Genomic DNA, 121,896 nt, shown 5'->3' with positions numbered 1-121,896 from the left:
TGAAGTAAGTCAAGTGATGATGTTCTCAGCCAGTGCTAGTGGAAAGCATGGTATTGTCTGCAAATAGCATCATTCCACTTTTAATTTGTAATGTTGGTGAATAACTTCTAAGAAACAAACAGACCTTATTTTAGGTTAGTGCTTGCAATACTGCAGTTTAGAACTATCAGCACAGTAAGGCAGAATTTAATGTAAGAGAGTTCACTGCATATCACGCTATATCTTAGTATAGAAGCTGGAAACCTTAGGTCAAGATCTAAGGTGGAAACCCTACTTAGCCTTAATGCTGCATGGTATTTAAAGACTTATTAAAACATTTTCCAGAGCTGCACTGGCCTAAGATACTGCTTGAGAGCAGACCTGCAGCTGTTTGCTTGCAGCACATAAAGGAACTGTGTTTCTCCTAGCAGGGCATGTGGGCCTTTTTTTTTTTGTTTCGCAGAGGTTGTGTTTTGCCGAATGCAGATAAAGGTAAATCGTGTTTCTGTGATAAAGGCCACCCTCTGGTCCCCATCTCTGCAGCCTACATTCACTGTAAATAGTCAGGTGCTGGTTCCCTGACCTGTGTTTTATCACAGCGGACTAATACTGCCAGAAGCCCTGCTGCAGCAATGGTCTCCGGTGTCACTGCCCAGCACCACCAGCGCTGCACAGCAGCTCTGCACGGAGCTGTGAGACCCATGGCTGTGGGTGTGAGTGGCTGCAGGGCCTGCCCAAAGCCTCCGTCACATGTTCACCGTGGCTCAGGCGTTGTCTGAACATGCCAGCCCGGCCGAACAAAGCCCCGGGAGGCAGGAGAAGAGGAGCACAGCTGCTCCTTTACCTTAAGGAATGCACTGATGGAGCTGGCGAGGCTTTCCAGTACTGCTGCAGAAATAGTCTTTTGCTTCTCTGCCTCCATGGCCATAAAAGGAGGAGAGGAGTATTTTTCTACTTACCATCAAAACTGTGGCTAGAAACCACTGCAGGATTTTGAACCGCTGAGCAACAATGGTGGGTATTAGATAAGAGCATAAGGCAGAGATCACTCTGCTCATTTTCTGCATTCTCTGTCAATACTTGGTTTTAGACATTTTCAAAGTTGTTTCATGAACTGAGACTTCTGTGATCCTAATAATTACAGTACCTACAAAGTTTTCATCAAAACCTTTTCAAACCAAAACTGATCTTGTAATAAAAGGAAACTCTTCTCTTCCCCAAATCATCCAAAAATCACTTCTTGGACAAATCTCATGGATTCCACGTCCTTTTAAACTTGTTGGCGGAGAAACACCTTTCAACACAAATGTTCTGAAACAACATTGCCATCTAGTGGAGAACTTGATTCACCACTGATGTGAATTCCTTCATGCAGAAATAGACACTTTGTGACTTGCACAAATGCAGAATTAGGAAGTCAAATATTCATTTTGAAAATCAATGCCTGGAGTTAACTGGCGGCTTTAGTTGAAGAGTAAAAGAGTCTTTGAGTTATATTGTAGACCGGTAATATTAAAACTATGCTAATTGCAGGAAATGAGTACAAAATTATCTAGACGAGTTTTAATTCCCTAGGATTTTCAGAAGGAAACATTTTTTGATGTTCACTCTGGCAAAGCAGCCGAATCTGTATCTGGAAAAGAGATAACAAAAATGCAATTACTTTCCATATACAAATGATGTAACAATTGGAGCCTGAATTTAATCAATTCAAATCAAACCCAAATCCTCATCTTTCAGGTCGGTGTAAATGGAAATCTGGAGGCAGACTCAGCAATGTGATTTCTTTTGGAAACTTCACAAGGACCCACCAGGTCTCTTTCACACGTTCATCCCCTTGCATGCAGGAGCTTTGATGCCTCTGGCCCCAACCGCTGTGCAGCACTTTCACGTGTGCGGGACAGAGTGGGACAGTGGTGGCAGGTCGGCACTGATGGTTATGAGGCTGATGGTTATGGGGCTGATGGTTACGAGGCTTTCGCTTCCTGTGCCCCCGCCCTGCCCTTTTTACAGTTTCTCTCTGATACTCTGTTTGTTAATCGGTTTCTCTAACACGTCCCACCAGCTGCCTCCCCTGCCCTGCCTTGGGCACGACAGCAGCATTTCAGCGGGGTCTCCACAGCGAAGCACAGTACTAGGAGCGTGCAGGACCCACTCAAAGTTGTCTGGTCTCATCTATGTTATCCCTGTCTTTCCATACTTCTTTCCTCAATTGCCACATTTACTTCAGCCTTGTAGCTGAAGCCAGTTTGCAGTTCTGTACTTGGCTAGCTCATCAGTCCCCTGTGGCCTAAACCCCTCTGATTTAGGCAAAAGTTAACTGTTGGGAAAACACACCGTTCTCCAGAGACACTAACTTCATACAGCACTCAAATGCCAAACTAGGAAGTTTATAGAAGAATCAAGGTCAATGAATGCTTTTAAACCCACCTGTGGTTAGGGCCACCTGTAGAAGGTGTCTGCCTGGAGCAACACGCATGTGGGAAGGGCCACACCAAGAATTAGGTTCAGCTCCTCTGCTCTCCTGGTTTTACTGTACAACACCTGGTGTCATTTAGGAAAACTACATCTCATAGAAGTTGATATCCGGAGGAGACAGAAGCCTTCTGCACAGCACTCAGCAGCTTGCACAATACCGAACAACAGCATTACGGCACCTCCTTCGCTTAGGGTCACAATCGTTGCTTTGCTTTGGAGATTAGAGGCTTAGGTCTTAAACTTCAAGGGTAATAAACACATTAAAAAAGTAACTCAGCAACAACAAAGGAACTCCTCCTCCAGAGGCAGTTTGTTATCTGAGGTAGGAATAATAAGGGTACCATCCTGTTCCTGTTGGAATAGTTGATTAAATTCCCTCCTGGGGATAAATTTAGGTCCTTTAATTTCAGGCACTAAAGGAAAAGTAAAATGAAAGAATAATGACAAAAAGGTTTACATCTCTGCCAAAAATTTTGTGGATTTTCTTGTTGAAATCGAATTTATCCCCTTCCTGATAAGACACAGCAGGGTAACACTTCACGATGTTGGTGTTCCTTCCCTTACTCAGGGGTGTCAAACTCACTTTCACTGGGGGCCACATCAGCCTCACGATTGCCTTCAAAGGGCCAAATGTCATGTCATTTTAGGACTGTATAAATAAAATTACATTTGGCCCTTTGAAAGCAACTGAGAAGCTGATGTGGCCCCCGGTAAAAATGAGTTTGACACCCCTGCCTTACATGCAAGATCTGAGAGACAGAAAGTCCTTAAAACTTGAAATTAAGCAGATAGTTACCATCTGCCCAGTGTAAGCCCATATTATAATCAGTCTGACTTTTGTGATGGTTCTGGTTATGACAGCTGTAACAGCTTTGCCTGAAGCTTTACAATCCTTTTGCAAAAGACAGCTGGAGAGAGCAGGAAAAAGCTCTCCCTTTTGTTAATCAGAAAATGGTTAGGACAAATGGTCACATGAATTAAGGCAAAGGAATGAGCTTGGTCTTTTTTTGGTTTTGTTTTTGTTGTTTTTTTTTTTTTTTTTTGTTGTTGTTGTTTGTTTGTTTGTTTGTTTTTTAATATTCAGCACATCTTCACATGTTTTCATCTGACCTCCTGTGTCACCTGTATCTGCTTTTTCCCGTTCAAAATCAGGCCAGTTTAGTAGCCAGCGAAAACCTCAGTATATGCTGGATGTCCAGGCAGCTTGGCAGGTGAACACAGTTGGTAACTCTTGAGTTCCTTATATTTAAAAGTCGCTCTTATATTTAAAAGTTCAATTAATGATCCAGCCTCACCCCAGTGTCTTGCCCGCTTGTGTAGCAGTGGGGGCTGGAAGACCATGTAGCTGGGAGACCATGATGTACTTACTTCCCAATTGGAAGCTTCAGTGAATCTTGCAGCTTCCATAGAAGGGTGAGAAATGCAGTTTAGAAGTTTTTCCCCGCAGATGAACCTTTAGAAGATAAAAGCATATGAAGGCTTCTGAGCACTCTTAATTGTTATAGTGGTGTGCAAGCCTAAGGAGATCAAATATTTTAAAGCCATGAAAAGTTACACAATTTGGAATAAATAATCTGTGTCATAGCTACGGAACAAACATCTGGATCATGGAAAATAGCCATGACTGAAAAGGCCTTAGGAGCCACAGTCATTGCCAGCAAATTTAGCACAAATTCATAGGGCGTGCTGGGACAAGAAGGTCTAACATAATCTACACAAGGACTAACCAGGGTCATGCAGAAGACCATTGATGGACCACCACATACATGCATCACATGTGCCTGTCTTCCAACAATTGTGAAAAATGGAAGGTGGTACAGAAGCCCACAACAGAAATGGTCAAGGGCTGGAAAAATGCTTCCCAGTGCTTCCAGTACTCATTGTACCTTAGTCAAAAGGAAGCCTCGAAGCTGACCTGATAACACGCAAAGTGCGTCTCCATGGAACAGCGTGGGCAGTCCTGATGGCAAACTAATGAACTTGGCTAGGAAGCAGAGCAGGAAGGTGTGGGGTCTGAGGGAAAGGAACTGCTCCATTTGGTAGGTTCAGTATACCACAGTATATCTCAGATCACAGACAGCATTTTTAAAATCTACCTGTAGAGAAGCGTGGAGATGTGCCTCAAGAAAGCAGCCAGGGATCAGGAACTGAAGGGAGGAACTAGATTTCAAACCATGCATCGGGAATGAGACGTGGCATAACATACGCCTCTCAGTCGGTGATCGAAAAAACAAGATCCTGACAAGCATAAAAGCTTTCAGACTTCTCATGCTTTTGGTTTTCTTAGTGCTAACAACTGCTGAGCGGAAACCACACTTGGTAACAAAGGCAATAAGGGAGAAAATATAAACTACTCTAAGAAATCTTTATTCCAATGGTTGATCTGCCTGATCAAAAAAAAGATGTCTGTTAGCTCTATATAGTTCAATGTTTCATTCTGGTTTGACCTTCTCTCCTAGATCAAATTTTCGTCATCTCTTGACACCTGCTGGATCACATCCTGCTGATTCTCCACTTCACCAAAATGCACGGGATTGGAGTCAGTGCAGAGCAGGTGACCCCCATGGACCTCACAAGCTGAGGCAAGTACCTTAGTCCCCAGCGCTGCGAGTTTTCCTCTTGACTGGTTGACTCATCGTGACAGAGTGGTTAAATGACAGACAACACAGCGCGCAGATGTTCTGCCCTTTGTCTGTGTTACACGCGTGGCTCAGCTTTGTGTTGCAAGACAGAGTAGCTGGTGGGAAGGGAATACAGAAGGCGCTTTCACAGGAAAGTGTATGATAACCTTTCATCTGAGATCACGTTGCAGGGACTAAATATTCCTGAAATTTGTAGGTCACAGCAGTGAGATGTTCCTTGTTGTTTGCTGAGATCTCTCCAGAGGTCACACAAAGGGTGTGGGTAAATCCCCGCTGTCAGCTCTTTGCTTCTGAAACTCTCATTTCCTCCTTCGCTCACATACACTCATGTTCGTTTAATCACAGAACTTCCTACTTCTTTTTTAAGCAAAAGCTGACAATGGAAGTTTTTATCCTTTGTTGAGGCATAAAGTTTTAAAAAGGGGAAACAAAAATTTACTGTACTTGGGACAGACACTCAGCAAATAAAAATTAGCACAGATCCCCTCAAATATATATTCTTTAATTAGTCCACAATTTTAAGCAATTGTTGCCTTAATCTGAACCTGTTTATTAATGTCCTGTAAACATCCACCACAGTTAAAATAGTACTCCTTTCCTCCTTTCTGGAACCGAAATGCTTGGATGCCTGAAGATGTTCAGAGGATGGAACATGTTGTTTATACATACTTGATTTAGGCTAACATAGACTTATTTTTCCTACCCCACAGACAGGCTGGCAGCTACCAGAGCAGGGATAACAGGCTGCTATGTCACCTTTCATGCCAGCCAGCATATCTAAACCAGGATACAGGAGAACTGAGGTCATTCATTACACATGACTCCATCCCATTAAATCCTGCAGGAGCTGAGTGAGCCACCTGTAGTTTCTGCAGCTATAATTTCTGTACAGGTAGGATAAAATGCCTACTTACATTCTGTCTTACCATCCCTATTTTCTTTTATTGCCTTCCTACAAAGTCAGTGCATTAAAGCAAACTTTCTACTCCGTCATGTAGTTTAGCAGCTTAACACGAAACAGGGCAGATAAGTCCGCAAATTTGACAGTCAAACAGTAGAATCCAAATGTTGTGAATAAATACTCTTTTCTTGCTGTCAAAGCTGAGGTAGGTGGAAGATGTCACTGAGAGGAGTTTCAAACAGACACCTTATGATAGTAGACCCGCATCATGGACTGTCTTCATTTCGGCCCCAGTGAGGTTACATGTTGTAAAAGCGAACATAGCTGGAAGCTGCTACTTAAATTGTCATTAAGTGTTGTTTATTATTGAAACTGAAGCTTGTTCTCATGAAGACGTCAGTGTATCTCAGAGATAATCCAGAGGCTACTGGAGGATATCCTCATTTTTAAAAGTCTTCTTTTATTTTCCACTCTAGCAGGAAGCAACCTTTCCTGACCAGACGACTGGGTTATGTGATCAGGTCTTATTTGACTTTCTCCACTTTTTGAGAAGAACAGCATATTCTCTTCATCTGAGAAACCTTGCTTGCATTGAGGCCTCCATCTATGAACTCCATCAGGAACTGCAAAAAACCTTAAAGGTTTTCTGAGGCTTATCCAGATTATTTCCTTATGCTGAGACTTGTATTACCTCTCAGCTCAATGGGTATTTGCACTCATACTTCTTTATGATATGTTGACAACCTACTGCAGGTCCTGACAGCATCATGGCTGGCCCTACATATTCCCTTCTCAACAGCCCATCTTTTTCCATTTTTGATAAGCATCTTAGATTTTCCTTCTCTCAAAATAAGCAAAATGTTTATTTAACAATCTTCTTGGCAAGTTTACTGTATAGAATGCACTCCAAATGCTTTATAATTATTCCTTACTTACATACTGTTACTTGTACTGCTACTTTGCCAATTGCAAAGTTCACTGTTCCAATGTATCTGCCTGTTACCTCAGCATCTAACCTCTGAAACCACCGTTTGAGATTCCTTATGAAAAAATACTAGACACAGTGTAGCAGGCCATTAAATAGGTAACTGCAACCACATTTCAGGTTTGGTTTAGTTTATCTTGCAACTGCATTTTTTTGTGATATGCCATAAGAGAAAACTGCAAATAATGTGCTGGGGAAACATACCTGCACCACTAATCCCATCAAGAATCTATGGCTTCATGAGCTCAAAGTCCCAATCGGTGGCCAACTCTTCAAACTACTCAGCTCATCTTAACTAGTACATAGAAGAAATACGCTCTTCAATTCACCTGTTGCCTTGGCAAGTCCAAATCCTTGACAACGCAAGACATTTCACTGTCTACAGAGCCAACAACTTCCTAAGCATCAGATGTTGGAAACATGGAAAAAGACTCTATATACGAGTGTTCTTTCAACCTGTAACAGCTTATGAAAAAAAATCTGAGAAAACAGAACTTGGGAACTTCTTAAATGCTAGCTGAACAGTAAAAAAAACCAAACCAACCAAACAACAAAAAAACCTAGCAGCATTCAAGAGAAGCAGAGCAAATCAAGCTGCAGCAAGAGGACTTTTTTCCTGAGGACCATCTTGATTAGACTGACTTGTGAGTAACTAGTGAGAAATGGAAACTCACCATCTCATTAGTAACAGGACAGAAATAAAAGGTAATTATTATATTCTGCTTTTATCTGGAAAACAAAAAATGCATTTATATCTCCTTCGTAGACAAGCAGTCTAGTGTGAAATGTTAACAAAAAGAAAGGTATTACAGAAGAGTACTAGACAGCAACAGAAAGAAGGCGGCATCCAGTTGAGCCTCGGATCAGTATGACCACTGTCAGAACATTTTTTTGGACACTTTGTTCCTAATCAAAAGCAGAATCCTACTTCCATCTCCTTCTGTTGCAGCAATTCCTACTTGTGAAATATAACACATTAGAAATGTCAGGAAAATTTCCTTAAATCTCTTTGGAGTTCTGAAAAGTCAGTGATGGGGAGCTAGTACAAGCTTCTCCAGAGTGCTTGTTTTAATCATCTCTCTTCTCTCTGTTAAAGGAATTTCATCATCTTTTAGTGTCTATAGCCCAAAGCTTTTCTAACACCATGGAAATATATGATACAATTAGACAGAATTAAAAATCCATTTATACAAAGGAATAAGTGGAGTCTTCTCCATAATGAAGTACTTACTGACTTGCTTTGGGTTATGCTGAGAAGACCTACTTTGAGGCACTGAATTCTTGCAGCCTCAAGTTCATTTAGATGAAAGGAACGTTTTCTGGCAGCTGCATGAGCAGATGAGTACCCAGTGATCCACCCTCATTCAGGTTATGTAAAACCGCGTGAGTATGAGCCACACATGTGCCTTCCCAAGGCAAGGCCTGGGTTGCGCTCCCGACGCTTGGCTCGGCTGCCAGCGCTCGTCTCCCTCCCACATACCTGTTCTAGTCAAGCTCTGTTAAAGAAAAATTACTTCACATCCCAGGGTGTGACACAGTGTAAATACTGTGCAATGATCTAAGGAGCCTCAAGCAATCATGGCATTCATCCAGCTGTAGCCCGAATGCATTCTTTTTGTTTTAGGCACTTTTTTGGTGTCATCAACATAGTGTGCAAATATGGTGCACTGTTTGAAGTGGAAAAGAACATGATCACAGTATTTTGAAACAGATGGGAGACCTGTAAGGGACCTTTTACACAGTGCGACCATTGTGTTGGAGGAGCCTACGCAAGCTCTGAGAGAACGGGCTTGCTTGCTCAGTGAAGAGTGGGGGCACGCAGAGACACCTCAGCAAGCTCTGACCGGCCCAGCACTGGCATCAGAAGCAATGGAGATGTGTAATCTGAGCTGTGCAGTGGGGCTGTGTGCTGGGGAGCAGAGCAAGGGCAGGGGCCGCTCTGGAGGGGAATGTGTGCCAGGAGCTGAGGGTCACAGGCAAAGGGAGCAACTTACTGATCGGGGGGCTGTCCCACAATACCCAAAAAGGACAAGCAAGGCACATCAACAGCCCAGGTCACCAGCCAAGGCTGTGGTGGTGAGGCAGGTCTAAGGTCAAGTTGGGAAGCCAAGTCTGTAGGTCAGGATCAACGAGGACATCCGGCCAGACACAAGTGTGGGTGGAACAGGGACCATCTAAGTGCACTTACTTCTGAAATTACACCAATTCACAATAAAAGGCTTTAGACTAGAAGCAGTCCTCCACTAACACTGGCAGAGAAGCAAACATGACAAAAAGGAATGCATCCCTGGAGTCATGTGAAACGTACTTCACCTTAGTCAACACACCCAGATGCAGGTTCCAAGATCAGAACTGGATCCTTTGCACGTTTAGATGAGTCTGAGGACTTAGAGTTTTCATGAATAACCACTGCAGATCGTACTTTCAGGGAAAGTCTCTTCTTACACGGTTCTGAACTGTCACCCTGCCAACTATGTTTTTGTTTTTAAACGTCAAAAAATGTACAAACATAGATGTAGACATAGATTATTGTTATTATTTTTATTGCTCTTGTTAAAAGGTCAGTGTATGAATTATGGCACTATGCTGTAAAAATGCAGTATTACTAAGTGCTCTAACAGCATGAGATCCATTATGACAAGATTTTAAACATGAAGCATGAGCTTCAATAAGGATTTCCAAATTAAAAAAATAAGCCTAAGAGGTAAATGGATTAATAATAGGTGATTTATGTGGACTTTGAATACTAAGTGAATATGGAGTGAATTTGCAAGAACCAGACAAATTAAAGACAAAGTCAAACAAAGTTTCTGGAAATTGAAAAGTAAATTCTCTCTTATTTTCACCTACATAGACATATTTGTTCTGCACAGTAGATGAAAGTTACAGCTCTCCTATTAAACTACAACCATGATGTGTTGGGAGGGGGGAAATTGCATGAGAAAAGGAAAAAGCAAACCAAAACCTTTTCTACATTGCTAGTCAGAGAAAAAGAACTGTTGGCTTTGAAAGTCTGAAAATAAAAACATCCATTTCGGAAAAAACAAAAAGTCACATTTCCTGGGTCAGTCTCCACTGCAACAAAACACTGATGCCTATTAACTCTGTGCTTGGGGACTGAATAGAGCTATGGTACTATTCCTAATTCTGAAGCAAACCCAAATCACTTGATATACATGGATATTATTGCACTTATAGCAGTGGTATGTTCACTGGCCTGAAAACTACTTTCATTGTATTACGGAAAATGAGGTGTTTGGTGTTCTTTTTTTGTTTACATGTGTAATCTTACTTGACAGATGCATTGTAAAAGTAATGGTATCCTAATTCAAACTGCCCTGCCCTTTATAAAGCAGTTTAAGCATATCTGGCACAACATGAAGCTCTTGAAATGCCTCCACTACTTCAGAAAAAGTCTTAAAGAATAACATCTCCCAGAGGATGGGTGGGCACAGAGTACTAAATAAAGGGGGGAAAAAATGACAGCGGGCATTAGTTTCCCAGCAAAAGGATGTCTTACATCACACAGCACATCAGAAATAAATAAGATGAAACCTGAAGAATCTGAATATAAATCCTGGGATGATGTTGTGAGAGTTACAGGTATGTCAGTGTATTTTGTTAAGTACAATGCAGTTACTATATACAGTATATCAGATAATGCCAACTAAGGATACAGTAAATTAACTGTTGTTAAACAAAAAACATATTAAACAATGTACTTATAAAAACAAATGACAATCCCACAATTATGCATAGTTACATATGATGAAGTCCAGCTCCCTGGAGTCCAATAGATTTGACACCTGCAAGCATCAGGAAGCAGTTTTCTGAAGTGTAAACAACATCATTACCAGAACCCAGTCAAGCTGCAGGGGAATTAGACTGTCAAAAACATCTGGAGTCCAAACACAAAACTCTCTGTAAATGTCACCATGGCATAGCTGCAATGGGGCAGTCACCCATTCAAAGTTTTTACATTGCTGTATTTCTTCAAAGAGCCTTCTAAAGGATGTGCCATTTAATGTGGTGGTGATCTACACACAAAATATGAAACAGACACAAAGCACTTAGGTTTAAAAGCACTTATGGAAGTATCCATGACATCTTTACAGTGTACTGTGTATGACTGCACGCACTATTAAGTTTCTCCGGCTTGTTATTATGTGGCATCTTACTGTTCATAGTATTTCTACATACTAAGAAGACAGAGCCTTCTCCTCGAGAAACCAGCTTCTGTGATGCGGGAAGCCACCATGCTTGTACCTTGCTTTGCTACAGTAAGGCATGTACAACGAACATGACAATGTCAAATTCCCACGGATCATGACAAAAAGACCCAGTTCTTCCCTTTGTTTCTTTGCTCAGCTTCTCTGCTCCATTACCACTGTCAATGTCAGTCAGCATCCACGTGTTTAGTAAGCAGAGGCTTCCCGTCTGTATCACCAATCTTTTTCCGCATCTCTTCCACTGCTTTCAGCAAAGCCGCTCGCTCCTGCTCAAGAGTGAGAATGGACTGCTTCAGTTTTCCTTCATTGGTCAATAAAAGCTCTACTGTGGCTTCAAGGTTTTGGATCTTTCCATTAGCCACCTTTCAAAGCAAAAAGAAATGAGGAGGAGGGAAGAGGGGAAGAAAATAAGGAAATTTATTAAAAACTGAAACCAACTTTACACTATTTTATGAGATACATTAATACATATAAAATACTTTCCAAATAAAACATTGCAAAGGTAAAATGCAAGTTTCAATGTTATTAAATCTATGTACTTCAGACTACAACTATGCTGCTGCCTGTAACAAGAAATTTATCTCTTCCACTTGATTCCTTGGATTGGTTCACAGTTAAACTCAGAATATAACATAAAGTAATTAATTAGAGTAATGACTTGGAAAGTTATGAAGTCTGCAAATTATATACCAAAGAACTGCAGATAAGATAAGCCATGGGTCAGCTGGGAGACATTTCTGGCCAGTCATGCTTCTTGAGTTCCACATGCTTTGCAAAGCAAAGACAAGCCAGTCTGTGAGCTGCATCCTCATTTCACCTCCACACTGAGTCCAAGAAACGCCAGGAGGCAAAGTGGAAGGAGGGGCTTTAGTGCAATATGCAAATGGACAACACATCTTGAAAAATTCCAAAATTCTCCTTTGAAAGGCTGCACACATAGGCATTCTACTTCATGATGAAACAAGCATTAGATCATTCAAACTCATCATATGAGATCTGTAGCTGTGGTACAGAAGAAGAGATCTCTTTGGGAGTTTCAGCACTGGGTAACATTTGGAGACAAGAGCACTGGATGGTCTTGGCTTTCAGGGAATTATTTGCCTTTCTAATGAGCTTGCTGCCCTTCATGCAGTTATGGTGGGTTATAAAGTTCAGCCTCTGGGGGCAAAATATTGACAAACCATGACCCACATTGTTTGGTGATGCATTTTCCTCTCATCAGCAATAGGTCACCATTGACCATAGGAAACAGCAGCTGATGAAGCCCACCTCCAAAACAAAGGGATTCCTCCAACACCACAGACAGCTATTAATAAGTTCCCCACCACATGTTAGGTGCTGACTTGCCAGCACTCAGGTGGAGATGAGCTTTGTAAAAACCTATTTAGGGCTGCAAAGCCTTCAGGGGCAGGAAGGGGTGGAAGACCCCCTGATGCAGGTATCTATAGAACATCACATCTTAAATCTCATCCCAGAAAGCCCACTTCATTCAACAATGTCACTGCCCATGTGCCTGAAGCTCTATGAAAATACCTTGCAGAGAAGCATCTCTTCTTCTGACTTGGCTAAGGCTCATCTTAGAACGTGAAACAGCTTCAGATCTCACAGCGTCAGAACTTACAGCTTAAGCACAGCTTAAGCCTGCACAGTTAGTTAGCTTTAGTCATGATACAGGATCAATGAATGAGAAACCTGAACTCCTTCCCTTGCCTATTATCTTACACAGTCTATGTCTGTAACAATAATTGAGAGGCTTGAAATATCTGCTTCCTATCCTTGAAATCTCTTTCTCCATCAAACTAAATGTACAGTCAAAAGTTTTACAACAAATGTCCTGTTATGCAGCAGCCAGAAATCTGACTTCTTGAAGACTTAAGCAAAGAATAACCCCTACAGAGATCAGGTGTGCTGCCTTTGAAAATGCTGCAAACCAAGCAGGTACCAAGCATGTATTATAAATGATTATTTCACATATTGTCTAAACAATCTGGATAACAGTTTAAAAAAATCTTCTACTAAAGAGTATGTCTTTACAGACAATGTAATCCATATCCGATGTATCTCTAAATTGTAATGCTGGTATTGGCTCTCCCATTTCTGATAGCCTAGTATCCTTGCTATAATAAAGCAGTGACTGAAAATGTAGAAATGAAGTTGAGAAAGCACATTGAGTATTTTAGTCTTCTTCTACAGCTATGAGTTTAATTACAAGAGAAGAGACAGTGTGATGAATCAACTTTTCACTAATTGCAAGAATATGCTCTATCTATCCCCTCTCAGAATTTCTTCTGCGTTTAAACTTTAAAGGCTAATGTAAATAGAATTGCAAATGGCTACGCTTTAAAGTCACTTGACCAAACACCAATCTCTCCTCTGCCTTGGTCTCTTCTGAAAAGGTAGATAAATTAGAATGTTAATTAAATATGAATTATAAATTGTACCTGCAGTTCTTCCAGAAGATCAAAGTTTTGTTTGCGCAAGCTACTGTTTGCCTTTTCTAATTTATCCAGTCTCTGATTGTCATTTAAAGATGAATCTATAAGCTCATCCTGAAGCACATGGTATTCAACTTCATAAGCTTGCAACTGCTTGGCAATATCGATTTCAAACACCTGTTATATATAAAAATATTATTAAGTGCTGTGCAGATAAAAAATACAGTTCATTCTATGGTGTAAAATCTATGGATCTAGATGAGGATATTTAATCACTGCATACGAAAAAAAAGGACTTAATTTTTGGCATTCACATTTCCTACTCTGGGAATGTCAAGACTGAGGCAGTAGAGTGCAATATGTTGGCATTAGATCTACTGAAAACCTTTGCTACTGATTTGCTGATTACTTCAGTAAAAGCACTTACAGTAAAGTTTTCAAGAAGCGTAGACTTTGTAGGGTAATCCCCTTTTGGGATTTCAAAATTAATGCATCTCAGTTTGGCAGAAACTCTCCTAGTCATAGTTGGATTTTGATATCATTTTTCTTAGAAAAGTGTGGTCCAAGCACATGTGCCACAGGTACAAGTGTAAGGCTAAGCTGAATGAAAACTTTAAATGAAAACCAGTAAACCTTGCTAGGTTTATTTATGATTCTACGGTACTCTTAGAGATTGAAAGAAAATGAAATAATCTATCCTTACACTAATACAGTTAATAGAAACATTATGTAATGTCAAAGCAGATTTCTGTTATTGTTAACTATGAATCACCAAAATGAGTGCTCAGTCTTACACATGAATATTAACAAAACCATTTACTTGAAAAGTGCATAAATAAATTCAGGTGCAGAAAGTGACCCAAAGGAAAAAAACTGCTATTGTATTTTCCTTTTTCTGGGCTTTGGCAAATATCTGCTTTCAAATTACTCAGGAAATATGACTCTAATATCCTTGAGTTAGTTTTCTCCTCTGAAAGCAGTGAAGAGGATGGCAAATGAAAAGGACAAGTGTGCCAATCATAGAACACAGTAGAAAAAAAACCTGATTTTAAAATGTATCTGGAAAATAGCCCAAGAATAGAAGTTTGAGGGTTATTCATTATTTTTAAACATCTTGTACTTTATTCCTTTTGGAAATTAGTCAAAAATCAAATCTTATCTTAAATACCTGTTGAAATAACAAGAATTATTTAATATTTTATCTATTTTATCTACAAAATATTAGCTGTTGGACAAAGTTAATGAAAACATCAGTTTATTAAATGTCTGACACCTGTTACATATAGTATAAAAAAGTCTCTCAAATAGTTGTATGGCAGCAGAAACACACACACTAAGCATCTAAGTACAGAAGGCTCAAATACAATTTTCATTTCAGTTTGGCTACACATATGGAACTTTCACTTTCTGTAGATCTGAGCATCACTGGAGAACACACACTGTTGAAATTTCAATAAAACAAACGATGCCACCCAGCAGAGAATAATGCTGACTCGTCTCATGACCTCTGCTATTTCTAGCCTTTGTGCTCTTGAAAAGGGAGGGAAAACCCTGCTGTCATACCCAGAGTATCAAATCTGAAAGTGGGGAAACATGAAGCAAATCAAAAGCTTGACTTGAAAGCCAGCTAACTGAAGGCATGTTAAGGCATGTAAACCAAAGACCATGGCGCAGAAGGCATGAGGAGGATGTGGATTAGCCCAAGAGCTTCGTATGGACTCAAGGGCTGGTCAAACAGCTGCTCTTTTCAAAGGAAGCCCTGATCAAAGCAGGGAAACTGCTCTCCCTTCAGCTCACACTACCTGCCCACTTTAAATCTAGAGCAGTTCAAGCTGCCTCAACAGAGTATCTGTCCCTGCTTCTGCTCAAAGCCAATGCCTTTCTGCAGGTCACCTGAGCACTGCAAGTCTCTGCAGAGCTGTGCACCCCAGGCTTTCAGCCTGGCAGATGACATTCATCCCTTCTGCCCCCTAGAAGCCGCTTGCTTTCCTTCTCTTCATACAGTCTTTCTAGTTCTCCCCTCCCTCCTTCGACAGAAAGCACCAGAAGCAATGCTCCTGATCCTAATCTGAGCACATGTTCTCTTCTGGGCAGAAGGGACCCCTCACAAGCATCCTGCAGTGCCCTATGCTGCTGCCGGCTGGCTTCATCAACCCACAAGCCTCGCAGATCTCCTTCGGCCCTGGGTGCCTGCTAGGCATTTGCAGTTCTCTGCAGCACTCCCCCCATGGTTTGGACCACAAAAGGCCTTCAGAAAAACCTGCTGCAAATTAGATGTCAAGCGTAACAGTCAGGGTTTCTAAACAGGCAAGCCTTAACAGCAATCATTTGTGATTTTTTTCAAATCCTATAGCTATCATCTGGAGCCTTCTGCTAGATTAGCAATATTGCATCCTTTTCCGTGTCTGCCATTTTAAAAAGTCTATCAAGGATGGCCAGTGTTTGGTGTCACTGCTCACTGCGAGGGTCTGCACTGGCCCCTGAACTCCTGGCCGAAACACAAGGGCCGTGTTGTACTGAACCAGTACAGGCAAAGTCAACCTAGGCAGGCTTCTGACTTCAGTAAGTAAGGTCAGCATTTGTGAGGCTCTTGTGGGTCAATTTTTGCTTCTGAAATGAGACTTGAAGAACAAGATTGTTTGGAGACAGAAAGACCCAGACAGCTTTTAGCCCCTCTCGTTGTTGTTTTTGTGGAATACACTGCACATGGGCTATACTATTACTGCCAATAACAGGCTTTACACACACTTAAAAAAATAACAGTAAGTTCATTTTCATGAAAGACTTCATAAAGTGACCATAACCAACATGTAGACGTATGAATACAAAGGTACTATACAAGTCACATGCTTCCGAAAGTTTTCAACATCCTCAGAACTACAATAACAGAATTCTCAGCTTGTAATGGGATACACAGTTGTGGCAAATTCTGTCGGGAAAGAGCATTTATTTTCATACTACTTATATATTCAGATTATTTCATACCTGACTAATGGTTTTTTCCATCTGTACCAAGCCTAAGTTGGGGAGAGTGCTTTTAATAAAATCAACAATAGTTTCCAGGTTCTCATGCTGCAGAATCAAGGGCTTGTGGCTTCCCAAAAGGCTTAAAGCCACTTTAAATATGGCCTCTGATCCTTGAAGAAAGAGCATGTCTGTGAAAACGAAGAAAAAACATGGTACATTCAAGCAGGCACATTTTTTGACAAGAATATTAAACCAGTAATACGTCCAAGGACAACAATTTCTCATAAGGGTGATGTGAAGGCTAGATATACACTGCCAGACGTGTGCTTTTATCACTGTGGTTATGGCTTTGGAAATCTTATGGGATCAAAATTATTACTGTAAATAGCACGTTCAACTAATACAATAAATTATTAATTTATTTAGTGAATTTTCATCAAAAAAATCCAATTTGAATTAAAGCTAAGTGCACAAAAAGTCAGGTAGTCAAGTTTCTCAGTGTTGCCACTTTTTGTGTATATAATAGTTTTGTGTGTTTTTTTCTTTTGAGATGTTCATGGGAATCTGAATTTGAATAGAAAACTACACGTGAAGACAGAACCAAACATCTGAAGTTCTGTTCTTTTCTCATCTGGTGCAGAAAGCTACAAAATTCTCTGTAATACAACACTGAACATGAGGCTAAATGCACACTTTCCAGCAGCTCCAAGTTTCATGTGCTTACTTATAGTATGTTTATGAACTACTTACGTTCATATTCTAATAGCTACACTAATAAGTACCCTGAAATCTTAGTAATACAGCTTAAGAGTTAATATTGCAGGTGGCTCTGCAGTGACAGTGCCTGATGTACATTCAAGCACAGTGAAACCACAGTGTACAGTGACCTTTCAGTGCAGCCTCCTTTCTTTTATTTTCTTTTCCTTTACAAGCTGTCTATGTCTTTAAAAAAGAAAGAAACAGAAGACCGCAATGAAAGCATCAGACATGAAACCCATCTTCACAAACCCATCTGTCCACAGCATAAACAGCATTGCCCTGCATCTGACTTTCCTGCTACCGTAACTCAGAATGTGCTCCTGGTTTTATTGACAGACTCACTACAGGCAAAAACATCTAACATGTGAAATGATACTGGCAGAGGTGGAAAAGGAGAAGACACTGTGGTTTTATTCCATATTTCCTAAATATCTTTTTACTTTTAAACAGATTATTTCTTGCTCTTTTCCTTCCTTGTACTTGAAGCTGTGAATGAAGTCACAGTCACTTACAAAGTGGCACAATGACACCGAATAAACAGTATGTCTTGATCAAAAAAAAAAAAAAAGAAAGAAAAAAAATAATAAAGAGAGAGAGGAAAAAAACCCACCACACAATAAGGAAACAACTACTAGCAAAACCACAGGTATCTCTGATGTAGTAAAGAATATATGAAAACACTGGCTAATGGCCTTTCTTAGTAATTTGTATCAGAATGAAATTCCCGCTTGAGTTCTTTCGCCTGTGATGTTGAAATCATAACTCATTTCACCTCTCTCTCTTTCTCTATGAGAAAGAAAAACACAAGTAATAACCAACCACAAATCTTGCACTTTGCTGCCATTTGTCCTAAAAGTGGTGTAACATTTTTCAACTCTGATTCAATGTGAAGTTCAAAGCCAGGAACGATTGAAAAGTGGCAAAAGAGAAGGCATCTGCCTCAATCCTCTACTGAAACTGAAAACTATGGAAAAATGCTTTATAGGGGAAGCTCTGTATTAGGACAGGGAATGCTAAAGAATAGCTAGAAAACACAAAGTGAAAAAAAAAGAGATTAAAACGATGCATATTTATGATTCAGAACCTGTCCCATAAAGACATGCAGATGAACTCAAGGTGACCTGTAAGTTGTTAATGAATGTCTATATGAGCTGAGCTGGTAATATAAGGCTGAAATCCCTCTCTCATTTAAAGGAGCAAGTACTTAACAGAGACCTGTTTGTTACCCACTCCTCACGCTTCCCGTTAAGTGGGCTGCCAGCCAACGACAGTACAGTGAAGGTACCAAATTAATGTCAGTGTGACTGGCAGTCTACAGGATTTTAAAATAAAAGATTGAAAAAATCAATTTTTATCTACAATCTTGAAACAAACTAAACATTATTCTATCAAGTTCCCCCCATTAATAAGTAAATAGGGGTATTAAAGAACAGATCTTTGTCAACACTGAACTTTCATTACATCCTACTCAGGAGACATGTTGAAAGTTTGGACAGATAATTAAAAAGTAAAAAGGAGTTTTGCTATTTGACTCATAAAGCAGTCTTTGGGTTAACCTCTTCCTAGCTCACTTCTTTTACATATTGCTTGTAAGACACCTGCAAAAGGTACACTATGGAAATCTAAAGGAAGAGGTCTGTAACAATTATATTGTTAAATAGCGGTGGGGATTCAAATATCAAGGGTTCAGAGACACCACATTAGAAATGGCAGTGCAATTTTACAGTCTTAGTAACCTACAGGTGAGTTACTTCAACATTAAAAGGCAACCTTCTTTCATCCCAAGGGTTCTATAATAAGTGAGTGAAGGAAAATGTACCTATGTTCTGCAAAAGCGTGTGGGCACATGGGTCAGAACTTCATTCCTGTGAAGATCATGTATCTATGCCTTCTACTCTAATATCAATCCTTGCTTTTCAAAGCCCTACAGTCCTCCAATGAGAGACAAAATACTAATCGGTGTATTAAAGCAGAAATCCAAATATACTGAATACACAAGACACTTTTTTACTCTCACTGCTGTCACTTGTCCAATTCAAATATTTTTCTTATCATGTAGAATACTATGAATGATTAAGAAAAACTGAAAGATTAACTGATTATAAACTCGGTATATGACACTCACATACAGCGCTTAATTTAATTCCTACAGATTATTACTGTCAGTTAGATACATGTCAATGTACCTTAGCCAAACTTTGAACTGTTCCAAGAAAAAAAAAAAGCCGCTTTTCCTGGAGTTAAAATGCTAATCACACCAACCTTTTCACCGCCATTTCTTTTTAGCACTACTTTTGGCACGTCCTTAAACAGAAGCAGGATTTGATTCTTGTTGACTCTTCTCAGAATCTATATTCATTATTTGTTATTGTGGTAAATGAGACTTTTTTAAGTCAGGAAAGTGTCAATTTTAATAATCTAATAAGTAATCACTTCATTAAATCTCTTAAGTGCAATTGACTAAGGAGAAAGAAAATAGCTTCTCATTAGACGAGAGGAATCAGGGAGAAAGCTCCAACCCACCCTGCTCATCCTGGAAGAACCAGTAAAACATAATGAAACTGAAAATCAAACAACTGAAAAGGAAATAAAGCATCTTCTCAAATACCAAACAATTAATCTATGTAATACATATCCATAAGACAGTATCAAGGTAAATTCTTAATGGGAGTTTAATTTTTTTAAAAAAGAGAACTTCTGTAGATTCCAAAAATAGGTAACAGAAGTGACTTTAGAGTCTAAACCCCCTATGCTTCCAAACATCTTCAGAAAGTGAGACTTTGAATCAGGCTACAAATTTTAAGGATAAAAAACACTAGTTTAAAAGTCTTATGTTTTTGCAGAGGAAATCTGTAATTAAACTGCAAGGGCCTTCTCTCTGTGTGTTTTGAAAACAACCCTCAAAATAATTTTCCACTGACACTGTTGGAGACTGATAATAGAGTAAATGGATATAGTTCCCACATGATGCCTTTGTTACATCTCTTCAGCTTGAAACTAACTAATTGTTGAAGTGCCATTATCTTAACACCATGCCTTCACAGCTTCAAGTTTCACATCTTTGCTACGAGTGGTTACAGGGTGGGAAAAGGTAATAATGAGGATGAAAACACAGGAGAGTTTGGGAGTGTCATAAGCTTTCCTCCTCTCTTTGCATTTTACTCTAAATACTAAATGCTCCATAAGATAACCTCTGTTGTTCTTCTGTTCATCAATAGCAAGTATAATGTTTCTCTGGATGTCTGAAACAGGTTGTATAATAATGCTGTTGCTAATGAAAGGACTCAAATATAAGACTTCAAAAAAAACAGAAAGAAGTTTTATGAAGAATTACCAAATACTCTGGCTACAAATCCAAGGGGAAACTGGGATGCAAACATGGTGAGAAACCAAGGAGCAGCATAAAGGCTGGGGCCAATCTCATGCTCCTCTAGGTGGTTATAGAGGTCTCGATGGTAGTCATGAAGCAGTCGAGACAGCTGATACATCTGGATCTGCATGAAATAAGAACAAAGAGACTACAGATAAACATGTTTTAACACTCATAGTAGCAAACTCCATATTTCACACTCTTACTAGAAACAGTGAAATACATTCGTCAATTGCTGTCTGGACAGAATTGTGTGAAGAAAAGAAATAGTCCGAAGCCACTGAAAAGTCTAAGGATGGGTCAACTGTGAGCCTAAGACAGACTCATTTACACGGTTGTTTGAACCTCAGAAAACATATATAACAGAGTTCTTCCTATTCATGGTTTTCACAGTTTCCCCAGTTGCCTTTTTATTTGAAACTACTGCATTTAATTTCAAGTCCAGATTTTGACAATGCTACTGATATTGCACTATTATGATTTATCATTAGCACCCCTTAATTAGAAAAATTGAAATAATACCTGTAAAATTGTCATATCAGGACGATACTGTTTCCTCAGGCCAATGTCAAACATGAGAAACTTCAGCATTTTAAAAGCATCTTCCTCGCTCATATGAAGCAGTAAAACTCCTGCTACAAAACTGAGGCCCTGGCAATATCCTACTTCCTGGTCCAGAAGGGAATAGGCCTTCAAAATATTGTAGAGTGACAGCTGCCCAGCTCCAAGCTGTGCTGAGAAGTACGGATGTGTTGGAAACGTGCGCCCTGTGAAAACAGCTGAAGTTAATGACTTACAAGATAAACAAAAAAAAATACTTGCCACATTATCAAATTAAACAGTCTTTCAAAAGGTAGATTGTTCTGAAAGGTAGATTCTTTGTCAATCTTCAGGAAGTTAACAACACAGAACTATTGACTTCTCCAATTAGTTTTGTTACAGTAGCTGCAAAATTAATTTAGAAATTGTCAAAGAAGACAGGCTCTGGGATGGGGACAGTCTGTTATTTGGAACAGCTGAGTAACTGGTTCTTAAGACTGGCCCTTGATCAGCCTGTTAAAGGGCTTACAGGGCGTGGATGCCCAAAATAGTGACAGACTCTATTCAGTGTCTCAATGACTCACCCAGTCCTCTTTTTTTCTATTAAAAAGTGTTGGGGTTTAGACAACTATTAGGATCCAGTCACAGACTTAGAACATCTGAGCTCTCGCTTTGAGCCCCTTCCCTTTCTCTTTTCTTTTTCGCAGTAAATGTGTTTCTTGTCACCTCTCTCCTTGCCTTGGTCCCTCCCAGTCTCATGGGTCGTTCCTCCTTCCATGCAGCATGAAGCTCAGACTCTTCCATGAGCTGATCCAGTTCACTAATCTGGGAGAAAAATCCCCTTTTACATGGAGTTAGTCCTTGAGCCCTGTCAGTCAGCTGTGTCAGCTCCAAGAGGTGTCCCATGAACACCAGCACGAGTGACAAGTGCTTGGAGAACGGGAGTCAGTTGTTGGAGCAAAACTTCCTGTTGCTTTGGATCTATTCCCCACATCTCTTTAAATCCCAGCCTAAGAGAAACTATGCTAAGAGTAGAGCTGTAGGAACACAGCTGAGCTATTTCCAGTCCTTCAGTTCTAGAGCAAGATGATGGCTTCTACTCCAGACTGGCTTATCTGTGTGTGAATTTTCATACAGAGCTAGGACCCACAATCCAGCTAGGTAACTTACACAATCAGTTTCACTAACAATATTTACTCAGCGAGTAAAAACTCAATATGTCTTTTTTTTTTTTTTTCTGCAGCCCATACAATATCAAGAATTGTGTAGCTATATATATATAATATGATATATGCTATGGACACAAATTCAAATACGGGGAATTCCACCTAACATAAGAAAAAAAATCTTTATTGTAAGGGTGGCCAGGCACAGGCTGCCCAGAGAGGTTACAGAGTCTCTATCTGTGGACATACTCAAAACCTGAGAGAACATGGTCCTGGGCAACCTGCTTTAGATGACCCTTGCTTGAGCATGGGGGTTGGACTAGATGATCTCAAGAGCTCCCTTCCAACCTCAACCACCCTGTGCTTCTGTGAAGAGAGACATCAAAGGCTTCATGTTTACAGATTTTCTCACAAAACTTTTCCAAAAGGGAATATTTTCATTTTTAAGGAAAAAACCCTCCCCCTATCAGATTTCCCCTGTGAAATACCTCAACAAAGAAGAAATGTGAATACCTCTTTTGTTCTAGTATTAAGTGGAGCTTGTTTTTCGGTTGCCCACTTGTTAAATACCGCCCCACCCTCTAGCTCCTGGAATGCTGCTGTGCTGCCAGATAGTATCAGAGCTCCTGTTCCAAGAGGACAAAGCTGGGGGCAGAGTCCTGCCATATGGTAGCTGCTCTAGCCTGTGACATGGGACACCAGCATTCAGTTCCTGAACAGGTCTCCTCCAGCCAGGCTGTCACCGAGCTGAACCTTACAGAATCAGTATTTGCTCGCAGCAAGGCTCCTTTCATATAGGTCATGAAGAAAAGTTAAAAACTGAGCAAGAATAAAAATGCAAAGATGATCCAAAAAATAGTAAATGGAGGAGGAGCAGAACTGCTAAACTCACAAGCTTATTTGTTTCTGGGGGCCCTGGTGATGACTTAACTAAGAATTTTAGCTTTTACTTAGGAGCAAACAACTCCTGGCCCTGCTGGAAAAAGACTCTAAATAAACTGTGATACCTCAAGACCATCAGAATGAGAAAGTAAGTACCTACTACTATATTTTTGAAAGGTAGTAAAACAAAACATAATTTTCTACTGTGTTCAAAAAATAATGATGAATACAGTGTTCCTACACTGACAACATCTGAAAATCAGTTTACCTTACCTTACTGAGAGAAGAAATCATCTACTGAACATGACTTTGGTGTTCAGAATCTGAAAACCCCAGATCCTGCAGTGGTTGTGCAGGTGGGGCCATAAAACAAAATACACACAAAAAGCCATCAGGGAATTGTGGCTTTGTTCTTGTCCATGTAATGAAATAGCACTGTGACAAGGAAACTGGTGCAGGAAAGCAGCTGCAATACCCTACCTCTGCATCCAGATGCAGTCTGCTGTCCTCATCCTCAGGAACCACTATTCACAGCTGAGGCTGCACCAATTCAATTGAGTGTGAGCAATACTATTATTGCATTGGCTCATACTGTGTTAGCAAGACTTCTTTAGCTTAATTCAGGATTTTTTAAAAAAAATATTATAACCATATGTTGCAAGAACACAGGTTTTTCTCTCAAGGGAAAAGTTCACGCTTTCAGAAGGATTCTTAAAGATCTGCTTAAGAGAAACACTTCCGATAGCCTGAAGGAACACGTCAGAACATGCAAATCCCTTCTAGCTGCCTATCCAGTTATGCTGTCTGTTACTGTGCTGAACTACTCTATCTCCACGTGAACCCCCAAAGTCTTCAGCTTCCTAGTTTCACTTTACTGAAACAACAGGGCCCAATCCTTCCCTCAGCTACTGGGCTAGCAAATCACTCCCCCGCAAAACCAACGCTTTGCATGAAAACCACCATGCACGTACCAAGTTGCCAACACACACAGTCATTTGTTTCTGCAAGCAGAGCACACGGCTAAGATGAGAAAGTATTTGTGTGCAGAACCAGGTAGAAAGCATGAACTGCTTGCTGAGCCGGCAAGCCCCAATCTGCTGGGTGAGCCACCCAAACTCAGCCTGGCTGTGCTCCCTGCTGTCCAGGAGTTGTCCCACTCCCTGCCCGCTGCTGAAGGTGTTCACTTCACTAACCCAGCCCCCAAATACTCACCCCTTTCTGAGGCACACAATTGCAACAGAACCACAGCATTCACTGTGAAGGGTATCAGCACCAGGTACGCTGACTTGACTGATGGGTACTTGCTAAAAAATTGTCTCTGGTTGCAAATAAATATATCTCTCAAAAACAAAGTATCACTTCTGGCACTGTGCCATCCAGTGGATTCCAGAGATCATAAACCCCTTATTTAATTTCAGACTGCTACTTTACTTACCTAGGTCAATAAGTATTGCATGTTGCTGGGAAGTTAGTTGTTTCAGGAGTTCTTTATAAGGTGTGTCCTTTGGTTGTTGTTTACTCAGAAACTGATGTTTAAGATGGTATTGCTCTGCTAGAAACTTCCAGATCTCCCCACGGTGGTGACGTGGTACTCCTGACAGAAGAAAGTAATTATAACAGTAATTTGTATTTGTACTGAGAGTTCAGCTATAGTTGAGCTACAGGACTGAGGAAATGAAGATCTGTATCTGCTAGATATGCAAGCAGATCCCTATCTGCTAGATTCATATCTGCTATCTCCAGTAGACCACAGAAGCAGATCAAACTACAGTGCTTATACTTCCTCAATCAGTGAAAGACATCAGCATCTTAATAGGAGAGATATAAAGTAGAAGCAGGGTGAGCTGTCTAAGTCTAAGGTTGCCACTTGTATCCAGTCTGAGAAGTACTGGAAGAGGCAGCAAAAATTGCAATACTTGTCTCTGAAAAGTTATATGCTTATCTCCCATTTTTCCATGTAAAGAACACAATAAAGCACCTCAACAGAACTAATTAACCTTTTTCACTAATATACCACTGATACCATTGTTAGGAGTAAGATAGGAAGGCAGGATGCACACATACCAAAAGTAAACACAAGTACAAATGAGATGTGATGTAGAGACTATAACAGAAGGCAGATAATCAAAAAGCCAGTACTATATTTCTAGTTTTGCTGTTGATTTACTGAATGACTGGTACATGTAAAAATGTTTCAAAGCTTGAATTTCTTTCTTTATAAGAAGGGATGGCGCTACTTCAGTATTTCACATAGGTAATGGTAGTTTCATTTGTACCTATATGCAAAGCTCTCAAAGTAACAGAAAGGTAATTGCTACACACATACTTTATTCACCACAAGACTGGCACTGTTACATTACCTACACAAGAAATGAATATACTGTTATTGGGAAAATTTTCTGACTAATCCATGATGTACAGGAACCAGATATTACAGTTCGAAGTAACTTATGACTTGAAGATTTTTGGACTACTTTTTCCTTTTAGTATCTATGTAATATATGAACAACAGCAACAGGAGAAATCAAAACTGACCCAACCATACCACTTATATGGAAAAACAATACAACATATTTGAACAATTTCACTGACTTCTCTCATATAAGCACAAAAGGATATAAATTTATCTCTGCAATATTTATTTTTACTACACTATCCATAATCCAGAGACAATTGCTTGAAAATGAAATGCTAGCAGAAATGTGTAATATGTGAATCCACATCACAAGTGCATTTAGAAAATGTTTCTATAAATTACTTTAGGGAACTTAAATCCTATTATTGAAAAGTCTCCATTATGAAACAGTGAGGGAAAGTGCTGCTTCAGACACTGAGCCAGGTTCTACTCTTCAGATACACATCTAATTCCCATTAGCTTCAGTGAGGTTGATAATGTTGCATAGATAAGAACTGGCTTAATAGTGCACATATACAGCTTCAAAATGACAAATGAATTAAAATTCCCTTTAAGGAAATAGACTGATACTACGTTTACCTCTGTATACATCAAACATATAAAGTATTTAGTTTACTACTTGCTTAATGAAAGATGCATGACATTTAAGTATCTACTACAGTGTACATTAGAGGTGAAAACTATACATTTGTCATCCTAATTAAAACCCCATGCTAATTGAAACCTGTGTTTCTTACCTGTTTCCCATGCTTACTCAAGTTATTTTAATGGTTTCAGTCTTAACTAGAACTTGCTAAACTCAAATGCATTTTTCATTTCTGCACATATATGAAACTGGGCATCACTTCACTCTAAGTCTGGTTTGACGTAATTGGGCTCTAAAGAACAGAGCAGAACAACGGCATCAAGAGCTATGGATTATTTCCCCACCTACTGGCTACTTGGATGTACTTCTTATTAGCAATCCACTAAGCATGGTTTCATTTATTTATTTACTTATTTTGCATCACTCCAAGTTTTTCAAGTTTTATTTTGAACTCTAACACAGGTCAGTATCTCTAGACTATAAACAGAAACCAAGCTTTTCTCATGCCTAAATACTGTTGGGACAGAGCCCTTTTCCTGCGTGAACAGAAGGAAATCTGTGATAATGAACTTTCCTTACTCTGCAGATTTGTGCCTGGGGCATTTGATATTGTTAGAAATCTAGACTTACCTAGTCACCTTAAATGGACAATTTGGTTTAATTTGTTTGAGTAATTATATATAGGCATATTTAAAATATTAAATATCTGTTAGTGGTGAATTCTTGAGCCTTCCTTTACACACTGGAAAGCCAAGTACAGAACTATGAAAAGCTCCCTGGAGTAGCCATCTTCACCATCAGCTATGTACAACACCGTGTATGAGGCCTTTAGGTCCAACCATGATGCAAGTAACACTGAGTAATAACCTGATTTCTTAGAAGATTTAAAAAACATCCTTAGGTTTTATTATTTTTGATGTAGCAGAGAGAGGGGCTGGTTGCTGAGCCTGTGAGGAAGACTGTAAGTGATGTCTGCAGGTACAATATGTTGTTAAACTCAGAAAAAAAGGCAGTTCTGCAGAGATATCCATGTATACTGTTTCTAAATACACATACTACTCAGGCTGGAACAGAGAATTTCCAAATAATAGTGCAGTTTCTTCAGTTCTTTACGCAGTCACTTCTTTGGCATTACCCAGGCTTTCTTCTTTAATTATAATTTTTATTTTATAAAATCAGATTGCAACAACTGTAATACGTTGATTTACTGTACAACTCTCCTGTAATGACAAATGTTATTGAAAAATGAATACCAAGTACTATAACTCCAGTAACACAATCACAGCTTCAGCTGAAAGGGAATGTCACTCGCATACGCACAACCACGAGGATACTGAATGTTGTTACTCATTTAGTCAGCAACCTGAGGAACGGCTCTAGTGAGAATCTGGTTTTAAGGAGTGGTTAAGAGGCCATCTTGTTTCTGTTCTCATAGAACTTATATGCATTTCAACAAATGAAAAAAACCAAACTCTGCTTACCTTGTGCAACAGCAGAATGTATTTTTTCCACATCAAATTTAATCTTTGACCTTCCAGGTGTACTCAACATCTTTTCCCAAATCAAAGTTACATCTTTCAAGCATGGTGTGATTTCTTCGTAGTCAAGTTTCAGACGTCTGTTCTGCAAATTGTTTTCTGAAGCTAGGAAGCAATATCATGATTGCACCAGTCAATATTGTTTACCATTTATAAAACTCATTAACTTAACTTAGAACTTCATCATGCAATCCACCTAAAATTAAACCTCGTAACTCTGAAACATTACATGTCTAAATTTTTGTGATTGTAGGTGTTTTGTTTTGATTTAAGATATCATCTGCAATATTAACTGTGTTTGGCCTCTTAAATTAAGTTTCTCAGAGCTAGTCAACTCTTAAATCTGAAGAAACATGAGAGATGATGACTAATGAAATAACACCCATCGAACAAATTACACATAACATGATTAGGAACAGTGTTTATTAGGAACAATGTTATTTCAGTTGGAAGACACCCTCAGGATCATTGAGTCCAACCATAACCAAACTCCAGCACTAAACTAAGAACCTCGTCTAAACGCCTTTTAAACACATCCAGAGATGGTGACTCCACCACTTCCCTGGGCAGCCTGTTCCAATGCCTGACAACTCTTTTTGTGAAGAATTTTTTCCTAATATCCAATCTTGACCTCCCCTGGCACAACTTGAGGCCATTTCCTCTTGTCCTATCACTTGCTACTTGGGAGAAGAGACCAACACCCTCAATGCTACAACCTCCTTTCTGGTAGTTATAGACAGCGATAAGGTCTCCCCTTAAATGAAACAGTGTATCATGAAGTGACCATGATTTTTAATGAAGTTGCCATGATGCATTCAGAATAGTTCATTGTTGTGATGCTGCATTACTGTAACACTAAAAGGATTCTCTCATGTTGAGGATATTCTGCCATACATCATAAGCCTACTGCTACTTTTGATGATTTCACAGTGCGAACTCACAAAATCACACATTACAGTCTTCAGACAATCTATGTTAAAATGATGTTACCTTTTGTTAATTTAACTCTCCATTGTTTGTATGTTCAACGTGTTTATGTGAATTTACTAAACACTTAAAAATCACCCAAAATGTTCATGGCCCACAGCGACACTAAAACAGCCAATACCCTAAGCTCTTCTTGTTCTGAGATCTGTATCTGCAATTATGTTTTTTTAGATTATCAAATTCTGAGAGTCACAAAGGGTTAGCTTGTCCTGTACTTCCACTGGCTAAAACAAGATTATAGATTTAAAAAACTGAAAAAGAAAAGAGCTGTTTAAATTTGGGGAGTGTCCCATTTACCACCTCATCCTGTAGTTCTTTCACATGTGAATGATTTCATTCAGTGAAGTTATTCATGTGAGTTATGATGTTACCTAAGTGTTTGCAAGATTTGGACCTCATAGTATTTCATTCTGACATTTTCTAATTTGGTTTTTGACTTTTCACTTCAAAGTAGTATATTTCATTTTAAAATCTGACTTTGGCTGCACCTGTACTTATGCTTTTTTATTCCTGGTTTCTTCTTGCTTTTGATTTTTTGCTGTAGATTATATTCCATGTTTAACCATAGAACCATGTAATTACAAGCACTGATGGTTTTATCGTAGCTGTGTGTCCACGCTGAAAGTGATTCTGTGTATCTAAACTGTCAACTTCTTCACATTTTCTTCAAGTCAAATACAAGAATATAAAAAAAAAAACTTAAACCACAGGTGGTATTGCATGAAGATAATTTTAAAAAGGCATTTAAGTTTCAACTTATATGCAAACAAACTTGGAGAAATCTTTCAATATTCCACCTTTTGCAAACAAATATTTTCTGGCACTTGGCAACCCTTCAGTCTTTTCAGACTTTTCTGCTTTATTCAGTCTTCTTATGCCTCATGCAAAAATGTGACAGTGGGAGTGACATGCAAGGACTGAGGAGAGAACATGCCTTTATCAAGAAGCTTATTTTACATACTGACACTACTCAATTCCTAGTATCATACTTAAGCAAGATCAGTAAAGATACAACATACTGTACATTGAATTTTAAGACATCAGTGCCAAATGGTAGTGCTCTGAGAATTATCACTGCACATAAAATATTTATTTTAACTTCCCAAATACAAAAGCATCATAACATGTGGCATTACATTACAAACTGTGCTCACTGCAGCAGGGTCACCTGTTTTTTCAAGGTCTTACCACCTGAGCTCTTCACGCAGCAGCTACCTCGGACAACCTCCTCACTCGCCAGTGCGTATGGCACAGCCTGTGTCTTCAGCCAGGCCGACACCCATCTCATTCATTCACTAACTAACTCCTGGTAACAGTTTTGCATGTGTTTATTTTGGGCAGATAAAATTGGAGCATCTGATTAAACTTGTTCAAATATTAATTGACATTAATGTCCTGTAGTTGCCAAAAACTTGTCTGCAGGCTGTATATTCAGATAACATGAATAGAAGAGAATAAAAAAAAATCAGGAGTATAAATATATAAACCAGAGAAAATATATTTCTAAACAGTAGGCCCCATAAAAATTCCAAGTTAAAGAACAACTTGACAGAAGCTCATTTACAACAGCACTGCTCTAAGCTGAAGAGACTGTATAAATCATTGCCCTTGGTCCCTCTTTCTCCAGATGGTCTTGGCCCCTTAGCCAAAGGCATTGTTTATTTGGTCTCCATTGCTGTATTTTATTTTACTGGATTAGCAAGTACATTTGCTGGGAACATGCCTTTCACCTGTGGGTTCTTAGGAAATTCAGGTATCAGGTGTTCTTCAGATATCAGGGTGAAATAGGAGACCCACATTCCTAGGAGCAAACAGCACACAGGCGGGCTCAGTGTTGTGGGAGGCCAGATGCAATGTTGGAGAGAAGTGTTTCCTCCTTCCAGGCAGGAGTCTCCACCCAAGTGTAAAGAAGGATTTTGTATTTGGCATAGTGACCTTTTTACATAGCTGGGCCCTATCTCTACACAGTTCTTCCTGGAAGACAATCCTTCCTCAAGTTCACACAAAGGCAAAGAAGAATTGCCATTTTATTGCCAGGTACCTCACCCATCGAGGATCCAGGTGCCTACTTCCTTCACGAAGATCTAAAATCAGTCAGATAAACATTTCTGTCCTCATCATTAATATCATCAACGCAGCAGCTCTCAAGGGCAATCACTTGTAATTCTGTATGCAACTGCTACAATAAAATGTGTATTCTTAATCAGCTGCATTTTATGTGTAAAAATTGCCACCACAATATATCTGTTGCAGCTATGCATTCAGCCACAGAAAAATTTTGGTGAAGAACAACTGCAAATTCCAGTTTCTAAAGCTACTTCTCCTCACCATTCTGAGCTAAGTCACTACTACTCCGTACAAAGCTTTGCTCGCACTTGCACAGTGCGTGTACACAGGCAGGCACCCACTGAAATCCACAACCAGCTCACTATGAACTTCAAGACTGACTACACTGAACATTGCAATGATCAGTACTTAGACAAGGACCAATCAATGCAAATGTACAAAAGAATGCAGTTCATGATAGTGATTGTGCTGAATTCAGATGAATGAATGAGCTTCTAGATACCCGACTAAAGAACCCCAGCCACGGTACAACTAAAAGAGTGCAAATTAACACTGAGTAAAGAAATAATATGAAGGGATTAAAAGAAAAAAGCGTAAACTGTAACCTACATGAACGAGAGCTGGGGGAGTTGCTGCTAAACTGATTTACCTGTCTGTTGCTAACATGTTTCATTGAGACTTGGCCCAATACACAGCCAAAGCTGCAGCACAAACCAAAACTTGACCTTCTATTGCAGTGGTGTGTAATCAAGAACTTCACCAACCTTGTAACTTCTGGTTTTCCTTCTCCATTCTGAGGAGCAGTATCTGCTGAATAATGGCTTTCTTCCACAACTCGCGAAGCTCACGGGGTGTCCGCTTCCTTTCTTCTTTCACTGGCCCAAAGGGGCCATCTTCACACACTGGTTCCAATGGGGACCTGGGTGGAAGTTCTCCCAGTTCGGAGTAATCTTTAAAAGAGAGAAGTTGTTGTGAACTATTTAGATTTCATGAATAGGTGAATGGACACACTTTCAAAGACTGGATATGTATATATATATATATATATATACACATATCTACATATACACACACACACGTACACAATACATATACAGAAGGTAGCAATACCACGCAAGGTTTCCCAAATGACAATTTCAAGCAGATTTACAAGCTGCTTCTGAATAAGAATCATATGGGCCAAAGCCTGGAACATTTTTTTTCTGTAACCTGATAAAAACATTGTACCATACACCAAGAGCATGGCTCGCTAATTACAGCTCTACAAGGACAGAACTAAAAAGGAAAAGGCACGTTTGGGAAATTGCAAAAATACAATCTACAGCTGAAACCTGGCATGATTCAAATGGTAGATCAAATCACATATAGTGGCCACATAATTTAAAGAATTATCTTTAAACTGTGTTTAACAAAGAAAACACACACCCTTAGCTGCACAAACACATCACCACCTAAGGCCATACAATGGGATGATTACCAGTTCTTAAAGTAAGCACGCAGAAAGGGAGACAGGCACCTACGACATGTTTGCTCTCTCTTCTAATTTTTGTCCATGTCAAAACTGCCTGAATTTTTCTTTTGGCTTCACCCAGTCTACCACATCTATCTTTTTGTCAAGCATGCAAGGTAATTCTAAGACAACTGAAAACACTACAAAAGAAAGTAAACATTAAATAAATCTCAGGCAAATTGAAAATGCTTTTCTTTTTAGGGAAAGGGTAAACAACATTGGTTTTAAACAAATTCTCAACATAAGAAGCATAAGTTTGTATGCTTTGTTTTCTTAATGACTGCTGCAGTACCACTTAATTTTATTGTTTTATAGAGCGCTTCTCTGAAGGCTCAATAGTCTTTGATATAACCTGTATCTAGACAAAAAATTACTCAGTTCACCATCTGTGAAATGAATGGTCAAAACAACCCATCTCTTCCTACCAAATCCCAAACGGAAAGCCATTGCAACAGCACTTCTTCAGCCAAACAGAACGGCTGTGAAACTGCTCCCTGAGGACCAGCTGACCAGTTATGCATGCAAGAAAATGCTTTAAAATCGGTGCAACAAAAACCATTCCTGGGTCTCTCCAGCCAAGGACAAGTACATCTGTGCATGCTATTTCAAACAGCTCCTAGAGAAGGGACACTCCTTAAACAACTATTCTGCGTGATAGCTCAGTGGTTCATTTCTTTATCATTGGCTAGCCTAGTGATTTTGAATTAAACACACACAAATTACCTCATCTCTACAAACTAACAGAATAGGAAGGTTTTCACCTCTTCAGAATCTGCTCAGAAAGCCACCATACATTGACTCACACAGTTCATACGCAGCTATTCTTTTCTTGTTTGTTGAAAGGCACTCGCACAACTAAGCTCAGATGACTAAATAAGAGTGGAAATGTTCACAGCTGTTGGCTTCTCCTTTTCTAAGTTTTTGCCACTGTCAATCTTTTCCTCTCAGAGAGTCAGAGACAAGTAGGGTGGGTCCAAAACCACCTGTTTCCTTATACAACATTTGTTTGTTACCGCACTTAAAATTCAAGGGCTAAAATACACATATGAAAATAAATGCAACATTTTCAGCTAGCAGCACAAAGTAAACTTCTACAAACTTGCACTCTGGGTCTAAGTTTGGGTATCCACACTTTGGGTATCTACAGCATTTCAGAAAACAATGAACTTCACAGGAATGTGAATTAGAAAAAGGATGAATATTTGACACTTCAATGGCAATCACTGTTTGTTGCAAAGAGAAATAGGAAGCACTAACAGAAGCAGTCAAAAACACAGCTGGTTATAAAAAAATATCAATACAATGAAGAGATTCTATTATATCCTTTAAAAGAAAACAGGAAACCTTCACTTTTTTTTTTTTTTTCTTTACAGGTAAATGGTAAGACTGCAGTTATAAAAGAGGTTTAATTAAATGCCATCAGGAGAGAAGGAACACACACTGGATAACCCTCAATTTGTGTTGACAATTAAAGGAAAATAATTTTTATTTCATTGTTGGCTTAGATGCACACACTATACTGTCAAAATATTCTGTACAAATAGTAGCTTCCATGCCAATTTATCTTAGTGCATATTAAAGAACATCATAAGGGACATGCTCTTAAGGATAATGCTGGTAGAACTGCCTTAATTTGCTTGAATAAAATACGACACTTAAAATACCATGATTTTCTTTAAGACTGCATTACGTGCACAAAGTAACATCGCCAAAAGAATGAGGAATGAACAGAAATGGTCACCTAAGATTAATGCAAAAAGTAAAAGTCATCCAGCTAGGTACACCATTACCCACTGCATGCTACCTGTAGTCTTTTCACTTCTTACTACATTCTTAGGGCATCCCATATAGAATATATTTACATCTTGGGGGAAATAAATAAATCTGTTCTTATCCTATACATCCTCTCAGTGGTTTGTGATGTCCTTTAGAGTCAGATATGTGTTCTGGTTTTGTGCATGTATACATGAATGTATGTGTCAGAAAATATCAGACTATCTACAGAGCTTATTTGTGGTTTTACTTGAAAACAAACAAACAAATGAAACAAACCAGGTTGCCAAAACACATGAAATGGATTAAACACCCTGCATTCCAAAAGCAAGAATGAACACATCCAAGACCTAAAATATTCCTATTTTTAACATGGATGTTCTACTTTCTCAGTGCAAATTTTGTGGATTGGTCTTCAAGTGTCATCTTAACAAAATATCACCCTCTTATTCATTGTAGATGTTGCTTATTTCTCCTCCTCCAGTGATCAAACTTACTGTGACAACATCTGAACCACTGCAAATTACTCAAGTTTATGGTCCATCTAGGCTGAAAATTTTCTCTGTTACTGACTAACCTGATCAGTATTCACTAAAAGAAATTAACTCACAATGTTTAAGGATATAGGAGAAAACAGAAAGGTTACAAAATGCTATAGGCTGAACAATTATGATTAGTGACCCTACCTCTAATTCTTCTGTGCAAGAGTTCTAGGCTTGATTTTGCCTTCCAAATGGCAGCTCCTTCTCTGTCCTTTCTTTCTTCTTATCACTTGTGGACATTTAACAGAAAGTCTAAAGTCTACTCTGATAAAGTGCAACACATTCACAACCTGCCTTCCCTCCCATCTCCATGCTGGCATGTAGCAGGATGTACAGAAACCAAAATGAACCTGTTTAACTGCTCAGGTGGCTTGTCTAAAGTTTGCAGAGTTGCATCAGCTGTCTGGCTGTTAAAGAAGGTGGGGGAGATGGTATGTGTGGGTAATCCCTCAAAGCAAAGTAAAAAACCAGACATTTGGTAAGTCAGCACTAGGCCACGTCCATGAATATACAACAGAGTGGTCAACAGACATGCCATCCAGCTTCCAGATCCACAACAGAAAATACTGTAACAAGAAACTGAGTATTTCACTATTATGTACAAACGATCTGACAGATAGCAGAGAAAGCAAAGACAATGAGTAGAGCAATTCAACTGAACATAACTGGGAGCTCACGTTCCACTGAATCAATATGCCATGTGTTAAAATCCAGGTAATGTGCAGCCTTCAAAACTTTTATGAGATTAGTATGTGTACTTAAGCAGGATCCGAACACTTCAGCACACACTGAAAGACTGCTTCCCTGTTCACCTGCCGACCCCATCGGCTTTTGCTGATTCTTATTCCATGTTTGACCTGTACTCCTTTCCAATATTTTGCTCCCTTCTATATAAAATTCTACCTCCATACCTGGTACTTCTACAAGCCTACCACACTTCCATTCTTTAAATTTCAGGACTGGGCAAGTTGAGTCAGTAACTATTATTATATTTTATCAACACACCGCTTATTTTCCATTTGAAGTTCATACTTGGACCACCCTTCAGAATTCCTCTTCTACGCAATACCCTTCTACGAGTTCCCTGAGAAACAATGTATTTCCTGGGAAAAGCCACCAGATTGCTGTGCTTGTGAGACCTTGTGCAAGGTAACAACCTGCAGATAAAACTGCTCATGAAGCAGGTAGAAACGTTGCACGACTGTACTAGGGCATCCATACATACCTCAAAAGTGCTGAACTGATGTTCCCGCCACTTATACAACCCAAGAAAGGACAAGGCCAATAGGAACAATGGACCGAGATGGAATTTGCAGAGCAGATGCATTCATTTATCATCAGCTCTTTGCCTGCACATGGCAGCGCTTCAAGCCTAAAATGCAGAGTATCCCTACACTCCAAAAGGATCAACAAATGCATTACACAAAACTCTCACGTGCAAAGATGACACACAAAGCGAAGTGTCACGGTATATTGTTACTAGGGTCCACACTAAATAAAGTTTGTAAAATAAAAGCTGGCAAATGACTGCAGTAGTAATTAAAACAGACAATATTTGACTGGTAAGGATATAAACAGGAAATTTCATTAGCTCCAGAAGAAACTGCAATGAATATAGAGCATTTGCTGGGACCTGTGGGGGGACATTAAAGTACTCCAGCAGTGAGTTATAAAAATGTTGCCTTAAACCCTATGGTTTAGGAAATGTCATCTTTAATTAACCAGAAAAAAAAAAAAAAAAAAAAAAAAACCAACCCAAAATAATAGCTTCATATTCAACCAATCTCAGTATTAAACGAGGCTTTCCAAAAACAAGAAGAAAAAAAGGAAACCCACTCAGAAAAACCACACACACAAGGTAAAAAAAACCCAGAAGTGACAAACCCACCTAAAAGCCTAAATTTTAAAAACATTCTTTCAGAAGCACGTAGTCTAACCAGCCTCAAATACAAAAAACAAGAGAATAAGATTCATCTTTGACTAGAAGCTGCAACGCTTCATGTAGAAAAGAAGGGCTTGGTTTATTTTTATAGGAAGCTAATAGGGAGGAGGCTCAAATACAGTACATTATTGCCATCCTCACTACAGAGTTGTTTACACATGGCTCTCTAAATGCAGTTCACCAGCCACATCTGCTCTCCAGGGTAAAGAAGTCAGGCAAGATATGGTGAAAATGCGGATGGAAGAACTCCGTTAAGCATATTATTTTCTGCATTACACTTTTTTTCCTTATTTCATTCTAAACATTACAAAATTAATCTTAGCAAACAAACAAGAATCTTCACAGTCATACAAGATTAAATTGCTAAAAAGAATGGACTTTCACCACATTTTCAGTTCTCTGCAGATCTTCCATTCAGGTCGTGCAACACCTTATTTCACACATGATGCAAAATAACAGAGGAACTGCAAACTTCTATAACCAAGGATATCATATTCCTATTATTTTACACAGATGTCTAAAGTATTTGACTTTATAACCAAATGTAGTAACATGACCAGGAGCCCTCTGTTACCAGAAAGCTTCAGATATGGAACCACAGGAAGCAACAAGTTCTAGTCTGACATACAACTTAAGGCAATGGCTAAACAAGGAATTCTTGAAAAATTGTGTATTTCAATACAATCCATTAAAATCAGCTCTGAGAGATGCTTTCGAGTTTGATTTTTCTTTTAAAGTCAAATGCTTCTTAATCACTACCTGCAAATTCACCCCATTAACTAATATTTTCAAGCCCTGAGAGACGAATGCCCTGATACTTGAATGGGCACAGAAACTGTCACACATTAGACATGATAGTTGCTGCTTACAGCCAAGCTCCTGTGCTGCAAATCACAATTATGAGCATGCATTTGCTCTGAGAGGGACAGACCTGAGTAATCCATTCAAACAATCTGGCTTTATTACAGCATTTACAAAGCTAGTAATTTGTTAATAAATAACCATTTTGTTGATAAATATGAATGATGAAAACAGTATTGGAGGACACATTACAAATAATTTACACTACATAAAGATTTTAAGCATGGAATGCTAGAGCAACTGTTCACAGTATTTGCAATACTACTAAAAAAAGATTTTAAAATATTTTTTCTTAAATAGTGAAAGAGATACAACTCTCACCACAAAGCACATAAAGAGCTAGGTAGCTGCTAACTACAACTAGTTTTAATAACAGTTCTTCAAACCCTAACTTTTCTTCAGTACTTAGGATTTAACAGCTCGCTACCTCCGTCTGCCAGAGATTGAAACTCAGTTATTTTTAATGAATGAATCAAGTTTGTTGTTATTTTTTTTTTCCTGTACAGAGAGGAGATACTTGTACTTTCTAAAAAAAGATTTTTTTTTATCCAAGTCAAGTTGTAAAATCCTATGTAGTTGTTCTGGCTAAAGTTCCTTTTTTTCATCTAAATCTATTTTCTGAGTACCGCTAAGCAATATCAAGCATCTCGTTCCACCAAATTACAATTTCTTTCACTGTTCAACATGTAACTCCACCTCACCTTGAAACAAATCACTCCAAGACTGACACAGCTGTTAGAAAAATCTTGCGGTCTACTACTAACACACCTCCTGTAGCAAGACAGTTCATGACAAGCACCATCACTTTCCCACCATTTACTTCAGAAAATTATTTACACCCCCTCTAAATCTAGCACTTTGCACCGCTTGGAGTTTCTGACAATCTGCACAACAGTTCTCCCACTGTGACCAATTCTGAACAGTCAGTATGAGAAAACCATAGTGAAAATAGTCCCCTGCACGGAGGTTTGTAGATGCTGAATAAAAGCATGCAAATATCCTGCGGCAGTGCAGTGCAAGGTGCAGTTTCACGATCACTCTGCGCTAATCTGTGTCTTTCTCCTGAGCAGAGTGCAAGCACCCACCCTCAGCCTCCAGACACATGTCCCTGCCTGTGCCTGCTCCTGCGCTTGTGCAACAAATGCTGCAAGTGTGACTACAAAACTGATCCCACTGAGAACCAATCACCTTTTTTTTGAGTGAGCCCACACTTGAGCTGGTTTAAAATGATCATTTGAGTTGTTGCCTTCACCTTTTTACCAGTGAAGACAGAGAACTACGAAGTCCTAAACCACTTGCACAGCCACAGAATGTGGCTCTTGTTAGACTCTACAGAAGTGTGATGATCTGGCTGCAAGTATGGTGGGCAAGTATAAAGATAAAAACCAAAGAACTGAAGAAACACTTCTATTACTTAGGATGTTTAAGATAGTGAGTGGGAGAAGCAGAGCGAATTTTGTGTACTCGTACATAGAAAATAAGACACAAAAGCATTAGAAGAACAGATTAACAAAAGCCTTTTTTAAAATAAATACAGTTTTGTAACACATAAAACTGCAATCCATTTTCTAAGAGACCTTTGCTCTTCATTTTCTGCCTCTCCACTTTGCAGATACAACAACTCCCACAAATACGCAAAAAATCAGAGGATAAGACACAAAGTATGTCTCAAGGTGGCAGTGAGAGAAACTCCATCCCCCAGTAGTGCCCCACGCCACCCACAGCAGCACAACTGCTCCGTGGGATGTGGCAATCAGCTGGAGATGAGGTTGGATATTTGAACCACAGCTTGCTGCAATAGAACTAGCACAATTCAACCCTGAAACACTCCAGCCATCAGCTGAAAAGCAACAAAAATCTCTATAGCTCATTTCACCTATGCAGAAAATCCTTTCTAGATCCCTAAACTGGAAATCAGCCTCATCTTCAGGCTCACCAGAGATCACCCGGCTGATCTGTCAGGCAGCAAACTGCATAACGCTTCTATGATGTGCTTCATCCTGTAGGTATGTACAGAAGCATGGGAAAAAGGCAGAGAAAGGGAAAAGCGGCAGCATCCACAGCAGGAGGTGGCTGGAGGAGGGCCTGAACATGGGACATGGCTCCCATAGCAATGTAATAGTCATAGTTTCCTGTACTCCAGGCTTTCTGTTGTCTCAGAGCATTCGCCTTGCCTGAGCATGGCTGGGTTGAGTCCAGTTGTCAGGGAAGACAGGAATCTTGTCTGGGAAGAAAAACCAGCTTTCCTGTGTATCTATTTGTAATTTTTTTTTTCCTCTGCTGATTTAGCACTGGTTTTCATTTTACTCCTGAACTAATAAGAAATGAACACCCTCCTTCCTGTATAATAAAACCATCCTTTTTAATAATGGTGTCTGCAAAACAAACAGCGTGCTCTCTGCCTGGTAATACACAATGCAACCACCAAAGCACAGCCAGCAATCTTTCTCTCCAGCTGAGCTACAGCAAATTAAGTTTAAGCTCAAACTATTATGCTTAGGAGCACCTCCTAAAGAAGTAAAGGATCCAGAAGTGCATGACTGTGGGACTCAAAGTGCTGTCACCTTCATGGGGGAACTCAGGACACCAGACATCCCTCCAGTTCAGAACCTCCTAAGATTAAGCTCAATTTCTGCAAAAGCTATGTACCAGTTATCTGGGTGGGTTTTTTGTGTGTGAGGTTTTATTGTTTGTTTAACTTTTAGTAAATGCACCTTCACATCCTGCTGTGTTAACCACACAGAGGAGGGCAATGAACACAAAGCATCTTGAGATTCAGCTCACCACTTTCCTATAGAAAGAGAATCACAAATGTCAGGATCTAGATCTTTGTGTGTCAATAAAGCCTAAAGTTGTCTCTCTGTTTCCTTGACGTCTTACACATGCATATTTACTGATTACAACCAAAAGAAGTTACAGTCACAGAGCAGTTTCATTTTGTTGACAGTGCCTGCCCACATGTGGTCAAAGCAATGCACAGCTCAAGCATACTGGTGGATTTTCTTCTCCCAGGTAGTCAGTGAGAGGACAAGAGGAAATGGTGGCAAGTTGTGCCAGGGGAGGTTCAGATTGGATACTAGGAAAAAATTCTTCACAAAAAGGGTTGTCAGGCATTGGAACAGGCTGCCCAGAGGAAGTGGTGGAGTCATCATCCTCAGAGGCTTTTAAAAGGCGTTTAGACAAGGTTCTTAGGGACATGGTTTAGTGCCAGAGTTAGGTTATGGTTGGACTCGATGATTCTGAGGGTCTCTTTCAACCAAAATGATTCTATGATTCTATGCATAATACATAGTTTAGTAAAGCAGCCTATGCTAAGCTTGAAAATCTTCATCATCTCTGAGTCACAGAGATGTGGCTCTCGGTTGGCTAACTTACTAGCTTCTAAAAAATCCCCAGCCTTTTTTCTTACTGCTCTTCTGCAGAGTACCCTGGAGTGGTGTGTTGGCTATTGCATTTGAATGGAGAAACTGGTCAAGTGGAGTCACAATCTATAAAGGGAAACTCATGAAATGTTCCCTTGTTTCCCTGTCTTCATGCTTACTTTTGCAGAACATGACAAAACACGTTATCTTTAAAACCTTCCTTGCCCTCTGTTCAGTTTGGTTGAAATTGATCTTTTGGTGATACATCATCTGTTTGCATAAATTCTGTTTCCAAAGGAAATCAGTTTAAAAAGAGCAAGAAAGGAGACAAGTACAGGTAACTTATCCAATCAATAAACCCCACTGCATGTGCTGCTTTTCCTTGAGAGAAGATGAAAGAAAGAGATGCAAGATGATGAATGATAGCTAGTTATATTTACTTTGGAACTACAGAGGTTACTAAGTTCACTGTGGTGGTGAGACCAATGTAAGATCATCTGTACAGCAGCTCCTGAAAGGCTAGAGAGACTGGACCATGAGGGAGCATCCTTTACTGCCAGAAATGTTCCAGGAGATGCATGAAAATCCAAATGGAAAAACCCAATATTTGTTTTAAATAATAATAGTAATAATAAGAACACCTCTGAGTTTTCTTCCTCTGATCATAAATGGAATACATGCATTGCAACAAAAATAGAAAAAGAAGAGTGAAGAAAAAGGTCAGATATTTCAAATCTCTCCTCCTGTTAACAACACTTTGGTTTTCCATTTTGGCCACCCTTGCTTCTCCAACTATTCTGCTTATCCACCTGTAGATTGTTATGATGGTATCTTGCAGATATTATGTCCCAGAGGAAATGCTTGGATAGGCAATTTAGAGGGTTTTTTGTTTGTTTGTTTGTTTGTTTTTTTCCTATTTAATATGGGAAGGTTTTGTGGCTTTCAAAAACAAGTAAAACCCACAAAAACAGTTGCTTCACAGAACAGGCGAGGTTGAACAGGTCCTTCATATGCCTTGAAATATAGGAGAGCATTTCACGTTTATATTTACTCAACATGCTTTTGAGATCACTTCATTTTGAAGTACACTAAATTTGAGAGGCATCTATGCCCATATACAGCGTACCCCCTCGTCAGTCAAACTATGTTGCGAGCAATGCATTAATGACAGAAACACTTCTGTTATTCACTGTGCCCAGTTAATCAAGGTATCTCTTTAAGATGTAAGAAAAATCTCTCAGTCACATTAAGATGGTTACTACGTGTACTGTAATGTACTACTCCCCCTTATACTTTTTCCTTATTTCTTATACAATGGCCTTAGATATCAGTTAGCAGGCAGAGCTTGCAGAGTTCAAGCTGTGAAATGCAAACGTTAGTGAGCCAGAGGTCGTTATCTACAAGACACGAGCTTCTTGGAGGCATTCTTGACTTCCGTGGGTGCTGTACTACCTGGGTCACATAAAGTGAGATGCATAAAATGATGCACCTACATGCTCACGCACAGTGATTTTTTTTTTCAATTCTTTGTTTCTTTAGCTCTACAGAATTTCAGGAAATAAATACGAGAACAGTGGATAACTATGGCTCAGGTGGCAAAGAATCACAGACTGAAGCAGAGTTCATGAGGTCAGATTCAGTCTGGTAGGAAGAACATGCTACAGAACTCAGAGGTCATAAATTTAATTCCTTCTGCTAGACCTGGATTTTTCTAGTCTATAGTTCTATACTCCAGCATGGAAAGATGAAACAGAAGCATCCACCTTTGCTTCAGAGCAATACTTGGTGATATATTTTTTCCGCAGAACTCACTAAAATAGTACTCATGAAAATAATTTCTTCTCTGGTTAGTTAATTTGACACAATTGGAACTATGTTACATATGAAGCTGAAAAAAACCTCAACAGCCGATGAGCTTAACATGACCAAAAAGTACGTGAGAAACTGCAAAGACAGTAAAAAGAGAGCACCAGGTAAATATGTGCACTCAGCAGACAAAACGATCCACACTTCACAGATCACATCCACTAAAAACACTCATGGGAGCAAGCAAACATAGACTTTACCATCATATCGGCTGGGAGAATCACACGCTTTCTGAGGGGTTGCAACTCGCAGGAATATCTGTTGCCTCCATGAATGTCGCCGAGTCCGTACAGGGCTGTCCGCACCAGCAGCCTGCTGGCTGTGCTTGGATTCGTAGTCACTAAAATTGCAGAACACAGAATGGCTTGTAAGTGGGTTACCTGAATTTGCTCGCAACTGTGACATAGTCTTCGGTGCATACAATAATATGAAGCATCACCTAGGGAGCGGCGTGCTGTGCACATGCTGGGTCAAGCACTTAGCGTGAGTTGGGGGAAGTTTGCATTGTGGCAGCAGGATTACACAAGGCTGCAAACACCACTTAGGTTTGCCAAGAAGTGTTGGGAGCTCTGTGCAATCTGCTTTCTCTAGTTTTAATTAATTTTTAGCTTTCTTTGCAGCAGTGTATTAAACATAACACATTAACAACACGCACACCATAATGTATCTTTACAATTGTGCTATTTAAATGCCATCCACAAAATCCAGCAATTACCTATAGGAGACATAAAAAACTCTGCTGATGTCTTCTATCAGCACACATCAAGGAGCTTTATAAAAACCAAGTAAACTTATAGCCTTCTGTGAACTGTGTACATAGTGTATTCCTTCACAACATAGACCTGGAGCAAAACTTTAAACCTTTGTGTTCACAAGTCACCACCTGAAGTAAGCAACGAACTTGGGAACAGTGTCCAGGAGCCTTGAATGTTACCCGCTCTGATGTAATCCACAAACTACATACAGAGGTTTTTACTCAGAATATTAAATGAAATAATGAACAGCAATGCTGTTTTCCTATTAAAAACCCTACTTATAACTTTCACCCATTACATCTTTAAACTACTCACTGCTCTATTTCAGCCATTGGCTGAATGGTTGCACAAGTCTTTGTTGAAGCTGAAAGGGATAAGTGAACTTCAAATAGCTCTGGCAGCAACTGGGAGGAGCATTTTACAGGCCATCCTCATTTGACGACAGTGCCATTGCTTAGGATGAACCATGTTTATTCTCTTACCTGAAAACTGCTAATACAGTCCTTTGGCAGGAATAATCACAGAAGTACATAGATGGAAGCTGCATGACCATTACAAAACAAAAATGTCTAAGTTCTGCAGTCTTAATGGGGGAGGAGTTCTGGGATAGCTCCATCCTTTTGACAGCAATCATGTGCAGAGTACATGCAAGTGAACTGTTGCACAAATCAGGTTTTGCAAGTGTGAGAAGCATTTGAAATATTTCAGACAAAGAAACCTTTGAAAATACAGTTTTACCTCCAGGCTTTAAGAGAGAACCCTACCTTGTTGTGCTCCTAAAGTCAGAGGTGCTATTTTCATCTACAGGAGCCAGAAATTTTAAGAAATTTGGCACAGAAGAGGAAGAATGAAGCTTTTTCCTTAAGGCAGTACGGTAGGAGATGCTGAGAGTGCAGTTGGGAAAAGTATAGTTTAGAACACAGAAGTATATACTCACAGAATAAAAATAACACATACTGCTACGTTCAAACAAAAAGCAGCTAAATCCTGAAAGCCTGAGTACCAAGGAAACCAAAGTCAAAACGGAAACTTCTAACAAAGTACTACATTGAACTATGTATTTGTTTGGGCAAACTAAAATGTTCCAAAATAAACAAATGTACTTTCAGTAAAGTTGTTAGTCTTTGGGATATCCCAAGATTTTTAGTGTATGTTTCAAGTAAATTCCTTCAATCAACTAAGAACTGATGAAAGCTTTATCATTGCACATTTACTTAAATATCAGTTTCAATGACTAAGTTTGGAGGAAAAGGTTAGGAAAAGCTGACACTGATAATCATTGTGCTGGCAAACGAAAAATAAGACTTTGGGAAAAAGCATTTTGTAAAGCATTAACAGGGTTTCATTCAGACAAGCTTGAAACTTCTAAGTTAAAAGCTGAGCCTTCTGACTGATCATTTAGGATTATGGCTGTATTTATGCGACAGACAGGAGCACTAATCAAATTTCATCAAGTCTTCTGGCTGACATAATTCTGCTCTTTCTTTTCAAATAACAAGCCCCCAACATACTTAGAAGAAGGTTAATAGAAGGGAGAACAACTCAGATAACAGCAAGTTATCTTACAGAATACAATTAACTTGGGCAGTTTGACTTTATTGGTTTAAACTCATTAACCTATTTGATATCCCTATTGATTTCCATTTTCAGCCTTGTTGGTTAGAGATGTAATATGGCATACCTTTAAATGACAGGGAAAGGAAAGGAGCAGTTGCTGTTGTGCCTGCAGAATCATTACCAAATCTAATAGGAAAAATCTACTTTTGAGAAATTAACCTTCAGGATTCAAGTAAGTCTTATTAAAATGAAGAGTAAAGAGGACATTTCTGAGCTATACCATACTTCTGGGGTGAATCTCAATTGAGTGCTAGTTCTGAGGTAAAACTAAATTAACTGTGGTTAGTATGCAGCAAATACAACTGAAGGAACTGGTGAAACGAGGTTCTCAGTTGAGTATTTTTTCAAGACCAGGAGAATCAGCACCTTGGGGAAACAATAAACCTTCACCCAAGAGAACAAAACCAAACAATACACAGCAAAAAAAATTTGCTTGTCAGTGGCCAGTGACTGTTGACAGCGCTTGCAAGAACATCTGGTCTCATTAGCCTTTTGAGCTCAAGTAAGCAGTTCTGGCTCAGGAGCTTAAGGAGGGGTTTCATGGTTAAGAATTTTAGGGAGCTACTTGTGTCAGGTTCTCATGGAAATGATGAGTTAATGTCCTTTTCTCAATGTTCTCTACACATCCTTTTGTTCTAAGAAAGGAGGCACAGAAAAGGATAATTTGATATTGCTCAAAGTAACCAAGACAAATACATGAACTGGTGGGGTGGGTTTTTTGGGAACTGGGGGTGAGTTTGATTGTTTGTTAGTGGTTTTTGGTTGTTTATGGGTTTCTTGGCATTGGCTTTCCACAGTCCTGCTATTTCCTGCCCCATTTAATTAACTTAGTCAACTTGCCTTTAAGGTCAGGCAAAAAATAATATGTTTCTGTGTTACCATGAACAAACCAGAACAGAACTGAATTATTCAGGAGGGACAGAATGAGCTGGATCACAGGTTCTCGGCAACTTACCCCTCACACAATTTAAGCAGTGCTGCTGTCCGCTGCGTAACAACAAGCTGCTTTGGAGCAACTGGCTTTAAACAAAGCCATGTGTCTGAAATTTTTTTAGTCATTAAAACAAAATTATGTAATTAGCAGCTCTACGTTCAGTAACAGAGCAGTTAAAGAGTTCCCTCTCCCGTAAAAATCTACCACCTTTGGTCTACATTAAATTGTTTCAATTATTTGCACTATAGAACCTCATATTTATGACAAGGTAAAACAAACTCTATCCCAAACTATGTACAGGTGCTAGCTCACCTCTTTTGCGCAAAATGCCCACTTTGTTCTCCACTTGAATTATGCCTTAGATACTTTAAAAAGTTGGGCGAAGAGGCCGAGGGATTAAGACGAGCTAGAGCAGGAGAATGCGCAAGTTGACCAGAAGAACTTTTAGATTCGCCGAGAGATGCATTCAAACCATATAGCGGGATTCCAACCAGAGCGATGGAGTTGAGGTAGCACAAAGAACAAAACACAGTAAGAAAGGAAAGCTGGGGGGGTGGGAAAAAAATGAAATCTCTAATCTTTAAAAGGGACCTGGCACATACAAATGAGCTACTTCCCATGTTTTTCAGAGTTAATAAAGCAACTGTAAGGGGTTTAACATTTTAACCCCATCGGCAAAGTCCCATTTACAGGCTTCAGCAAAGCATTTCAGTGTATGACTAAACTTAAACTCCCAAAAAAAGGTCACTAACACACCCCTTTCTTTTCCCTCTTATGTGCTTCCCTTGGTTTCTATTATAAAGTCAGGCATATGATCAAGAGTTTTAATGGATGAGAAGTGAAATGCTATATGAAGAATTCAATTTATTTACACTTTGGAAACTATTTATGAATTGAGGTAAGCTGTTCAAAAACACTCATAAAACATACAAGACAAGTCTATCATTACAGTGATTTTTGAGAAAAGCATACTTTTCTTCTATGTTTTCCATTTCCCCCGGCTCTGCACATTTGCTATGAAATGGAAGCAACAGTGATTTCTTTTTGGTTTGAGTTATGTGAGCAGGAACACTCAGATCTTACTAAAAACTACATGATCAAACCCAAACAGAAGGAACCAAGGAAATGAAAAACGTGTAATTTCTACCTGCATTCCTGTAGTAAGATAAGAACTGCTTGAACAAGCAACTACAAGCATCAGAGCAACTCTCATGAGGATAATAGACCAACAACACAAGTCCTAAGCTGCACTACAAAAACATTCTAGTGTTTTAGAGTTTAAAAGGTTCAAAAAGGGGACAAAAAGGCAACCCAGGTTATGTTTCCTTTCAAATACTGTAATTCTCTTTTTTTCACTGTCATCACCTATTTCAGGCCTGTTCGGTTACTGCCCTTCCTCCTGCAGGGAAGATGAGCTGGAACACATACAGATTTCCCACTGTCTAACTTGTGTAAACAAGTAGTTTTGGCAGTAAAACAGAAGCCTACAGACAGAAATGCTGCCATAGTAATTGGAAAAAGCCAGACAGAGGGAGGAAAGGAAACTGCCATAAAGTTAAGAGGAGATTTCAGAGATGCAGAGGCAGGCTTCTGAAGGAGGATAGCTTGAAGAATATTAGCATAAAGACAAGTAGTACCTTAGTTTTGCAAGTAAAATCTACACAGGATCATTGAAAAGCTAGACAGGAGCCTCATCTCTATCAACAATTAGGCAATTTATGTCAGTTTTGTGTGTTATTTTACAGTCACACATGAATTCACTAACTAGTAAGGTTTTCAGCATCAAAAATGCTACTGGGTTTTTCTCTATAAACAAACAAGAAGAAGTAGCATTTATTTATATTGCTTGCAGATCAAAAAAGAAAAATTAATGAGTATTGTTTGCCAAAATATAATGGAACCCCTTAGGAGCAATCTTACATTGTGATTGCACTTAGTTTTATGACATATACTGTGGAACTACATGTCATCTTTCATCTTCCCTGTGGAACACACAGAGCTAAAAGTGTTTTTAAACAGAATACCTACAAGCCTCCAAAGAGTGACACACTTCTATGATACATTTCTTATCCATTAAGAGGACATATATGGTAGGCAATTATCACTCCCAAATATGCCCTCAAAAACCAAAATCATAGCCTGCTTTTAATAAGTCTTACTTTCTTCTGTGAGGAGTCTCTGTGCTCACTGAGTGATACCTCATAAGTTTCCTCTGGGGAACAGATGGCGATGTTTCAACAGGTACCAGAGATTCCTGGCTTTCTGTTGGCAAGTGACTGAGTGTGTTTGCTCGCCTCCGAAAGCTTTGCTGAGGTAACATAACAGACTGTTCAATAAAAGAATCATCCGCGTTGCTGGAGAGATCACCCGCTGATTCACTGGTCTTGACAGCGTTTTCTGCAGGAAGTGTAGGAAGTCTGTCTTTTTCCTTTTCATACAATGGTGGTTCCTAGCAGCACAAAAGATAAGGTTATCAACACGTGCGTTTAAAATCAACCTTTGAGGTTGCAGTCCCATGTCATCATCCACAACCCATGGAGACGTGCTTCGAACTTGCACATATTTACCATGATAGCTCAAAGAAAGAATCTTTGATGTTTTATGTCTTTGTTATTAATCATTTAGGTCAACAAATCACAATCTCCATTTTACAGAGAAAAAGTAATTTTTAGAGCAATTGTATTTTATAGTATGTTGAATACAACTCATAAGAAATGGGGTCAGAACAGAACAGATGGGTCGGGTTTGGGTAACGGTGACAGCAACGAAAAGGGTGGCACTTCAAATTACTGTATATTTAGCACCTCATCCAACAAGAAAATATTCCTCTTGTCTACCTGAGATTCACATAAAGAACTTCAATCCTATGACTAGATGTCTCTTTTAGTCCCAAAACATGCATTTTTCTCCATTCCCCACCTTATGTGTTTCTTGCAGAGTCGGCCATTCTTTCAAAAACATATGCAGAAAGAGCAGACTCCTGATTACTACAAGTCCGTAGGTGACCAGGCACTAGAGCAGAATCCATATCTGTATCCAAACCCGCAGAGTGCTAGGCTGCCTCCAGGGAAGAAGACTGGCTTCTTTTGTGCTCTTTATTTATATTATTTATATTGTTTATATATAAGACTAAAAACTTTCTAACCACACAAAAGGGGAAATTATTCCACCTCTCATTTTAGTTTTTATGTTTCTTTTTAATACAATCCTGCATTCACAGTACATACTTGCAGGGCTAAACCAACCAGATTAGGATTGGTGGTAATGATTGCATTTGTTTTGCTGCACATTGTTGCAAGATTCAGATGATGATGTATAATATTTTATTTCACATATATAGGTAAGATACATAATTACATAATAAGATACACACAATAAGATACATAATTACAAACTGTATGTTTATATACAATACAATTCGAAACTCTTTGGGCCTGGCCCTCCAGCCAATTCGCTGGGTAAAGAACTGGTTGGAGGGCCGGGCCCAAAGAGTTGTGGTGAACGGAGCCAAATCCAGTTGGTGGCCGGTCACTAGTGGTGTTCGCCAGGGCTCAGTATTGGGCCCAGTTCTGTTTAATGTCTTTATTAATGATCTGGATGAGGGGATTGAGTGCACCCTTAGTAAGTCTGCAAACGACACCAAATTGGGTGGCAGTGTTGATCTGCTGGAGGGTAGGATGGCCATACAGAGGAATCTGGACTGGCTGGATCATTGGGCTGAGGCCAGTTGTATGAGGTTCAACGAGACCAAGCGCTGGGTCCTGCATTTGGGTCACAACAACCACAGGCAGCACTACAGGCTCGGGGGAGAGTGGCTGGAAAGCTGCCTGGCAGAGAGGGATCTGAGGGTGCTGATTGACAGTGGCTGAACATGAGCCAGAAGTGTGCCCAGGTGGCCAGAAAGGCCAACGGCATCCTGGTTTGTATCAGGAACAGCGTGGCCAGCAGGACTAGAGAAGTGATTGTGCCATTGTACTCAGTGCTGATGAGGCCCCACCTTGAATCCTGTGTTCAGTTTTGGGCATCATAAGGACACTGAGGTACTAGAGAAAGTGAAGAGGAGGCAACAAAGCTGGTCAGGGGCCTGGAGCACAAGTCTTGTGAGAGGCGACTGAGGGAACTGGGGCTGTTTAGACTGGAGAAAAGGAGGCTGAGGGGAGACCTTATCGCTGTCTATAACTACCTGAAAGGAGGCTGCAGCATGGACTCGGTATTAGGAAAAAATTCTTCACAGATAGGGTTGTCAGGCGTTGGAACAGGCTGCTCAGGGAAGTGGTGGAGTCACCATCCCTGGAGGTGTTTAAAAGGCGTTTAGACAAGGTTCTTAGGGACGTGGTTTAGTGCTAGAGTTAGGTTACAGTTGGACTCGATGATCCTGAGCGTCTCTTCCAACTGAAATGACTCTGTGATTCTAAATGGAGGCCAAATCACACTGCTCTTTTTTTATAAGACAGGGAAAAGAATTAATGGCCTGAAAGCAACTTCAAACACCTGGAGAAGAGTAACACGAATTTACTGGGAGTCTCATCAAAAAGTATAGAAACCTCCAGTGAAACTCCACAGATAACAGCATCGTACATATCACCATTGTACTGATGTGTGACTGCTATTTCTTAGTCTGAATCTCTATTATCAGAGTAAACTGGCAAATGACCTTGTTCAAGTTGTCCCTCAGAGGACTCACATACATTCTAACATGTTATATATACAAAAAAATTATTTGGGTAACCAATTTGCTAATTCTAAAAAACTTAAATATTGCTTAAAGCTGGAAGGAATCAAAAAAGAAAAAAAGGAAAGGCAGTGGCTGATCCAAGAGATCACATGCAATGAACGCAGCCCTGTCGTCCTCAGAGGGACTTGCCACAGGGATAAAGACATATCCTACGGATCGGCAAGTGGCAGCAGGACGAAAAAGACACAACTACCCCTTCTACTCTGTGATACTGTTCTTATCAAACTGTTTGGCTGTTCTGTGGTTTCTTTCTTTTCACACACAATCAGTTAGTTTGTCTACTCCCAAAAAATAATCAAAACAAAATTAAATACGTTGGAACAGTATGAGTAACCGGTAACTGCATCTCACATCTGACTAGTTGTTTCAGGGAATACTATCTGAAGTTTCTAAATATCTACATTTACCCCAGGCTTTACTCACTTTACTTGTGGTGCTTACAGTACTGGACATGGAGGTCTCCAAATCCCCAGCACCAGCACTGTCCAGAGGACCTCTGGCTTTACTGCCCTGTAGAGATAAAGCACACCTGCAGTCAAGATTATAATATATGAGGCATACCAAAAAGAGATTTATATACAATAGTCAGAATCTGTAATTTCAAAGACAGTTTCACATGTAATTTCCTGAAATGCCTAAGAATAGCCTCAGCCCCTGTGAGAAACAGAGGCTTCATTCAGGACAGTCACTGACATTTTAAAGGATCCTATGGAATTAAAGAATTCTCATGGACAATTATGTGCTTTCCATGACATGTACATAATCACATATTGCACATATTAAAGTACCTTCTGTATTCCAAACATGAAACTTTCACACTAGGTACTTCTTTCCAAGATACAAAGAAACGAAAAGGCTGTCTATTACAAAGAATTTTGACTGATGTCATATTGCATAAATGCCTTCATATTCTTAGTGTCTTCTGAAGTTCTTTACACTTCTTGCCTTCACAGAAGCTCTAGCGTTCAGAAGTTCAGATTCATCAGTTCTGTGCCACTAATAAATACTATCTCACTAGGAATGCTTTGTCAGTTCCCTAATAATTTCCTTCTAACTAAAGAGAAGTGAACAACTATAATTACTTTTTAAATTTTCTAAATCTGAAAGAGAAATAAAACAATGGTCACTTTTCATAAGTTCTCATGCTCAACTTCATATTAATTTTTTGAAATGCCTATATACACTATTTCCTATCAAGCAATTAGTTCACTTCTTCCAGGACTTGGCATTCTCTCTACCAAAGGCACGCTTTCTTTTGTCTCCTTCTACCATGTACACTCGAACATTTTTGTCACTGTGGCTTTAACAACCACTTGGCTACAACCTGGAAGGATAACAAATATGTTCTATCATTCCAATAAATAAAACAATTAAATTATGTTCAGAGGCAATAAACATGAAGATACTTACACGTGATAAAATACTTTCAAATGATTCTGTCAGAGATCTTTTTGCTTTGTTTTTTAACATATCTAATCTGAATCTGGGAGCACTGCTGGGCACCTCATTGATGGCATTCTCAGCAGGGGGCTGTGAAGTCTGAAAGTGTTTAAAAACATAAATGTGAAATACTCAACATCCTGGAGCAGAATCTCAGGGAACAGTCTGAACACTTCTGTAACCTGAATTAATACTTTCTCCTGGTGTCCTTGTCTTTTCATGCCTTTTTCTCTACTGACACTTATATTGAAGTTTAACAAACTATCCTAAGACCAGGAAATCTCTTAGAGGAAACATGTTGAGTGTAGTAGCATCCTTCAGAAGAATTGCCATTTTGATAGGGATTTTTTGCTATGTGGACAAATTTTCTTTAATGCCAAAGTACAGTTGTACAAATTCTAAATGTTTAAGTGTAACAGATCAGAGATTTCTCATGGATTTATTTCTCCAGCCAAGTCATTAATCAAAATTGGTGAAGCTCATGATCAACAAGAACTCTCAAGTGTCTTCATTCAAATGGGGCTGAGGGCCAGAAATATATTCACTAATAGAAACACTTCCAACTTAAAGCTAACAGTCTATTGAGAGTTTTGCTTTGTAAATAAACACTTCAGTCCATATTTAGTGCTTGTGAGACTAGTGTATTGAATACAAAAATGACACTACAATACAAAAATTACCATCCAAACCTAACACCTGCAGTAGAAACCAGAGCATGGTTTTCAGTGTTATTTTTGGGGGTTCATCTTAAGGCTGCCAGGCACCGTAGCCCACTTCTGAATGCTTAATCTATGTAACTGTTAGTACGTGGGAAGCCGAATAGCACATCATCACCAAATAGCCCTGTGTAGATTTTAAAGCACCCTATTTCCAGTATAACAAAGTCACAGGCTTCTGTATTTTCTTTTTACCTTCACTCATCCTCAAAGGGCAAACCAGATGCTACATGCTATTATGTTCTTAAGGAAATACACTTACTTTGAATGTAATTTTTGTTAAATAAGACCCATGTACTAGTTTTTTTCCTTTCCCAATTTAAATATTTTTTTTTAAAGTGATGAAAAACAAGGAAGTGAATACCTATGTGGAAAAGAAGGGAGCAGGCAGATCAGGATGTCATGGGTTAATGATTCCCAAGACAATAACACTGACAGAGTACACGTTCAAAGGTATCTGCTGTTACACAGCTTTGGAGATAAATTATCAGAGTAAATATAAAATGTTATGATAAGACAAATGAAGGACTGAGGGCAAGTCAACTCTATTCTTAAAGGACTGGCATCTTTGCAAATGTCAGATTAACCAATTTTAGTTCCAGGAACTGAACTAACAGACTGCAGCTGGCCTTAGGAATTTTCAAGTCACATTGAAGACATATTAAGATATTATCTAGTTTCATATATTCCTATTTCCAAGCCATTTGTGACTGACAACTATTTGATAATCAGCTGGCATTAGATCCAATAAAACATTTCAGGTATGATGACAGAGGACATCAGGCAGTGTTTCTTCCTGTCATGATATAACAACAATGCTTTTTTCTTGAAAACATAGTTCTAGCGAGATGCCCAAGACAAGAAATCAGAGAATGAAATATGCAAATTTTCTTTCTGCTTCCTCAGGGAGTTCAATAATTAGTCAGTAAACCATAAAGAAGAAGAGATTAACAGAGTGAACAAATAGTACATGAAGTCTTGCTGCTATTTCCCCAGTTTCTTCAGAGGTCTGATCACTCCCCATATATTCATTTGCTAGTTAATATCGCAGATGGCCAACAGCAGTCATCACAATGGAACTACCAGCCAGCAGTGGTGTGACAGCCAAGATTTTTAATAGGGTCTAGTAATTGGAACTGGAAGTTTCCAGAGACTGGGTGCTGATCATCTTTTAAATACAGACCTCCTCAAGGTGTCTCACTCACCACAACATCCAAAATCATTAATCCTGTTTTTAACTGTGCTGTAAAAATAGCCAGTTAAACAGCACTGATGCAATCTGATGCAGAATGAAAGGCAGCTCAACTCTTTAGAAGGTGATGACGGTCTTTGCTGCTGTTTCAGCAGCAATCCTCCTCAGCTACTCCTCCTTGACACCACTTCAAATGGTGGTTTGCACACAAGAAATAACTTCCAGCTATTGAATAAATGCAAACGTCTTTATCAAGGACCAAATTCAACGTGTTGTCAGGACACTGACTCACACAGACAGCAGGATGGCAAATGTCACAGGCTGGCAGAGCGCAATTACAAATTCATTATATATTCCCTCACATACATTGAATTGTCATTGTAGAGAGAAGAAAGAAACAACCAAACTAGTGGTCTACCTTGTCTGCATCTCTGTGTGCTAGGCCTGAAATCAGACTGTACCAAACACCTCAAAATCTGAGATATGTCTGTTTTGGTGCATGACAGCCTATGAGTCGTAAGCAAAACCAGTGTTCACCTGGTTCTACAATGTGAAGTTCTAAAATACCAGGGATGGAAATTTGCCTTTGAAAAGATATAAAAATGCAATGGAAGACGTTTTCCTGCATCCTCTTTACATGAACTAAAACTGAACAACTACTTACCTGTTTTGCTTCGCCAACATGAACATGATCCTTCTGTTTCTCTTCATACATGTTTCTCAAAACAGAGATAACCAACTCATTCTCTTTTTGATCATTTCTTGGTCTTAATTTCTTTAATTGAAAACACCACAAGCAGAGTAATTATACATTTGTAGAACAGTTAGCAAATATTTACTTTTCTCATTTTGTCAGTGTCAATACATTGTTAGTGTAAGAACAATTTGTAACTTAGTTAATGCTACCACTCCAGTCCACCAGAGGACACCAGTGTCCCAGGCAAGGAGCCACACCGCCAGAGAAACGACCTCACTTCATCCATGACAGAACTGACATGAAAGACAAAGGACAACTGTAGAGGTATCAAATTGCCACAAGCAAATAGAGACTTTAAAAAATATTTTTGCCAATTTGCCTCTGATGTAACAAACCCCAAAATACTGCAGTTCTGAGTGTGTAGCACACACGAAGCGCTGTCTTGCAGTTACGATCATAAAATGGTTTGGGTTGGAAGGGACCTTAAGAGACCCTCTAGTTTCAATTCTGCCACAGGCCGAGACACCTTTCACCAGACCAGGTTGCTCAAAGCCCCGTCCAGCCTGGCCTTGAACACTTCCAGGGATGGGACATCCACAGCTTCTCTGGGAGCCTGTTCCAGTGCCTCACCACCCTCACGGTGAAGAAATTCTTTCTTATATCTAATCTCAAACTACCCTCTTTCAGTTCAAAGCCATTACCCCTTGCCCTGTCACTACAAGCCCTTGAAAAAGTCCCTCTCCAGCTTCCTTGTAGGTCCCCTTTAGGTGCTGGAAGGTTGCTATAAGGTATCCCTGGATGATGTACAACCCTTCTCCTAGAAATCCTTCTCACTGGACACTTCATTTTTGGAAAATGACACAGGTCTTTTAAAAATCCATGCACAAGGTGAACATATTTGTCTCTGCTGCATTCTATTTAGATCTGAATTATTGTAAGAGAAAATGTTTTTGAAACAATTTATCATAGAATTTGATCCCAGAAATCAAACTTTTGAAAAGGATATACTGTCTTAAGCCTATTGATGCAATGCAGAGGATACAGTATGAATTAGCTAATGCCAGGGTAGCACATCAAATTAATCAAAATATCCATAGAGAAAAAGTTGTCTAAAAATGCAGATCATGGTTACAACATATGGAGCTGTAAGAATGTGACAACTAAAGCTTCAGGCAGTCCAACTCAACAAATCAGCTGATAAAGATGGGCAGGAGAGATGTACTTTACCCTTGGTTTTACCAAGTTGTTTGCAGACTCTCACCAGAAGCAATTAACAGTTTCCTGTGACTACTACAAGCTTTAGACTGTTAAAATGTACGCAGAATACTAAAAGGCAACAGTGCCAGCTAGCTGCTGTACACTAAGATATTACTTAGCTCATGGAATCACTCTCACAGAACAACTTCCAAATTTGGTACTGGTATTGGATGATAAACTGGCACATGGAAACGCACAGAGACTGAAATGACTCAAGAGAGGAAGGAAACATGATTTTTTTATAAGTCTGAAATTTCCTAATCTTCGGTAGTGTGCCAAGCACAATAACATTTCCTACAATGTTCATCATCTGTCTGAAATCCAGCTGTGTTTTCCTCCGTGCTAAAATAGATTTCAGTCAGAAGATAGAAACTTGAGCTTTTTTAGTTAGTTTGACAAGTATTCAGCTCTAGGATAAATTCTAGGCGGGACATTTTCTGATCTGGGAATGTTACAGTAATTTGTTTTGGTCAAAATGTTGAATGTTGAATTGTTCTCACAGTACAAGTTACTGCCTTCCTCCACAAAAAATGTGTGCAGTTTTACTAAGGGAGAAGTCAACATTTTCATGGGAAACAAGTAGTATTAGGGAAAGAAAAATTAGTATAACAAGCCATTTTCATCAAAAGACAAAGTTTTAAACTGCCCTACAAAAATTATGATATTGAAATTAAAGCACAAGATGATTAACAGTCTACTAAATAAAGATAATGAATAATTTACAAAAAAATGAAAGTAATTTTGGTGCTTCACACTAATGTTAGCAAAATCCATAAATCACTTTAAAACCTTGGATGGAACAAAGAGCTTACCTTAACCTCTTCAAAAACAGAGGCCTGCTCCTGGCTATTAAGTGTTGTTAGATGCTTTTGTAGTTCTAGTTTGGTCTTAGAGGGGTGTAATCCTACCAAGAGGAACAAAAAAGAACAAATCCCAGAGTCAAATTTGTCAGAATTAATCAATCACATAAATATGCACAAAATTTAAGCCAAAGCTCGTCAGTTATTTGAGCTGACCCTTTGCATTGATTGCATAACAGGGCACTAGAGAGAACTCTAGGTTAATTTAAAGCTACTACTGAACTCATGTCTTTAAAATGAGGGACATGAACTCTGCAACGAGGAGATTTACTGAGCACAGACCAGGATTATACTCTTAGCTGACAATTCCATTATCACACAAGATAAAATAAACCCACAATCTACTGCATTTTAGTAGACTGCATTGCTGGTGTTTTACGCAGTACTACTTGGATTTTGCTTATGGTGTAAATATAATTTCCATTGATTTTTTTCCAATTTGTATGCCTGGGCCTCTTCTGAAAGAGAGTAAATTTACTGCATGCTAGTGAAGTTCTTGCTTTGCCTCTTACTGAAAGCATTCACTGACAGTCTAAAGCAGACTACCCTCTTGTTCAGATTATTTTTTTCTGCTCTCATCCTGGATTAAATTCCTTTCCTCTATTTTCTGTGGAAAAACAGCAAACCATCAACAGTATTTTGTACTTCAGTTTCTGATCATGGCACTTCTTCAGATGCAGACGCTATGACTAACCATATGGCATGATTAAAGGCATTAAGAATCATTTGCCTTCAAGAAATTTCTCAAAAATCATAGCTAGCTGAAGTTCAAAACAGAATGAAAAGTAGTTTTGGAAGTTCTCCAGTTTCATCAAATTAATACTAGATAGGTTTTAGTCCAATAAGCTACTGTCACGTGCTCTGACAAGCTGTTGTTGCCCTTTATTCACCCCAGACATTGCTTAAATGAACAAAACACAACTGTGAAATTTGCTGAAATGCAAGGAAGTTTTTGAGTCTTGAACTTGTTTTCTGTTAAACGACTACAATTCTAACTGCTGCATTTTCATGAAGTAGCATAAATCAACACCACAAACACACATATGAGAAGCTCAGTGTTCAGTTCATGTGTAGTGGTAACATAATGTCAGTATCTAAGTGGATTCAGCAGGAGAGCAGATCACAGCTATTGCAGCATATATTCTTCACAAGTTCCCCCTCTACAATCATCTGCATTTATAAGGCTAATAGAGTCAAGCTAGCTGCAATTCAGTAATATTTAGACTCTTAATTAGTTTTCAAAAAGTCACCTCAAAGACAAGAAAGGAGTTTAACTTTTGATAAAAAATTCTTATTACCTTACAGATAAGTTTACATTGCAGTCCTCTAAACAAAACTTTAAATAAACTGGCTTCCAACCCTTCATCCCAAGTCCCAGGCTCTTTTTAAGCATTTATTCCATTATGAGTTCCACATGTAAGACTGTTCCCTAATAAAAGTGTTAAAAAAAATATTTGACCAGAAAGTTCTTTAAACCCCACCTTCTATCTTTTCACAGAGTTTGTGCAAGCTTTGCATAGGACACCCTTCGCAGAGCTGGGGCTGTGCCTTGGAAGTCTGTTGCACAGCAGCTGCGGTGAAAGCCTGTTTCAGCGTCATCATGATTTCATCAACCTGAAAAGAAACGAGTGCAAAAGAACAGATTTTCACTCCTCCACTGACTGTCTGTTTTCCTTAACACAGACACAACAGAATGATGGTGCTACTGGTTGGGGAATGTGGTTCAGATTAAAAAGAAAATATCTTCCTGTGCAATATCTGCACACAAACACACAAACAATACAAAACTCTTTGCAAAGCCCTATCTTCCAGGTCACCCAATTTTATTACTGTGGTCTAATAAGAGATACTACCTCTCTCTAGAAACTTTTTCTTGTCTGTGATAAAAAAAGCTTACTACCATTGTGATGCACTAGCCTGACCTAGAGCACAGTAGTGTAGTCCTCATTGTCTTAAAAGGTGCAATACAAAAAAACCTTCCAAAAAAAGGAGACATACAGTCTAACTTAGTTCATGCAATGAAAGGAAGTTATATTGGATTTTAACTTCTGCTTTCAGAACAAATGCAGACTGCTATCTATGTTAGTTACATTTTTAAAATAAAGATGTTTCTGAGTGGAGCAGGATTTGAAGACATTCATCAAAATAAAGAACATGAAGGAACAGAAGACTTTTAGGGTCTAAGATTCTATTAGGTTCTTCTTTTCTTTCACTTACCAGTGCTTCATCTGTACACTGAAACACGTAGCAAACAAAGTGGAAGCCTCCGCTTTCTGAAGACTCTCTGCAGATGAATCCAAAGTGATCCACATGTCTAATTCCCTAGCACAGTAACAAAGCAGTCGTATTTACTTTCAATGTTTTGTACCTGCATTTTTTCCAATAACAAAAGCACAAAACTCCCAGCAGCATTACATTTAGGTCACATATCCCTGTTCCGCTACATTAAAGTCATGTGGTCATTAAAAATCTATTTTGTTTTAGAACCTATTACTTCATTAATCTTTTAAATTTCACTTAAGTGAGAGGTTGTTGGTTGTGGGTTTTGTTGTTGTTGGGTTTGTTTTTTTTAATAACTGAATTCTACTAGATCCAACACTTACAGGGATGAAGAAATAATATTCAAAATGTATTTTACTCAATATTTGAAATAGCAGTATAAAAAGTTCACTCTGTTTTTCTTCTTGTTTGCTTAACCAATCAACAATTGCTTTACATTTGTGAAGAGCAAATCAAAGCAATACCGAAAAACAGATCAATCTTTTTTTTTTTCTTTTTTCATCTAAAGAGAAGGTTGGGTAGTTAAAAAATGGAAGCGGATAAATATATTACTTGCATATCACTTATGGAAATGTTTATTTCTCCTAAAAGGCAGGCAAATTCAGGAGGCACAATCTACTTGCAACAGTAGATAAACAGTACATCCTGGTAAAATCCCAAGAAGGTTTTTTAATTGCTGGGAATTTTTTTATTTTATGAAGAGGCTTTCAGATGAGTGGAGTTCGGTGACCCCAGTGCATGTCTTCTCAGTGCACCCTTCTTGGTAAAAAACCCCAAAGTTATGATGATGAATTACATGCACAGTGGTAGAGCCTGTTTACACTCAGCAGCAGTTTACTGCCTTGTAGCTGTCATGGTACAAGTAAAGAGAGTCAATAAACTGTTGTATCTAAAATCATAATGCTGAATCACAGTAAAAGAGAAATTCCAGCAAAATTTAAACAAGCCAAAGATGCAAAGCAGGACTTGTTTGTTTTTTCCTTGTCCTTGATAACAAAGGAAGAATCACTGAATATTCTCTTTCTCTTTTTATCATGAAGAAAAAAAGTTTAAAAAGCACTTCACCATAAAATGCAAACACTTCCATAAAACAGAATGGCCAGGTGTCCCAAAAAAGAACACCTTATAGCATCAGATATCCTGAAGCAATCTGAACAATGTTGTCTTAGTTCGAAATACTAACAATAAACCTTCAGAGCATGCCAGCTAAATGAAGGAAAATACATTAATGTGTATGAAGATACCTGGTTTGTAGGAGTGTGACAACTACACATAAGCACAAAGGGTTTATTACACAAACATCAGGCACTAACATGACATGAGAACAAAAAGATCAGAAGCACATTCACATGAAGTAAAGCCCACAACTTCTCCAACTCCAGCTCTGTTGTGCTCCGGCAGGGGGACTGGACTAGATGATCTTTTGAGGTCCCTTCCAATCCCTAACATTCTGTGTGTGTGTGTGTGTCCAGGTTTAGGAGGCAGGTAGGTAATTTTAGGAGGCAGGTTGGTAATAAAGCAATAACAAGGTGACACAACCTGCAGACTCTCTCCCACCATCACCCACATCACAGACATATACAGAACACACCAGGCCCCCTTTCTAACCCCACAACCCATTCTTCTTCTTCTGAAAGCTCATTTCTTTTCCTGAAAACCCAACTGCGATGGTGGAGAGAGCCCAGCTGGGATGATGGCCCTGTCATAAAACTGTGAGGTACCAGGAGGTGACAAGTGCTCTCAGCTGTTTCAGATTAGCTAATGCAGATGTGTGCCCCTGGGCTACTCGCTGCTTTCTACCATTATACTATCTTGGTGATGGATCAGGTATTCTGGAAATTGGGTATTGATTCTGTTCTCCCTTATAATTTAATTCTAGTGCCCTCAAGAAAATATTATTAAAATTCTTGTATGATCAAAATGAGTCCATAAGATCATTCTGTCAAGTCGTCTCAAATGTGCATACTTGAGGGAAAAGCCCTCAGTACCCCAATACCAACATCTGCCCAACTGATGCAACATCTGCCCAGCAACACATTCTTCAGACAGGAGGGGAGAATTCAAGGAGACTCTCACTCCCTCTGCTCTGAGGAGCACAACCAGCTGCTGACCTTCAGGGCATGTCACCAAGTCTACAGCTAACTCGCTCCTGGCTAAGGAGATGGTCTAAGGAAACATGGGGATAAAGATTTCTCTTCAATTTGGAAGTTCTCTTCGAAGCTCTTGATGTGACAGAACGCAAACTGTAATACGTAGGTTTACTCCAAAATTTTCAGAACAGCTACCTGTATACTTCGTGATGAAAGCTATTCACATCAAATTAAAAAACAAAGTCATTTATGAAAAATAAATAAAAATCCAAAAAGCTAGAAGCAAATCACATCAAATGATATTCCTTGTATTTAAAAATGGATAAACAGACCTAGTGTAAACAAAAAAAGTTTTGCCCCAATATCACTAAGACTGTGATGCACTGAGTAGGCCTGCAGTATGCAAGTTAACGCAAGTGCAGAACAGTTCCTAGTGCAAGAAAGAATGACAAAATTCACATCCTGCTATACCATATCTTACTCCCACCCAAGCCTCATAGTACAAACAAGCATTGCACTGGTTTAATTCAAGGTGAATTTCTAGTTAAACTAGCGGGATCATCCATTCCTCAATAAATAAAAGTTTATTTATATAATCTTAGTTCAAGTTAATTTCTCAGAGAGTTTAACTAAAATGATCTATAACAGGCTTTAAAGGAATTAAATGTTTTCTAAGGACTCTATTCCAGTTTAATGAATTAAATTCAATTTCCCCATTCACTTCAACCGAATCACATCTGGTACACAGACAAACTAAATACAGCTAAAGCCCTACAGGACAGAAAATAGGTAGGGAAAGACAAATCCCTATGTCATGACACTCGTTAGTTAATGAAAGCAACTGGTCTACGAAATGTCTTTATCAGCAGCTGTTTGAGTCTGCAGGTTGACATTTGAGCAACACTCCAAGGAGAGTTCTGTCCCATGGCCTTGCTCTGACCGCAACACTTCTGTCCCCACACCGCTGAGCCGCAGCAGTAGCTGAGTATGAATTACATGCCTGTGTCATCTTCACATGTGTAAACTGCATCTCTTTCAAAACATCACCACTCGAAGTTGAGTCATTAGATAAATCCCACCCTCACATAACCCACGCAAAATCAAAGTCAGAACCACGAAAATGAGATGCAGAAGGACAGGGAAGGAAACTCTGCAGCATAAGAAACAGGGATTAATAGGGAATGAGGTGGCTCTGAAGTGCGCTTGCTCTCAGTGCATCACACACACTGTCTCAGTGTGGCAGAGGGTTGTCCTCTTTCACACACATGCAACTTACACTCTTGAAAAAAAAAAATGTATTTTTTAAGTATTTTTAGAGAAGTCTTATGTATTGTTTATTTCCTTTCAGTATCACTTTTTGAAAAATACGGCTCAAATAATCCCAGATTTGCTGTGAATCTCGCCTACTGAAATCTCAAACCAGAGCTGACCATGGAGTTGCTTCTAGCTCGTGTTATTCATCCACTGCACACAGAAGCAAGTCCTTATCTCAGGAATTACGATGCAAAACATGAGAAAATCATGATGGTTTTACAAAATTACTGATTAACTAGCAACTGGTCAATAGCAATTACTGAAATCACTGAAGTGAGAATCCACATGAAATGCTTGGAGAGAGGAGTACATGAACATTCTCAACTGGACAAGATTTAAACAACAACAAAAAAGAAAAAAAAGAGAGAAAGAAAACACTGCAATCTTACCTGAGAACAAAAGGATATTTCTTTAAAGCTTTTTTCAATTGCTACTTTCTTTGTGTCAGGACTGATAAGGTAAACTTCAGACTGGCCAATCTAAAAAAAGCAAAATAAATAGCAAGATGATAACAAGTAACATTACACTGCCTTTGTCTCATTATAAAAATGTCTCCTGGACATAAATCTCTTTTTTTTTTTCTTTTTTCTACCTGTATTTTTAGACCAATTATTATATTATTACCAGAAGAAAATACTGAAACAACATTGTTTTGGTATTCAGTGTGTTGCACATTACTGCACTGAGATTTAGTTTCATATTTGATACAAGAGACTGAGAATAGTGTTTAATTAGATAAGAGCAATGTTACACCACAAGTAACTTTGCACTGAGAAAATATACTCACACTCCCTCTTCTTGTTTTCTGCTGAACTGGACACATACCACATTCCCAAAAGCTACTTAATTAAATTGTCCTAAAATATAAAACCAATGTGTGTCTCTACCTGTATTCCACTTAATTATTTTTTAGGGTTTTATTTATTTAAGACACACAGAACATTTAATTTAAAGACTTTAACTCAAACTATAACAAGGGGCTTATACAGGAGTCTATCTTCTGTAGGCCAATTGTACAGCAGTGACCCAAGCTGCTGCTCCAACTTTTGATGGACAAAGGGCATTTTTAAAATGAAAGCCTTGCTTTCAATTTTTCAGCTTCTGGCAATCTCTTTGTAACATTTTAACAGTTAAATTTTAAATTCCTCATAGTTTCTAGCACATCAGAAAGTCTGCTTAGGACAAGTCTCATATCAGATTTTAGGGAAGATGAGTAGAATCTGGGTACATTTATAAGCATGACTTAGACACAGCTACTGAAGCTTCAGCCACTACCAAATCCCATAAGATGCACATAAAAACATCAGCAGCACTAATCTACCTATCATTTCTTAAGGAAGGGGGAAGAGGGCAATCCTCTGTGTAAATGGGTCAAGTGAGATGTGCCACATCTGTGTGTCTAAAAATGGTCCTGTTGTTTCACCTTTCACCTCTTCTTTCACTGCAACTGGTCACAATGATTTTCCCCAACTCTCTGCTAGTTTCTTTGTACAGTCCCTGGGGCTGACCTCCCACATGTTCATGGACTTATTCCTTCCAACACCTACTTGGCAGCTGCCTCCTGCTCGCTGCTGCCTTCCCCCCTTGCAGCAAGAGGCTCCTTCTTAGCTCAGCCCTACACACTCCTTCCACACATGGTCCTAAGGCAGGAGGGATCATCTGAAGGCAACTAAACAAGAGGGGTGGGAAATACACACCACTCCCCCCACCATGAAATACAGTCATGAAAAAAGCCTAAAAAATTAAAAAATTAAAATCCCAAGAAATTGCTAGGAAAGCAGTTCTTCAGGAAGATTTACCAAAACCAGGAGAGTCAGCAGATAATTCCAACCTCTGCTGCAGTCCTGGAGAAAATCCAGTAAGAACTTTAATTAAGAAAATACAAACTTTTTTTTCCTGTGGATATAAAGTTCCTTTTTAGCATTTCCCATGCAGCCACACACAAACTGATGAGCCAAGTGCAGAGCTGTGCACACTCCAGAGCTACCATCACTCAAACCTGCTGAATGTGGGGGATGGACAACCAACAACCTTGGCTCTGCCACGAGCTGCCAGCTTGTGGATAATACTGGAGGCACAAACCACTGTTACTTTACTCCCTTATATTCAGCTGAATGGCAAAATAATACAACTGTGCAAACTAAACAGTATTTTCCCAGGCAAAGAGGAACACAAGACAGAAAGCCAGATCAGCAGAGTCTCACAACTTGGAAATGAGCCTGTCAGCAGGTGACTGATATATCCAGGCTCAAACTATTTGCATCTTTGAGAACTGCTGCATCTATTTAATATAAATTAAAAATGCACTCACTGGAGTAAGAGGAACTGGACCTAAGCAGTCCATCTATAATCTCCAGATCTCTAATAATGGAGTCAGGATTTGTTTAAAAATCAGACATTATTATAAAGGGAGTCTATATTTTCTGTGTGAAATGTGCTCAAGGGAAGAAGGTAAACATGGAATTGTTTTTAATGGAGCGCAAAATTTCTCTCCACCTTCTTCCACTTCTGTCTCTGATGCCAGCCTGTCACAACTAAACCAGAAGTTTTAAATCAGGTACAGCTAACGACACCTTTTTCTGTGTGCTACTTTTTACAAACATAACACTTTGGCGATCCTTCTTAAAGCAGCACTTCTCTTTCCCTCCTCCAAAAAACCTGCTGTAACTGCACTCACTCCACTCTGTTACTGTCCTTAAAAACTCCGGCCTCAACAGTAGCTGACAGATCCAAGATGACGTTATGACAGCCAGCTATCATAACAGCAGCTCCAAGTTTGCATTATGTTCATAAAATACCAGATATATAAAATATGTTTTATAACTTAACCATCATAAGGATTATAAGAGGAGCAAATAACACATTCCTTACTTGTTTCTCAGGTCTTGAAAATTACTTTTGCTGCTCCTCTACCAAGGCAAAGGCAATCCTAGTGTCTTGGTTTGGGCTGGGATAGTGTGTGGCTGCCTGAGGGGTTAAACCACAACAGCCAGCCATGCAAAAGCAGGACGGGAGTGGAGGCAGGTATAGGGTAGCCTACGAAGTTACTACACTACTCCATCATTACACAGATACGTTGGCAGCAGGAACACCTCCATGAACTGTGCTGCTCAGCATAGGACATAAAGTCTACTAGCCCCCAGTCATTGTTTGGTCCTTCAGCTTTAGTTACAGGTAACTCATTCACCTGGAAATTTATTTCTGCTGTTACTAGCTAATGTAATTGTATATACCATTTTGTAATTGTATAACTACCTACTAACTTGCTGTAGCTTTCTAAAAGCTGTCTTTAGCGGCCCAGTGTTTCAGGTAGTTTTAGGCTATTTTAATATCATCTTATTTTGACTATCTACAAAAATTTACACTGACTGGTAATGCTTTTTAGAGAAATAGGTGAGTTTAAATAAAGGTCTGGTAATTGCAATTAAGTTATTAAAGAGTAACTGCCATCTGTCAGACATCTCTTTTGGTGTTTGCCACTCCAAACTCCAAGATCTGAAAAGGTCACCAAAAGCTGCAAATCTTGCTTTACCATAAACAACATCGTCCGGTTTTCTGCAATGTCTGTTGGCTGCACAACACTGTGTCCACAGATCAGTTGACTTTTTAGGTTCAGTGAAATTGCATCTTCTTCAAAAGACCTGACAAAGCTGTTACTCCTATGGCTTCCCTCTTGATAATCCTTCTTAAAAGCAAAGGAACGAAGCCCAGGCTGAGAAAAAGATTTCCTAATCGGCCTTTTCTCCTCCTCTTCACTGACCAAGGGCTGGAAGACAGACCGAAATTTGTTGCTGAAAGAGAAGCCTCCGAAGTTATTGGCAGTTTCATGTTGTTGGGATGATGAGTTGAAATCAGATTTTTTTTTACAACTTGCGTGATTGAATTTCTCAATGCATTCATCTATGAGTGCTGGAGGTGCGTTTTTATGTGCCACTGTCACTCGTCCACAAAACAGCACCTCAAACTTTTTGGCAAAAGGGTCTTCAACATCCGAGAGGTTATTCTGAAACTCTTCTTGACGAGCAATTTTTCCAGCTTGTCGAATAGAGCTTATAATCTCAGGCACCTACAGGAAGGGGGGAAAAAAAGAACACAAACAAAACCATAACATGAGCATCTAGTGTTTTATAACAAACAAGCTGCAATACCAAGAGGTGCTCCCTGCTGTTATTTTTCTGAAATAGCTGGTTTGGTTTTGTTTTCTGAAAGACCAGTTGAAGTGATCTTGTATTTGTCCAACAGACACATTATAGAATTTAAACACTGACGAGATGAACTGCTCATTTGTCCCCCTGCCAGGAGTTCACCATCATCAACACTTTCTCAAAAGAGCTTCATCTCCTGTAATGCCACGTGTTCTCAGTAAAACGTCTGCACCTGAAGCAACCAGTGTAACATGACAAATCCAAACTCAAGATGAAAGACAAAAATACTTCAAAAAGCATAACAGAAACCACAGACTAATAAGGAAAGTTATTTAATCTGTTATTTTTCACTCCCTTCTCTTATTCAAGCATTCATGCCATGTAGATTAATGAGTCTTGCAAATTTATTTTCACCTTCATAATGGCATGCTACATTGTTATGGCAGTTTGGTGTTTTGTTTTTTGTTTTTTAAACTGCAAGTAGCTATGCTTTTAAAAGAAACATATTAATTCTTTTATATGTTCATTTTTATTCTAGTATCCTAGATGACATTCTCAAATACTACTTCCATACACAGTATCACTTGCAGGATATCTGTATGAGGGAGCAGTCTGCTCTGGCCCATAGGTGCTGGTATTCTAAAGAAAGCCCAAACTGTCGTGTGACATATTTAAAGTAACACTAAATGCCCACAGTTTCTGATATGGTTATAAGGTAAGAACATGCATATGCTGTAAAGCCACTGCTTTGACTGCCCTCGGAGATTAAGGTTCCTCTGCAGCATGCGCTGCTGCTATAACAACAAATGTGGGGCCATCATCTGTGATTACAAAAGATAATTCTGCCAACTTTTTAATTCCCCCAAATTACTTTGAGAAAAACCAATGCTAAGAGTGCCAGTTTCCTGACAAAATAAACTTCCTCTGTCAAGCATCAGCTGGAGTGAGCTTACTTACAAGTCCTTGGTTGCAGATAGTATAAAAAGTAGTCTGGGAGCAGCAGATAAACAGCAGCCCAGAAGAACCATCTCCCCTATGAGAAAAGGCTCCCCTAAACCTAAAGAATGCTTCGGAGACATGACCTCTGTCTTTTCCAGACATTTCTATGGTCACCTAATGCTTAGGCATAGTGCAGTAATACACATAAACTAACACAGAAAACAGCAGAAGACTTAGAGGAAAAAAAAAAAGGCTGAACAGTGAAAACTGAATTTCACTATTCTGGGTGCTCATAAAGATCTCAGTAGGATTCTTTTTATAGACAAGAAAACACATATATATAGATATGGATAGATAGGTAGACAGATATACACACACATATAGCTAGTGGGCTTAAAATAATAAGTAACAGATTACAAAATAAATAAATGAGATGACTCAGGAAGCATTACTTCACCCTCCAGCGCAAAGCACGAGTCATCAGTTAATCATCCAGCAAAGACAATGGGGAGGAGGTAAGAAAATCAAGGTCATGACTTCAGAAGCCTGATCTCAGCTGTGTCATGAACCAGCCAGAAAGCCTTGGGCTTGGCCAACGTTGTGCCTGACTTTTTAATCATATACAAGAAGAACGTAAGGGTAGAAAGAATCTTTATTACATCAAATGATACACATTTGCTCCACAGTGAGCTCAAGGTTCACCTCAGGTTTTTTTATCTAATAGTTCTTCAAAGAACCAATTTCTAGTCTCACAACATATCAGGATAACAGTGACATATAAACCTTTATTTTACCCATATTTCAAGCTGCAACTGCTTTAGCATTTTCTAATAAATACATCTTACTCTTGTGGGAGTGTCTGGATTCACCAGCCACAGGCAATTTTACTTCTGAGTTGCCCAGAACACACGCAGAGACCTGTGATCCCACGTCCGCTTTTGCTGGGGCTGCAGAGGTGGCAGCAGAGAAATGAGGTTATTTCCCAGAAAAGGCTCATGTCCTCACAGCCGGGAGCATGAGCGCTCACCCAGGCAAGGAGCACCACCCCCCAGCTGGGGATAAGGTCCCCTCGCACCACCCCTGCTGATGGCTACAGGCTGAGTTTCCAGCAGTGCAGGTGCTGCGAGGGTTATTTGGAATCCATCACAGATATATGGTTATTGAATTTGATCTCTTAAACGTTTTTAGTTATCAAACACCTTGGGAATTGACAAAAGAGCTGTTAATCAGTGCCTGGACTTCACATATGGACAGTAGTTGGAGAAAGACACTATATCTCACAGGACTTGGCAACAGTTAATAAACTTCATGTCTGAGGAGACCTAGTGGGCTTGCTGATGCAAACTAAGGGGAGTATTTATTTATTTATTTTCACACATGCTAAGGCCTGAATTATGTTATTTATAAATAACAGCTGGCTTCCATGCTTCACTTATTGAAAAACACTGACTCCTCTGTTCCTGCTTGCTAATCTAAAAAAATTCACAGCCTGTTAATACCATTTTATTACTTCTGATCAGGCAATTGATACAGTATTGCTGTAGCAGAAGCAGCAAATCACCACCTCGGTTTCTTGTGACCCTTACGTATGTTAAACATTAATCTCTTCTCATTAGTAAAGACAAGATGCCATGACGAATGAGAAAAAAATAAAATACATATTTCCCTGGAACCGTTCTTGGCTTGATAAAGACTTGTGATCTTTTCATCTACCTGTACTATTCCAGGCCTTTTATGCAAGTATCTAGAAACAAAGAATCCACACTCTCCTGTGTGTTCTCTGACCCTGGCTCCCTCAGCAAACGGACCTGGATGGTGAGTACAAGGAGATCAAGTAAACATTGGTTAAAAAAAAAAGGCGAGAAAGCAAACAAAATCCATTAAATGTAAATAAATTTATTATAATTATTTCAAATTATTAAAACAAGCAATGTAGGCTCCATCCTAGCAATTGTTTATTAACCACGGTTGGAATTTTTCCAGATTAAGAAGCAGGCCAGTGCGCAAACAGTAACCAGAGCACTCACAAACCTCCAGCAATTAAGATGTAAAATGAATCAGGTTTTATGGCTCTTCATATTGTATCAAAAAGCAGCAAGGATCAAGTTGCTCCTGAATTAAGTCAATGCTGCTTGGAGTTTTTTTAAAGGTTTTGGGGTTCCTTCTGAATATAAGAAGAAGTCTTTCTTAGGTTACAGAGTCTCTACCCTTGCTGATATGCAAACTCTGAGTGGATATAGCCCTGAGCAACATGCTCCAGGTGACCCTGCTTTGAGCAGGGAGCTGGAACTAGATGACCTCCAGAGGTCCATTCTGTCTCAGCTCAGTGACTTAGACACTAACATCTCCTATACGAACCCACAGGTAATTGTGTTTACTAATCTGAACTGGCTAAGTGGGGAAAGACTATTGTACACATTGTATGATTTCTTCCTGCTGCAAAAATTCTCTTTTCTAGCATACTTCTATTCTGAAGTGTTTTCCGACTCATTTCTCAGAATAAACATGTAATTAGTGGATAAAGATTATTTCTGTAATCAGAAAAACAACTGCTGATGATCTAAAATTATTTCCCTAAAACCCACAAAACTAAGTATAGAACGGCAGCGTAAGCAGTGATGAAGCTACTGAACACAGAACATTACCTTCTCCTCTCTCACTCTGGGTCAAACAGGACTGGTGAACAGAAGCTACAACTGAAAAGTATTAGGAAAAGTTTTTGCATTTAGAGTGAGTACAGAATACATATCTATATATATATAACCATTAAAACTAACACTGGACTGTTGTAATTTTTTTTTTAAGTATACCATCTTATTTCTGCTATTATGAGAATGTTTATTTTGCAGAGACAAAGCAGGGAACTGAAATGCTGAGTATTCTTGTGACTTGACTCTCAAATAACCAAGCAGAAACACAAACCTAGAGCTTCCTAGTGCACATTAATCTGTTACTAGATAAACAGCTACAGCTTCTACACTGTGCACGAAATAACGAGAGGGCAATAATTTTTAAGCATACACAGGTTTGCTGCATCTGAGGAACAGTAATGGCTCTTTGCCTTCACAGAAAGAGAAACGGCAGTTCCCTTTTTTCCCCATGCAACTAAATCACCCTATAAGTTTACATACAAGCATGCAATAAGATGTCAAATGTCTTTAGCTTGTCAGTGGATCTGAGAAAGAGTGAGAAACTATTTTAATGAAGAAAGCCCAGTAACAGCTGAATGTAACCGCCGCCTTTTGGTAAATAACACCAGACTAAAAAAAGATTCCCTCTTTCTGTAATAAACAGTAGGTAGGAAAGCAAAGCGTGTCACAGGAGAGGAACTGCTAACACATCGACTGGTCACAACAACAAAAACAAAAACAAAAAAGAGAGAGAGGAAAAAAAAGTAGGATGATTTTAAATGCTACGCAGTCTTCATACCTACAAAGGTACCAGACCCTTCATAAAGCTTTGGGTCAGTGAAGGGCTTGAGCACAGGCTTAACTATTTCTAGGCAGTAGGCAGCAGGTGGGTTTTTTTAACATAACACAGGCCAATGTATAACAGATCCTACAGAACAGACTACATAAATGCTTGGAAACTGGAAACAATTATGATAAGATCTTGACTTGAACCTTAGAAGATCCTACAGCACCCTGGCTGGAATAGAGCTTTAACAATCTTTACACAGCTCTTCAAACAGGCAGATGTTTTGATTAAGTGAGTTTTTCCTGCCTAACTCAAGTATCATAGGACACATTATTCGAATTCTTTTTAACTGTATTGACTTGCCCTTTTTTCCTGACCATAGCAGGCTCAGTAAAATGTCAAGAAGTCTAAAGTATTGTTTGCTATTAATATCTTTCCTTCTCAATTTTACTAGGCAGTGCTGCTGCAGGAAAAATAGGGTCCACAGCTACATTTGGAGAGGCCATCAAGTTGTATCAGAACAGACAACAATATTTTTGTCACTAATACAGTATTTATGATCACAGAACACTTTGTAAAAGTAGTAGAAAAGCAGCAAAATAATTTTTGAGCTGTGTAGTAATAACAGAAAGACCAATGCTTGCTGTCCTTATCACTCCCTAAACCCATACTAGTGGTCAACTACCTTTTTTGAATGGTTTTCTCCAGTCAATGGATTCCAAGTTTGACATTTTTGGATTTAATGGATTTTATTTTGTGGATCTCAGTGAGGTTTTGTTTGTTTGTTTAATTGAGACACTGTATAATTTCTCCTTTAAGAATGAGAGAATACTTTCATTTGGAAATGACCCTGATGGTGCAGCCCCCTGCATAAAGCAATGCAAACTTTCAAGTTAGATCCAACTTCAAACTTAGATGAGACACTGGGGGTCACATCCAGCTGAGTTCCAAGCAACCCCAGTGACGGAGATCCCTCAGCTTCCTCTGCTCAACAGGAAACCTATAGTTGCCAGAAAAAGATGGGCAAGACACAACCATCTGAGATTTCTTTTGTGAGAAGTCTTGCCCACTAGTTTTACCAAAGAATGAACTAAAAACTTCGAGCACGAAACCACAGTCTTTAGTCTCTCACTGAAAAAAAAAAAAAAAAAAAAGTTTTAAAAGCAATGGAATTTCCTTATACTTTGGCATCAGTAGAAATTCAAGGTAGAAAAGAGTAACAAACTTCTGAAGTTTATTTTAATTTCAGTGAAAGACCTTTTTTTATATTCAAGTCTTATCTCAAGTGTCTTCACAGTTTTTTTTTCCTTCTATATCTTCCTTGGAGACTGCTCTACAGCCTCCTACGTCTCGCTTTTTCCAGTCATTAACTTCAATTCTCGTTTTCCAAATTTTCACCCCTTGACTCTTAATCAACAGTTCTTTGGAGTACTTTTATTATTAGCTTTCTTCCTTTGCTATTTGTTGACTTTTATTCTTCCTACAATGCCACTTTCAAACAAATATTTAATTCAGAAAGACAGGCAGAAAGTTTAGAGTTCCTCCAGTCCCTGGATGACAACCACCTTTTGCAACCTCCCAGCAGTTTCTGTTTTTCTGTGCTTAAGAAACGCACCACAGGTAGAGCCAAAGAGAGATTCTTACCACCAGCTCCCTAAGTACCTGAGATCAGTGAGTGCATGGAGAAACAGCTCACCTTTGCTCCATCACTTCATGCCTCTATGCATATGACCCAAAACTTTGCTGCTCATGAAAAAACTATGAACTGTGCCACTCTCAGCAGCTTCACCATCCGTGCATGTTGGTCTAGCTCATTTCTCCAGTAGCTAAAATGTACTAGGTGTCTGGTTTAACTGGAGAACTTGTGGGTATGCTTTGAGGAAGGAGAACAAGTCCAAGCAGAGCCAGAGGGCTGGGAGGGGTGGCCAGGCCAGCAGGGCTAACCACACCACAGATGTGCTGCTTGGGAAGGACTGGCAAACCGGACAATATAGATGTCGTGTCAACCTTGATAAGGAAAGCTAAGTGGCTGAACAATATCACCACAGACCTATGAAAGGAAAAGCAATCGTACATGTGTCTACTTATGGGCACAGTTTGAATGGGCATAATGCAGAGAATGGGATAAGCGAGTGTGATGGGCCTATGACTTAAATTCTGCAGGGATGTATGTAAAAAGGTGATGAACAAGAGTGCACTAAAATTCAAAGGATACTCTGTGCGGGGCAGAAGAAAGCCATCTGTTTAAATCCAGTGCTTTTTGATCTGGAACATGGTGCCTGAGTTACACAATAAGTACTGAGAGCGGAGCTCCGCATAGCCAACATATACTTCTACAGTTTACATGTTATCATAAAAAGCCATAAAGGTGACTAGACCTCCCACACAGACCAAGTTCTGCCTCCAGAAGATTGCAAAGTAATGCAGACTGATGCCACGTGTACTGTGTGCCACTTTTCAGAGTATCACATTCCTTTTAATATTACAGACAGATCTCAGCTCAAGAACCTTCCTCATGACTCCTTAGCTAGATTGAAAAGGCTGCACTTTTTGCAAAGTCATGCAAGTTGAAGAGCACTCCATGCAATTTAAAGAGGCACAAAAAGGTTTTCTTTCCTTTCTGAAAAAAAAATATTTGCAGAATCTGTTTATAGATTATTGTAAACAAGCTCAGAAATAGAACATAATTGTACTCGGTGTTCTAGTGAAATTGAACTGTTCTATTCTGCGGTGGTGCTTCCGCCCCGAGAGAGACACATCATGCTGCTGATGTACTTTCTTTCACATGCTCTCAAGACATAACCTTACTTGGAAGTCCAAAATACAACAATACCTGGCTACTCTCCATAAATAAACTGCCATGTCCCAGATTGCTGATTACTTTTGGACCCCTCCCCATGAAAATGCATCATCCAAAACCAAACTGGAGCTGATAGATGGCATCTGTGGGCTTTTAGTGCAGCTCTAAACACAGCAGCACCCAACTGTCTCTGAAGCGGCCATTCCTACAAAATCTACTATTGGGAAGGCTATTAGCACTGCACCTGGAAGGCTTATCATATGGAGTGCATTAATTCATTTTTCCCCAGCTCCCTCCTGTCCCAAAAATCAAAACCATTTCTTTTCATCTTGCTTCATCAGCTCCTCCATTTGGTACCATAAACTTTCAAGCAACAAATGTGAAATAAAGCAATCCAACAAGTATTTCAAAAGCACAATAACATCTTCATAGTGTTATCTTGTCCATCTTTTGTTTCAAAATTTTCTTTTCACACAATTTCAGAAATGAAAAGAGCACCTGAAGACGTAACAGTGGTTGCTGGTCATACCTGCAAGATTCCTGGCTCATATTTTACAAGATGACTATCACGCAAGGAGGCAATAACTGTTGTAAAGTAATAGCTAGAAGGATCTGTGCTCATCCATTATGAACAGAGATTGAATTCTTCTTTTTGGGAGAAGGAAGTGGAATTGCAAGCAGCTCCCTTCACAGGGTTAAGACAGGCCTGGGGCTGAGTTGGAGGCTATAGGGGGAGAAACAGAAGGAAGCCTATTCTGAGATAGTTATAAACGCAAAAAGACAGTCATGGCATTGGAGAGCTTTCAGGATGAAGACCAGGTTTTGCGTTGTTGTTTGGTTTTTCTTTTGGTTGGGATTTTTTGTTTGTTTGTTTGTTTTGTGTTTGAAATCCACACTTGTGGTTGATACTAGCTTGTAGTCCTTTTTTTTCCTAAAATACATTGTAAATGACCCAAATAACAAACATATTTATTTCTGAAAATTAACTTCCTTTGAATATCAGGTGTTTGCCAGCCTTTGATTCCTACATGAATAGTTGTCTTAGGAATATATACACATTTTATAGTACTAACAGGACAGTGCAAACCACATTGTTTTCCTCAGAATATTTTGCATTTACTGGAAGCTATCAACACAATGTTGTTAGGCAAAGAAAAGAAGAGCAAGCTGTTTACTCAAGATCCTCTCCATTAAGATATAGCCAGATCACATTAGGGGAGTTGCCAATTTTTCTTCCAAAGAGCCAAGTATCATTGTCCTAAAACTTCAGTGTTTCCAGTTCCCACTGATGATAGATAAATTAGACTCTGCTTCCCTCCTGTTAAAAGATAAAGCTGTCTTCAAATTTTACAGCAGGTAAAAAGATCAACATCTCAGTATTGTATTCTTCCTTTCAGATCCGTATTTGACAAAAATCTTGCAAGAAGTATGAAAAAGCTTGGAAAAATATGTTTTTAGGGAGTGGTCATTTGATAAATCCTTTGAAAGTCACTGTAAGAGACCCACTACACCTGCACTAATATTAATACATAACTGTGCTAGAAAAGTGAAGAGAAAGGAAAAACAGATGGGACAATAGGTATCCCAGTTATCTAACAATATACTCAGAGGAATGTATTCAGTGTGGAAAACATGCCATTCACTCACAGATTGCCTGCAAAACAGCATTTCATTGCAAATGCCATAATGGGCTACAGGAACACATCAGCAGGTTCCAGACTCACTGTCTTGCTCCCAGCAGCCCTGCAGTACCATCCCACACATCACCACTTCACACCTCATGTTACTTGTTTGTCCTTTGGGTCATCTTAACCAGATTTCATTTCTTCATTTAAACATTGGCATCTTCATCAGCTGTTCTCTTGTCACTTTAGCTGCTCCAGGCCAGGCAAGCGTGCTCCTTGTGCTGACGATCAATAGTGAATTGGCATGTCCTGACATAAAAACCAAGATGTCACTATCCTTTTTAGATAAAGCTGCAGATTCATTCCTACATGGAGAAGAGTTGTCAAAACATAGGTAAAAGGCACTGTCAAGACAAATGGAGCTATGGAATCAGTCCTGAAAGCCATCCCAGAGCCAAGCCAAAGTGCCACCCCAGAAATACCTAAGAACAAGAAGCCAGAAATTTTAGCAGTGTTTCCAGATTGTGAAAATTGCGTGATGGTTCTCCCTGCTGACAAAAATCCTTATGTTTATGTCCTTTACCAAACTCACTACAGACCTACAATAGTAGATCTCTAGATGTGCAGCCTGGGCCAACAAACTTTTGGTCATCTCAGTTCAGCACTATTACCTGGCCTATGCAGGAGCTGCTAATTGAGCTGAGCAGCAGTGATCATCTAGGAAAACACTAGTAGCCAAGGAGTAACAGCAAAAATTCATCCTTCTGTTCCTTCTCTATTATCCATACTACAGTATTACCAACACTTCTCTAAAGCAGCAGTCAGATCATTTACCTGCATCATCTGGTTTATTTATTTATATGTCATAACAGCAACCAGCACCAAAGTCTTACATGATGCCTGACAAGAGTTTGGAAATACTAATGACGTAACTGATGAACAACAAAAGAAGAAATTAAAGGAATTTCATTAATTTGAGTCTCAAAATTCTTCTCATTCCTATATAAGAAAGCAATGCGGGAAAAAAATAGAAACTAAAAAAAACCAAAACAAACGAAACAAACAAAAAAAATCACAGCATTGAAAAGACACAGCGCCAGACTGATTGAAAATGGAAGATATTTTCAAGTTCTTCCACTACTACAGTGAGAGCAAGCTGGCTGTACCAATAGGAAACAAAAAATTAGAAATCACCAAACAGACCTAGCCTCAGTGTCTTTCCAAACAGTGTCTGCATATGGAGAACTGTAATCAATAAGAAAAGATACCAGTAAGAGTATACACAGAGACTCTTGATAATACATGTTGACCCGTGATCACGAGCATTCCTGGACCTCCTACCATTTATTTGTATTACCATTTGATAAATACCAAATTTGATCCACATCGTACTTTATTCAGTTGCAAATTATAACAATACACCCCAAAAATTCAAAATCTGTTCTCTTTTCAGGGTTAGGAAATTGTTATTTTAAGCCTACCCCATCTCTTCCTACAGTAAATTTTCTATTATTCCTTTTTGTTCTTCCACACTCCCCCACAAGGCCTGGTTTCTTTAGAAAATGGTAAATCAGACAGACAACCATCAAACACTGAATTACAGCTAAGCTGTATAGTTCATGCTGTCACACCCCTTCCAGAGTGACTGATTTCTGACCTTCACAATATTTCCAAAGTATTCCATATTTAAACACCTACTTGCTGAGGAAACCCAAAAGGGAGTGGTGTGTATTCAACATTTCTAAAATGCAGATATCACAGACTTACAGGATCTCCAAAAGAAGGTGGAGGGCGATACAAGGATGATGCTCTATGGGATACAATAACAGACTAGCTGAAGGAAAAAAGATTTCAAGGAAAGATTCCTTGTAATGCCAACTTCTTTGCCTCAAAACTATGTCAGCAACAGGGACTGCCAGTATGTCAGCCACAACTAATATACAAGCGGACTGGGCCTTTTTGTGTTGTTTTTTCAGCATATATGAAACCATTATCAAATATTTAGAAATACCACAGGGAAAAAAAAGCTGCCTGAATTATAACAATCTATAATAAATAATTTTGTATATGATTCTGCACTTCATAAAAAAACCCATAGCATCAGCTCCATGAACTGTGTTCACATAGAAAAAGAACATTTTTCTTAAGTCTACAAAAGTCAGCCTCCAATGACTGTATGTCAAATGGAAATGTCAATCACTTCCACAGAATGCTAACTCCTACAGGTTATAGTCCAGTGGGACTTACCCCAAATACAAGTTTCCAGCACTTTTTTTTGGTTCAGGCTCTGGGTAACTACCACCAGAGTTTTAAAGACAGGCCTCTTGTACATAATCGTCTAAAACTCCAAAGAACTTCTACAAATCCCCTTTTTCCATGGCTTGCATTTGAGGAGATTGGAAGCTATAAATAGATCCAAAGAAACAAAACCAGCATGAAACATTTAGTGTTAACCATCCAAATTTCCATGACAACGGCTTCAATGAGCTCACCTCATTGGTACTACACAGCAGCAGACCAATGGTCCAGTAAATGCACAGAGGCAACTGTTATGATCTATTAGAAGTAAGATATTTGGTTACAGAGTTTCCTGAAATAAAAACACAAAACCCCCAAAACCTTTGCTTGAAAAAGGGGCTGTTTAGTTTAGCTCAGCTTTGCCACTTTGAGTAGCTGGAAGCGTGCCTGTGTAACTACGTACAAATAGTCTCTTCTCCCCAAACCTGCCACTTCACAGGATATCTGTACCTGAAAATCCTGCTTGGTTACTGCGTATCAAAGGTTCCCCTTGGAAATAACATGGTTTTGATTACAGTGATGATGCTGTAAACACACAAAGAAAAGCATTCACGTGCCCAAACCCAGCAACTTCTGAGCTGGGAAGAAGCTTTCAGATATTTCAGTCAAGATTCATTTTTGGTTTGTTTTTTTCAAGTGTGACCATCAACATGTGCACTTACATGCACACTGTCCTGAGAATGGAAGGCAATACTTGTTTGTACTCTCTTTTCCCAGTGCTTCAGTTAGTGGTAGAGAGAAATCTAGCTCGCAGAAACTCTGGACAACGCCCCCAGGCCTAAAATTCTCACAAAGCAGTAGCCAAAAGGTCAACATCCCAATAAAACACAAATTCCCTGATGGTCTCCCATTCCTTGAATCAGGGCCATCTACTGGAAAGCCATGCATGTGCTGTTTGTCCAGCTTCTCTAGCTGGATTCTCAAGTACCGTATAACTGTGACGACTTCACTATTTTAATTTGGCCCAAGAATGTGTTTGAGATGGGATTTTCCCAATCCACTCCTTGTGTGACAGATTGCATTGTGGAGCTGTTTCAAAGTGCCTGAACCAACACCCATTTAAACAGAACTAAACATTCACTTTGTGATGCTTTTCACTGCAAACAGGTGTTCGGTTCACAGCACCAAATTTGGGCTAGTCCAAAGTCAAACCCACTTCCCTGAACCAGGAACACAACTTGTCCTCAGCACCAGCAGATTCCCTTGAACAACGCGCTGCTGTGTCCTGCTCACTAGTGTAGATGGAACCTGCAGGTGATTTCATCCAGTCTAGTAACTGCAGCTTTCCCACACCTGGCCAGCCAGCCCAGGAGTACCAACCTGGCCTTTCGGGAACTTGCAGACACAAAGAGAGGAAGTATAAACCCAGTTGTTAAGCTGTAGTTCACCAGGGGCTTGAATCTCCCTCTTGTTTCTCAGTAAACAAACCATGTTTTTCAGGAAGATTTTACTTTAAATCTCTCCTATTAAACCTTATGCATTAATTAATCTCAGGATTTGTTATTGTAACTTGGTTAAAAAGTAAGAATAACTAAAACCAATTCAGATATAACTCAGTACAAATAACTTGGTGATAAAACCAATACATAGTAGTTAATGTCATTCCGTGCCTCGGCTTCTGCTCTCTGAGTTCCAGCTGCTCTCCCCAGCTCTACTGCCTCACCTTTCCATAGAAATTAGTAAGCAAGCTCCTACTTGGGCACATCTTGACATAATTTGTATATATTTACTGATACGTAAAATACTAACAAAATCAAGGCTGAGTGTTTTCTTTCCTCAGTCATTGCCATCCATGAGTATTTCAGTACAAACAGTTAAGCTGTAAAGGCTTTTAAAACAAACAAACAAACAGCAAAGCTGTAACTCAATCAACAGTGTTTCTATTGAAGACTCAATAAGTCACCAGTCAGCCTCTGCACACCACGTACAGCCTCAGCTCCTTCAGCTTTAAGAAGTCTTTTAAACCACTTCATCCTAAAATCTTCAGTATTTATTAGTTGGCACAGTAAAAAAGTTCCAACATCCCTCTGAAGCAGAGGATTTTCAGAAATGCTGCAGCTTCTATATTCAGGATGATGGGAAATTACAAACCGGAACTGTCCTGCAGCTCTGTGAGCCCATCTCTGAAGAAAGGTTGGGCAAAGCACCTCTTTCTCTTAAAGGTATTTATACTTGGGGAACCCAGAGCCAAATTGCTGTTTTTGTGTTCTCAGAAACACCTCTAGCACACATAAAAGACTGTTCTATTATAGTAGCCATCCAAAAAAACAGACAATTATGTGAAACAGTATTTTAGATCACCAAATGTAAAGCAAATCAAGTTAAACTGTGGTGCTACATATACATATGGCAAAACCCCAAACAAACCCTTAGCTGTACTGTCTGACTCTGATGGGACCTGGAGCTTTCACTGATCCTGCAGGATTTGGTTTGGCCCAAAACATGTCCACAAGACAATAGTTAATAGCAGCAACTTCCAGAGTGCTTTTCAGCAAAGGAAAGCAAACAGGTTTTGACTGAAGCCTAGAAGTTCTGTTTTGAATTGTGGAGGAGGACCTATACAAAACAGCAAGCTCAGCTACCTTGACAGGCTTGCCTTGTTATTAAATCTGAAGGTCAACGTGAATCCTAAAGTAGATACTCATAAGAAATTAATTCTGAAAGGCATAAATGATTCAAAACAAAAGCCTTGGTAAGTTGCAATCTACATGGCCAGGAATCTCACTATGGAAAGCCCTAGTCCTTACTGAGCACCTGTGATGTACCTTACAAATGCAGAGGACACTGTCTGCCCAGCCACATAAAAGCCATACGAGCCAGACCATGCTGTGGCCCTCTCCCATCAAACTGAGGATGTCTGCGCAGCCAGGTGGAATTCAGGCCTGGTGTGCAGAAAAAGAAACGGAAAGACAAAAAAATAGAACCAAACAGCTCCAGTGGTAACATAACTGCTGAGTAACAGAGGGGTTTCACCATAGGACTGGCTTCATTTCAAATGCTGAGCACATATTCCTCAGTCATCGCCCAGACCCCCGCGGGGGGAGGTGAGGAGTGACTGGCATACAGAAAACAGCGTGTTTCAACGCCTCAGCATTCTGCAACAATCTGTGCTTACCTGAAAGCTGTCAGTTGGTAACATTTTTTCCCCAAACAAATACTGACCTGGAGAAACACACTGAGCAGAAACCTAGTGTTCTCTGACAGGGCCGTTGTGTGCACTCAGGCACCAAAGCCCAGCTCTGGCACAAATCTGAACTTGCTCTTTGCAGCATTGCCGACATCCGGCCCGGGGGACAAGCGAGGGTCTGTCCCTCCACTCGCAGCCTCAAGGCCTTCGCAGACGTTTGTCTACAAGCAAAATCGCAACATTAGAGCCTTCCCTCCCCAATGATTCCTCATTCTTCCCCAACACTAGTTCTCTATTAACTGTCTGATTCTTGATACAGTATCCAAATCCATTTACGAAAAGGATAATTGGGAGTAAATGCACTAGCACAAGCAAGGGTTGTACATCATAGGATACCACTACCGTCTATTCACCTCCCCAAATAATTTACCATCTTACAAGTAAGGTGGGCTTAAAAGTAAGACATGTTTAATTAACTTCAGGGTATACTGGACGTTAGCATTAAAATGCTTGGATAAGAGGACTCCTTAAGAGACCAAATCCCAATTCATTTTTCTAAAATGCAGGTCCTTCACTGAGGGATTAAAGACACCCAAAGGTGCTCAACTTTGCTGGAAGCTGTGAGGAATAAAGGAAAGAGGCAAGTCAGTACACCTAGAACAAAAAATCCACAAGAATTAGTGTGATATACCCTAAAACAGACCAGGGAAAAAGCCAAGACCACCCTCTCAGAACACTCTTAAAAACTAGAAGAAAAAAAAATATGGAGGGAGATTTCTCTGGCTTCCTGATTTCCAGTCTCTCATTCGTTCTCATTTTCTTCCAGAAGTCAAATTAATTTCATTTGTAGCTTCTGACCTAAACTAAGAAGTAGATCTTTACTCCCATATTATCCCCCAGAAGTCTATTAGGCACTCTATTATTTAAAGAATAGTAAAATTAATAGCAAAACATCAGGAAGATCAGTTTGAATGTAGCATATGAAGTTATATCAGGATTCCAAGAAAAATAAGTGGTATTTCCAATATTATTGTAATTACTACTTCAGTAATGTTTCATGGCACAAACCAAGCAACTAAGTCTTGCTGCACTGAACAGCGTAGAAACTTTCTTTTTTGATGCTTTGAGAGCTTCCCAAACTGTCTTCAGCTCACGGGCAACTCTGACTCAGCAGTCCTTGGGGGAAAAACAAGCAAAACAAACAAACAACAAAAAAAACCCCACAACCCACTTCTCACTTTGCTATTGGGAATGTCAGAGTACCTATTGTCAATATACCATAAAACTTGACCTTGAGAGCAGAAGAAATCCAAATGATCAGCTTCTCAGTGCAAGATCCCAGATGAGCCAAGCCTGCTGGGGACAGCACACTGCAAACCCACCCGCTTTGCTGCCAGTGCTGGTGGCCCAGAGGTTCCTCAGCTGCAGCGAGACACCTCGCTGCTCTCGGCTCCCCTCAGGACAACCTGCTCTTCTGCAGCTTGGAGGTAGCTGACCAGGGTTTATTGATGTACACCAGCAAAACCACAATTTAAATCGAAGTTTCTTCTATAATGTAACCTTGCTTTGCATTTTTTATCTTAGTTATTTTCTTTACTGGTTCCTTGTTAGTTTATAATCCTTTAGACAAAACAAGCTGAAACTAAACACAGCTTTTACGTTATACACGGTACTCCTTTTTTTTTTTTTTTTTAATCTAGAAAGACACACTATGCATAAATTGCTTAATTAGCTGAGAATCTAAGGACACACTCAAATTTTCCATTTATACAATTTATTACACTAAGGACTGTTTTTTTACTTTCTATTTCTTCAGCAATTAATTCTTTAATTCTGGTTTCTGTCAAGTTGCTTCTGAATAGAAGCTTGCATTATAAAATGAAATCAATTATAGAGAACTAACACTTTTTTTTTAAACTAAAGCTGAATTAGATATGATTGAAACAGAAATAAAATTACTCTTAACAACTATCACTGTACTATTATCTCCTACTAATGAATTAGTGCTGTGCAAGTACACCATAAATCAGTAAAAAACTGCATTTCTATGTTTTTTTCTTTGCAGACTGAAAGCTTTGATGTTTTTCAACTCCAAAATAATTTCTTTACTTTTAGTAAGAGCTATTGCAGAGAACTAAATTGCATATAGATTAAAATATCTCTGTGTATCTACAAAAGTGACTGTGTTGTCTACTCACAACAGTGCAAAGTTAGTTTATACTTCTAACAAACTATGTTTCAAGGTGGTTAGTCAGAGGTTTCCCTGAATCAGTTGTGTGACTTCATATAAAACCATGCAGGAAAAACAGATTTATTTTTTTTTATTTAAATAATTTTAGGAGACTAGAACAGGAGAATTCATTATCCACCAAGTCATCATCCGAGTGGTTTAGCCAACATCCATAGGGCCAATGCAGGCAACATCCAACCCACGTAAGACTCAAGCAAGGCTTTATACTCCAGCCCAGAACAGGCCCCACAACCTGGCCTGGCAGCACCACAAAACTCATCCCCAAGGAGCCTGCGTGTAGGTCGGAGATGAGCTGGGTAAAACAGCGCATTAAATGCTGTAATGAAGACATATTAAAAGGTTATGTTTATATAAACACCGGGAAGCGATTTTATAGCATGTGGGAGCAAATTACTTCACTTGTAAGTACCTGCAGACCTGGGGACTTGCATGGTGACACTAAGCACTTGTTACTGGATGGGGGATTACCCATTTTTAAGTAATAGGTGCAAGGGGACAGCTTCGTTTCAAGGAGCAGTTTCCTCCCTGCCATGCCCTGCAGTTTTTCCTTGTTCTGGAATGGGCCACCATCTTACAAAAACCGGAAAGGCTTGCATTTGTGTTGAAAGCCTACAGCAGTAGTTCCTACATTTTTACTGATGAGATTTTGGCAGGCAGGAAAGCTTTCTCCATTAACAAGCCTCATTTTATATTTCTAAATACACTTCTTTGCTTTTCCTCCCAAATAAGCAGTGACGATTAACAGCCATTAAAAGAATAAAACTAAACACTTGTGAGGAACCAGCATTGCAATAATTAGTTCTGAAAGCCTAAAAGCACTCCTGAAAGTAGAGTTAGAAGTGCATTTCTGCAAGAGCTTCTGTTACTCTCTCTAAAAACACGGCCAAGTCTGCACGCTGCAAGTTCTGCCTTGTACCTCCTCCAAGACTAACTCGCTCTCTGAGTAGCTGCTTTGTCCAGCTAACAAGTGAACAAGAGGGGAAATTGGCCACCCCTTGACGGCATCCCTAAAGTATTAACTTGACAGCGTCACTCATTTTTGAGAGCACCCACCTGTATTGGAGACTGGCATGCTTGTAAAAGTCAGCATGGAAATTGGCCAGTATCATTCGCTTGGATAACATGGCAAATCAGGCCTTACGTCACCCACGACACAGGGCTACAGTGGTAACAGGAGAGGGAACCCCTTTAACAAGCCCTCCACCTGGTAGCTCTTTAAAGGAAGGAAAAAAATCTAAATGAGAAGAAGAAAGTATGCATTTCTATTTCTCAGGGCATGACTAAAATCAAGCAGGATCATTTTAAGACACAAAAGAGCACATCCTTCTATCCGAGAATCTGAAGGAGAGTAATATATCAAGCACTGCCCTCTTACTATCTTGCCAGGGTAGGTATTTCACCTGTTACATATTCAGGGAGAGGGATGCCTAACACTGATTAAGCAACTGACCATTTACACCTGGCAAAACAGAAGGGAGAATCAGGTTTTATGTAGCCTGACTGGTAGCAAGGCTGCCTGTTAAACTTCAAAATCAAGTCTTTTTGTTTCCCCAGATAATTCCTCCAAGGAGCCCCCGATTCTTGCCTGTCATACAGCTGTTTCACCCATTTGTCCTCTTCTCCACTTTCTACTGTGCCTCACAACAGAATGACTGTTACTTCGGAAGAACAATTTTTTTTTTAAACATCAGCTAAGAACTATATTCTAGATTTCTTTAACCACCTCTACCTCTTTGCATCTATAGATAGTTTCACAACTACAGTGGAAAATCCTTCTGAAGCCCAAGACACACAGATGTAGAAGCCAGCACAACACACACGTTGTTATACTTAGACAAATAACTCACTAAAAGCTAACTTACTGCTCTTCATAAATCCAGAGTACGACAAAAAAAAAAAAGTAAAAAAAGGCCAAAACAAACAGCGGGAGTGCTGTTACACATTCTCCAGAGCACACAAGAAACGTTAGGAGTTGAGCAGACCACACCTTCTGTGCAGTCTGAACTACAGCTCTCCCCTTCCACAGATGCTGCGGCAAGGCACAACAACCGTCCAGAAAGGCAGCTTCATTTTGAACCCCGCAACCCAAGCCGTGAGTTACTTCAATCTGCCTTTACTTTTCACTTTGAGTCCTCCTCCCTTTCCCTGGCTAAACAATACAGCAGGGCTCTGCTCCCTTCCCGGGGGTGGTTGACTTGCCTTGAAACGAAACGCGAACATCCGCAAACTCTTAGGCTGGACTTTATTTCCCGAGAGCGGAGGACGGCGGGCGCGGTGCCGCCTACCTTAGCCACCCAGCTGAACAATGGTGACATCCTACGAGCTCCGGCACGGCGGCCGGCGGCGATCCCCGGCTCCGACCGCTCCTCTCCGCCTCTCTCCGCTGCCTGCCGAGAACGGAGCCAGCTCGCCCGGCCGCACAAAGTTTCCCCGAGACCGCCTCCGGGCGCTGGCCGGCGGCACCGTGAGCTCGCCGCGCTGAGGAGGCTCCCGGCGCCGGCTGCTGCTGCCGTGCGGCAAGGGAAATGCAGGGCCGGGCCGAGCCGGGCCGGGGCCGTGTCCCGCCCCCGCCGCGCTCCGCCTCCGCGAGCCGCTCTGCGGCCGCTCGTCCCGGGAAGGCGGGAAGGGAGCGGGCTCGCCCTCCGGCAACCCGCCCGAAAACGCAGACGACTGCCTGCTACCTCATCGCGTTGCCCTTTTACGTAATTCAACGCAGAAGACAGGATTCTCAAGTATTAAAAAAAAAAAAAATCCCACGCGGTCCATGTAACTTTCTGGGAACATGCTGGCCTCGAACTCACGCTTAACATTAAAAGATCAAGCAAAAAATAATCTCTTTGAAGCCACTGTGAAATGTTGCATTTCCAGTCAGGCTTACCATTCATGTTAGCTAATGGCATTTGACATTACACACTAGCAGTTCTACATCCAGAAATAAGCTCTCAAATACGATAATTTAAAAAACAGCATGGCACAAGTCAATAGTATGCATGTTTCTGTCAGGTCAAGTGATGTTACCTGCCACCCAGACAGGAAAGGTGTTCATTCCTGTTGTCACTCCAGCTGGACTGCCAGTGAACACACACCTCTACTCAGCTGCTGTAGGGTTGCCTGAAAACAACTGATTTTCCTCAGGGGGGCACAGACCTAGGAAAAAAAGGCTGGGTTTTCACAGGAGACACATTGGGCCCAACCCCCAAAAGCCCTTTATTTTCCATCACGTCACAGAAACAAAATAAAGAATTCAATTTGCAGAATCATAACAGGAAAGCATAGGGGTCTGTTCTGCTCAAAGTTGGATGTTGAAGTGACAAATTCAGCTCTTTTCCCAAAGACACTCTCACCTAGACAGTCACCCCGCTGGGATGGTGTCCTGCATGTGCTCACATTTGCACTCAGGGCTGAAGGAATGATTTATGGGTTTAAAGCAGACACCTTCACACTGGTCTAAGTTCTTAAATGTCCACTGGAGCACAAAAGTGACAGCCATGCACATGGGCTGGGAAGAAACAGAGCCAATCTCACAGCTCATGGAAGCAGAAAAGGGGCTGCTTTGGCCCCTTTCCCAGATTGCATGATCCTTCAGCCCTGGGTTTGGTTCACACAAAGCGGGCAAGGTAGCTGCCAATACAGCTGTATCAACTTCCAACGCTGTGCTGGCGAGTGTTGTAGCACGAGCTGTGTGTGTGATAATGGGCCACAGTGGGCTGAAGTGGCAACACAAAAGAAGTTCTTCTCAGGTTATACCTGCAGCATCTGTGGTACTCAAGCATGACACTTCTATTGACTTCCTCCTGAAGACTAGAGAATCACAAACCAGCAAAACAGAATGCTGATGCAGAACAGTAAGACCCAGATAGAAAACACAGAATCATAGAATCATTTCAGTTGGAAGAGACCCTCAGGATCATTGAGTCCAACCATAACCTAACTCTAGCACTAAACCATGTGCCTAAGAACCTCGCTTAAATGCTTTTTAAACACCTCCAGGGATGGTGACTCCACCACTTCTCTGAGCAGCCTGTTCCAATGCCTGACTACCCTTTCTGTGAAGAATTTTTTACTAATATCCAATCTAAACCTCCCCTGGCACAACTTGAGGCCATTTCCTCTTGTCCTATCACTTGCTACTTGGGAAAAGATACCAACAGCCTCCATGCTACAACCTCCTTTCAGGTAGTTATAGACAGTGATAAGGTTTCCTCTCAGCCTCTTTTTCTCCAGGCTAAACAGCCCCAGTTCCCTCAAACGCTCCTCATCAGACTTGTGCTCCAGGCTGCTCACCAGCTTCGTCGCCCCTCTCTGAACTCTCTCTAGTACCTTGGTGTCTTTCTTACGATGAGATGCCCAAACCTGAACACAGTATTCAAGGTGAGGCCTCACCAGTGCCGAGTACAGTGGCATGATCATTTCTCACAACGCAAAGGATTGCGCCAGTGAAGCGTGATGCCTCTGTCATGACCAACGCATCGCTGACAGTCCAAGAATGGAGGTATTGGACTGTGGTGGGTGTGAGAGCTGTTGCACAGTGGTGCACAAACAGTCCTGGCAGCACTGTGACTCAGCTGAGCTGGTGGTAGTGGGACTGGGGAAATTTGCTACCATTGGATGGAAGCACTCTAGCTAAATACTAGCTTACTCATCTGATAAATTAAGTCTTGACCGTTTTTGTTGGCTTGCTCAAAGACACACAGATAATCAGGGGAAGAAATTTGATGTAGCAGTTTGAAATCTGGTTCCTGAGCAACATTTGCCAGGGAGCCACAAAATACTAACCAATATAACCAATAAACCAGTATACAACTTACTTACTTACCACAACTTACAACTTACCACTTACAACTTACTTATGGTGACCCAAAGCCTGCCTGGACCTGGTTTTTAATCAACTTAGAACCTATGCTACAGTTCCTGGAACTAAAACCACAACAAATACATCGCATATTTTCATAAAATGAGAATAGAGATCCATTTTCTAAAAGTTCTATAGGTTAAAGTAGAGGTGATTCACAAGGGTGGCCAAGGGCTCAGTCTATCATTACAATAGTGGCCATGGGCAGTTTGATTGCATGGATGCAATAAGCCAAATAACAAGTTAATATGACCTACACTCAGTCTGGTGGTGGTCTCTAAAGGTTTACTGACATGACAGATGGAAGAAATTTTCACTACTGCTACTGTTCATTATGTATAGAGCACATACATGAATAAACAACATCTGTTCTCAGGGCTTTAAACTAGGCAAGTTACAAGAACACTAGAAGTATTACCACTTGAAGTATGGAATTGGATCTGCATTTATTTCATAGAGCAACTGAGAGCAAGAGCAAGGCTAAATGTTTCTCATTATGTGGTGAGGCACTGGAACAGGCTCCCAGAGAAGCTGTGGATGCCCCATCCCTTGAAGTGTTCAAGGCCAGGCTGGATGGGGCTTTGAGCAACCTGGTCTAGTGGAAGGTGTCCCTGTCCATAGCAGGGGGGTTGAAACCAGATGATCTCTAAGGTCCCTTCCAGCCCAAACCATTCTATGATTCTATAGGCTGCTTATAGTTGCACTATTCAGTGGTAGCATTAGAGTCGCATTTCTCTAACACTGACTGTGAACAATAGTATTTCTACATAATTATTTCTTCCCTTTCTTTGAGAAGATCCTGCTTGCTTGGGAGATTTTCCAGCTCTCCCTGACTGGCACCCTTCCAAAGTTTTAAACTAACAATACATACATCTTCTCTGAGTCCACATTAAATGCTGATGTCAGTCAGGAGACCTGGCTTCTCGCCCTGACTGCAACTGGCTCAAAGAGCCATCCCCACTATGTTACTTCACACTATTTAGCTTCTAAACCTGTTGCATGCAATTGTTCTAGTGATGTTTGTAGGATTTTAAACACCCTCTGAAACCTTCTACATGGTTCTTTAGGACTGGGAGGAAGAGTGGTCTTGTGGTAAAGACACTGAATTAAGAGATAAAGTAACAGCGAATGAATTCCAACCTCTGCTGTTAACAGGACTTTCAGGCATGCCACTTCACCGCTCGCTCTGCTTTAGTTCATCTCTTAAATAGAGATTATATCTGCCAGCCTTGAAGGAAGGAGTGAGCACACACTGGCATTTGGGAAACAGCTGGCAGCGAGGCTTAAGTGTTCAGATATAAAAATGTTTAGTAATGCATGAAATTCTTCAGTGTAAACTAAAAGGTCACTGTGTTGTTCACCTTCCAAAACAAGACAGATTTAGCAATGTAGTAAGAACAATAACTGCACTCATTTTTCAGGATGTTCAACTTTCTAAAAACTGAACCTCTGTATTTTTCTATTTTAAGTTTGGCTTGTGCAAATAACTGCCTCTCCAAAAGCACTATATATCCATTTTGAGTAAATGGAAAAATTCAAGGCCAGGGAATGACATCTGTATTGCATAAACAGTAAGTAGCACTTGACACAACCTTATCTAAGTGTATGATCTTTTAAAAAACAAAGCAAACCCCTCATTCCTATGAACAGCTCCATGTTATCACGGAAAATATTAGCAAGATAGTTGTGGCTGTTTATAAAATAGTAGAAATTAAAATAGTTCGAAGCCACAACTTAAAGCTTACATCATCAGAACGATGATCTTTCAGTTTTACACATGCCCTTCATAAATTAACACATACACAAATACCCCTATCATTTGTCCTCCAAAGCAGCCCTGTATTAAAAGAAACCACTTGTAGATAAAGAGAGGGATGTGAGATGTAAGGAAATATTAAGAAAGGAAACTACAGTTGAACTTTTAACTCAAAAGAGGACCATTTTCTGACTCATTCTCCTCTGATTTCAACTTTCTTTAGGTTTAATGGCTTTAAATAGTTTTGAGAGTCTTCACAATACGTCACTGGTGAATGAAGCCTCACAAGAAGTTGCAGCAGGGTATAGCTGCAACCACCCAAGAACTGGCTTGTCCTGTTGCTTTTGTGTTAACTCTAGTGGTGGTTTTACAGCAGAACCCATTCCCTCTTGAAGCTTTTTCCTCTGAATTGTACTTAAACATGTTTTGGCAGCTATTCTCATGAATTATCCCCTCTGCTCACATTCTCTGTTACAAGTTTCATTTCCATCTTTCTTCCCTGTACACAAGAAGGTCTTTGTAAATTCAGATAAAAAAACGCAACAGAATATGCCTGCCAGTAATTATCAGTATCTATTATTTGGCCTTTGTATAAAAACACACACAATTTTTATCCTTTATTACTTAGTTTTCACTGTTCATTAGGATTTCCTTGAGTCTTGTCTCATCCCTTCCCATTCCAAGTAGTAGGCTAGATAGTTTCTCCTTTATTAGAGTCAAAAGATAGAAAGTAACGACTGTGAGAGTATTGTTTGTCATGTGGATTCAGAATGCAATAATGTTTCAATTCTTAGCTACAGCTGTATTAAAAGATACCAAAACACAGGTGTCTATTTCGAAAACCTCACATATTTATGGCACCTCTGTATGATGCATGATGAGATAAACAGTTTATCTGGATCCACTGAAGGAAAAAATAATGAAAACCTCTGGATTTCATCCTATCCAAAGACTTCATCAAGCCTGACTAGCTGGCTTCTGAAAAGATACTGTAGTGACCAAAAGAGTGAGCTTTGTTGCTTCTTTTGGCTAAATTATAAACAATTTCCTTTTTTCTCAATACAAAATAAAATAAAAAAATCACAAAACCAAACCACCTTACCAAACAAGATCTGCATCAGCCCCCTGATGAGAGACAACAGCAAGAACTGCTGGCTGACCACTGTCCCCTTAATGCAAAGCACAGAGGAGCCCACTGCCCCAGGCTGCACATTTGCGCTGAAGATGAAATTCAGCTCTCATCAAAGAAAACGGGATGATTTTCTTGGTGGTTTCCAGATTCTCAATGGAAATGGAAATGATAATGTTTTGGGTAATCTTTTTCATGCTGTTAGTGAATTAAAAGTATAAACTGAAGTATTTGGCTATCGGCTAACCAGTAGCAGATACGAAAAACACGAGACACTGGGCTGGTGCCCAGTGATAACATGCAATTTGCTCCCTGTGTGGCAGACAGAAAAGCACAATTCCTCACCAGAGTGCTGGGCACTGACTCAGCAGTGGAGCCCTTCCAAGCTCTCCTGTAGGTTTTAGCTTTTATACAATTGTCTTTTCAGCCACAAAACTTGTAACTGCTAAAATGCTTTGATTCAAGTCGTATTAGCATTTCCCACTCAGAAACAAAAAGCAGTGTTGGTGATAGGTTATCTGTCCTCTTTCCTACCAGCAGTATCCATCCATAAGAGGGTTACCATGTGCTGGGGTTCATTTGGGATCCTGGATCTCACTGAGAGGACTGAGGGAAGGAGGGATCTGTGAAGGGAAAGTTGATCCTACACCATATAGGAGAGAAACACGAGAGCCCACAGGCCATGTTGCTCAGCTGACAGTAGAACGAAGTCCTCCTTGGCTAAACGCTGTCCTGCAGGCAAGGTTAGATCAACTAGAGTGAGGTCATGAGAGTAAAATTATGATGACGATAAATTATGACAAAAGGCATCATGAGGCTGAAGTAGCTTTCCTAGCTGCTACCATTATCTAAAGATTCTTCCCTGTGGGCCTGTTTTGGACAAAGAAGTGTTCAGATGTTCTTTTTTTCCTTGGAAAATGTGCACGGATTGGTTTTTTTTGTTGTTGTTGTTTGTTTGTTTGGGGTTTTTTTTTGGTTTTTTTTTTTGGTTTTTTTTTTTGTTGTTGTTGTGGGTTTTTTTTCCCCTATCATAAGGCAGTTCTGGGCAGAAGCAGATGCTGGGCTGACCAGTCAGATATCTTGAGTGGAATGGATAATCTCAGCATTTGATTCAGAAAGTTCAGAGTAGAAAGAAAGGTCTTGGTGAAGGCCTTGACCAAACAAGGGAGTGGAGAAAATACTGCTCATGGAAAGCAAAAACCATCATCCTGTAAGGGATCTCTCTTTGCATAAGGATGATCGCCACAGAGAATTTAAAACCAGAAAAAAATAGCTTTACCTTCAACAGCTGAATCTGGCTACAGGATGTACAGCTGGTAAGAGGGCACTTTTAGATTCAGAGTAAGAGAAGTAACCAAGGCTATATATCATCAGTGTAAAAATAAACAAAATCTAGCTTTAGGGTCTCAGTGCTCATTCATAAACATTAAGGCCACCTGATGCAAAACGCTTGTCTGGAGTAAAAACATCCTGCCACTTCAAACACTTTCAAAAACATTTATGAGTAAACTTTGGATTGGCAAACTTTATGCTGGATTGAGTATTTTTTGTCTTCCCACAGAGGGTGAAAAAAAGCTTAAAGCTGTCAGGAACTCTGCCATGGGTTCTGACTAACTGCCCTCTAGCATGGTCATGTGTCTGCATTTGACCAAGATCTAACGAGCACTGCTGATTGATCCAGTTGTGATCAACTGATCAGATCTCTGTAAATGAGCAAAAGACCACAGCCTGAATCTCCAGGTAAGTCCACGCAGACTTGTGAAAAGGTCACATTGATCTGAATGGCTGGATGCAAAAAACCTACATGGACAATGTGGCAAATGAACAACAGAGGAAACTCAGCGCACAGCAGGGAATCGCCGTACAGGCACATCAGAGGTTCCACGCATTTATTCTGTTTTGGGATGGAGGTTTTTCTGGCAGCTGTGGAACTGGAGCAGGCAGAGTGGAGCACAAGCAGAGCAAACTGCAGAAGCAGATCACAGAGCTTAAAACAAATGGGGATGCTCCCAGTGTGCACTGACAAAGACACAGGTCAAGCCCTTGAGATCATCAACTAGGTCTTGATTGTCATTGAGACAGTTGGAAACATACTATTTTTCTCGCTGCAGGGCAATATTTCTTGCTCTTCTCAGCGTCACCAAGCCAAGGGACATCTAGCTGAGCTCTCCCGGTGGCTCTGGGGGAGGGAGCAGCAGACATCACAGGGATGACACACACCTGCACACACACTCTGACACTACTAGATAAACCATAAAATATTAATAATGTAAGACTGCTCATTTTAAAAATCCTCCTGACAATGGGAAGTGAACGATGTGACAAATAGGGATTAATGTTCACTGGCACCAGATGCATGGCTGTGGAAGGACTTTACACCCTTTTCCTTCAGCCTCCCGCTGCTTCCTTGCATTAAGCACTGAAAGGTCTCAGCAGAAAACAAAAACAAACAAACAAACAAAACCCACGACCAAACCTCTCACAGTTTAAGGAGCATTTTCTGAAATGCAATTAATTAAAGTTTATACTTAAAATGTTCCTTGATCTTGAAACTTATATGGTTGATCTAAGTCACTCAGATGGGAAAAATGATCCTTCATTTGAAAATACGTCTCATTTCCTTGGTGGAGAAGCACTGCGTCACACTGGCTAAAAAATTTAAATACTAAGCACTCCTACTTCCAATAATGGATAAGTTATGTATAAGTCTAGAAACTGTTGAGGAAAACCAGACTGCAAACAGAAAATGACAACTCTCACTTGATTGGTTAAAATCAGAACATAACTATAAAATTCATCGATTCCCCATGTGATATGGGAGATACATATACTATGAATGTCTATTACCATTACATGGGACTTTACATTAGTTAAGATGTCCATGTTCCCTTCATCCCATTAGTATACCCCAGTAATGAATAATATAAAATAAGCAATCTTGTATGCATAATTTTATGGAGTTGTAGCCTAGCTCTTTGTTAACATAATTAACTATAAATACAAAAACAGTCCCATTGCCCTAAGAATATTATTTTGTATGCTTCAGTTGCAATGGGAGGAAACTAGGAAAGTACATTGAGTTCCACAGTATGAAGTGCCATGAAAAGCAGCCAGTCTTCTCAGTTCTCCAAGATTTACTTAATAAATTAATTTCTAACAGCATTGATATATGTCAAAAGCACATTGATTTCTGATAACTAAATTCAGCCACAATCCCTACAGACAGTACACAGATCCTACTGGACTTTTACTGTAGTTCAGATACTCTAAAGCAACATTCATTTCACTAAACTGAAAAAAACCCAACAGTTCGAATAAAAAAACCTTAAAGTGTTAACCATTCCACTCCCAACTCATAATATTCTCAGTTTTGCTGAAAAGAGCTTAACAAGAAAAACTATCCGTTCAGGTTTACCTCTCAGCAGGTGTAGGGTTCAGAAATTACCCACGGGTAATGAAGCTGTATTGCAGTTACACATGATGAGCGTGTGGGTGTAAAAGCTATTCATCTGAGAAGGATTCAGTCCCACCCCCACTGAAATCACAGACCAAGTTGCTCGCTATATCCTTATGCATCTTAAATGTAGATAACAAAAAGAGGAAACAAATACCATATTGTCTTGTTCTTTTCCGCAATCAAGCTGAAGAAATTTTAACTTCTGTAATGTTGCCTTCATATCATAACCCTCCCTGCTCTGGTGCTCTTGGACAAAACCCCGATGGGAGAACTAGAGCAGCCTGATGGGAAGTCCAGCAGCCCCTCGCAGCCGATGAAGGAGTGATGAAGGAGTGCATGCAGCAGCTCGCCCGGCCCTCGCTCAGCACCGCTGCTCATCACCAGCCTTTGATTTGATCCAGGCTGCAGCACAACCCTTCCCAAGGTATTTCCTGTGTAGTGTGGGACTGAGAATACTGCTGGGAACATACCAAAATAATGATTTGCATGTATGGTAATTTTGCCTGGTGCATACACATCTGGCTTTCTATTAAATTATCTTCAATTTTTATTTTGCTATGTTGTGATGTTGATTATGTTCCTTCTCAGCTGTGTTATAAGTGGAAAATGTTATCAGCAACGTTCCCTTGCAGACCCTTTTAACTTAGTGTTTCTTATCTCTCCCCTTCCTAACTTCTTCTCAGGGCTTATTAACCCATCAAGTGTATCTTTAGCAGTCACGTGGATTCTTTGCTCTTGTGATTCTACATATTTTTGGCTAAGTCATACTGTCCTTCAGTAACAGCAAAAGCCAGAAAATGGCAATAAAATGTCTTTGAAAGCAAGATTCAAACACCGTATCTACTGATCTTAAAAAACATTTTCCCCACAATTCAGTTAGCTTTCTGTACACAAGTGTGTAGCCCCTGGTTTAATTACAAACAGCATTCCACATTTAGTTATTTCAGCCAATTCCATTTGACCCCTGAAAACACACTGGAAACATTTGTGAAATATAATACACCATACAGAGACTTCTAAAATATAGCAATAGGATTTGTCCTTACGTCTCTTTTGTGGTTTTGGTAAAGCTGTGTCACTTCAAACGGCCCAGGATATGTTACTGTAAGACATCACTGCATGTTTGGGCCACATGTGCTGACAGCGCTTCCGCTCTGCTGCCAGAACAATGGAAACCTTCGCGCCGAGTCAGCTCTCCCACAACCATGGATCCACGCATGCATTCCCTCGCTACAGGTTTCTTTAACCATGTCTTGTCACTGAGAATGCTAGATAGCTGTGTCATTTCATGTCAGACTCGGAGTATGTAAAGTTTGGGAAATGTGTGCATAGCTTCAGGAATAAAGCCCAAAATATTACTTGACTTGTGGTACACTACTGAAATAAATAGATAAATAAATAAAGTTACAATAAAATAATCAAGCACCGATTCTGTTATTTCCTCCCTCCTGGGTATTTCCATGCCAACAGGGAGTTCTGGCATTCCAGGAGAAACCTGCAGACAGCTGGATGGATGAGCTGGGCAGCTGAACTCTTCTCTCAGACAATCTGGTAAGTTCAGATACCGCTGCAACTTGTGAGTCTGAGCTCACAGATTTGAATGTGTTCACAGGCACAAAGACCCAAATCAATAAGTAAACCTCAGAAATTTGCTGAGCAGGGTCTTTTACCCCAGGATGTAATAAATCCTCAAGTCTCCTCTTGGTTTCAATCATAATTTATGAGTAGAATGTAGGCCAGCTTTAATTCATTTTCCCAGCTTGTTTCTGACATACAAAAAGCTGTAATATACAGCCAAACAGCAAGAATTAAAAAAAAAAGAGAAAAAAAAATTTTAAAAAAGTATTACATTCTCTTATTGTAGATCCCTAATACCATCCCCATACACATGCTTTGATTTCACTCACAATCCAGTCAGGACTGAACTTCAGTTGAGACTAACTCAGGACTAATCCAGGTGCAGCTGATCTGTCTCAAACTGCTACCAAGACTTCTGTAATAGAACAGACTGATGTTCCCCTGCGTGTGTGTGCAAAAGTCAGGTCAGTGAGTGTTATCCGGGTAAGGAAAATTTATCACATACCTAGTTTTCATATGGCTTGTTGCAAGTGCGCAGTCTCAAGTTGTGTGAAAGGATCTATCCCAATACTTTGACAGTTCATATTCCGTAACTTCGACAGTTTGTATGCTGTAACTTTGACAAGAAATCTACCTATAAACAGAAATCCATGTTTTGTTTCTTTGAGATTCCTGGGAACTACTTTTCTGACTCTTTCAGTCCTTGCTGGCATATGGACAGTATATTAAAATATGAAAACTGAAACAGAGTTGGGGAGGGGAGGTATGGGCAGAAAGAATTCATTTTAGAGAAAAACTTGTGCAGTATGCAACCTACATGCAGAGTAAAAAAAAACCAAAACCAAACATTAAATTGGGAATGGTGGTACTGAAAGTCTTATTGAAAGCCCACCAGGGTCTTCTGATTGATTTCAACCAGGCCTAGATTAACACTTCAATACGATAAGGTGAGGAATTCCCCTGCTGGTTGGGAACGGCAGGAGAGGTGAGAACTCTGACAGCTACCGCAGTATCCTACATTTGCTTCAGACAGCCACTAAGTGGCACTTAAACACCTCGTCTTACACCATGGTGAATCTACACACTGTTCTGAAGGGAGTGGGGGAAAAAAGGAGTCAAGCCCTCTGGCGACTAAGCCCTTCAAGAACAATGAAGTTCACTTCCTGCAATTAGAGAAACTTTCTAAGGGTCTGACTATGGATGCAAATGTCACTGGCAGAAATGCTGTACAGGGCTCTGTGGAAGCAGAAATACTGTGCAGAGCTCTGCAGAAGCAGCTGCTTCCTCTCCTAAATCCTGGTCCTGCTCTGGGAATCAGAGTGCCTCTTCCCAACAAATCATTACCCACTTTTGTGTCATTTTGAAATATGCACTTAAACCAGGAAAATGAAAGTGTCTCATCACTGCTGGACTACAGGTCAAACTAAAGCAGCCCTAAGGTCTTAACACACCTTCTATCAATGCCTCTGAGCTCAGTCAGAGATCTCTGCAGGGACCAACACTACTTGTACTTGCAGACATACATTTGAACAGGGTTTTAGTAGTCAGCAGAGAATCAAAAGTGATGAATGAAGCTCTTCTTTAGTAATTACTGCTTCCTAGACATACGCCACACTTTCACATGCATTTTTAATCAAAGAAAGGAACGCAATTTTCGTAATAGTCATGTTTAATCAAATACATTAATCATCCTGAATACTTTAATGAATTACAGTTACCATTTTTCTTTTCATCCGGTTTTTAAGTCATTGCTTCATTAAAAATTTCTAAATGAATTGCCTACAGAAACTGGAAACCATTTTTTCCCTATATGAACAACATAACTGTCACTTGAAAAAATCCAAAGATAAAACCAAACAGAAAAATATATCAGGTGCTCTAGGTGCTAACCAAGCAAGTTCAAACGTGTTCAACGTCGTTATTGCAAGTATTTCTGTTGTCTTCAATTGAACTAGCCTAAACGTAAAGTGCATACAGGCTTTCAGCAAGACTCAGAAGTAAGATATATGTACAATTTGATTTTAGACTCTGAAAGAAACACTTCCATTTCAATTAGCCACAGATTTAGATATAAAACACAACACCAGATATTAGCTGCAAGCTCTGTTTTTCACCTTTGTGCTGAATGTGGCCTTGAGAAATCTCAAATTAAGTGAGTTACAAATTTCGTCTTTTACTCTCTCTTCCTGTGAAAGTGCGTTATGTTATGATCAGAAGCCCTGGATACAAGCAATGAAGCAACTCAAGAAGCCAAGTATACCATGATTACTAAGAATACAATTTTTAGGCACATTCTGCATGTGTGAAACTAGTTTAGTGGGGTTCTTACAGAGGCTGAAACAAGAAGCTTGGAGATGAAAACCATTTAATCAGTTACATAGCGGGATCAAACTTAATACATGAGGAACGACCAGCAGTGAAGCTGTTTTTATGACCAGCAATAGATCTCAGTCACCGTCACTCTGGGAAAAGTGGGGGGAGGGTGGGAAAGAAAAGAGAAATCCACGTCAACCAGTAGTTTCATACAAAGGACAAACCAAGTACAAACTGGCATTATCCACTCAATCCTTGTATCAGATCCTCAGTGATCAACCTTTAGGGCATACATACATATCCATTTAAGCCTGTATTTGTCCAGTCATACAAATCATTCTTTAAGAAAATATTTCCCACAGCCCTTCCCATAACTTGATGTCCACACAGAGGGTAAAAAAACAGAAATATAGAACAACTGTGTCTACACTGGGCAAGGGAAAGCACTGATTTTATGATGGCGATTTGTTCCCATTATTCACTTTGACATAAAACAGGATGGGAGATTGTGCTGCTAAAGTAAATACAGCAGTTATATATGCCTCCCCTGCTTTGGTTTTCTGTTCCACTACAGCCAAAGAGCCCACATCTGATGACCTTGAGGGCACAGCACAAATGTCAGCCCAATCCAGGCAAAACTCTAAATGAAAAGCTGATTGCTTGGAAAAATAAGGAGGTATTTCAGGAAGGTGATTTACTCAGTATCATAATTTATTAATTGGTATCTTCATATTTTAAGTGGATGGCTTGAATTTGTCCATTAGGGACATTTTAGAACCTGAAAAACAAAAAAAAAGAACAACAAAAAAAACCAATTGCCTAAACATGAATGTACATGTTTAAGTAGCAGCTCCAAGTGAGCTAAAGCCCAAGCTTCTAAGAGAAACTCATAAGCAGAGAAACCAGAAAGATTTGGTTTTTACTAGTCTTGAGGAAAGATCACTGATACAGAACCCAGTCGTACAATCTGACTCATGCCAGAACAACTCTTGAGTGTGTCTGGAGAGATTGTACCAACCTACATGACAAATATGGCCTTTGTTTATTCATATATTTGACAAAAGCTATCTCCCCACGTGTTTAAAAACAGATCGTACACGCTTTGAATGTTCGCTTTCACTAACTAAATTACACTGTCCTCAATACGTTATTGAAGTGTGTGCCACAAAATCGAACACCGTATTAGGTAAGACTGTTTTTTTTTTCAGAACTGTTGTTTGCCAAAGTAGGGGTTTTTGCCTCTACAATATACTTTCTAGCTCTAAGTTGCACTGTTGCACTGTTCCATGTACCCACAAATTTAATTTTAAAACATCACAACTGTGCATATTTTATATACCTTAAGATCATTTATTAATTAAATGAAAAATAAAACTCTCTACTGAATCTAAATTAGACTTTGTGACTTGTGTTTGGAGCTCAGTAAGGCTGAGTTCATCCACACATCCCCTAGTCTTAAATTAACTTCAGTTGGCCACAGCAGTGGGTAACTGCAGGAAAAACACTGGATTTCTTTTATCATTAATTTTTCCTCTTTGTAGTATCATACATTCAGCTTAATATTCAACATTGCTATATACCAAACAGTATTTTCTGAACTCTCAATTCTGTATACGGAGCCTGGATGTCTAGACTCATTCTCTTTCTCACTCAAGACTTTTCCAGAGGTGGAACTCTTTTTTTTTTTTTTTTAATTTGCACATAATTTTCTGCTGTGAGTTGGTTTGAAGCTGTACATCTGACTGGGTTGCAAGGCAATGAGGAGACCCATTCACTTTATGTGTATTGCACCCAACACCTTTGCAGAAGGCAGACTTTACTGCTACAGCAAGGTGAGCTGAATAACTTTACTGTTACTTACTTTGTTATTGTTACCCCTTGTGAAGCTGGTGAAATCTACATGTTTAGTGCTGAGGCAGTGTATGACATAGCCTCTCAACTGAAGACCTACACTGTACCTTGAGAACTGTGTGGATTCAAAAAATTCTTACATTTTCATATTTATCTTCCACACTAAATTATCTTCAAGCTTTTCACTCAAATTTGAAGATTGCAGCATCACCAAAGTTTTGCAAAGTTTAGGCAGTTGGTCACAGAGAGTTAACTTTTCTCTCTGTGAGGATATTGCTCAGCAAAGAAGAAAGAAATTATTCCAGCTGAGAAAATGTAATAACATGCTGGGTCATAAGGCACAGGATGAGTACCCAAAAGTTAGTGCCAGAATGATGTTGAAACCACAAAAAGAAAAAAATTGCCACACGACTGTATTTCACAACACATTCAACCTCTCCGAGGGAGGTTCGCTAGTAATTTTAAGACCATTACATGTAAATCATGGAAATGTACTAAAAGCCTTCCATTCCCATCCACATAACAGCCACAGGCACAAGACTGCAAGAAGATATTTATCAGCTCGCAGATTGTTCCCATGCTGGTTTTGTCTTCTCAGAGCAGGGCTACTCCACCTTGGACTCACCGGGCACATACAGTGATTTCTTCCCACACAGTGCCAGTGGGACAGACACAGACTTTGGTCCGTGACACTGAGTGTCCACGTGGCCCTGTGTTACCTGCATAGAGGCCAAGTAAGCCTGCAAGTCTCCCTGTGCACCTCCATCCCCATAGCCCTACTTTCAGAATCTGTGTCACATACAAACTGCACAGCCCAATCCCTTTGCAGCACCTCTAGTGGTTCTATCATCTGCTTGCCAAAGTACCAGGAAAAAACTGTCAAATTACTTCACGTTCTCACTTTAGTTTCCAAATTTGTGTCAACTTGGAATTTGTCGAAACACCTAAGGTGATCTAGCAAGGTGCACTGAGCTGGTTTGGAGCAGAACGCAGTTCAGGTTTTTTACCTTTTCCCCTAAAGCAGCTCAAAATGGAACTGAAGAAACATCAACACCAGCATAAGGGAAAACGCTAAGAGTGTACACCAGGGGATGGATCAGAAGAGAAAAGAATAACAGAACTGCCTCTTTTAACAGGGGACAGCTATTAAACCTCAATATATCATCAGATATTACACTTGAACTAAAATCCCATGGCAGTTTAAGACTGACCAACTGGGGAACCAGCTTTCTCTCTATTCTGGAAAGCGTGGCCTTGCTTCTCCCTGATTCCCACAAGGGTGCTCATGAAACTGTTGCCTGATCAGGTTAGAATGCTAATTGAATTGAAACTGTATCACTTTTCCCTTTGGAATATTTAAATTGCTCTGAACTGCCTCACTGAGTGATACCATGGTATAATATGAGATTAAGGGAAAAGGTGGGAAAGTGCAAGTCAGCAACCAAGGGTCTGCAAGGCCACCAAAAGCTGGACTCGGACTAGGTTAAGATGTTAAGAGTGAGCTTCTCTCTGCAGATATGTAAGGAAGCTCTTCTCTGTGTGAAAAGCAAGTTTCTGAAGGAAACTCTACTGTAACTCTGGAGGACGCTTGGATATTATGGCTCTGGTTACCTGTACTGGACTGCACAGGCCACAAGCATCAGATCTTGTAAGACAAAAGGAATTGGCAGTAGTCAGATGAGAAGCCATCACAAATCTGCTAATTACGTTTTATCCTCATTTCTACTGTTGTGGATTTTTGCTACAATCCCCAACAGAAAAAGCGAGGGAATAATAAATAAACTTGGCATGAACTCTGGCTCTAAAGTAAAGCACACATGACAGCACAAGTAACACACGGCTACTTTCAATATTATTGAAGTTGAAAAGTATGCTAACAATGTCATCTGATACAGAAAACTATACTGTTGAAGTCACTGTAAGAGTTCTTTTTAGTCATCCTGTAGCAGAAATTTCTGTATGACTTAGGAGATTGAACAAATCACAATAAAATCTATTTTTTTATGTTGCTGCCAATGTGAAAGTGGGAATAGGCAACTCTTTTTACAAACTATGTGATTAATCTCATCTTCCTTGGTAATACATTATCTTTGACTCAGGACATGGCATTGGCATTGCACAAATGAGTTCTCCATGTGGCAATCACACACGAGGTTGAGGAAAATATTGCAGTATTTCTTATAAAATGAGGGTGAACAGAGAAGCACTGAGCTGAGGCAGGGTGTCATAAAGTCACTCCAGGGTCTGACAAGAGCCCCATAAAGACTTGGGATAATGCTGCTAGGGATGGGGTCCTTGGCCACTAAAGCCCCCTGAAAGAAGAGTTCACATACATGAATCCTTTGAACAGATCCCAGGACAGAGCTGGTGTAGTCACAGTTATGCACTGGGCTCAGGATGAGCATAAAGCCTGATTAATGGCGAGAGTGTCCAAGGCACAGCTGTCTGTCTGCATTACACAGGACACTCTAGGAAGATTTACACAGCTAAACTTTGACCTACTTTATATACTGGAGTAAGTATGTGCACAAATATGTATTTGATTTTTCATTTGTTCTGTTGGCTTTTTTTTTTTCCTCCTGGTTTTTACATTAATTTTTCCAGTTAGCATTAGGGAGGCAGGAGAGACTTTATAAACCAAAAAGCAGTGCTAGCAGTTTGAAACTACATAGACTCCATAAAAACAAACAAACAAACAAAGGTGCATATGAGTAGGTGGCAGATAACAGCCAAAAAAGGCCCCCAGTTGCACTGAATTAAGTCTAGTTACTGCATTTTGAGTGTTTTATGCCTTTTGCAAAAGAACCATGTTTTAGTCTCCTGAGACTCATCAAGCAGTGAAGTACAGTAGAAAAAGATCACCTTTAAAATTATCTTGCCTGAATTCTTTTAAGAAAAGGAAACGGTGCAATGAAAAATGAGATACTTAGTGAGGCCATATCTTAGAGTCTAATGTGAAAACAAGTTGTGTAAGAATCCTCAGTCACGAAGCTAAGCCTCACAACTGCTTCGGAGTTCACTGGGCCTCTGCCATTCCTTTTATAGATGAATAATGCGAAGTTCACTCACAACATCAGGTCTGTGCAGCCTCACAGAAAGCTAAGTGTTGATTATCTGAAACCAGCTTCTCCAGCACATAATCAGATCACAAACAGCATGTAACAGAGCGTACTGCATTCCAGGTAATACAGCATGATCTACTTAAGTGCATAAGCTATTGTAACTCATGAAAGTAGGTGAAGGTTATTTAAAAACATAGTAACGCTAATGCAATTGGTCAACCGAAGAAATAAAGAGCTCTGACAAAAGGAGAGATCACTGTTGTAACCAAACAGCTCAACAACAGGGCAAGTGCTACGTTTTTAAAACTGCATCAGCATAAGGAGATGTGGCTTATCTGTGTCTGCTGTGAGGGAGAACTGGCACAAGCGAAGACAATGAGTAGGCTCAGGTCTGGAGGAGGTGCCCCAGTCCACTACAACCACTCGGGCACTGCAACCCTCATGGCCACACACCTGCAACCACCAGAAACCCAGTTCCTGGGGCAAAAGCAGTCCCTGATGTATGACACTACAGAACGAAGATTTAGAAGCAGCAAGAGGACCTGTGCATGTCTTGTGCAGCTGTGATCGTGCTTAAACCACAAGCAATATTTCTCCATAAAACAGAAAAAGAACAGTTCCATCCAGTGTTTTGCCATTATAGCTTTAATGGCTCTGGTAAATGCAAGTATATATTACAGACTGTTATGACAACTTCTGTCCAGACTCTTGGGGAAGAAAAAAAGAACTAAACCCTTTCAAAATATGAACCGAACTTTTTACATTTCTTCATGCTGCTGTTCTGCATCCATCATCAATAACATCACAGAAACATTTATCCTTACAAGGTATCTGGCAAGGGATGTCAAAGGCAACAAGAGCTTTTATACCTATACAGATGACAAAAGGAAGACTAAGGAAAACATGGGCCTGCTGCTGAATGGAGCACAGGAGGTGGAAAAGGCTGAGATACTGAATATCATCCTCTTTGACTCAGACTTCTTTGAAACCATTAAGTTTAGAACTGTTATCCTTTATTTACAATAAATATAAAAGCATAATAAAGAACAGTACAACCTTAATCTGCCTTAAATCTAAACTAGCCCAGGGCATCAGATCAACTAGTGACCAGTATTCCATTAGCCAGCCAAAACATCCATCAAATAAGATTAAACATACCTAAGTAAAACTAACCATTTGACACACAAAAGAAAGATCAACATAATGGCATGTGGAATTACTTTTCAAAACTGAGAATAAGAACAGAAATTACTCTTCCTTTGTAATGTTTTGGCTACTTTGTTTCTGCTGGAGAGAGACAGCCTGTGACAGCATGCCATTAGCTTCTCATTATGGACAAAAGCAAGGTGTCCTACAGGAGAGTGGTGCTGTGTTTCTGGAGTACGAGCTCATGAAGGAAGCAGCACAACTCACCTACAGGTCCAAACATCACCTTTCAAGTGAACGACAAAAATGCCAGTAATTTTCCATATCTATAGTTTTCAACAGCAACAATGATGTCAATAACATCACATTGCTGTAGAATGTAATCAGATGTCAGACCAGACGCCACTGGGAAGACAGGTAGGCTGGTAACACGTATATTTTCATTTAAGCCATTGCACTCCCACAATACCCAAGCACTTTGGCCAAGCTGCTCAACAAGGCTGTGTTCTTATGACAAAGGTACTACCGTGCAAGCACAGGTCTTCTGGAGAGCAAATTTTTCCTCAGCTTCCAACAATAATAACAGTGTGGAACACAGTATGCATAATCCCCATCGTTTACTTATCACTTGTCTTCATGAACTCCCTGTGGGCAATACAATAAAATCCAATCCTGAGCACATGCAAAGAAGAGGCATTAATGCTTCAGCCCCACCCTCTGGTAGAAATTATCCAGTCATAAAGCCCCATCAGAACCTCCACAGAATGAGGGTGAAGGGATGAGAAACTCCAGTATCTATAACTAGAGGAAACTTATTGAGGTTAAACATCAAAAAGGAAGGCAGGCTCCAGATCCCATATCTGACAGATCTGCTTACAAAGGGAACTCTAATCCATAAGAGAAGCTCTCCCTAGGCAGTGTAAACCCATCCTTTTTGTACTAAGTGGAGTGAAATGATCTCTATATGCATGTGCCTGTTTTCAAGTAATGTGCCAAGGAGCAGTTGCTAGGAAAGCTTCTTTCATCCTTCCCTACTTACTGCTAGACCAGCAGGGAAAATGAGCCATGTACTGCCATGACGATGCAATGGAAATAATTATACAAGATCCTACAGAGTGAAGACAAAGACCACAACAGGGCACTGCCTTTTCTTTCAGCTCTAAAGAAAAGCAGAACAAAGAGTTCCTTGCAATGAATCCTGACATTATTTAGTATTATTTGCTTGTCTACTAATTTATTTTCTGAAGTGGATATGTTGGTAATGGAGGAGCAACAAACCAGCACTGTATTCGTATCCAGGAAAAACACGGCATGCATTCCCACACCCCTATCAATTCTAGATTTTAGTTAAGCATTACCCAGAAAAAAAAAAAATCATCTCTCATTAACAAAATGCTTTTGTATTAAATACAAAGGTAATCCCTCACTAATCAAGTATATGTTCTCACTCAATTTGTGTATATGAAGGAGCACAACTACAGTCTATCTGCAATGCTGATGCTACAAGCCTAACTATCCCTGGGTTTCTGTGCTTCCTACCACCTCCAGTACTATTTCTCTGTCTGCATGAATTTCATGTTTCTTGTCCTCCTCTTCAAAGATCTTCACTGTTTACTCTTCTACTCATCTGCTTTAGTCCTAACATATTAATCTTCCTAGTCTACTTCTCTCACAGACATCCTTCTGCCCTCTTTTATTCTACTTATCCTAAGGTGAGGATATACTCAGAACTTACTGCAAAGCCACAAAGTACTTTCTCCTTCAAATCCTCAGTCAGACCTGACCTAATCTGAGAACTGTTGAATATAGCCCTAGTGCAGATTTATCTATGCAGATATAAAGAACTGTGGCTCTCGAAGTTTACAATATTATTGTAATTAGTAATAATTGGTTTGTTTGGTTGGTTTTATTTTCAAATAAAAATAGATAAAAGTGCAATTATCACAAAAGTTTGGATGTCCAAGATTGCTATGTAAAGAGTTGTTACGAACACATAAACTAAGTGATCTTAAAGGTCTTTTCCAACCTAAATGACTCTATGATTCTAAAATTCATTTCTTCTGAAGTTGAACATAAGCTATGACAACATAGTAATTCTTAATTGCAACTCACTGGCTTTTAACAGACAGCTTCCTCAATTTGTACAATACAGTACACTCCTATGCTTTCAAGATGGGTATCTGTAAAATAGGTAATGGTTCACTCCTCTTGATAAATACACAAACACCAATTAGCTACAAGGCACTGTATGACAACATCCAGGGCAGAGTAACAACACCCTATAAAGCATAAGGGACTTACTTAAAAGGTAAATTAATTAGCAATCACACTGAATTTCAGCAGAACAGGCAGCTCTTCACTTTAGAACTCTTGGTATTTCCATTACACTTTGTTAAAATAAAGGTCCACAAATGCTGATTACATGTCCACTTCCTAATTGAGAGCCTAGCTTGCAAAAAAGTCAAGAGAAACAACCATTGCAATCAAAGCAAGTGAAGAGACAAGAATCCCATTTCCTTTTGAGGTAGTTTTTGAAAGGACAGCTAGCTGTATCAATCTGGGGCTAAGCAGTTAAAACAAGTAGCAAATGCAAAAATTCTGGGTGTTGTCTCCAAAAACATGTAGACACAGCTTCAAATTTGACTAGAGACTTTGTTTTCTTTCATTTCAAACATGTCTACAAATTTTACCAAACATGAGGAAAAAGTACTTCAATCTTTTGTTGCAAAAGAAAATGTACTAGAAGTGATCAGTGTTGCATACTATCCATAATCCTGTAAATCACAAGCCACAAAAGTGCATAAGCAGACAGCAAAATACATTTACCAGCTTCTATTCAATGCCAAGTCTCAATAGATCTATTCCTTATTTCTGCTCCCTTACATATATAAATTTTTACATTTTAACCTTACAGGATTTCTCACTTGAAGACATATGATTTACAATGTATTCTCCTTCTAATTAATCAGAACTGCCTTTTTTATCTGGAGGGGATTTAACTAAAGCTGTTTCCATATGTTCTGAGCTCTAAGCTTGAGACCATGGATTTGGAACTGTACGATGTTTTGCTATTGGGCAGGTTGACATAAATCTCATGTGCAGTGTACATTCATATAATACCTCCAAGGTGCTTCAGCAGGACATCTCCTATGAGTCAAGCAAGCAGCATGTAGCACGACTCTGTTTTCCAACATTTTATCTAGAGTCTACACTAATGTAGTGAAGGGTATGTCACTGCTTTGTCCCCAGTAGATCACAATAGCTTTATGCCAAATCCTACTCACCTTACTCATTCACGAGCATTATTGTCTTGCATTACTCACAAACAAAAGATCAGATTGACTATTTTTAATGCTTCTACCTTTTCAGCAAGGGCACAACTTGCTCCAGGGAAATGCAGACTGAGCCAAACTTCAGCCCTGCTGTGAGATGCATGCAGCCCAATTCCCACCTCATGCCATGCAGCAGCGAGCCTGCATGTCACGGAGTCGCAGCACTGTGCTGTGGCCTGTCTCCCATTCTCCAACACCACAAGCCAGCCTCTGTGCATGACAGAGCTAGGAAGAGGTTTCCGCGGTGTCCTGTGGTTGGAGGTATGCTACATATGAAGGCTCCACCCTACCCCCTCCTCCTTCTGAGAAAGGAGTTCTCTCTATTTCCCAGTTGAACAGGCCTCAACTCAGGAAAATAGAAATCTGAGAGGTCTGACCACAGGATTAGATAAAGTTCACAGTGACTCAAGGGTGAAATCCTAGCCCTAGTGACATCAACAGAAAAACTCTCACTAACTTGAGGGCCAAGATTTCTGCCCATATCCCAAACTGAAGTGTTTTTCCAGCTGATTAAATTCAGGCTTTGATCCTGAAGGAGAGTTACACACCTTGCACTTCACAAACCGAGCAGTTCAAATTCAACTAAACCATTAACATCAAGTAAAGTGACACCTGTCACTAAGTTTTAGTAAGATCCAGTCTCTAACTGTAAATGCAACTAAAAGATCTTACACTGCAGTGAAAAGATTAAAACATCACAAAGGGAACTCCATCTTAAAAGAAGTAGCATCAACTCTCCCATACTGACATGATATGCTATAAAACACGTGATAGTAGATATCAAATTCTGCAGTATGATACTGAGGGTTGCTTCTTTTTTTTTCTTTTTACTTACTTTTGTCTGATCATCAGCTTTAAATACATAGCAGATACTATGGTGTTTTGCTGCTCCATCCTTTATCAGACAAGCAAAGTAACTTGGATCGTGGCTGTTGTGAATCAGTTTGTGGACTTGCTGTGGCTTGTATTCAAACAAACTCGAACAAATCAAAGGATCCCACTGCTGGATTTTCCCTGTGTCCGGTTCACATCGCAAACTCGCTGGTGAAATATACAGTCGGATTTGGCTGATGCTAGGTTCTTCTTTGGAAGACTTTGTACTGAGCATCCGGATCTCTGCCACAATCCAAGGCAGCATGGACATGGTGGTTAGGGAATGCACTGGCAGAGAACCAACGAGCTGGAGACTAAAACTTGCTGAGAAATCACTAGGTGTTTGACACTTTTTAACTTTGAATGTTATCGGCTCCATTTTACAGTTGTTTAAGGAACTAATTCACCAATATTTCAGTTCCATGGAATGACAATTCTGGATGGTTCCTTTGATTAAGGAACAGAAGAGTTCTGAAAGTAAAAGAAATAGTTATGTAGGTGCTGGAACCCTATTAAAAACAAACTGTCAGTAACACAAATACTTCATAGCTTAACATCAGAAGAGCCATAACTAGCACATTACCCCTACATCGAGACTTTCAGTTTCAGGTCTAACAAACATAATAGTACATTGCTTGGAAAAAAGTCCATCTTGACTTAAAAGTTGCTTTATGACCTTTGCTAAACTATCTAATCAGTAACTAAACTCAAAAATGCACTTTTTTTCTATCCTCTGTCTGTTTCATGGGCAGGCGCATGTGGATCACACTGGCCTATTTCAACCCTATTATCACAGAAAGAACTCAGCTGATGTGTTGAAGACAGCGCATGCTAAGACACTTTAGCCTTTAAAAAAAAAAAAAAGAAAGAAAGAAAAGGTCATCTTTTGTGTTCATAGGTAGATGATTTTGCATTTGGCTATTAACATGGAGTTGCTTCCTTGGGTACAATTTGTCAAGTGATCATGGGCTGTTACCAACCAGACTTTTTCATTAAAGAACACCCCAGAAATCATTATCATCTGAAAAAGTTAACAGCACTTGACAGATCCTCATAAACCTGGCAGATAGCAGAGATGAGCAACAATTTTTACAGCATCCCACTAAAAAACAGATGATGATTCACAATTCATGATTGCATTTCAAGGTCTGTGAGCCAGACAGGACTACTTAATGTTTACCACATTGATATTGTATTCTTTTCATTTCTTACAATATCAGATGGAACCAAGTTACATACAACCCCGTTATAATCCTGTTATACCCAGATTCTACTACTACTACTGTTATTATGTATCTGTAGTTTTAGTAACAAAATCCAATAATTCCATTCATCTATCCATTTCATTTTGCAAAATATAGTCTATGAAAACACATAGATTGGCATTTGCTGTACCACCGTGTCTTAGCTCCTCATTAATTGAACCTGCTTTCAGCTGTTGCATTATTTTGTGCGAGGCTGATGAGAAGCTGACAGGCCTATAATTGCCTATGTTTAAATACCGTGACACTAGTTTACCCTCGGCCTTCTGGGTTTCCCATGAAAAGACCTATTAAAACAACATGAGCAGTCCCAAGAATTCCTTATAAAACATTTTTAATTATATTTGAACAAGAATTTAATTCATGGCAGCTATTTACTGTGGCAACAGTATTTCTTGTCTCTGTTAATCTACAAACATGATCAAAAAAAGCAGTATTTTTCTCATGAGCTTGCGTTAAACTTTGTCCTTTATTTGTCCTTGTAAAAATATTTTCAAACTGAGTTTCTGACAGTGCTCCACCTTGTTGAAAATCAAAGGAAATTTTAGGATTAAAAAAATGTCAAGATGGAAATTAATTCGGAACTAAACGAGTGTTGAAAATGTAACCAATCTCCAAATGTCTGAGTGGGGAAAACTGTTTCTGCAGTAGCTGGCAAAGCGTGAAAACAAGAGAACTGCAGGCATCACGTGTTTGGGTACATTTACTTTTTTGGCACTTTTGCATCTTTTGACAAATGAACTCTGTGGCAACATTACCAGTTCCAAGGGTACCGAATTTAGCAAAAGCATACAATAGTGCAAGTTTCAAATACATTTTTTGAAGAAATCATCCTAAGTAGCATTACAGAGGTGTAGAACAATTTTTTTAAAAGCCTTTTTACAAATCTCTCTGTGTGTCTGTGCATGGAAGGTGTGGGAAAAAAGGCCATAAAAATCCAGAACTTGTATGTCTCATTTCAATTATGCTACAATGCCTTTTTTTGTGTGTGTTTTTGTTTGTTTGTTTGTTTCACAAACAAGCAAGAAAACAAACATCTTTAAGATCACTATAAATGCATTGCTCTGCATGGGATAGCAGCTTCAGGAAGCATTTTTTCACCTTATCAACACAGACTGCTAAACACAATTAGCATTACAGTTTTGCACCTGTCAGGAATCAAAACTGTCTCTTCTTCTTTGACACATGATTACGAATGCTTCCTCCTTAACTATAACAATGAAAAACAGTTCAGCAACTGAAGGGAAGATGGGATTCATTCACAACTGTAGTGGTGTGTAATCTGAAACACATACAAATTAGTTTTCAGCTTTCAGTGTTCTCATCATTTAGTGTCACACACAATAGTCTCAGGATAAGAAAGCCTATGAAAACTCTGTTCTTAGTTGAAAACAGAAGAACTGAGTTACTGCGCAGATGATAAACTATTAGCCACTTACTTTTTGTAACCATGTTTCTCAACTGTGTTTTCTCAGAACACTTTTAAAAAAACTAGTTAAATAAAATGCATGTAAAAATATGACAACATCATCCTCATTTAAATCAGTTTTTCAAGGAAGAGAAGTTTTATATGGAGTACCACCATCTACCATGCTCTTCTACCCCAGACCTACAAGGCACTGCAGCCTCAAATAGGAATAAATATCGCAATATAATACATTTTGCATGCTAACTGTAAGGACTGAACAGTATTAAAAAAAAAAAATAAATCTAACAACAGGTTGCTACTCTGTCATACTTCAACAAACACTGCACGACTGGAATGTATTTAACATAAATGCAAAGCTTCTTGGCATTCTTCTCTAATAAAATAAACACCTTGAAAAGTCAAGAGCATAAATACTCCAACGTCTGCATTTGTTATTTCTAAAGAAAACAGTTAACACTAAATCAAAACAGTTAACTAGAAGTCAGAATGCTGCTTTTTTTTCCTAACATTAAGAGGGGCTAAAAGTGCAGTTTCTCAAAGCACAAATTTAGCCACATCAGGTCTCCTTATCTAACACGTCATTCAGTATGTTACTGTTCTGCATGCTCCATCTCCATTTTCCAGACATTCTTTCTTTGTTTCCTCCTCCTGTCATCCTTAGGTTAATCTACATGCAAATCCCACCAGAAATTATATGAATTTCATGTTGCCGGCATTAATGTCCTTTAAGTCTACACCAAGGACTAGGTTTTACTTCAAGACCATGAAGTATTTGTGTACGTGCTTAATTTAGACTTAAAAATAGTTCTATTTATCTCAACAGGCCTATTCTCAGCCATAAAATTAAGCACACATTATGATCAAAGAGCGCTCGTGCTCTGAGCCCGTCTCTGTCTGCCCTGACTCCACCACCTGGAATTTTGGCACCTTCACCCACTTCTGGTTGCCACCACTCAGTTAATCTCCTCTGAAACTTCAGTCTGCAGGCGCTGTACTGGTTTACCATCCTTATTAGTACAGTAGGCTCAAACGAGCTTCCTCTTTCTCCCAAGTGTCTGATTTACTCACAGCTTCTTCAAAGCAAATGATTGTTTTACCTTTAATGCAAGATAGAATAGAAAAAGTACAAAAATAAAGCCATCTACTTGTTTCCTTCCACCTAAACTTGGATCTTCTGTTGACGGCTCTGAGTGCATTCAGGTCCATTACTCTGGGCTGGCAGAAGACTGCCAGGCTTTACTCTGCACACAGGCTGAATGGCTTTAGTTGCTCTCCCAGTGCTCACGGACAGAACTGGGACAGCTCCTCTTTCTCCCCTCCCTCAGTATCTTCTGAAGGATCACCGCTGCCCTTGCACTCAGCTGAGAAGAGCCTGAGTGGCACTCCTCAGCTAACAGATTTGCTACTGCCTGAGAAACGATAATATTCTCCAGACTGTATCTTAAATTTGCCACTGCTTAACCTACTTTGATTTAGCTGTGTTTGCTCAATCAGCATAAAGAACAGCCAGGCCAACTGTAGCACACATGATATTCACACAAACCACACCAATAAATCTAACCCCACCTTCTCTACTAGGAGACACAAGACTGACTCACCAATGTGAAAGATACACATGGGAACAGACGTGTGCTCTTTGTCTTCACCTTCACTTTCACTGTGATCAACCCAGCTGCTTCTCACAAGCAGGGAGCACGCTTGCTTAGAAAGCATGGAACACTACACAGATGGTCGGGTTCTAGCCAAATTTGGTACTGTGTTTTAAATGAAATACACGTATCAGGCTCTTGTTCTCCCAGATCAAGTTGTATTCTCATCTTTTTATGTCACCAGAAACTAAAAGGGACACCTGTAGTAGAGAAGTTAGGGTGAAGGCAGGACAGCGTGAAGGGAATAGCTACAAAAATCGGTACCTCCGCCATCCTGGACCCCAGGTTCTCCCTGCATGAAGGGACATGTCTAAGCAGCGGCATCATGCAGGACACCATCCCTCAAAACTCACTTTTTCTCAGGAGAGCAAAGACTTTATCACAAGGACAAGGTACAGGCTCAGGGTGCCATTGGGTTGGATGAACCCAGGTCAGCTTCGAGACTAGGAAGTAGAACCTTGTGGGGTACAGAAAACAAACGGTGTTGTTAACCTAGGAGGACAGGGCACTGGAAATCACATGTTGGCAACTGGCAGAAAACCAGACAGATTTGGAATGGACTCAAACGAATACAGGAATAAAAAGCTAAAGAAGGGAGAGAGATTGTTTTAAACCAAAAGAACAAACACACACAAAAGGCAAAAACTACAACAGTGGTGAAGAGTCATCTTTCTTCTGCTGTTTCTTTTGGACTGGACTGAATTCAATAAAGAGATGCAGCCAAAAGTTTCAGACTCTTGACCTAAGTAATCCTTCCCTCTCCTCCAGCTCAACCCCTTGTTTCGTAGCAGTTGGAGTGCTGGGACCCACAGTAAAACTGGTGAGTTTAGAAGACACATCAAGCAAGAAAGCAGTCAGAACTTCTACACATCAAGGATTAAATTAGGAGTTTGACTGATGAGTTGCTGAACAGAAAAAGTCCAGTTTCCTCAACTTCTGTAGTTCATCTGAGAGAGAACTGTGCAATTACAGCACATCAGGCTGCTGCCATGACAGCAGTTTTTTCTGTTAAGTCCGTGTTCCTTCTGCCCTCCAAGAAACCAAGCAAAACTTCCAACCATGTAGCAAGGTCTTGTGAAAAACAGCTTGTCTTAAAGAGCACAAATTTGCTCAGCTCTTCTTTGCACAGCATTAGTGCTGAACCCTGGTGACAAATGGAACCAGAGGCACTAGTACTGACTACACTTCAGCGCTGATTATTTTAGCAGAAATATCATACTACTTAAGGATTATGAGGAGCTCTGGCTGCAGAGCCAGAGCTAAATACCACTCCTCTCCCTCTCTCTCTGATGCCAGACTGAGATTTACATTGTCTTCACTCATGCTGACAGATTTCTCTATTCACATAGTAGGATATACAAAAAAACACAAAAGAGAATATCTATAAGGTATGTCATGATATGGTCATTGCTGAGAAGAGGTCTTTTTATGTTTCCATCAATATGCATGAATTGACTCTCTTCTCTGGTATCACAACACGGTATCCATTAGACTTTTCCACACGGCAGCCAGTTGCAAGCTGCCTTTTTCTTGAAACTTCGAACAACATTTTTTGTCTGTTTTCTACGGTTAAATAAGATTGTTTAGATATCATACCATAGGTTGCTCTCATTTTTCAAATAGTTCTAATTTAACTTGAAGTGGCAATGTGCCCTTCTGTTACAAGGATGATCTTTTTGTTTCATAGATACTTATTATCTGCTGTTACATTCTGGAGCAATAGCATGCTGTGGGCAACAGTATGTGCAAGTCCAGAAGTCAATTCACCTCAGACATTGTTTTTAATTTCCTTTCATTTTTCATACACATGTATTAAATGCTGACTTTTAAAGGATTCTTTTCAATGCCCTGAGCAGTTTCAGATACGGCCCTGAACAACGTTCCACCATGTGCTCTAAGCAAACAATTTGGTTTTGTGGTAATGATCACACCTGAAATATTTATCAATGCAGCCAGTATTTATATCGCCCCTCAAATAAGATAAAAAATAGACTATTAATTTAAAAATATCCCAGCAAAACTGTAATATTTTCTTTATTATAACATACAAGTTTATTATAATCAACTATCAAATTAAGAAAATGGCTCACTGTTCCTGCCCTATTTCCTTAACAGAGTCCACAGAAATGAGTATGCTGATGACCGAAGCTAGAGCTTGGATACTTCTTAGTCAGCCTCTTATGTACCTGAACAAAATATTGGGCTGTTCTACCACTGCAATGCACTAAAAAAAAATCTAAAGAAAGCTCACTAGGTAAATTTCATTCTGAATGCCATTTCTTTTTATTCAATTGCATATCCACAGCCAAAATACTTGCATCCAACTTTTCAGTTAACCAAATCATAAAGTGAAAGAAGTGTCAAGTCATCCATATATCAGTGAATTCCTTCCAGCCTGTCACTTTTCTCACCTGCAAGCATTTCTACTTTTGCATATTACCTATGACTTTCATCATTTCTATAAAACAACCTGTGGTGAATTTCTATTTCAGCATTTACAAGTGTTAAAAGCATAATCATATTCATCAGCTCAGAGGTATTTGCTGTTCAGGAGATGTATGTTTTTATTAATTTTGACCCACGATTCAATCACCGGGCTTAACGGCAGGCACAAATCCCACCATCTGCACCACTGACGGTTCCTCCAGCAGATCTGCTACATCAGCCTCTCTCCCAAACACAACTGAGCACACAAAGGTCTCAATCTTTTTCAAACTGCACTATAAATAACCACATTTGTTTCATACCTCTCATGAACGTGCTTTCAAGAGATCGTTCCCTTGTTAATTTAGTACGCGAATTTAAAGGGCCATAAAAACACAGGGCCAGTGTGTGGGGATTGTGAGGTTAAACTCAACGGTGCTGCTGAAGGAAAGGTTCGTTTCACCCCTGTGGGAAGAGCCGCTGTGTTGCTCCAAGAAGCAGCAAGTTCTGGGAGTTACACCGAGCGGTTTTGCGTGGATGGGTGAGGAAGGTGCAGGCAAGAGTGAGAAGAACTAAAACCAGAGCGTGGTACACGAGGTCAATCGCAGATTAAACTCAAACGTGTCTTTTGGTTATTCTGACAAGAAGCCAGCCCCCGCCGGACCCCGCGAGCTGAGAACCGCGGCACCACCGCCCCGCCGTCCCCGCTCCCGCCCACCCCGTCCCGCAGAGATACCGTCCCCAGAGCAAGTGCTGCCGCCTCCCCAGGGCTCCGCTACGACCGACGGCGCGACCCTGCCCAAGAGACTGGAGGGCAGAAGCCCAACCTACCCCGGGGCAGGGGCTCGGGCCGAACTCGCCACCCGCCTCACAGCCGCTTCCTCTCGTCCGGGCGGGGCTTTCTGCCCCTCAGAGTCCGGACACAGCGGCCGGACCAGCCCCGCCAGCCCGCAGCCGCGCCCGCCGCAGGCTGCCCCATTTCTCGCCTCGATTCTTTCACTTCCTCAACACTAAAACCCGATCTTCCTCCTGCCCCCTATAAAAACGCAGCTTGGCTCAGCCAGCGCCGCTCCCCCGGGCCGGCCCCCGGCGAGAGAACCGAGGCCCCCACCCGCAACCGCCCCCCCCGCCAGGCCCGAAGCTGGGGTCGGAGCTGACCGGCCGCCGCTTACCGCTGCCTGGCCGCCGCAGGATGTGCTCGCTGCGAGGAAGCGTCTTCGGCGGGCAGCGGCCGCGGGCTGTCAGGCGCCGCCTGCCCAGCTCCCGCTGAGGGGAGGGAGAGGTGCAGGGAGCTGCTAACGGCCGCCGGGCCGGGGGAGGGGAGGCCCCCTCAGGGCACCGGCAGCGCGGGCTTCCCGGCCAAGCCGGGGGGAAGCTCCTCGCCGGCTCCCGTTGCTGCCCGCCGGGTCAGGACGGGCCGCCCCGCCCCTACCTGCCGGCGGTCCGGGCGGGAAGAGGCGGGGGAGGCCGAGTCCAAGACCATACACCCAACGGCTGCTGCTCGCTGCCCCCCCCCCTCCCGCCCGGCAGCGCGGACAGGAATAGCAACAGGCGGCGGGTCCCCGGCCCGGCGGGGACGGAGCGGGACAGGCGCCTGTCTGAGGCGGCAGGCAGCCGGCGACAGGCGGGCGCCCATGTCGCGACAGCGGGCAGCTGAGGCCCGTTCTCCCGGCCTGCTCAGTCCCTCTCGGGAAGCGTTTCATCGGGGCTGCCGCTTGTGTCTGTCACAACCTCGCATCTCCCACGGGAACACGTCGCTGTCGCCTGGCCGTGGGGAGCGCGGGCGGACCGCGAGGCGGGAACCGCCTTCCGAGGGGAGTTTGCTCACAGACCTGGAAACAGCCCTGCACCTGCAGTCCCGAGTGGCCAAGGCCCGGTCCGGTCTGGGCCCGGCCCTGGGCGGCCTCTGCGGGCCACACACCTGTGCACCTTCCTCCCTCTGCTTCCCTGCACCAGATGCTACACATGCATATGTATGTGTGTGTATATATGTATATATGAAATCACTGTAGAAGTTGGCATGAGTTGGCCTTTCAGTTGGCAGAGAGGATAAGTAATGAACGGATTCAGAGACTTAATTATACTCCTCAGCAAGTGCTCTTTCCAGATGATCAAGGCACCCTGCATTCCCATTCTGCAAACCGCTTTTGCACTCAATTAACTTCAAGTCTTCTTGGCAGCTAAGGCCACTGACTTGCTTACTGTTAAGCCTGTGCACATGTGTAGAACCAGAGCTTTCTCAAGGAAATTTGCTCTGCTGCTGCACGTGTGCTATGCTGAGAGGGAACCAGTCAAGTAAACTGTCAAATGCAAGCACAATGTTGCCCAGTTGTGATAAATAAGTCACATTACAAAGCGGTGGTTGTATCTACACGGCTTTTGTTTGCTATGTGTACGTATGAAAGCAGCAGTTCCTTGGTCCCAGTCTGTACTCAGTTCATGGCTTGCTGCTTCTCGTTCAGACATGGGAATAAGTACATGTTGTTTTTCAGTAACACCCTTTACATTCCTTGGGAGTAGCAATGCCACCTCTCTGCAAACCATGCCTGTCTTAAGTTTCTAAACCATCACAGCTAAGTACAACTCTCTTATTCCAGTTATCAGCCAGCAGCCTCAGTATCTGAGACAAGTGTGTCCTTTTGTGCATTTTAAGCCTGCTGCCCAAGCATCACATACCCCTGGTCATCATGTTCTAGTAGATGGCGAACTGCAGTCCCCACCCAGACAGCTCCAGCACTTCAGCCAAGTCTCATGCATTCCCAAATTACCAACCAACTATCTTCCGAAGACTTTACTGCTTTACTGTTGCCTTTCAGAAGATGATAATGAAACAGATCAGGATCACAAAAGACTGTTTATTGCTGCTTGGAAAATCCTTGAACAACAAGAGATGTCAATACTAGAGCATCACGAATATATATCCTTTCTTCCTTCTCCTCTTTGATGGCTGGGAAAGAAGGCAGGCTGTGCTTGAACTCATTCACAGGGCCCTCTATTATTTTTTCCTGTTATCTCTGGCTCATATGTTTCAGTTCTATGCCTAGCAGAGTTTTTTTTTTTTGTCAAATTACTCATGTTCTGATACAATATTTTATAAACAAAGTGAAATGCCTTCAATAAGAACTATACTTACATTCATTTAATAGTTCCATTTGCTCTAATTTTGAAAAAAGTCCCGTTTTTTCATTTAAGTATATATAAAATATTTTCTTACAGTTAATGGGACCCGAAGTGTTTATATTTGGCAAACGCCTTGAAAAACTATTCAGGAACAGTCACTCATTCTGTTTAATCCAGCCAGTTTCTATGATGCTCATTGATAAGGTGTAGTAAAAATATCATATGTGAGTTCCTCAGAAAGAAAGGAAATTTTACTATAATATTTGCAACATTTTATGATAATTTTATTTTAGAGTATTTTCCTTTTTTATTAAAACTAACTAAAAATCCAAGTAATAAAAATACAAGATCTGTCAATGGTTTTAGAAGGTATTAGTCTGATGTCTGTCACCAGCTCAGCAACAGATGAAAATGTAGTAATAAGAACAACAAGTTATTAATGAGAAACACACAGGTCACAGTAAGCATCTGGAGCAAACTCCACCATGTTCAGCAGTGTGCATGTAAGTGACCAATACAGACTTGAAATACTGCTAGGGCAGCAAATTGTTTGCAGAGGGGGTTTAGAAACAGTGCACAAGAAAGAGTTTAAAGCTGCATTAAATGAAACAAAGAGTATTTAGATATGAACATACTTTGGTGTGACTGGTGATAACAAGGGAAAAAAATAACTCAGATGGGGCCAAAGAGTACCTCTGCATAGCCATGCGGTAAAGCTACAACTGTTCTTTATGGTCCATCCTTGCAGTAGAAGGGCGTTTTGGTGTTATGTAGCTCATGAGCTACATAAGGTCATTTGGATATGTAGAAGACGGGATTGCACATAAAGTCATCTTCTTTTTCTCATTTTAGCACCTATCTGGTCTCCAAGATGTGGTCTCCCATGCTCATGATTCAACATCCACCCTTCCCTGAAGATAGGTATTTAGGTGCTTTATTTGAAGAACAAAAGGTTGCTCTGTCTTTTATGTCTGCTTATCCAGGATGCAGGAAGAACAGTTTGTCAGCCTGCCTCCCAGGAAGGTTTCCAAATCATCAGCCTCCGGTCTGCATTGGACAGCATTCCTTCTCTCTGCTTCCTGATGAAACTGTCACTTACGTAGGTGAAAAAAATCATAATAATTAGAAAAAAAGTTTCATTTGTGAAAACAAGAAGAAAACCAGAACAGGCATCATATGTTTCGGTCCCTAAAGTGTAAACGTTTCCCTGCTTTTCAGGGACTGGAACTCCTGTATTCAGGTGAAAGCCCTGAGCACCAGACTTCCTAATGATGTTCGATTTTCTGAAACAGTAAACCTCTGTTCTTTTTTCTTTCACAGGATAGTTTTTCTTTACAGCAGCCTATTAGCTAAAACATACTACTATCAAATTAACTTCTTCAGACTGAGGAGGAAAATCATCCTGGGCTTTCTGTATCCTGCAAACATGATCTATAAAAGAACAGCAGTTTAACCTTTATCTCATTTGTCCAGTCACTCTTTAAAAGATGGAAAGAAAATCCCACCACTGCCTTTTGTATAGAACCTGAATATACAGGCTTGTATGAGGCACACTTTGAGAACATGGAGGCAATGAAGCCTCTCTTGCAGACTGAGGAGAAGCATCTACTCACTTGATCCCATCAGTAGTAATTTAGGCTGAATGTTTCCAGCCGTGGGCAAGTGCAGAACTTGGGGCTGCTGTGACTGTGGACTCACCCTTTGAAGTAACACGAGGCAAACGGGAAGTTTTAAGTTCCCCCCCAAGATGCTTTCAGAGTTCAAGTTGCTCCATAGTTGGGCAGCAGTTGAGCAGTAACATTTTGGATTATGAATGTGAGTACAGGCACCTACATTGTGCTTCAGTTGCATTATAAGCCTCTCTGCTTTTTTTTTTCTAGATTACCCATGAATTTCTAGTGCTATTATATAAAACAGTCTTTGTGATGTGTTTCATGTAAATCTGTTTAGTACCTTATTAAGGGCATGATACTAACTGTTTCGCAGTCCTTTGACTTAAGTGAGCTCTGGATGGAGTACTACATTCTTATCCAATGACACTGTATCTCCAGATGCTATTTATATATAGTTCCAGACATTTCATAAACAAAATTTCAATAACTGTTATTATAGCATGTTTGCCTACTTCAAATGCTGTAGGAATGCACACCAGTGACATTAGTAATTATCATCGTAGACAAGAGGCTTTCTGTTATCACTGATCATGAATAAAGAATGAAGAAAGAGTTGAGCTACTGTAACAGATCCTGCCTGCTGCCATCTCTGTGGTTTTGTGCATTTGAGATGTCATGATTAATCCTCCCTCCCCTTCATTCCCATAAATACATTTGAAAATGACTTACCAGTGATTGTGTGAGTATTTTAAGCATTTCCGCTTGTTTGGCAGCTGCTGTTGCTATGCCTTCATTTATATTACATTTTATTTCGGTGGGCGTTAGGATATGATTGCACAGTTTAATAGGCTCATCCTATTATGCATGGTGTTCTGATGGTGCACAACCTCATTTCAGTTACTTGGCAATTGCTATACAAAAGAGAAATGTTGGCTTCCACTTGGAAGTTCAGCAGAAATACTATCCTTGATGAATTTGTGTGCTTATATAGTGCAAAGAAAAACTGTGAAGGAAAGCAACTCAGCTTAATTTAATTACAGAATTACAAAATGTTTGGGGTTGGAAGGGACCCCTGGAGGTCACCTAGTGCAACCCACCTGCTGAAGCAGGTTCACCCAGAGCAGATTGCACAGGAATGTGTCCACATGGGTCTTGAATGTCTCCAGAGAAGGAGACTCCACAACCTCTCTGGGCAGCCTGTTCCAGTGCTCTGGCACCCTCAGTGTGAAGAAGTTTCTCTTCATATTCAGATGGAACCTCCTGTGCTTCAGGCTGTGCCCGTTGCCTCTCATCCTATCATTGGGCACCACTTAAAGGAGTCTGGTCCCACCTTCTTGACACCCACGCTTGAGATATTTATAAACATTTATAAGATTCGCTCTCAGCTTTCTCTTCTCCAGGCTGAACAGACCCAGCTCTCTCAGCCTTTCCTCACGAAGATGGTTCAGACACCTCATCATCTTTGTAGCCTTCGACTGGACTCCCTCCAGTAATTCCTTATCCTTCTTAAACTGGGGAGCCCAGAACTGGACACAGTACTCTAGATGTGGCCTCACCAGGGCAGAGCAGAGGGGGAAGATAACCTCCCTCAACCTGCTGGTCACACTCTTCTTAATGCACTCCAGGATACTGTTGGCCTTCTTGGCCACAAAGGCACATTGTTGACTAATTGTCAACCTGTTGTTGACCAGAACTCCCAAGTCCTTCTCTGCAGTGCTGCTTTCCAGCAGGTCAACCCCTCACCTGTACTGCTGTCTGAGGTTATTCCTCCCCAGGTG

The 121,896-nt window shown here is 40.1% G+C and overlaps 1 protein-coding gene across 9 annotated transcripts; it reads right to left on the bottom strand.

The window, feature by feature from the left end:
• Positions 1-9,507: 9,507 nt before the first annotated feature.
• On the bottom strand, positions 9,508-116,900 carry TBC1D1 (TBC1 domain family member 1). 9 transcript variants are annotated; one of them, XM_065836391.2, is made up of 22 exons: positions 116,558-116,899; positions 108,584-109,092; positions 66,203-66,736; positions 63,060-63,149; positions 59,204-59,308; positions 58,468-58,600; positions 56,939-57,030; positions 54,837-54,947; positions 52,235-52,363; positions 51,248-51,334; positions 48,249-48,538; positions 46,402-46,530; positions 44,303-44,422; positions 42,984-43,123; positions 31,692-31,877; positions 27,817-27,978; positions 24,769-24,927; positions 21,268-21,512; positions 20,710-20,869; positions 16,635-16,804; positions 13,656-13,826; positions 9,508-11,576 (listed from the first exon to the last, which is right to left on the bottom strand). In XM_065836391.2, exons 2-22 carry the CDS (start codon positions 108,998-109,000, stop codon positions 11,382-11,384), a joined length of 3,825 nt encoding a protein of 1,274 aa, XP_065692463.1. In that variant the 5' UTR covers positions 109,001-109,092; positions 116,558-116,899; the 3' UTR covers positions 9,508-11,381. The 9 variants fall into 9 exon arrangements, with proteins under 9 accessions (XP_065692463.1, XP_065692465.1, XP_065692464.1 ...); XM_065836393.2 differs by having other exon boundaries at positions 48,288-48,538; positions 116,558-116,897; XM_065836392.2 differs by lacking the exon at positions 116,558-116,899 and adding an exon at positions 116,217-116,377.
• Positions 116,901-121,896: the final 4,996 nt, after the last annotated feature.

The sequence above is a fragment of the Patagioenas fasciata genome, chromosome 4 (assembly GCF_037038585.1).
Source record: "Patagioenas fasciata isolate bPatFas1 chromosome 4, bPatFas1.hap1, whole genome shotgun sequence".
NCBI lineage: Eukaryota > Metazoa > Chordata > Aves > Columbiformes > Columbidae > Patagioenas > Patagioenas fasciata.
The sequence above is the reverse complement of the archived record's forward strand: the minus strand, read 5'-3'. Positions and strand labels throughout refer to the sequence as shown.

Coding starts and splice junctions, on each gene's coding strand:
- TBC1D1 (XM_065836391.2), bottom strand. CDS start 109,000: ATGGAGCCGATAACATTCAAAGTTAAAAAGTGTCAAACACCTAGTGAT. Junction 59,309..63,059: donor AAATATCCTTTTGTTCTCAG/GTAAGATTGCAG, acceptor TTACTGTGCTAG/GGAATTAGACATGTGGATCA. Junction 16,805..20,709: donor ATTTGTAGCCAGAGTATTTG/GTAATTCTTCAT, acceptor TCGTTTTCACAG/ACATGCTCTTTCTTCAAGGA.